At 37.1% G+C, this 144,179-nt stretch overlaps 1 protein-coding gene across 1 annotated transcript; it reads left to right on the top strand.

Moving 5' to 3' along the window:
• Nucleotides 1-48,418: 48,418 nt before the first annotated feature.
• LOC149533761 (proteasome subunit alpha type-7) lies at nucleotides 48,419-129,056 on the top strand. The gene is made up of 3 exons (XM_089803504.1): nucleotides 48,419-48,719; nucleotides 89,903-90,317; nucleotides 128,565-129,056. The coding sequence occupies exons 1-3, from the start codon at nucleotides 48,547-48,549 to the stop codon at nucleotides 128,727-128,729; spliced, it is 753 nt and encodes a 250-aa protein (XP_089659630.1). The 5' UTR covers nucleotides 48,419-48,546; the 3' UTR covers nucleotides 128,730-129,056.
• The last annotated feature ends 15,123 nt before the right edge of the window (nucleotides 129,057-144,179 follow it).

Genomic DNA, 144,179 nt, shown 5'->3' with positions numbered 1-144,179 from the left:
AATGTCTGTGTGTGTGAAAGAGAGTAGGGGATGGGAGAGAGTGTGTGTGAGAGAGAGTAGGTGGTGGGAGAGGGAGTGAGAGAGGGAGAGAGGGGGGATGGGAGTGTAAGAGAGAGAGTAGGGGATGAGAGAGAGAATAGGGGTGTCAAAGAGAGTACAAGATGGGAGAGAGAGAGTGAGAGTAGGGGATGAGAGAGAGTGTGAGAGTGAGAGAGAGAGAGAGTAGGGGGTGGTAGAGAGAGTACGGGATGGGAGAGGAGATAGAGAGGGGGGATGGGAGTGTGTGTGTGTGTGTGTATGTGAAAGAGAAAGAGTAGGGGATGGGAGAGGGGGGGAAGAGAGAGTAGCCTAAGAGAGAGAGAGAGAGTACGGGATGAGAGAGAGAGAGATTAGGCGGTGGGAGAGGGAGTGAGAGAGGGAAAGAGAGGGGGATAGGAATGTGTGTAAGAGAAAGAGTAGGGAATGGGAGAGAGTGTGAGAGTGTGAGAGAGAGTAGGGGGTGGTAGAGAGAGAGTGAGAGTGAGAGAGAGAGAGAGAGTAGGTGATGGGAGAGGGAGTGGGAGAGGGAGAGTGAGTGAGAGAGAGAGTAGAGGATGGGAGAGGAGAGGAGAGAGAGAAAGAGAAGGAGGATGGGTGTGTGTGTGTGAAAGAGAGAGTAGGGGATGGGAGAAGGGGGAGAGAGAAAGTAGGGGATGAGAGAGAGAGAGAGAGAGTAGGTGGTGGGAGAGGGAGTGGGAGAGGGAGAGAGAGGGAGGGATGGGAGTGTATGTAAGAGAGAGAGTAGAGGAGGGGAGAGAGAGTGAGTGTGAGAGAGTAGGGGTGGGAGAGAGAGAGAGAGAGAGTGGGGGATGGGAGAGAGAGAGTGAGAGTAGGGGATGGGAGAGAGAGAGTAGAGAGGGAGAGAGTGAGAGAGAGAGAGAGAGAGAGAGAGAGAGAGATAGTAGGCAGTGGGAGAGGGAGTGGGAGACGGAGAGAGAGGGGAATGGGAGTGTGTGTGAGAGATCTAGAGATTAGGGGATGGGAGAGGCAAGAGAGAGAGTATAGCCTAAGAGAGAGAGAGTAGGGGATGGGAGAGAGAGAGTAGGCAGTGGGGGAGAGAGAGAGAGAGAGAGGGGATGGGAATGTGTGTAAGAGAGAGTGTAAGGGATAGGAGAGAGAATGTGAGTGTGAGAGAAAGTAGGGGGTGGCAGAAAGAGAGTACAGGATGGGAGAGAGAGTGAGAGTAGGGGATGGGAGAGAGTGTGAGAGAGAGTAGGGGATGGGAGAGAGAGTGAGAGTAGGGGATGGGGGGAGAGAGAGAGTAGAGAGGGAGAGAGAGAGTGTGTGAGTGAAAGAGAGATGGTATGTAGTGGGAGAGAGAGGGGGATGGAAGTGTATGTAAGAGATCTAGAGAGTAGGAGATGGTAGAGGAGAGAGAGGGGGGATGGGAGTGTGTGTGTGTGTTTGAAAGAGAGAGAGTAGGGGATGGGAGAGGGGAGAGAGAGTAGCCTGAGAGAGAGAGAGAGTAGTGGATGGGGGAGAGAGAGAGTGTGTGAGAGAGAGAGAGTAGGTGGTGGGAGAGGGAGTGGGAGAGGGAGAGAGGGGGGATGAGAGTGTGTGTGAGAGATCTAGAGAGTAGGCGATGAGAGAGGGGGGAGAGAGAGAGAGAGAGAGAGAGAGAGAGAGAGAGAGAGAGAGAGAGAGAGAGAGTAGCCCAAGAGAGAGTAGGGGATGGGATAGAGAGAGTAGGCAGCGGGAGAGGGAGAGAGAGGGGGGATGGGAATGTGTATCAGAGAGAGAGTAGGGGATAGGAGAGAGTGTGAGAGTGTGAGAGTGTGAGAGAGAGAGTAGGGGGTGGCAGAGAGAGAGTACAGGATGGGAAAGAGAGTGAGAGTAGGGGATGGGAGAGAGTGTGAGAGAGAGTAGGGGATGGGAGAGAGAGAGAGAGAGTGAGAGCAAGGGATGGGAGAGAGAGAGTGAAAGAGAGACAATAGGTGGTGGGAGAGAGAGAGGGGGGATGGAAGTGTGTGAGAGAGATCTAGAGAGTAGGGGATGGGAGAGGAGAGAGAGAGGGGGGATAGGAGAGTGTGTGTGTGTGTGTGAAAGAGAGAGAGTAGGGGATGGGAGAGGGGAGAGAGAGTAGCCCGAGAGAGAGTAGTAGATGGGGGAGAGAGAGTGTGAGAGAGAGAGTAGGTGGTGGGAGAGGGAGTGGGAGATGGAGAGAGAGAGAAGGGTATGGGAGTGTGTGTAAGAGAGAATATAGGGGATGGGAGAGAGTGTGAGAGTGAGAGAGAGAGAGAGAGTAGGGGGTGGCAGAGAGAGAGAATGGGATGGGAGAGAGAGTGAGAGTAGGGGATGGGAGAGAGAGAGTAGGTGGTGGAAGAGGGAGAGTGAGAGAGAGGAGAATGAGAGTGTGTGAGTGAGAGAGAGAGAGTAGGGGATGGGAGAGAGAGTAGGAGAGGGAGAGCGAGAGAGAGAGTAGGGGATGGGAGAGGAGAGAGAGTGAGAGGGAGAGTAGGGGATAGGAGAGAGAGAGTGAGAGAGAGTAGGTGGTGGGAGAGGGAGTAGGAGAGCGAGAGCGAGAGAGAGAGTAGGGGATGGGAGAGGAGAGAGAGTGAGAGAGAGTAGGGGATGGGAGAGGAGAGAGAGAGAATGAGAGAGAGTAGGGGATGAGAGAGGAGAGAGAGTAGGGATGGGAGAGGAGAGAGAGTAGGGAATGGGAGAGGGGAGAGAGAGTAGGGGATGGGAGAGGAGAGAGGGTCAGAGAGAGTAAGGGATGGGAGAAAGAGTAGGCGATGGGAGATGGAGAGGGAGAGAGAGTAGGGGATGGGAAAGGAGAGAGAGTAGGGGATGGGAGAGGGGAGAGAGAGAGTAGGGGATGGGAGAGAGAGAGAGAGAGAGAGAGAGTAGGTGGTGGGAGAGGGAGAGAGAGGGGGATGGGAGTGAGAGAGAGAGAGAGAGAGAGAGAGAGAGAGAGAGAGAGAGAGAGAGAGAGAGAGAGAGAGAGAGAGTAGGGGATGGGAGCGGAGAGAGGGTGAGAGAGAGTAAGGGATGGGAGAGAGAGTAGGCAGTGAGAGATGGAGTAGGAGAGGGAAAGCAAGAGAGAGAGAGAGTAGAGGATGGGAGAGGAGAGAAAGTGAGAGAGTAGGCGATGGGAGAGGAGAGAGAGTAGGGGATGGGGGATGGTGGGATAGGGAGAGATTATTTTTCGCATAGTGCATACGCACTATATGAAAAAATCAAAAAAAATCATAAAGCAAGTTTGGGTCCCTGTTGATCCATATTCTGCTTTTTGTTTGTTGTATATTCTATTGTTCCAATAGAAAACATGAGTTTCAATCTGTTGGAAGTTAGCAAACACTATTTGAAGGCCTTTTGAACATTCTTCCATTCTATTTGAAGCTAGCAAACACCAAATTCAATCATTGGATACGTTATTTGAAGGCTTTTTTAATATTCTTTCTATAGAAAAGGTTAGTGCAGTCCTTTTTAAATATTCTTTGTTGTTATATAGAGACAAATTTGATTATAATTTGACATGTTTTTTAATATATAGTGAATTCATTGAAATTTGTATGTTTGAATGAATTGTTATTTGGACATGGTTAGAAATTTGGCAAGTTGTTTAATAAATATTGTGTATTCATTGAAATAATTGTAATTTTTATATGTATTTGAATGATTTATAATTTATAAATTGTAAGTAATTCAAATGTTTGAATAATTTGACATGTAGAAATCATCATCATGCCAAGGAAGAAACCAAAAATTCAAACCACTGAAGAGAGGGGGAGAGATTTGGCAATTAAAAGAGATAAAATGAAACTATTACGTGAATAAAGAAAATTGCAAAGCAATAATGAAGAATTGACTTTCGAAGAGGAACAAGAACCACCGATACAAAGAAACAAAGAGGAAAAATTGGAAAGACAAAGAGAACGAATGAGACTGTTATGCTCAAGAAGACAATTGAATTGTGAAGCTACACCATCTTCCAATGTTGGAATCATATCATTCTCTCATGTTAAAGAGATGCTAATTTATAGATCTAACGATGTACACACTCTATCACATCATGTTGAAGGAACAACATCAACATATCAAGTAGGTGATATTCCATCTTTTGCATCTTATTGCCAAGGCAAATCATTTTTCGGTTCAAGGTACACAAAACACTCAACCTTATGTTGATGTTCAAAATGTTGAGGGAATGGAAGAGATTATAACACCTTCTACAATTCATTTTAGAAGACCAAAATATTTGATTGATATTGATACTAACATTTTGAAATCAATGCCTAATAAGATTAGCAATCGTACTTATCAAAAAAAAGTTAATCATATGTGGAGATTATTCTTTGAAGAATTAAATATTATAGATCAATGCCAATTTTTTGTTGAAATGATGAGGAATTTGAAATTCAAGCCTATCATGAAGATCCTTGGCTAAGAACGATGGGTGATTCAAATGAAAAAAGCATTGTAGAGAATTTAATGAGTGCTTATGACAAAGTGGACTCTAAATCATGCACCAAAGATAGTAATGTCACAAGACAAGTACTTACATTGACAATAGTAAGTACCCAAATGGAGAAAGCTTGACTCATGAAAAAGACAAGCAAAACATTGAAAATTGGTAGAGGTATTCTAAAGAGAGCCATGCTAAGGCATAAGAGATTGGAAGATCCAACAAAAAATGAGTCATGGACATTTAGTGGTAGATTACTGCGAAAGGATAAAGAAATTAGTGAAGCTTTGAAATCATTGATCAAATATTTTTGGAAAAATAACACACGTGTTTTCCCTAATCAAAGATATGTTGTAAGAAGGAGGATTTTGTAGCCAAAATCATGACCCACATGCGAAACATGTTTTGGACTCAACTCAAACACAATTTTTTGCAAAATTTATTGGTATGTATCCTCAAATTCGAATAAGTCAAAGTTTTTTGAGATGGGTAAACCTTTTTATGTGAAGATAAATCACACATGCACAACTTGTTGTTGTAGGATACATATTGAATTTTCTAACCATTTTGATGTTTTTAGGCATGTGTGTGTGTGTGTGTGTGTGTGTGTGTGTGTGTGTGTGTGTGTGTGTGTGTGTGTGTGTGTGTGTGTGTGTGTGTTTGCATTATAAGTTTGTTTTGTAGGATTCTGACATGAATGAGCCACCAAGATCTTCAAGGGAATTCATATCCAACATTTTATGTGAAATAGGGCATGACCAATAATTTTACAAGACATCATGCTTGGATGGTACATACTTATTTTGTGGTTCTTTGCAACTTTTATCAACTTGTGAACATATAGATAGTACACATGCAATTGGAAATGAAATAGTAGATAATAGAAAATATAAGACAATGATATATGCTCTAAAAGATGAGAAACAGAGTAAAAGATGTGATTTAGTCATTGAAAATATTCCATTGTATGAGTTCATGAAGATTTTTCATGAAAAGATTATTTACAAGTATGCAAGGCATACACATAGAGCTCGATGGTTGGATTTGCAATTCAAGTTGTGCAAGGATACGTTTCCACTAGATACCATTGTTTCGATGGTAGACTTCATAGAGAACTACATACTACAACCACAAAATGAGGTGCAAGCAAAGTATTATACTTCTCAACAGGTTTCCATATTTGTTCACATAACATTCATGCATTCACCTACAAGTATAGAGAATGACAGGAATATTTTGAGGGAGTACCATTTTTACATCAACGATGATCAATCACATTCTATGGATTTTGTACATGGTTGTTTTCAACTATTTTATGGAGATTTGGCTAATAGGGGAATACCATATTGTCAGCACATTATTTGGTCAAACAATTGCGCATCTCAATTCAAGAATGCATAGATGTTCTATTGGTTGAGCAGGATGCACAGGTTGTGTAGAATTCAATATATGTGGAATTTCACAGAGGCTGGTCATGGAAAGGGAGAGCATGATGGTGAAGGCGCATGCATCAAAAGAGCCTTATCTCGTGAAGAACTAAAGTACAAAGATGGAGCAATATTGACAAATGCAAAATCCATCTTCTAGTGTGTAATGCTACAATGGTTCTAGGTAAGAAAGGTGAGTCTACGGTTCATAGATTTTTTTGGTTGATAGATAATACTAACATTGCACCATATGAGGATTGTTGCACACTAACAGGATCAAGTGAGTTGCACTCTTTTAGAAGCTCTGATGTAGGTTCATGGAGTATCCACACACGAAAAATGGAATGCTATTGTCCATCATGTGTAGAGGAAAATTGGGATGATTGTGAGTCGACTGAATGGGTGGACAAATGGGATATACAAGTTTTGGATCCAATTGACACCTATCGTCCCCCACAAGCATTGGAAATGGTAGAGATAGATTCATCTATTGACTTTGACTGCTTGTCTGATCTAGTGCAACCTAGTAATATATATATTTATATATCTTTGTAATTTCAATATGTAACTTTATAACTTTTACCTAAGTATTTTCTGAATTAATGACCGCATTTTGTACATTTATCACTGCAAACCATGTTTTTGTTGTTATTACACCTGAAGACAATAAAGAAGGGATAGATTATTATTTGTACCATTGTGTCCAAGCCAAACAAAAATTAGATCACTCGGTTACAGATGGTGAAGGTTTAGAGTACCATATTGGTGCGGTGGTTGTAACCGGAACATGGCTTAGATGATATTCTATGAAGAACCCTAACTTGTGGTTATTCGAGGATTGGCAAATAGAGAGGAAGATTCTTCATTATTTGAACCTTTTTGTCATATAAAATGTCCACTTGATAAAATATGGTGGAAAACCACATAATAAGACTCTTTGGAAAGTTCACGAGTCAGACCATGAGGCAGTACTTGAGACATTAAAATGTAGAGCAGATCCAGTTGGTTCATTAGATTGAATAGGGAGAGAGGGAGAGAGAGAAAGAGTGGTGCAGGGTCACCTTGAATCATTGATGCAAGTGGCAGGGTACTGACAATGAAGGTTGGGAGAGTGCAACCCACAAGGATACCTAAACATAGTTTGAAAGCCCAAACAAGGCCTAAAACCCCACACTTGCACCATGACAACAATAAAGGCTTAACATATGAAACCTACTCCAAACATGGAACCATGAACATAGACTTAAGGAATGTTGTTTTTACATCACCAGGGGCATGTGGACTGAATTTGAAGGCCTCAAATTGAGAAAAAGTCATAGTTCCTTCATTAACCTCTTGGATTCCTAGTAGCCCAAGAAGCAAGGTTATGGCTTGCAACTTAGTAAATGTTGCAAGGAAGAAAAAAATAACCACCAAGACACCTCCTACTCCTGATATACTGTCAGATTCCAAAGTGCTAACATTGCATACACAAAAATGTTGCATTAACCCACAAGGACAACAATTAAGGCTAAAGGGTTGATTAGGTCACTATTGCAAAGGAAGTACTATTTAGACATGTGTTAGAACCACCAAACCAATTGGACATGTTGAGGAATGTTCTGAATAGCCTAAATCCGAAGTTTGAGGCTTTGGAAATGAGTTTTAAGGTCTCAAGTGTTGACTGTAGCAAAACAGTGAGTAGGTGCATATATGCTACATGCACCTAAGGCATCATCGTTCTCCCTTGTACCTACATTTCTGCAACTAAAATGACATAAATCTTAAAGAGAATTAAGAATACAAGGACTCCACCAAAGGCCATAAAATTCCTATGGTGGAATCTCAAGTTATAAAGTGATTTCCACCAAAACCCTTGAAACCCTTAAATTTCAGGTTATCAGCACTAAAATAGGAATAACTTGAGTTCTATAGCATTTCAAGACCTCAAACTAGTTGCATTAGAAAGGTAACTCAAGTATGCATCCAACTATACCAAGCTTTGACACCTATTCATCTGTACAGGTCCGTAACATGTAGAAAAATAGCCTAGAATGCAGCAAAATAGGTTATATTTTATTGATTTCAAAGCAAAATCTTACATTATACCTTGCACCTACCTGAAAGGGCCATATTAAGGTCCTCTCCAACTAATCCAACCAAATTTGAAAGGTTGTGACTATTGGAGGAATGATTACAAATAATTTTGCTTAGTTATGCAAAAAGTTGCAAAGTTGCATAGCAACTTTTGCAACTTTTATGTCATTTTTGCATTTTTGTGCGTAAAAGGCATTTTAACTATGTAAATGAGTCCTAATTGACTCAATACAACTATTAGACCCTAAATGACAAACATATGCATTCAAAATACAAAAATTGTGCCCTTGTGACCTCATTGAGCAACGAGCTTATAAAACACCCAATATTGCTAATGGACCATAGAAAAGGGTTAATGGCAAATCTAGGAGTCTAAAAGCATGACCTTATTGAAAACATGGAAAGAAAACTAGAAAAAGATCATAAATGACCCAAACAACTTGATTATGTGATTTCATAAGAGGGGTGTTCCTGCACCAATCATAGGGCCCCTCACCTTTTCATTTTTGTTGTGTTATGCTCCAAGTGAGCCTTGTAAGTAGAATAAGCAACATTGGACCTGGGTGTGGTAGTTAGGGTATTGGATGCCATTTAATGTCCTTAGAAGAGTCACTAGTTTGGCCTAAAAACCAAGGCATGCATTGCCATAGGGAAATGAGTAAACTAAGGGATGATTCATTAGCTTAGGAAAGGGTCCTTAGCATGGAATTGCTAATGGATAGCCTAAAAAACAAGTTAGAAGTGTTAAGACTTGAGCAAGCAAGAAAAATCCAAAAGTTGCTATATTGCAATTTTGCAATTTTTGCAAATTGTTGAGTTTGCAAGAAATTATGGATTTTCCTTTTAAAACTTGAAGGAGGCCAATGCAAACCATAAAGATGAAGGGGAAAGACCTAGGAGGAGATATAAAGACTTTCCAAACCCTAAAATGAGAGAAGTTAATATCATTGTGTACGGTCAACATGCATTTTAAGGTGTTTATGAATTTTTGAGTTTTATGGCATTTTTGCCATTATTTTTGTAGACTATACTAGTTTCCATGGTAGATTGGGTTGTTTAGAACAATTTTGTTTTAGGAGGTTTGGTCTAAGATCTAAGGTGTGTTTGTGTTCCATTCCATGGTCATTGTTCTTTTTTCATTCATGTTTGGGGGTATATTCCTAGTGCAGAGAGCACGAAGGCACTTGGTTTATATTTTGGTTTTCATGTTTTTTTTTACCTACTTAGGCTAGAATAAACAACCCTTGGATGAGAATTCCATGGTTATCAAAGAAAGACACCATTTTGTATGCTTAGGCACTTTATGCAATTTATAAGCAAAAGTTGCCCATTAGGCAAATTCAAGATTTTTTATGTTTTTGGTCAAGAAATCCTAGGATTAGTTTTTTTTAGTTGGTTTTAGGTATTTTGGAACCTTTTCCAAATCCTAGAAGTGGAATCAAGTGAAAAATGTAGAAATTGCACTTTTTTTGCAAGGTTGCATTGTTGAAAGTTGTAAAAGTTGCTCAATTTTGCAACTTAGTGGGAAAAGAGTTATAACTTTTAAAATATTGGTTGTAACCATTAAAATATACATAGGAGATATATATACCTCATTTGTGAGGTCTGGAGGGCATTAATGTATAGACTGGGAGAAGTTGCAAAGAAAGAAATTTAGTTTTGGAGTCATTTTTACTGTTGTTTTCATGTTGCATGAAATTTATGGACTTTTAGACGAGATGTGATGGAATTTTGAGATAGAGCTTTGAATCATATTTCTTTTGCTTCTAGTCTCATTGTTCTACGTGTTTTCTAAATCAAGTTATTGCATTTTTAGTGAAACTAGGTTTTTAGGACAACATTTTGGTGCACACAACAAAAATGGGCCTCTAACTACAATTTCCTTGGTTGAAATTTCACGGTCACTTGGGAAATGGTAGTTAGTAGGGTCCTTTTTAAGATTCTAGGGTTTCAAGACTGGAGGATGTGTGTTGTGATTTTTCCAATCAAACCCTAGGTCAAGTACCATGAAGGATTTGACCTCTTATAGCATGTTGATTTGTGAATGGCAGGAGTTTGGGAATTGGTGATGGGCTGAGCATTTAGAAATAATTTATTTTAGTGTTGGCAAATGGTGCAATTGGTAGGGTACTAACAAGGTAGGTTGGGAGAGTACAACCCACAAGAACACCTTAACAAGGTTTAAAAGCCCAAACAAGGCTCAAGACCCTACACTTGCACCTTAATCACTAGAATGACTTAATACATGAAACCTACACCAGACATGGAATCATGAAACCAGACACCAAGGATATTGTTCTTACATCATCATGGGTATACTGATTGGATTTGGAGACCCCAAAACAAAGAGAAGGCATAGTTCTTTCATTAACCCCTAGGATTCATAGTAGCCCAATAAATGAGGTTTTGGTCTGCTACTTGTATATTTTCAATGGAAGCAAGATGTTAAAAAACAAGGTCAGTTACTATTTATGATGTATTATCAGATCTCAAAGTGTAGGGATCCTAAAATCAAGAAGACTGTCATAACTCGTGGGATAGCAACTAGACAAAAAGGGCTAGTTAGGCCACATTTACAAAGGAGGTATGACTTAGACACATGCCAAAAACATGAGACTAATTAGGTCAGTTGAGGAATGTCCCAAATATGTTATTTGCCAAGTTATAGATCAAAGCATGAAGTTTTGGGGTCTTAAAATGCTGATACAATAGTAATGTGTTTTGATGCATACAATGTATATGCATCTAGGGTATCATGTTTCTCCTTCATCCCTTCATATAAAAACCTAAAACAAAAAGAATCTTAAAGTGCATTAGAAGTAAAAGGATTCCACCAAAGGCCATAATTTTCCTATGGTGGAATTTGGAGTTATAACCCAATTTTCTTCAAAACCCTATAAACCCTCAAAATTTGGGTTGTTTGCACAAAAATAGGAATACCTTGAGTTTTACAAAGTATCAAAGCCTCAAGCTAGTTGCATTAGAAATATGATTCAAGCATCTATCCAACCATACTAGGCACAGATCCCTAAGCATTTGTACACATCTGTACCATCCAAAGAACTCATTGAAAATGCAAAAAATAGGTTTATTTTTATTGATTTTAATGCCAAAACATTACATTGTACCTTCCACCTACTTGAAAGGGCTATATGAAGGTGGTGTAGGGCACCAAGGCAAATAGTTTTAATAGGTCCTTAGGATAGTCAATCCACTAAGGTTTTTGTAACAAAACCAATTGTAAGGTCAATTGGATCCTTGGTGTTATTATAAACTAGGATACCACATTGAACCAAAGGTCACATTATGGAAATTGAGTTGTTTTGTGTGAAATAGGGAGTTTGGAAGTCCTTGGATGGCTTTAGGTGTTATTAGGATCATTAGGCAAGAATTTAGGTGTCTAGGAGGTCACTAGCACAAAAATGTCAATGTTGTCATGCAAAAATGCAAAGTTGATGACAACATTCTATGCAAATAAATCAAAAAGTGGTTGAACATTGGCCTAACCATTTGAATGATGGTTATGACCATTGGAGGCAAGAAATATGTGTTATAAAAGGATGTTCATGAAGCAAACATCATAGTGATACGGACTGGTGAAGATTTATATTAATAAAACTCTAATTTTCTGCCATTTTCTCTGTCTTCCTCAGTTGTACGGATTGGGAAAGGTGATCAATTGGCATGGTTAGATAACCTAATGAAATAGGTTTCATTTTCTTTTGGTTTGAAGGTTTAATCTTGTCGTTTGCTCAAGTCATTGCATTTTTTGTACAAGTTTCTTGTTTGGGCCTAAATTCAAGGGTTTTGGAAAACATGTGCCTTTAACTTGCAATCCCATAGTTGGAATTTGATGCCACTTAGGGGGAATGCAAGTTAGGGAAGTGTACTTTGATATGGCAGAGTTTTAGACCTAGAGGAGTTGGGTTGCTATTTTTACTAGCAAGCCCTAGGCTGAACATCTCCATGTGTTCAGCTTGGAAGTAAAGAAGAAGTGGCATTCAGACTTCCAAATTGATTGTTTGAATCCAAGTGAAAGGTGAATGGAGTTTTAGGGAGGAGAGGAAGAGGTCCATGGGGTTGAGTTGATTCTATGAACCCATTTTCAAGCACGTGCTTTGGAAACCCAGCCTAATTAGGTCTATTAGGTCTGCAGACCAAAGTGGAGTTTGGACATGCTGGAATAGATTCAACCCTTGATCCTTTGGAGTCTTCAAGAACTAGGTAAAGGGTATTTGAAAAGGTAGTAAGTTGGCCTTATCCTTTGGAAAGTTTGGAAGTTTTCCAAGGAAAACTAAAATTTGACCTACTAGGATTTCTAGGCCTGATTTTGGGAAATTGACCCCTTGGGGGTGTTAGGACCCTAAAAGTGCATGAATCCTAGTGGTATAAGCCTAGTGATGCTGATCCTAGCCTAAGTTTGAAGTTTTGAAACCTGGTTGCATATTTTGCCTTATTTGGCCTAGTTGAGGGCTAAGGTCCCTAAAGCCTAGATTGGATCCAAGTTTGCCAAGAGCCCTAGAAAGGGGGAAAGACCTTAGGAAAGTGGAGTCCACCTGGAGAGAGAAATGTCAGCATTTGGCAAAGGTTGGTAAACCAAATTGGCATCTTGCTGTGGGTTGGGTGCTATTAGACACCTAGGAGGTAATTGGTAGAAGAAGGTTGTGATTTCTACATCAAAAGGTCTTCCCCAACTGATCCAACCAAATTTGAAAGGTTGTGACCATTGGGGGAACGGTTACAAACAATTTTGCTTAGTTCATTGAGTTCATTTCCACGACCTCATTTCCTATTGGTTGCTTTGTAAACCAGTCATCTACTTGACTGGGGCATGTTTGGGAACTGACAATCTCCATTTAAACTAAAGTCTCCAATTAAAGGTGGCAATGAGCTTTTTGTTGTCCTGTTAAGATCATTAATATATTTCAATGAGAACTTTGAGGGATCATGCCCAGCTTGAGTATCTTGGCTTCCCAAGTCCTGTAAATGCAAGGCCATTAATGAATAGGAATTTCTAATTGAAATATCTGTGGTGCTAGAATGAAGTGTGTGACTAGATTCTTTGCCTACTAATGAGCCACTTTGAGGCTTCACTTCACATTGCTCTGTGGACAATTCTATAGCACTTATTACTTCTCTATCTAAATTTTTTGTGTTTGTGTACATGTGCACTCTTTCCCAATAGTTGTAGGCTTTTTCTCTTCATCCTAAGTAATTGGCATACCCTGGATGGCACTAAGATAACCATTTTCTTCTAAAATGTCCTTTTCTCTCTAATTAATCTCTCTATTAAGCAGGTTTTCTATATCTTCCTTTGTATATTTAATAGATGTAGTTGGTATCCAATTGCTTATTCACTGTCTTTCAATATTCATGAGAAACTAAGGTTTTTTTTTACCTAATAGGTCCTAGGAATCTTAACTAGGGTCCTAGAATAGTCCTAGATGGACCCATTTGACCTAAATATGTAAAGAATAAAAATTGCTCAAAAGTTGCAATGTTGCTCAAAAAATTGCTCAAGCAACTTTTGCAATTTTTGCAATTTTTGCAAAAAAGTTGTAAATGGAAGTTTGGGAAGTTGTAACTATCCATGCTTGGGTATATGAGCATGGGAAACATTTTTTCAAAGGTTAGAAGGTTTCTAGTCAGATTTGTATTTTTAAGCAACTTTTACAACTTTTGCAATTTTGCACAAAAAGTGCAACTAATGCAAAGTTCAGTAAATTTCACTTCTTGGACTTGGAAAAGGTTTCAAACTATTAAAAAACAACTAAAAATACCTAATCCTAGGCTATCTTGACCAAAAACTCAAAAAGACCCAATTTGGCCTAATTAGCAAATTTTGCTCATATCTTGCACAAATTGGCCTAGGCATACATATCTTGCTCATATCTCCCTCATCATTAGTTATGGGATCGAATTATCTATTATGTTAGCTTCGGGTGGCTAGGTAAACCCTAGCCCTAAGCTCATCCCATCCCATTGAGCACTCAAACATTCTTAGGCATGCTGAACCGAAACGTCCCTAAGAATCACTACATACCATAAGGCAACGATCTTTGATGGGGCATATCTCAGAGCTTGTGCGAGGTATGGATACAATTCTAGGTGCTATAGGACTATGTTGCAAAGACCTATAATAACCTCTCACTTTTTAGAGATCATACTCCACTTTGATTTTGTGATGCCATCTTGGGTGATGCTAAAACTCGTAGTGTTGGCCAGTACAAAGTTGTCAATTGCCAAATATCCCTCATCATTTGTCGTGGAATCAAACTATCTATTCTATTAGCTCTAGGTGGCTGAGTAAACCTTAGCCCCAAGCTCATCCTATCCCGTTGAGCACTCTAACATTCTCGAGCATGAAAAACTAAAATGTTCCTAAGAGTCACTAAATGCCATAGGGCAGCAATCTTTGACAGGGCATATCTCAGTGTGCATGCAAGGTATGGATGTGATTCTAGGTGTTATAAGACCATGTTGTGAAGACCTACAATAACCTCTCTCTCTTTTTGGAGATCTTACTCCATTTTGATTTTGCGTCACCATCTCGGGTGATGTGGAAATTTGTAGTGTTGGCTAGTACAAAGTTGCCAACTACCAAATCTCCCTCACGGTTCATCGTGGGATCGAACTATCTATTCTGTTAACTCCAAGTGGCTATATAAACCCTAGCCCCAAGCTCGTCCTATCCTGTTGAGCGCTTGAACGTTCTCGAGCATGTTGAACCAAAATGTCCCTAAGAGTCATTAAATGCCATAGGGCAATGATCTTTGACAGGGTATATCTTGGAGCTCATGTGAGGTATGGATGCAATTCTAGGTGCTATAGGACTGTGTTGCAGATGTAGACACCTAAAAATCCTTTAGAAAATAAAGTATTTTTATTTTCTGAAAAAGTTCCTGATGACATCATCATTTATTAATTTATTTATTTATTTATTTATTTATTAATTTTTATGCCATTAAATCCCTTTATCTTAATTAAAAATATTTAATTAAGGAATCCCTCCCAAAAATGTTTAAATCTTATTTAAACATTATTTCCTTATTTATTAATTATTTGATTAATAAATTGACCAAAAATTCCAAAATAAATAATTTAATTTTTTTTTGCCCAAAACTTGGTCAATTTCCTTAAGACTACTAACCTCTTCCAAAATCTTCTAATCCTTCTTTAATTTCGATTAAAGGCTAATCCCATCATTTCCTACCCCTAATCCCAACTCAAAATATTTAATTAAGATTAAATATTAATCCTCATGTTTATTAAAAATATTTTAATAAATATCTCCTCAACCCAAACCCTTGAAATAAATAAAACTTTATTTATTTCCTAAAAACTTTATTTATCCTCATCCTAGGAAGTTCTAGACTCTTCTAGAAAGTCTTCATCCTCATCCAAAGCCTGGACTCTTCTAGAAGATGTCAATCCTTATCTTTGACCCTAATCCTTATCCCCCCCTAACCTTGTCACATTCCCTAAACATGGGTTAAGACTTGCTAACCCAAGCCAAAGCCAACAAATATCTCCTCCTTCACCCACCCTCATTAAATGTCATCCACTTGCCCATCTCTAACAAGCCTAATCTAATCTTAACCCAAGCCTAATCCAAGCCTTAATCATTTGCACATTCCTAAGTCAAGCTTAAGACTTTCTTAATCCAACCCAAGTCAAAATATCTCAACTCTCTCACAAATATCCCAACCATAAAACTTTAAGAAGCCCACAAAGCCATAAATGACTCTCACAAGCCATTATGAGGGTCTTTATGAGCTTTGAGCCTCCTTTGTTGACCCCTCAACCCCTTCTGCTCTAACCAATGACCTTGTGACATGTGTCACTCTTTGATTGGCTATAAGGAAGCACAATCCATATGCTCTCCTCTCATTTAATCTAAACCTTCCATAAACTTTCTCCCATCCTTGCATCCTAGACCTTGATCCCTCAAGCCCTTTGCCTATTTAAGGAATCCTCTCCCAAGCCATTTTAACACAATCACCCATAGTAACAAAGTAATACCATTTTGATCATGAAGTAAAGCCATAATGCCATTTTTGAGAAGCTATTTTACATCAAATCCATTCACCCAAGCCAAAATCCATCAAAAACACCATTGAAGCCTTTGGAAAATCAAGCATACATCCTATCTAATTAGACAAAGCTACTCAACAATAGAGCTTCTCATTGAGATAGCCCATTAATGGCTCATATTCTCAATTGAGAGCTCATCTTAGTCTATCTTGAAGTTACGTTTATTTAGTTTTGTGAATACTTTTGATTTGATATTTAGTGTTCTTTGCATTACTAATCCTCGTAAACATTCTGGCACGCCTGGTGGGACCTCGCATGGGTCATCTTCATTAGCTTTTTTAGTCAAGTTTTGTATGTCATTTGCTAATTTTGGCTAATTTTGCTTATTTTTGTGATTGGTAGGATTGTGTAAATTGGTTTTGTAGGTCCACATGAGCATGAAGAAGACAAAGGAACTCATAGTCTATCTCATAGTGTTTGCAGATTTTTCAAGCTTATAGGTGGACGGAGCACTTGGAATTCTTCTTCCTCTTCTTGTCTATATTCTTCTTCTATTCCATCTACTTCTTCTTCTTCTTCTTGAGGGATCTTGGCCTTTTTTTTTAAGGAAGCAAAATCATACACATTTTTTTTTAAGTGCTTAAAATGAACCCCCAAATCATACTTAAATCCATTAAAAACTAAAAATTTGCAAATATATATATATATATAACGAGTGAAACTAAACCGATCCAATCATTTGCATCCTTGCAACATCAAGGTTTTAGATGCATTCATGCAAAGTTAGGAACACTTCATTTTTGAAAATTTAAAAAGAACTTCAAGTTTCCATTTCAAAAGGTTCAAAATCAATACTAAGTGCATACTAAAATATAAATCAAACCCAAAGCATCAATCAAGGATAAAATGAACCTCATTTGCAAATATTTTAAAGTTCTTTTTAAAATCTTATGAAAACTAAGAGTCCTAAATGGTTGCCAAAATTGTCCTAAAAGCTTTGTTATTTGTTCCAAACAAATGTCTTGTTGCAAAATCTGGAATGTTTCCTAGGTTTTTCATGCATCAAAATAATCTAAGAATATCATTTTTTTAGGCTTAAAACATGCAAACTAAAAAAAACATAATCTTAAATGAAAACCAAAGTCCAAAGATTCATTTTCACTTTTGAGTCCAAAATAATCTTGAATGATCTAAGGTTAAAACAAAGCACTTCAAAGTTCTTAAAACAACACGCAAAATCTCAATCTTGAATGCTTAAAGAAAAAAACTCGAATATTTAATCACTTGTCTTTGAATACATGTTGCTAAAATCACTCTTGAGTGCCATGGATTAAAATCAAGTTTTTTTTTTTTTTTTTTTAATGAATGCATGATTAAAACAACAAATCCAATCTTGAATGCCATAGATCAAATAATCATCTTTTGGGGCATAAAAAGAATCCACATTTTAGAAACTTTCTAAGTTATAAAAACAAATAAAGACACTTTGAGTGAATTTGTTGTTGGACTCACCCTCTTTAATCACCCATCATTCTAACCATTGGTTGCAATATCAACGCCATATATGGGGATGGGTCTACCTAAGAAGGTGTTAAGTGCTCCACAAAAATCAAATTCCACTCACTTGAGTTTTAATTGATTTTTCTAAGATAGAAAATTTCTTGAATGCACATTAGTGTCGCTAACACTTCATTTGGGCATAAAAATTGAACAAATCTTGACGTGGAGGGCCTTCGGGCGCGCGCTTGAAATCAAGCTTTACACACATCTTTGTTTTGGTCTTAAAATGAACAAACACCAACTCTTGAATGCCTTAAAGGAAATTAATCGATACTTGATGTGGAGGGCCTTTAGGCGTGCGAGTTTACTTTCTTGTTGACCCTATCTCTCCTTTGTGTATTCATTCTTCGATCACTTCTCTTTTGTTGGCGCATTTCAAATTGGAATTGAACCTTTGCATCTTAATCACGTGTGTTTTCAAAAAGTCTAGATCAGAAAACTTAAGTATCAGTTGGAAAAGAACTCTGTCTTTTAGCCCAAGATCATCCAAGTCTTCTCTCCCCTTGTCATCTTTTGAGGCCATCTTGGGTGCATAAGATTAGGATCCAAAATCTTGTTTAAGTTTTAGGAGGCCTGCTTGGTGATTTCATTACCCCTTGGGATGACCTCAACTCCAGCGTTCCGGTGGAGTATAAAGATCGAGAGGTGAATCCAAAGACACCTCTCTTGGGATCAAAATTATGTCACTCAGGCTAAGCCTCAAGGAACTTTATACCCTTGAGAAGTGAAAAAAGAGAAGTGGGTTATTGCTCCTCTTGGCTGTGTGACATCTTTTTGGTTTCATCTACGAATTTGGGCCTCACGTACCTTGCGTATATCAAGGACTCCCTAGCTAAACCAAATTTCATCCTTGTAGAAAGCTTCCTAGGATGTTGTTGTGTTTGACGTGCTTGCTTCAAACTTTTTTCTACTTGTTTGTTCATAGCTTTTGAATAAATATTTGCCAACTTTGGTCAAAATCCCAGAAAAGCAGAAATCTCCCAACTCAAGGCATACTTAGCATAGTTATTGCCTCATCAGAAAATCATCCAAGCTCCTCCGCCGCAACCGAATCTATCTAGTTCTTTGCTTTAGAACAATCTCAAATCCAAAGTCCATCAAAATCATCCCCCTAGCCAGTTTGCAACCCAATCCAAAATCACCCAAGCCTTTAAGGAATTGTTGTTACTCTGCCAGAGTTTGCTATCCAATCAATCTATCCAAATCCCTCAATCTCCCCAAAGTTATCCCTTTGACAGAGCTTTGTTTACAGTAATCTCGCCTTGTCACTTGTCATCCCTCATCACCTTAAGCTAAAGGTTGGGATCCACAAGTGGTCAATCTCGTGTCATGCCCATAGGATCATTTGTCTATCCTCAAGTTGACACCAAAAGCCACCAATCCTGCACATAGGAAAGCAAAACTCTCACTTTTTGACAGCATACCCTTGAAGTCTTCCATCCACAGAAAAGCCAAAAATCTCCAGCCAATCCTCCTTAGGTATGTCATGCAGCTTTGACTCTCCCTAGGAAATCTTTCATCAACCAATCCAAAATCTACGCTTAATCAAAATCCAACCATGAGCTTTCATGTTCATCCATATGCAAGATCCCATCCCCATCCAACTCATCATCAAAACATGAAATCTCAACCCTGTCATGATGATTTTGGTCGCATTGTCCTTTCTCCCGCTACATCCTATTCCAATGATGATGAAAATCTTGTTGACTATGACGAATATCTTGAGAGCCTTAGATGCCTTCTGCCTACCATCCCCCAAAATCCAAGCATTTCTCCAAACTATCTAGAGTCATGCCATCTCATATCCTAGCTTCTCCTCCATCACCCAATCAACCAAGCTTCCAATCTTCCACCCCCCATTACACCAGCTATTCCTGTCAATCCACCACCTCCGCCTCTGACACACGAGTCTCCTAGGAATCTCCTAGAGGAAATACAAGAAAAGTCGCCTCCAACAGTCGATAACCCATGTCATCTAATCCAACCATGTGAATTAGTCAGTGATGAAGCTTCCCCATCTATAATATCACCTCCATCTCCCATAGCTATCATCCCCATACCATCCATCAAATTGCTTAAAATCCTTCCACTTCCCGCAAGCATCAAAATCCCACCACTTGTCAAATCCCTCCAAATCCTATCCACATCACCTCCAAGCATTTCCCAAATCTCTCGTAATGAACCTTATGCATCCATCTTCTACTCACCCATCTCCACTACCGAATCTCACATCTATCCATCCGCTGCCTTTGAAGAATCCATCCCTTCACCTCCTATCGCACCATCCACTCCAATCCAATCCTATCAAGATCCTACCCAAAAGCATGTTGACATCCCCCAAAGCATAAATGAAGATATCATCGTACCAGGTCTTCCATCCATAGTGCAGTCACCATCCCCTCCATCTCCAAAACCTCAAGCCATACCTCCTCTACTGCAGGATATATTTTCATCCCATCAGCTAAATCAAGATCCTATCCTACCATCTCCTCTGTTCCATGCTTCCATCTTACCACCTATCCAAGCTATTCCACCATCTATAATCTACCCTATTGGTTCACTTACATTCATCCATGGTGGCCCCCTCTCAGCAGAAGAATTAAGAACAATATCTCCCCATTGTAGTACATCTAATAAAGCACTTCTACCATTTTTTACAAGCAAAAAGTTTCCTCAGCTCATTCAAATGTTCAATCAATGGCATTATCAAGGTCAAGGTTTAGGACCACAAGAGCAAGGAATCATAAAGCCTATTATTGCACAAAAGAATCTAGGATTTCATGGTCTTGGATATGTATCCAAAGGCTCACCATCTAAAAGTGTTGGTACACGCCATCCCCAAACCAAGCCTATCTCTAGGCCCACCATGCCAGTCTCCCATCACTCCTTCAAGAAATCTTATGTCATCCCACCTCCACCATCTTTGCAACCCAAAACAACCTACCATATCCCCCCTTCATCCGCTAAATCCATTTTGGGTCCCCATGTCCCAAAATCTACCATCCTCCATCCTCCTATCAGCCATCATAAAAATCCTATTCCCTCCATTCCTACGCAAGATCAACAAAGGCACATATAAGGGCACATCATCCATCATCATTCCCCTACACGCTCTTCCACATCCTCTCCATCTCACAAAGCTTCTCCTAACCATCTTCCCAAAGCTTACCACAGCAATGTGAATGCCAACTTCAAAATGCATAAAGCTAAAAATCCACATCCTAGGCAATCATATGTCTATTCTAAAAGACATACTCCAAAAAGGCAAAATCCAATCAAAGAATGCAAAACAATGCAAAAGCCTATGAAAAGAAAATCCAAAACCATGTGGATCCCAAAGAAAAAAGTTGAAACCCAATACATAATGGCATCCACCATTGCTAATCCCCCATCTAGTGACTCGTGTCCCCCATCTCCTAACTCCATCTTGGGTGCCTATATCCCCAAGCATGCTTCCACAAATCCTCCATCAAGCTCGCATCTACCATCTATCCCCCATATGCTCTTTTGACACCTGTCCCAACATGTGCCAATGTTGATCCTGTAAGCATCCCCATCTCATGCTCCTTTCCAGCATTTTCATCCCTCCATCTCCTACTATCAATCCCATCTAATCCAATCTATTGCATAAATCACACATCCGGTGTACCAACAGCTAGCAATAAAATTGAACATTCCAATAGCTAGTGAAAAATCTCAAAAAAGCCAAAAATAGCTGAAGAAAGCCAAAATCATTCCAGCTAAGTCCAAAGTCAAAAAGTCAAAAAAATAAAGAAAAATAAAGCATCTGCTAGTGAAAACTTGGCAATTCAAGCGCCTTGGACAAGTACCATGATGAAAAGTTGGCAAACAAGCGTCATGCGTAATCCAGCCATCCCCAGCTTAGCCTATCATCCTCATGCTTTTGGTCACATCTTGCCATCCGGCTCCATCTTCCAATTTATCCACCTATCTTTCATCCTCTAGCTTTTATCTATCACTATCCACTTATCTTCTGCAACCTCACCCCATCATCCCAGCTATCATCCATCTCCCTAGCGCCTTCAGCTTTTCCATCCTAGCTTCAATCCTATCACATCCATCGTAAGACCTCCTTCCACATGTCATCTTATGACTGGGGGCATTGTATTCCTTGGAGATCTTGTCTTGTCCATCCTCCCTTGTCATTGGTATCTCGCTCTAGGCTATCCTCATGCAAATCCAATTTCATCCTCTCATTAGCCATTCACTCTAGCGCCATCTATCAACTCAGCTACCACCAACCTTAGCATTGTCCCCATCCTTGGTCACACATCTATCATCATCATTGGATGCATCCTGCCAAATCCATATCTTTCACTATCACCTCATCCTTAGCTTCTGCATCTTGCACCAACTTGAGCCATCCCGCTGTCTTATCATCTAGAGCTCCTGTACAGCTTGTAAATAATCTTGTATCCAACGCTTGTATCATACCTTGTATCATAGCTTGTATATCCAATCTTGTCCAAAACAACCTTGTACATTTGTAACATATCTTGGTCTGTCAGCTTGTACATCCTCTTTAGCTTAGTACCATTGTATCTATCTAGCTTTCGTGTCAGTTCATCCTTGATCAACATCTTGCACACATCACACAAATCTTGGTTAGCTATTCCAATGCATCCTTTAGCTAGATCTCCTGTCATCAAAGTGTTATCCTTCTCAGTTCAGCTTGTCAAGTGCATCGCTCATCCAAATCCACCAGCTTAGGTGCTCTCCGATAGATCCTTGCAGGATATAGCTTTCCTTATGTCTGATCTTGGTCCATTAGTACCTAGTCCTACCCATCTCATTGGCAAACAATTCTCTTTTGGATTTTTGCTTTCTTTTGATTTGGAATATTCACTTTTGGGTCTTGAAGTATCTTTTCCAAGCAATCTTTTTGTTCCCTCCTCAAGGTTGCCATGATCTTCCATATCATGGTATGTTGTGAATGGGGCACTCTAAGCGTATGGTTTTGATCAAGTCATTCGTTTGTTTCTTTTTTGCTTGTGGGTTACCCAGTGTCGATTCCACGCTGTTTCCTCCGAGTTTCATATGTGATGCTAGGGAAATCCTTGTGTGTTTGTTTCGAGTCAGTCCGTTAGTCCTCTGGATAGTTGGTGACAAGGCCTTGATGTTCTTGGTAACCTTGACAATTAACCAATAGTCCTATAGCAAATCTAGAGCTCAACTACATGGTGATACTTCTCTTTGAAGTATCTCCCTGCTCAAAAAGCTTCAATGGATTCCCTTCATCTCCATTATCCCCCATCCATATCCAGCATCTATCTCTCCTACCCTAGCTTATGCATTAGTATCTCTTTGAATCAATCTTCACTTTTAGCTTTAGGGATCCACAATCCTAGTCTTAGGGATCCACCAATCCAATCAATCCACCAAGCCTCATCTTTCGAGATCCATAATCCTAGTCCTAGGGATCTCTGACACCCATCTTCCATCAATCTAATCCTTTGAAATCCTGTTGCCTCAGCTTTATCTAATCCCCTCATCCCTTCTCTTATCCTGGATTCCTTTTTATAGTGCTCTGCTCCTTCATCCTCCACCTTCCCTAAAGTCTTAAGCTTGCTTTACTCTTGTGCCTCTGATTCTCCCTTTCTCATTCTCCCGTAGTGAGAGTTTGAGCTAATTCAACCCCTTCTCTTTGCCAATCTGAGTCTCCTTGCTCATCCCGGATTCTTGTATTTTTCAAGAAACCGTCGAGCCTCGTTTTCTCTCCCCATCGCCTTCTTGAGGGGGCATCATGCAGTCCATTCTCTCTCTTCTACTTGAGACTAGGGCAATTGTGTTGCTCTATAAAGTCATCTCCATGTCGTTTATATCTGAACTTCTTTGAAATAGTGTTGTTTCAACACTATGTCAAAGAGGGGCAAAATGTATACACCTAAAAATCCTTTAGAAAATAAAGTATTTTTATTTTCTAAAAAGTCCCTGATGACATCATCATTAATTAATTAATTAATTATTTAATTAATTTATTTATTTTTATGCCATTAAATCCTTTTATCTTAATTAAAAATATTTAATTAAGGAATCCCTCCTAAAAAAAATTTAAATCTTATTTAAACATTATTTTCTTATTTATTAATTATTTAATTAATAAATTGACCAAAAATCTCAAAATAAATAAATAATTAATTTTTTGCCCAAAACTTGGTCAATTTCTTTAAGACTACTAACCTCTTCCAAAATCTTCTAATCCTTCTTTAATTTCAATTAAAGGCTAATCCCATCATTTCCTACCCCTAATCCCAACTCAAAATATTTAATTAAGATTAAATATTAATCCTCATGTTTATTAAAAATATTTTAATAAATATCTCCTCAACCCAAACCCTTGAAATAAATAAAACTTTATTTATTTCCTAAAAACCTTATTTATCCTCATCCTAGGAAGTTCTAGACTCTTCTAGAAAGTCTTCATCCTCATCCAAAGCCTAGACTCTTCTAGAAGATGTCAATCCTTATCTTTGACCCTAATCCTTATCCCCCCCCCCAACCTTGTCACATTCCCTAAACATGGGTTAAGACTTGCTAACCCAAGCCAAAGCCAACAAATATCTCCTCCTTCACCCAACCTGATTAAATGCCATCCACTTGCCCATCTCTAACAAGCCTAATCTAATCTTAACCCAAGCCTAATCCAAGCCTTAATCATTTGCACATTCCTAAGTCAAGCTTAAGACTTTCTTAATCCAACCCAAGTCAAAATATCTCAACTCTCTCACAAATATCCCAACCATAAAACTTTATGAAGCCCACAAAGCCATAAATGACTCTTACAAGCCATTATGAGGGTCTTTATGAGCTTTGAGCCTCTTTTGTTGACCCCTCAACCGCTCTTGCTCTAACCAATGACCCTGTGACATGTGTCACTCCCTGATTCGCTGTAAGGAAGCACAATCCATATGCTCTCCTCTCATTCAATCTAAAATTTCCATAAACTTTCTCCCATCCTTACATCCTAGCCCTTGATCCCTCAAGCCCTTTGCCTATTTAAGGAATCCTCTCCCAAGCCATTTTAACACAATCACCCATAGTAATAAAGTAATGCCATTTTAATCATAAAGTAAAGCCATAATGCCATTTTTGAGAAGCCATTTTACATCAAATCCATTCACCCAAGCCAAAATCCATCAAGAACACCATTGAAGCCTTTGGAGAATCAAACATACATCCTATCTAATTAGACAAAGCTACTCAACAAGAGAACTTCTCATTGAGAGAGCCCATTAATGGCTCATATTCTCAATTGAGAGCTCATCTTAGTCTATCTTGAAGTTAAGTTTATTTAGTTTTGTGAATACTTTTGATTTGATATTTAGTGTTCTTTGCATTACTAATCCTCATAAACAGCAGAGACCTACAATAACCTCTCTCACTTTTTGGAGATCTTACTCTGTTTTGATTTTATGATGCCATCTCAAGTGATGTTGAAAATCGTAGTGTTGGCCAGTACAAAGTTGCCAATTGCCAAATCTCCCTCATTGTTTGTCAGGGGATCAAATTGTCTATTCTTTTAGCTCTGAGTGGCCGGGTAAACCCTAGCTCCAAGCTCATCCCATCTTGTTGAGCGCTCAAACATTCTTGGGCACACCAAATCGAAACGTCCCTAAGAGTCACTAAATGCCATAGGGCAATGATCTTTGATGGGGCATATCTTGGAGCTCGTGCGAGATATTGATGCAATTTTAGGTGCTATAAGACCGTGTTGCAGAGACCTATAATAACCTCTCTCACTCTTTGGAGATCTTACTCCATTTTGATTTTGTGATGCCATCTCGAGTGACGCTGAAACTTGTAGTGTTGGCCAATACAAACTTGCCAACTGCCAAATCTCTCTTACCTTTCATTGTGGGATCGAACTGTCTATTCTGTTAGCTCCAGGTACGGGGATGGGGGTACTTGGGGTAGTTATGGTATGAGTATGGGTACGGGTACAACTATTTTTTATAATAGGGGACGGGGGTACTTGGGTATGTGTCATGCCCACAATTCAACAAGGCAAATACACCATTAATTTTTTTTTTGAAATGTTAATCTTATAATTTAGTTGAATGACTTGATGTTATATTTGAATGGGATTAAACTCAAATCAGGTTGTGATTATTCTTGAATGGTACACTATTATAACTGAATGTGTATAAGCTGCATTCTAAGGTTACAGGTTCAGTCAAGGATTCGAACATTGCTGACTATTTTGAATTTTTGATTAGATAAGAAATACCTAATCTATACTTTAACTTGGAGATGTTAAAGTTAGCTGATGGGACAAAGATTGCGCTGTTCAAAAATTGGATTCAAGTTTTCAGTAGTAGATTGTCAGGCTGACTATCCATGTTTGTAATACTAAGTTAAGATGATATTTGGTTGTAAATCCTTCACTTCCTATACTCTAATTTAAGACACTCCTTAATGCATGTAAAATTCAATTTTTGTACTAATGTAGTTGGAAAGATCCTAGGGCTTATGAATATGGAAATTTTTAATACATATCATAAATGTTTTGGATAGAAGTTACCTTATCACGTACATGCCCTTCCATATATATATATATATATATATATATATATATAATACATACCTATTTAGATATTTCAATTTATTTATTTGGTTATGACTTAAGTTAAATATTCATTTATTCCTTTTCAATTTGCTAAATATAACCACCCCATATCTATCCAATACAACCCCATTGACCTAGATTTGCTTGATAGTTTCCCATAACACCTTAAATCTTCCCAACCAATTTCACTAATTCTTTTTATTTTTATAATGATTTTTCTCTAAATATCCTAACAATAATAATAAAAAATACATAACAAATTTCACCATTCATTAAATTCAACTTTAGTAATTCCTACATTCACTAACTAACTACCCCTATGTTCCTTTTATTAATTTGACCATTTCATAACATAAAATGACAAATACAAAAAAATAAAAATAAAATAAAATCAGTTACTTAATTGTCTTCTATCCCCTTTAACCCTAACCAAGTATTCCATATCACTAATTCTTTTTTTTCCCATTAACTAGACCTGTACATATTTTTCCATAATGCAACCACCCTTTCTTTTTATATATATATATATATATATATATATATATATATATATATATATATATATATATATATATATATATATATACAACCCCCTTTTTCCATTTTCCTAAGTCTGCCCACTTCCACCCCAATCAAGTGGGATGTTAGATGTCCCATCCTCAAGGACGCCTAGGGATCCACCAAAGGCAAGTGGACGTGGGTTGTTCCTTATATGCAAATGTATGTAAACTTTTTTTTCAAAAAAATTCTTGAGACATTCCCAAGTCTCCCCGCTACTTCCTAGGCGTGGGTGGTTGCAAAGTTTTAAGGCTTCCACTTTTACATCTCCCCAAAATTAGGCGCCTAGGGAGAAGGTCAAGTCCATGTCAAATCAAGGCATGTTTTATTATCATTTTCAAACATTCAAGTCAACCCTTATTTACTTGGCCGCCTAGAGGCATCCCATCATCATTTACCTATTTAAATTTTTTTTGCTTGGGGTTGCTTTTTGGATAGAATGAAATGTGGTACGCTTAGGTAAGAGGAAATGGGCTAGGTCATAAAATATATTTCCTTATTTATTATGTTAGGTCAGTTTAGGATTATAAAACATTTTCTTTCTTTTCTTGCTTTTTTAATGTATATATCTTTTAGTATAGGGTCCTATCATAAGTCAAAGATTTCATCACTCAAGTCTGACATTATTAATGGGGGAGATTTTGGAAATGATTGATTTCTAACTCATCAATTTTCAAGATATTATTATAATATTCAAGGTCTATTATTTTATTGTCCTGTATTAAGTGAGACTTTTTTTGGTTTGCTCATACATTTTCCAGAAACTAAATATTCACCTATAGGCACTTTGTTTATCTTTTGTGTAGCTTATTGCCTTAATTTCTTTACAATTTCCTCTATGGTAACTCATAAATTGAACTAACTTAATTTGAACTTTGTATTATGAATTTCAAGCTCATTCCATATAGTGAAATCTACGATTGAAATATAACAAATGCCTTAATACCATCAAATTAAACTGCAAGATACTTTTCATGAGACATAATACAATATTTTATTTGTAACTTCATGAAATTCTATTATTCCAATTTTATTGTGAAGTACTCATCATGTCTACGAATTCATTATCATTTAACAACAAATTCTACAATTGATATGATTTGAGATTAAACACAAATGCATCTAGATTTTACATATGAGACTTGACGAAATAAGAATAACAAAACGATAATCTCCTATTCACCCTTCTAATGTCTACCATGACACTTAATTCTTTTCTTCAACACATTCATATCCAAGAAAATGAAACTACAATTACAATTCAACTAAATTTTCCTCAAAGTTCTTTCATTCCTGCCATACTACATTCTTTTCATACATGAACATGGGGTGGTGAAGACATATATTTAAAAACATACACAATAGAAATATATTTTCTCACTACATAGATGATTCACAATCTCCCTATTGACAAATGGAATAGAACAAGACAACATTCTCCCAACACAATATAATCACATAACAGGTTGGATTTGCCCTCCATTTTGATACAAAAATAATAGTTGAAACGTCACTTTACTGATTTTATATGATATTTCAAGCCTCTAATCAGATCTTTAAGATCAAACAACCAATATTTCAAAAATCTACCAATTTCTCAATAAACCCCAAATCGGGTATGTCGAAAATAGTGCCAAAAATTTCACAGCTTCACATATTATTAATAAATCTGAAAGTGGACATTTTTAAAGAAATTTCAGTAGCATAACAGCCTACAAAATGACATTTTCAAATCTATATAACATTTATACAACAGCTCCCAAATGGAGGACAAAAACAATGCTCATCGAGCTCTCGAAAACAACACAAAATAGTCGAAAACACCACAAAAGCACTGATAATCTATCACAGAAGTATAATCACGACTAAATACATATATTCAGTTCTATTTTAATATCTAAAAGTCTAAAATACAACAGCAACCCAAACTGATATGAAATACTCAACTGGAAACACCAAACTCTTACAAAAAACACACCCGAAAATCCACAAATCTGCACTGTTCAGCACAAAGGAAAACTCTACATGAGCATGCACATGGAATGGCTTAAAAATCCCATCCTTAGCCTTCTTGAAAACCTACAAACTCCCATTCTTGGGTCTCCTTCTCCATAGGTTTGGCAGCCTCTGAAGAACAACAAAGCAATGCGCAAAAATCAAGTTCTAAAATGAGCCCAAAATACCTCCAAACTCCTTAAAAGAGGGCATAACCCTAACTCACGTCCAAGAGGGGTTAATAAAACATATTTTAATAATAATTTTCATTTATTAGCCCATTAGCTTCCAAATATTATCCCCTTTTTCCGAAACTTCACCTTTTTGGGCCTGCCTGCCTTAGAAAAGATTATTATTTTTAATTATTTGAAAAGGGGACATGACAAGTCCTCCCCTTCCAAATATTGCTTGTCCTCAAGCAATGGCTGAACAATAAACCAATCAATCCACCTGGATCCCAAATGTAGTCATGAACTATACTGTTGTCAATTAACACAAACTCCTGCAATATCCTCTGCAATATAACCAAGAGGAATCCATAATCAAACTGACAATTATTGCTCAACCAAACTCCAAAGTCACAACTTCCACATTCAAAAACCCACGAGACACAAACTCTTAGAACATCAAAACCCAAGTAAAGTGGACAAATCAAACTACCAACACAGTAAATACCATCAACGCATTCCACTGGCCTATACGGAATGTACAATCCAACTCTGCAACAATGGTGAATGCTCCCGAATGAAACTGTACCAAGTATGGAGAATCCACACACTATACAACTCCTATAGTCAACACAACTCTATAGATCACCGACCACTATCTCATAACCATAACTCCCATGCACCCTTGATGGTGAAAAGCCATCACAAGATAAACAACAAGAATTGGAACCCAAACCAAATTTGCCTGCCATCAACTCCTCAACACAAGGATCAAATGCTAATTGATGCACATACCTTGCAATATAATGTTGATAAAAAAAAGCAACCTCAGTCAACAACTCACCATGAACAAGTGATACAACCCACTGTGACTGATCACCAGCTAAGTCAAGAGATGTCATAGCCAAAGGAGTAGAATCAATAACAACACCCGCTGAAGCATCACTCTGAAACTCCTGCTCTAAGTCATGTATTATCAAGCTATCAACTACAAAACCTATCGCCATGTCGTGTCCATCACAACTCTCATCCCAAGGCATTAAACTATCCCATAACTAATGATAAGCACTAGGAACCAAAGTACATCTTTGTATCATCATCTCATCAACATGGTCATCAAAGGTAAATTGATGAGCATACCTCACAATGTAATGCTGATAGAATGCGCCAATCTCAGTCAGTGGCTCAAACTGCAATCCAGATGTAACTAACTGCGATTGATCACTAACCAAGTTGGAACTGACTACTACCTCTAAAGACATCGCCAAGGGAGTAGTATTACTAGCAGGAACCATGCCAACTATCGGCTCACCAACATCACACATGGTCTTTGATACAACATCTCTAGTCTTCATGCCATTAGTGCTAGAGGTCACCACCATGTCAGGCATACCACAACAATCTGCTATAGCACCCAACTTAACTGAACTTGACTCTAGTGGGGATGAACCTGATATGCCAATGTTAGTATCAAGGATGGATGCATCCCCATCTCCACTATCTTTGACAATCTCGACCATGGAAATCCTCGGATCATCAGACACCACAGCTTGTGACTGTACAAAATCTAGTAAAGACTGTAGTTGCTCTAACTCCATGGTCACCTTAGCCAAATGAAACTGTGACTCCTTGAAAGCCAACTGTGTACTCTCAAGAATCTCAGAAGTCACCTCAAGCTGCTCAGTAAGCTCACTCACCTCATCTTCCTTGGCCAACAATGCATCATATGCTGTACTGCCCCACTCCATAAGATAATCTCTGTCGGCTACCAACTGCATATAATCCTGTCTCAAAATCTGGATAGCCTCCCATAAAGAGTGGAACTTTTTCAAGGAAAGACAACTGCCTCCCTGCTCATCACTAGTAGGAAAACCCCATCCATAAACTGCTAACAATTGACGAGCAGCATTGAAATGTTGGCAAGCAATAGCAATGTCTCGCTCACTAACTCTCAACTGATTAGACACATGATGGCACTGTCTTGACTGTCTCCTACAAACCTCCTCTGATGCACTGTCTAAAGGAGTATCCTCAAAGTTACTAGTCTCTAGATTATTACCATCCATATCCTGTGAATCAACTCTAAAGCTCATATCAACAAACGAAGTATCAAAAACTGTAGCACTACTGTCCAACTCCTTTGTACCCAAGGAAACTAAGTCTTCAAAATTTTCCATTGCATCCTCTTGGATTTCATCAATGCCAATATGATCCTGGGACTCATCTGTACACACTGCCAAATATGAAAGATCATCAACACATTCTAGCAAGTATGGTCGACTGGATATATGAACAAAGCCCAACACCGGTGTATAAAAACTAATATCAACATCGGACAAGCTACTAGCACAAGAAAAGACAACATCGTGCAATCTGCTAATCAAATCCATAATAGCACCCAAACAAACACTGCTACCAAAAAGTGTTAGAGATCTCCAGTCAACTGAATCCCAAATGCCAATATAACAATCTTGAGTCCATATCTATAAACTAGAATCAGCTAGTAATTCAAGCAAAATCCTCACTTGAGTAATATGACCAATACCAACTAACTCCACATACCTGTCATGATGAGATAATGAAGTCACAATACTGTCTTTGTTCACTTTCAGCTGGCTGGACAAATTGTGTGAAGTACTACCAGCCTCAACCTCATGTGACGAAGCATCTAACTATGCCTAGTACTCTTTCTCAGCAAAGTCATGAATGCTCAATGTCTGCTCATCTCTACCAGGTATCTCACCATCATGCACAACAACATCCTCATAATCATCATCTGAACCCACTACGCTGTAGTCACTACCTGTTGTAACTATACCATCCTGAATACCTATGATATCACCCTTTAACGACCTGTATACAATTGTCTTAATTTGAGTATCAAGTTGATCATTAGTATCAATCTGCGTAATATCCTTTCTAACTAACTCCTGTGGTGGAGTAGAAATTGAGACCTCTACTTGGCTATAAGCTAGTTTCTCAAACTCCTCATGCAAGTTCTTGGTAATTGTGTCATCTGCCCTGTGAGAAAATCTGCCAAATAGAAATCCAGTCAACTTATCCACCTTATTTGGGTCGAACAACATGTCATTCATTATACGGTGGTGCTTAACCAATTGTTCAGACATGTCATGGCTTATTTTCCTAAGTTTATCTCAAATGTCTAAATAACCATCCTTTCTATTGTTCTGACTCTGGATATCAATTGTCCAAGATCGTGTCCTCTGAGACTCTGTACTATACCTGTCCATTTTGGATAAAGTAGAGTGTAACCCCAATAGGTTATAACTTTTTCAAACACTAAGAACTAACATGCAATTGATTAGAAGTAGCATGCAACCATAGATTTTGACATGCAGTTGATTAGAAGCAACATGCAACCACCAAATTCACTAAGAACTAACATGCAAATGATTAGAAGTAGCATGCAACCATAGATTTTGACATGCAGCTGATTAGAAGCAACATGCAACCACCAAATTCACCAAGAACTAACATGCCAATGATTAGAAGTAGCATGCAACCATAAATTTTGACATGCAAGATTTGGGTAGTTGTCAAAACTGACATGCAAACTTCTACAAACCCTCAGGCTGGCAAGGTCATAGCTCTGATACCACTGAAATGTCTCTTTACTAATTTTATATGATATTTCAAGCCTCTAATCAGATCTTTAAGATCAAACAACCAATATTTCAAAGATCCACCAATTTCTCAATAAACCCCAAATCGGGTATATCGGAAATAGTGCCAAAAACTTCACAGCTTCACATATTATTAATAAATTTGAAAGTGAACATTTTTAAAGAAATTTCAGCAGAATAACAGCCTACAAAATGAAATTTTCATATCTGTATAACATTTATACAACAGCTCCCAAATGGAGGACAAAAATAATGCTCATCGAGCTCCCAAAAACAACACAAAATAGTCGAAAACACCACAAAAGCACTGATAATCTATCACAGAAGTATAATCACGAACAAATACATATATTCAACTCTATTTTAACATCTAAAAGTCTAAAATACAATAGCAACCCAAACTGATATGAAATACTCAACTGGAAACACCAAACTCTTACAAAAAACACACCCGAAAACCCACAAATCTGCATTGTTCAGCACAAAGGCAAACTCTACATGAGCATGCACATGGAATGGCTTCAAAATCCTATCCTTAGCCTTCCTAGAAACCTACAAACTCTCGTTCTTGGGTCTCCTTCTCCACAGGTTTGGCAACCTCTGAAGAACAACAAAGCAATGCGCAAAAATCAAGTTCTAGAATGAGCCCAAAATGCCTCCAAACTCCTTAAAAGAGGGCATAACCCTAACTCACGTCCAAGAGGGGTTAATAAAATATATTTTAATAATAATTTTCATTTATTAGTCCATTAGCTTCCAAATATTATCCCCTTTTTCTGAAACTTCATCTTTTTGGGACTGCCTGCCTTAGAAAAGATTATTATTTTTAATTATTTGAAAAGGGGACATGACAATAGTGCCCTCTTCTCCTATGAAAATGGGAAAAATTACATGAGCTTCAAGGTTCCAAGATCATCAAGTAAAAAATTCCAAAAGAGAGACAAAAAAAAAAGGGGAACCATGGAGGCTCACCTCCCAACCTAGGCCTCAAGGAGGCCACCCACCAAGCTTGGGGAAATAAGGCACAATCGGTTGCACACTACACATTCACATAACATGTATGATTACAACAATATAACAAAACACTACACAATACATTACAAGACAACCCAACCCAAGGCTTGCACAAAGATTCAACAATTGAATCAAGTTATAGGGTGAAGGTGGGCTCTCTCCATGAGGAGGATTTTCAAACTATGATTCACAAATATGCACATATTCTCATTATCAACATGCCCTTTCAAGGCTTACAATGACTTCCCTCTTTACACACCTCCTTGTACCTCCCAAAATGAAAGTAAACAAGAATTCCATAATTCCATTGAACACATAAAATCATCTCCACACATGGGAGAGTTCCTCAACTACATGAGTGAGCCCAACTAACCCCTTCACCCCAACATCTCTTCCCTCCCAAGGGTGAGTGATGCTTCACACCCATTACACATACACACAACATGAAAAAAAACAAGATTTAAGGAAGAAATCACATAAAACTTCTCACATGCAACACTCAAACAAAAAGATCTTTTTTCACAAACCACATCTATAATACACCAAATTTACTATGGAATGAAGAATACCATATCAACTCTACATGCAAATGATGAACACCAACCTCAATCCAAGCAATGGCAAATGAAAGGTTGTAGTAGAGCTCCTTATCCCATTCATCCAAACTCTAGTTGTCTCTAAAGATAGAGAGTGGCCAAGTGAGTTTCTAATTTGGCCATGCCTCTATATATCACTCTCATTTTCGGATTAACATGGGTAGGATTTATTTTCATCACAAATTCACCTTAGAGCTATTTTATGGCCCTCACAATGCTAGGTAAGTCCAAATTTCAAATTTTCTATGGTGGTAACCTTGTTCTCTTTACTAATCAAAGGCAATAAGTCAAATTTCTCAATTAAGATATTTAACTCGGATAAGGTGGCCACATGATCTATCATCAAAGAACATGTAATTTTCACATAACGAGTACAAGTGTCAAGTGACACACATAAGATTCACTATATATTACACATGACACGTTCAGAATCTACACATGAAATACATACTATGCACATACATCTCACGTTACAAAACAAACACATCACAATGAGGTTTACGAATCTTATAAAGATTAACCTTGGCAGTATCATTTTAACATGTGGTTGTACCTTGTTTCTCCATTATGTTTCCATGTTTCCTTTCCTGCACACTAAACTCAAGCATTAGTAGTCCAATGAAAAGCCATATATATATATATATATATATATATATATATATATATATATATATATATATATATATATATATCACATATGAAAATAAAGATACATGATAATTTCATTACCCTACAATTAGCATATAACGCATTTCATAATTAACTCCCTATTTCTATCATTTACATATAACATTTAATCATTAGCCTTCAAAAATTGTACATTACTAACTTCCTTAACAAGATCACATTAAGAATTAGAATCACATTAAAACCCATTTCTAACATAATAATGAAGTACTGAATAAATATCTATTAATTCATTGACTATGCCAATTACATCCTAATACATATCATAATGGAAAATCACAAGGTAAATATTATCGGTTAAGTAGAAAAATTTATTGTCCATCAAGTATCAAAATATATGTCGAGATATCTAGTCCTAAGTAACAAAATGGAAATATAATATCTATGTTATGATGGGTCGGAGTGAGGCCTCATAGTATGTCAAAATTTATTTTTAATTATACTTTTATATTTGTAGAAAACTTGAATTTATGAGTCATGACAATGATTTTTCAAATCAAGAACAATGATAAAGTTTGCAAATGTAATGTATTGTTTTCAATTTTAGATTTGTTATATGTCTGTAATGATAATTTATGATAAATGTTTAAATGCATAACATAGAAGGTAGACTTTAAACATGAACAAGAAGATCATAAATCATATGACAATGACATATTGCAAATGATAAATTTTTGGCTTTAACAGTGATAAAGTTTATTGTTGATCAATATTGTATCAAAGTTTCAAACTGATTAGGTATTGAATTAAGCTTGATAAACAAATAACACAGAAGGAAAACTTTAAACATGAACAAGATCATAAATCATATGGCGATGACATATTGGAAATGATAAACTTATGCTTGAACAGTGATAAAGTTTATTTTTAATCAATATTCTATCAAAGTTTTGAAATAATTAGGTATTGAATTAAGCTTGATAAACATGAGCTAATACACAAAAAAAAAACCAAAAAAAAAAAAAATAATAAATCTCAATCAAGGTCGTTGGCTATGATGCTCTCCATTGAGTACCCAATACTTGGGATATGTGTACCTGGTACGAGTACCAAGGGTATGGGTACAAGTACCCATGCAACCTTGATAATATATTATGATAACCAATAATGTCATACATGAATGAACATATAATATACTATGATAACCACTAATGTCATACATGAACGCACATATAATATATTATGATAACCTATAATGTCATACATGAATGAACATATAATATATTATGATAACCAACAATGTCATACATGAACAAGCATATAATATAAAATGATAACCAATAATGTCATACATGAAAAAACATATCATATATTAACCAATAATTTCATAAGTCTAATAATGTCATGCATCAAATATATGTCATACATCAAATATAAAATGTCATATATACATCAAATGTATATCAAATATGTCCACTAACATAAAATCCAACATATATGTCCACTGATACCTATACATGTGTGTCTATCAACTATATTTTCTCCTTCCCACGAGAGGAAGGGAACAAATCCCTAGAGGTCTCTGGTCATCGTGTGGAGGGAGATGACGGGGTCTTCCTTACATGTTCGCTCGTCCTCTTGTTTAGGCTCTTTTCTAACTCGAGCTAATACAAAAAAAGTAGATATGAATCAATAATTATTATACATTGAAATCAAATATATGTACACAAAAAATTAATTATTTTCTTACCGCCATCAAGTAGTCACTTTGTACATCCACCTCAAAGGCTCACGAATGATCGGGTGTAACAAGGCCCTACAACAATTCAATCAATATAATAAATTATAAATAATATTAGAAATTTTTATACTGACTATTATAAACAACTAAAACCAAGAAAATTCTTTCATATCTTAGTCAATGGCTTAGTCAATGGCTCTGAACTAGCCATCGTTGCAGCAACTCCACAATCAATGCACTGTCGAAGATGAGGAGGAGTCTCAGATGTCAAGAGCTGCATGTCATACAATACAAGTTACATGTAACATGAAACATGAAATAAATATAATCAAATGAATTAAATTAACATGAAACAAGTGTACCTCTACGAAGCTCGTATCACACTTAGGCTTGGAGTCCCTAGTGAATGTTGATGGTCTAGTAGAGAACTAGTGCACATGCATAATTTTTTTTTGTCAATCCTTCATATGATTACTTAATAAATATATGTATTAATTTAAATGATTAAATTGATACATACCTCTGGACTCGTCGACGAGACGAAAAATGGGGCTGGGGGATCTCTACTAGGGCCGCCAACACTCTAGCCCTAACTTTTGAACAATGTCAATACATGCTAATTAATTAGTCATTCACTATACATACGAAATGTGATCAAATTAGTTTATTATAATTGTAATTTACTTGTGTGTCAATGCCAAATGTCTCATTCAAGAACTGATTAGTGACTAGCCCATCATTCATACTATCTCTAGCATGACTACCAAATGTGCACAAGGATCCACATGATATGCACATGTTATCGCAACGCACAAAAGGCTCCTCTTCAACTAATGGACTCGTACAATAAATGAGGGTCTGCATTAAAGCATTAATAGTCCCTAGAGTGTTGGCCTCTACATGTTCCTTCACAACTGAAGGAATAATCACATGCTCACCCTGTGGCTTGACAATAGGTACCCTAACTGCAATAGGGTCACGACGTACCCCTGACCTCTCAAATGATGACCCCCCACCTCTACCCTGAGATTCTAATATATCAAAATAATTGAGGATCTCCCCAAGGACAATTCACAATACAATTTCTTTTAGAAATACATTGGAAACTTGTGATTATTGCAAGAAGAGGCATCAAAGACCATCCACCATCTATCTCAAAAATTATTTCTAATACCATCATGTATGCACCAATGGATAGGGAACCTGTTAGTTGTCTCTCTAACAATATTTTATTCACCAAGCTTTTTAAATAATGCACAAATGCTACCTTTTGCTATTTTTTTTCTTTTCACATCTTGATATGATAATTTGTTTGCAATATATCTTCTTTGTTCATCCCTCTTAACATGCCAAATATCCAACTAACCACTAATAGAAGCTACATGGGTCATAATGGACTCGAGGGAGGATACTAATTGTGCTCTCATTGGATTGGTTTGTCCACAAGCTTTCAACCAATGAGTGCTTCTAATTCACTTTTCCCTCTTTCTATTTCATTTATTATGTTGTTTTGTGTGCTAGGAGGAGGTCTTCCAATCGGTGCAGGTTGTGGAATTTCTTGCTCTTCTTGTGGAGGGTTTTGATTCTCATCTTATGGAGGGTTTTCATTCGAATTTTGTGGAGGGTTTTGGTTTTGATCTTGTTGGGGATTTCATAGTTCATTATCCACATTTTCTAATAAGAAACCAATTGCAATCTAAATAAATAAACAAATTTAAAGCAAAATTGAAAAAAAACCTACAAAAAAATGTAAAAACATATAAAACAATGCAAAAACAAGAGTAGAAAACATACGACGTGATCTTGATCTTGAACTTCGGCGACGAGGAGGCATTTTGAGGAGGCGGGTGGCGAAAGTCTTCAATTCCTTCAACTCGCATACGTGTTGTGAGGAGGAAATCTTGCAAAATGAAATGGTTTGCAACCCATTTATAATTTTTTTACTTTTTTAAAGCACGTACGTGCTATAGCGCACATGCGCTTTAAAAAACTAAAAAAAAGGGGTGTCATGTTTTTGGCACCACAACTTGGTGCACACACCTTGATGAGCAAAAAGAGAGATTGTTATAATCAAAATTGAATCAATTACAAAGAGAGATCGTCCTTATAAAGGAGATCAATACCCTAACAAGTAACTAACCTAGGTTGCATGATAATAATTAATAAAATAATTGATTATTATATGCCCAAAGTTTAGCTTAAGTAAACTAAAGATAATAAGTGACTTGATAATTAAATCAATATGATTTAATTAATAAGATAAAACTTTATTACTCTAACATGGTGATTACCACAAAGTAGTGCATGTTATGTCTCAAATTTGCACCTCTGAATGAATATTATTACAACATGATAGGTTACTGTTTAAGAGTATTCAACCAAGAGTTTGCTTAATAGTGGAAAGTCATTTCATGTTAGCTCAAAGTTCAAAATTGATTCCTCTCCTTTCTATGAAACATTTATATGAAATTGTTTATGTACCAAGTTGTGTGTCTTTGATTAGTATTATTATTAGAGATTGTTTTGTGTTCATTTCCCTTGAATATCATCGTCATTTTGGTGTATGACCTAATAGCTTAAATTAATTAGTTTATATTTGTAAAGTTTTCCCTTCCAATTTCTCTCTTCCATTTTCCCTCGAGTGTTGGGTAGATTGAGTGTATTAGGTGATTATTCAATACGAATCGACCTAGAATTTGGAGGTTTCAATCCAATTTTAATATGTCTCACATTGAAGTAATCTCATGTTATGCCAAGATTGTTGGTATCTCTAACCATTGTTGTATATTAGTGTCAATCACTTAGTCATTTACAAGGCAGAGTCAAACAGTTATCATTGTGATCGAGCTACTCTATCTAGGTTAGTCATTTACAAGGCAGAGTCAGACAATTATCATTGTGACCGAGCTACTCTATATAGGTCAAGTCATGTACATAAGTAAGTATGTATCTAACTTTATAGGAGCCAAGTAATTTTTTGGGTCACAAAGTATTTTTTATATGAGCTGAGTTCATCAACGACTGAGGAAGTCATCAACAATCAAGCAAGTTTTTGAGAATACAAATGCTGAGTTACTTAGTATGTATTGAGCATAATGAAGGCCAAGCAACAACAATGTCGAGCATCAGGAAATAGTAAAGGTCGAGTTACATAAAGTTTACATGAAAGTTAGGAATGGAACAAAGTTTTAGGCAAAATGATTATCAAGCCAACTTGGAAGGGATATTTGATTTTTGAAGAGGTTGTTACGAAATATTTACATATTGTGGATCACAAATCCTTGTGTGTTCAACAATCAAGATGAAGAGGCAAAATATGAAATCATCTAGAAAATTCTTTACGATAATCTTTAAATAGCGATGATCTTAACCTAGATCATACCTAATACTAGGAGAGAAGGAGATGAAAAGAGTTTATGTACAAACATGTAGCTATTGACAGAAAATGAATGAGATCATATTAGAAGTCATTGAAGGGTTTTGTTTTCATCTAACAAACTAAGTGACCTAGTCATTATAGTGAAATGAAAGGGAAAGACAAGCATATCATATCAGAGGAGAGGATCGGTTAGCAAGGGGGAGATTTGAAATCAACTTATAGAGCAAACTAAGAGATAAGTACTGAATCAATTTTAACAGACTTGAATTAGGGTAAATCTCTTAACATATTGGTCTTAACAGATCTTTGTAAATCTCCTAACAAAGTCTTTACTTTGTTGTAATTGTTAAATCCTCTAAGAAGGTGAGACCTAGCAGTCTCTTAAGCTTTTAAGAAGGCAGAACCCTCACAAGGTAGATCATATTTTATGATCAAACATTGTAACCTTAACTGGTTAACTTTATTATGTAGTAGTGAAGATTTGTGGGTGTCATCCCCATCCCAATTGTACCTTCACCTTGGAGGGTTTATGGGAAATACATATCGTGTTATGCGTTTTACTTTAATGCACATGATTGATGAAACTTATATGTTACAACAGATTTACATTACTAGTTTTACATGCACAAGTTATTGATAGATGTGGATGAATATATGAAAAGTGAAAAGTGTTTTAGATTTTGATTCACCCCCCTCTCAGTATCTAGTTTATACTGTTTATTCCTCCATCAATCAATGATTTCTAAACTTATATAGTTTAGTCTAGGGTGCAAATTTTGGGTGCATAAAAGTTATATAAATAAACCTTCATATTTGTCGACTCGTGAAGTTAATTATATATATATATATGTGAATGAAATTGTAGTGATTTAGTCTTAAAAAACTCCTTTTATTTATGCATTTGTGAATTCATCTATTTATTTTTTTGCTATGTAAGATGATCAGATCACAAGGGAGACCTCCTCCCCATTCAACACATTAAACTAGAATCTACAACCACATAAGCCACTTAATCAACTCAAGGCAACATAGGAGCCATGCAAATGTTGCTTTCAGGATTAAAACATGGATCTCTAATGTAAAAACCTTACGGCTTTTCTATTTGAGCATGATCCCATTAAAATGGATTTGTGAAATTGGTTTTCATGATGTGGGAATGAAAGAATAATTAAGCAATTATACAACCCAAATCACTATTTTTCGGTAGTTTTATGGATTAATGGTGCAAATCAAATATCCAAAGAATAATACACGGATGGAGACTACAGGTTAGTCAATAGTAACAATTGTTTTACAAGTTTGAAGATTGTATAGTTGACACATCTCTTATATGTTCTCATTTCAATGGTATAAACATGCAACACAATGCATATGTAATCCTAAGGAAGTGTGAGAAAGAAAAACTCCATATCACATCAAACAATTTTTCTAAAAATCTATTTGATTCTCTTCATTATATAATGTATAGAGATATTTTTTAACAAATTGAATCAATTTGTGATATTGTTATCAGGATTCAATTGTGTAGTTTTTTAGTCAAACTCATTGACCCACGTTTCATGAGCTGTGGTTTACACAAATCCATCTCTCATGACAATGAATAGAACACTTAGCACTCATTGGATCATGTTCTATTCATTGTCACGAGAGATGGGTTTGTGTAAACCATTGCTCATGAAATGTGGGTCAATGAATTTGACCCAAAAACTACACCGTTGAGATAAAAATTGGATTGTCTTTTATTCATTGACATTAGAGACAAGTTTGTGTAAACCACTACTCATGAAATGCGAGACAATGAGTTTGACTAAAAAACTACATAGTTGAATATGATAACAATATCACAATTTGACTTCTTGTGGAAAATATCTCCTACTTATCAAAATAAATGAAATAAATTTTCACATATTTTATAATAATATGATAATCTTATAAAACTTTCTATCTCTCAGAATGCATAACTCTCCACCATTGAAATATTCCTCTTGTAATTTATAGAATCTCTTTTCAAAGTTATAGATATTTCCATTAAACCTTTTAATTTACCACTTCAGGTGTAGTTGTTATAGGTGATTTATTAGTTCCTACCTTTGGCAGGAAACTAATGGAATCACGAGGTTCCATATTAGTTACATAATCCAAAAATTTCAACATATACTAATGTTTGCAAAAGCTATATTAATTTGCATTTTTTTTGGAATTGAAAAATACAATTTAAAAAAAATTGTATTGGCTCATGATGAAAAAAGCAGTGAAAAAAATCAATTTTCTTCAACAAAAATACAAATATTTTTTCTAACACCTCTATTAATGAATACATTAATTGCAACTTTATCTTTTCCACATGTGTGACAAGTGGATAAACTTTTTAAAAAAAATCATTTTTCTAACACCTCTATTAATGAATGCATTAATTGCAACCTTATCTTTTCCACATTTGTGACAAGTGGATAAACTTAAAAAAAAAACAATTATTTTTATCTTCCACCTCACAAATATTTCTAATCAATATTAATTATTCCTAGTTCAAATATAGACTTCAATGTTTTATATTTCTTATTTTAAATATATTTATTACTAGTTTTACATTGATGTTTATTTTTGTAATTTGTACATGTTATTCAAATATAAATATTTTAATCAAATATAGAGTTAAATATATTTCTTATTTTAAACACATTTATTATCTTCTACTATTTAACAATTTTGTTCAATTTTTTTTATACCATTAATACTATCCCTCAAATTTGCTACATATCTTAGTACTTTGATTTAAGTAATCAACAATTTTTTAATTTTTTTTTAAATGTTTCAACTTATAATTGAATTGGTAGAAATAAGTAGTTCATTCATATGATATAATTTTTATTGTTGTTTATATACTTCTTAAAATAATAAAATTATTAAAAATTTTCAAATTCTTTTCAACTCTTTTTATTATTCAACCTTTACTTGTCCTTATAATAACATATCATTATCTTTTTAACTCTCTCTTCGTATAACATTATATCTCATGATCTATAGGCATCATTGATATCAACACTAGCTTATATATACAGAAAAATGTTATGAACATTTTCATTTTAAAAGACACTTCAACATTTTTCATTAGATTCTTTTGTAAAATTAATCAAAATTTATGCTATAATAATTAGAAACAAGATATGATATGATATGATATGATAAATTTTAATGACGTCCACGAGACTAAAGTAGTCTATGGGACCCATGCAATCGCCCTCCCGAGTCAGGAGCCAAACTAGTCAGTTGCAAAGTTTTGGTTAACTTGTCTCTTCTTCTCTGAATTTTGATAATCAACTCCGCTATTCTCTTCACTTGATCTTCCTCAAATAAATAGTTGAAGTCCTTGTTCTGCAGAATTTTTGTATAATCAGATCTGATGTCGTTGTAAGCCAAGCATTCCATGACAAAGTGTTGCTCTGTCTCCACTGTTCCCATATTGCAAAATAAACATGTTCTGTCTGCCCACTCTTCCTTTGGAACTTGCCATCTACCAGTTTCACATCGCAGCTGATGTGAACTAGTTCTAATTTGTGCCATCAACATTTTTGCTTTCCAGTTAATAGGTGCCCTTATATAGGCCTTTTCATCATGACTAGAAGTGGGATTAAATTCTTTAATGTAATAAGATTTTTTCCTCCCTATGTGTCTTGTCCACAGAATATTGCGAAATTTTTCATTGACAAACTTTTTTATTTCTTTAATGTTATCCGGGCAAGCTTGGATGTTGATATCCCATTTTTGCATCCATTTGTCATTTTGTTTCATCCATGTGCTTTTCCGCCTCTTAAGTTTTTCCTCTATTACCAACTTGGGCCAACGATGTGTTTCTAGACCTTGAGTTTTCTTTAAATAGCTTAGCATTCGGGTCAATGCGACGGATTCTAATGGGAAGGAACCCACCTCCGCCAAAAGGATTTCATACGGAACTGTGGTCTTGACTTTAAGATTGCATGTGATAAAGTGTTTTTGAATTCTTTCTACTTGCCGCCATTTCTGTTTGGACATACTACCGCCCCACACTTCACATCCGTATAGAATAACCGGAGTGACCAGCAAACCAAACAGAGTTTTCATGGTCGTCCAATCCCATAATTCTGCATTCCTGCACTTGTTTTGTAAAGAGTATAACGCCTTCCAGCCCCCTTGGATTCTTTTCGATCTACAAGTATCCCAGTTGAGTTTGTTATGAAAATCGATGCCCAAGTATTTGTACTCTTCCACAATCTCAAGGGGGCTATTTTCAAACAGAAACTTGTCTTGTATGCCAATATTCTTTTTTAGTGAGAAGATCATAATTTTGGTTTTGCTAGTGTTAACTTGCATTCCTACATCATGGCAAAAAAATTCAAGTGCTTTCAAGTGCTCTTTCAAACCTTTAGCTGTTCTAGCAAGAATAATGAGATCATCTGCATATAAGAGCAATCTTATCACGAAGTGGGCCAGCTGCACCCCCTCACCATTGGTCTTGTTTATCCACTCTTCTAACTTGTCAATATAAAGCCCAAATAGTGTGGGAGAAAGCGGACACCCTTGCTTAACCCCGATGTTGCTATCAAAATCTTCTGATAACCCTTTTGTCGTTCTGATTTTAGCTTTGACCTGCTCATATAATCTGTAAACCGCTGACGTAAGTTCTTTAGGGACATCCAACTCTACCATTCTATCCCATAGTTTATTACGTGGCACTGTGTCGAAAGCTTTTTTAAAGTCCACGAAACAACAAAAAGCCTCGTTCCCCGGAGTGTCCCAAACTTTCTCTATCAAATGCCTGAGAGTGATGCCGTGATCTATAGTAGAGTGTTTTGGTCTAAAGCCTGCTTGCCCTTTTGCACGTTTGCCTTCTGTTTCAGCCCAGTTGCTGATTTTTTGTTCTACCAAACTACCAAATAACTTGCCAAATAGTGGATTGATCATGATGGTTCGGTAATTAGAAGGATTGTTTATATCTCCACTTTTGTGGAGTGGGATCACCACACTTGTAGTCCATTTTACAGGGAAACCCTCTCTATTGACACTGTTGAAAATCTTAGTGATTTGTGGTGTGAGGATTTCAGCACCCCATTTTAAGTATTCCGCTTGTAGCCCATCTATATCTTGCGCTTTACCAACAGCTAACCTTTTTATGCCTTGAATAATATCATTTTCACTGAATAACTCCCCCGTAGTCTCTGTTTCCATGATACTGTGTTCTCTTAGATCACATTCGTAGAGAGTCTTGGCATATTCTAGCCATTTGGTTCCTGTTATGTTATTCACTATCTGAGTTTTTCTCTGCTGAAGCTCTTTCCAAAATTTTCTGGGGTTGTTTTTACCAAGATTAATCAACTCTATTCTTCTCTTGTTCACATACTCTTCTTTCTTCTTTTTAATCAGTTGATTATACTCTTTTCTACTTTCTTTGTTCATGTTCTTTTTCCAATTCCTTTTTGCCATTTTGCACTCCTCATCAAACCAAGGATTGGCCGGAAAAGTGTTCTTGGCTTCTTTTGTGGCCCTAGATCTTTTACACTCCTCCAATGCTTTAATGATAGTAAGAACAAGATTATCCTTGTCCATGAAATGTTGTTTTTCAGACTCTAGATGGTTTCCCGGAACCCTAGACAGCCGCAAAAGAGAGTCTTGAAAAGTATCATGGTTTTCTTGTGTCATTAAAACTTTGCCAGTCGGAATCATCTTCCTCTTCTGTAAAAGTTTTGGGACAATATGTTGATCTTTGAAGTGAGTAGTCACCCTTATCCAGATGGGGTTATGATCAGATTTTAACTCCATGGGGCAATCTTCTATGTCAAAGTTAATTATCTTTGCGACATAGTCTTGCGAGCATATAACATAATCAACAACACTTTGTCCATTGTGTCTTTTGCATGTGATGCCTCCTGATTTAGGCCACTTTTCCATACCATTGCATATAACCATGTTGTATAGGCAGCATAATCCTAGTAATTCAGCACCAAAGTGATTAATCTTTCCCATGCTATCCTGTGAAGATCTTTCCCATTTTTGTGTCCCTTCTTCTTCGAGCCAAACTGGATCTCTGCTTTCATTGTAACTCTCCTTAAGATTGAGAGTTTGGTTGTTTGCTGTTCTAGCATTGAAATCCCCTATTAACATTATTTCCCCTAAAGAGCTAAAGGCTGTTATGTCTTTTTTTAGCGCAACAAACGGATCTTCTCGATCCAACCTATGTTTTTTATATATTTTTGAGCCTTTTGGAGCGAAGTAACATATAGCCACCCTTGTAGAAATCTGATTCTCTGTTATTTTTATCCAAATATACTGCTTGTTTACATCTTCTTTCTCTAAGTTTACAAATCTGCTCCAAGTTTCTTTTATTAGAACGGTGATGCCTACATGCCCCTTACCATTATCTATCTTTTCATTCCATAGTGATACTTTCTTATATCCTTCAAAATCTGGAACTCTACATCCATCATGCTCATGAGTCTCGGTAAGCATAATGATGTCATTATCTTTAGCTATCGGCCCTAACCCAGGTCCTCTTCTCCAAGGATAACCTCTACAATTCCAGCTAACTATAGTTAAATGTTCCTGGGTGGGCCCGAGTTCCTATTTATTGCATGTGATTTTGTCGCTGATTTGGGCTTTGCCATCTTGTAACCACGCCCACTTGCCTTTTCCTCTTGCTGTTTTCACTTTTTCCCATTCCTTCCTCCTTTCTTCTTGCTGAGTTACGGTGAGATCATCATCAAGATATATGCGTGTGCCTCTAAGAAACTTCCTCTTGCTGAAAATGTTATTTTTATCTCCTATATTCTTCATTGTCACTCTAACATGTCTATCTTTGCCTCCTCTAATCCATTTTCCGATTTTTTGAGATTGTATGGTTGTTCCATGCCAATCTAATTGGTCTTTAAAGAAGTCTTTAACTAAATCCGTTGTTTTCTCTTATTCTCCATAGTCTCGTAGCCCTTTGACAACGATATTTGTTGCTTTCTCATTTCTTTCTTTTTCCTCTCTAATCTGTCTCCGAACTTGTTTTTCTATGTTGTCAATAGGAGTGTTTGCTGGCCCCTTTACTATGTTGGCCCATGATCTAACTTCTTCAATCTGTTCTCTAAGTTGATTCTCTTTTATTTCCATATTGGCCATGGCATCTTGTATATTTTTCATTTGCGAGTTTTTGTCTGCTTCTGTAGCCTCTCCTTCTCCCATAGTACTTGCTGCTGTCCTCTTTTCCCCTACTTCTTTCTTCAACAATATTAATTCATACTCTCCTTTTTCCATATTAAATTGCAATTTTTGAATTTGTTCTCTAAGTGACTTGACCTCCGCTGTCAGCTTCCAGTTATCTTCAGTAACTCTTTTCATTGTGATACTTTCTATTTGGTTCCTCTCCTCAAGTGCCCACACCCTTTCCTTCATAGCTACTAAATCATTCACAAAAATGTCTGGATACCACGTCATAGGTGTCCTTGTGGGGCTGTAATTATTCGGTAGCCCATCCTCCACCATGTCTATCACCTGAGAATTATCTGGCTTCCCTTTACCGTTAATATCTCTGATATTATCAAACTGCTCAATTGTTTTAGAGATTTCAGTCAGCCTCAGACTTTGTTCTCCCTCCCTTGTGCTGTCTGGGGTTTGTGGAATCGGTTTCGGAAGTAAAGTTGCTAACTTCCCTCTTTTTGCATTTTAAAACTTTCGTATCTTTCTCCGCCTAATTATTCTTTTATATTGTTTGGCATTCACATAGATGTAGTTGCCTCCTGTGAGTGGTCCGCTGGTTTGTGATAAGCTCAAAGTGTTTGTGGGCAAATTACCATTTGTCCCTCCAAGATTGAATGAACTCGTGTGTCCGGCTGAGGGTTCTGGAATAATGAGGAAGCTCCCTTGATTCCACTTGATGATGCTGCTGTGCCTTAAACTATCTCCATATGTCAGGACCAAGCCACTATTGCCAGAGATGTCGTGTTTCGTAGCTTCTTTCAAACTAGTTTGCTGTTCTGCTGTTACGGGTGCCCTGACTATCTGATTCTCTGCCACCCTGTTACTATCAGATCCTGTGTTATGTAAGGTGGACCCATCTAGTTCTGACTGTTCCTCTCTTATCATAGGTTGATCAGTCAATGATACTTTTACAAGTATCCTATCTGCAGATGTATTTGTGATTTCCCCGTTTGTTCCGTCCATGAGGACCATATCATTCCCACCGATGCCTTGTTTATATGTTTTTAATATTGTTTTACTGTTGTAAACTTACCAATGCCAGGAGAAGAAACAAAGGGAGCCTGAACAGGTGTAAAGTCATATGCAATATAAAAGGAAAAAGCGTACCTGGGATCTGCCTGTCCGCCTATTGGAGGCACATAGAGATCATTACAAAAGCTACTTCAGTGAAACATAAAAACATAAACGGAGAAACTTTGGCGCATGCCTTGTTTATAAATTGTAGGTTGCAATTTGGAAACCACGGTCGCTATTATAACTTTTAACCTCTATTTTTTAAGTTATTCCACAGAATACCTACGTTGAAAAGGAAAAACAGCTTAAAAAGGGTTTTCAACATGGTTGCTTGTTCTCCACTCTACATCACTTCATAGTTCTAAAGACCTTGCTTTTTGCTTCTGAAAAATTTGCTTTTTGCTGCGGAATAGGGTTGGCGTGCAGATCATATTGAGAGTTTGTGCATTGATTTCGTAGATCCGAAGAATGGCAAGATACGACAGGGCAATCACAGTATTTTCACCCGACGGCCATTTGTTTCAGGTGGAATACGCGCTGGAGGCCGTCCGCAAGGGTAATGCGTGTGTCGGGGTTCGCGGGACTGACAATATTGTTCTTTGTGTTGAGAGAAAATCTACCGCCAAGCTTGAAGATTCTAGGTTAGTTGTTATACTTTAAAGTTTTAGATTTTATTCGGGGCAACTTTCTTGCAAGTTATGACAAAAATGATTCAATATAACTGCCTTATGCAAAAATGTTGTGACGGTTATTCCTTCAGTATATGCCTTGTAGCTACCAAGATGGTCCGTAGCAAATAAGTGAGAAATCAAATGATATGTCGATGTACGCTATATTTAAAATTTATGTTCTTCGGTTATGATCTCTTAGGAATTCTGATTATATCTTCAAATTCATTGATGTCATGAAACGCCGTCTTTTGAATTTGTCGATTATTTTTTACAGCGAAACATTGTTAATTCGTTTGCACGACAATCGAATTTAACTCTGCCACATAAGGGTGTCACGTTGGTCGAGACTATTAGGGATTTGCACCAGGCCTGGTTTGCAAGGGTATCCTCTACCAAATAAAGTGGATGCAGCATTTTGCCTAATTTTAAATCTTTATCACACAACGGACAAGGTTTTTTTTTTTCACAGCCCAAATTAATAAGCCTAGAATGTTTCTACAAATAACTATAATTTTCAACTCCGAAGAGGGGTCTGGCAGACAGACCCAAATTTTTTGTGATCGACATGATGTGGGGCTTCCACATTTTCAAGGAAATTAAGTAAACAAGCCATTTGACGAGCTATATGGATTGCATTCAAGATTTTATGGTTGGAAAAATGATCAGCTATTAAAAGTGTCAAATAATTGTTTCTTGTTTTGCCCCATAGAATCTCTTTCAACTAGATGTGACTATGTGGATGGTGGGTAGAAACCTTATAGTTGTTTCAGTCTTAGCTGCCTGTAATATTACATATTCATTTTCACTCAGAATTATTTTGGGGAGCTATAAACTTTTGCCCCATAGAATCTCTTTCAACTAGATGTGAATATGTGGATGGTGGGTAGAAACCTTATAGTTGTTTCAGTCTTAGCTGCCTGAAATATTATATATTCATTTTCACTCAGAATTATTTTTGGGAGCTATAAAATGGTCCTAGTGTTTGAGTCATGTCAATTAATGAATTTGAATTTGGAGTGCCCTAAATTTTCGTGACATTATGGAGACACATGACACATGCTTACTACAGTAGTTGGAGACTAGATACCAAAGAGTGCGATGATATTATCTTCACCTCTTTTAAAAGGACTTCTATTGGCATGTATTTTTGGGAAATAGTTGTCCTGGTGTTTTCAGGGCAAATACATTTTCATGAAGATGATATATTAATCATATTTTTGAGAATCTATTTAACAAGGTTCTCCATAAATATCGATTCCTAATTCATAGTCAGCAGAGGATCTCTATGATCTTAGTTCTTGTTGATTTTCCGTATCCACTAGAACAATATCATTTCCTTAAGTTATTGGGCTTAACTACCAGAATTACAGCTCCAATGACTGAAGCCATAGATCCTGATGTGCTTATATAGAGAAATACAAAATTTAAATGTTTAGCAACAATATTTTGGTTTAAATGTTTACCAGAAATTTGCCATTTAGCTTAAGATCTATGTCAGTTTAAATTGAGCTCTTGTTTTCTGAGAGTAGCATGTTCATGTTCTCATGTTATGTGGTGTATTTATGTTTCATTTACTCCCAAGCCCATATAGAAATGTCAACTAATTTTTATAAATATCTGTTTATACCTAGAAATTTCCCATGTTTCTGAAAAAATGATTCTGTTGTAGGTTATTCTATCTGAAACCAGAGAGTGCGATGATATTATCTTCACCTCTTTTAAAAAGACTTCTATTGGCACTTTTTTTGGGAAATAGTTATCCTGGTGTTTTCAGGGCAAATACATTTTCATGAAGATGATATATTAATCATATTTTAAGCATGGTATTGCCTGTTGGAATTCAGAATGAGGCTTCGACATGGGTAGGAGGATAAAAATTCTAAGCATCAATTCCACATATTCTTTATTATACTGAATATTTTATTATGAAGTAATCGATAAATAGTTGCATATTATTAACAGAGATCGAAAGGTCAATATATACAAAAGAATAAAACAATGTTTCTTTAGGAAATGGTTGTAAAGAATAGAAACATTCTATTCTAACAGAGAAAGCTAGAAAAGCAAAAGCTAACTTAAAGCTAATTAGATATTTACAATAGATTACCATTCATTAATAATAGACGATTATCTATTATCGTAATACCCTCCCTTAATGGTTAATCTATCTAGAACACCAAGCTGTCCTCTGAATTTGACAAACTTATCAAGACCAAGAGGCTTGGTGAGAATGTCTATAGTCTGATTTGTGGTAGGAACATATTGCAAATCTATAGTCCTATCTTCAACCAACTGTCATATGTAATGACAGTGAACATCCACATGCTTGGTTCGTTCATTGAAGACTGAATTTCGTGCTAACTTGATAACGCCCTCGTTATCAACAAATAGAGTAGTTGGTCTTGCTAGTGACATTGCATATCCCCAAGCATCTGACGAAGCCAAACAACTTCACATCTGGTATTAACAGTGCCTTTGTATTCGGCCTTTTTAGAGGAGAGAGAAAGTACCTGTTGCTTCTTATTGGTCCATGTGACTGCATCGGATCCCAAACTAAACACATGTCTAGAAATTGACTTTTTATCATCAACAGAGCCTGCCCAATTTGAATTTGTGAACCCATTGAGTTTGGGATTAGAACTTCGAGAGTATAGAAGTCCATAATCTGAAGTGCCCTTCACAGAACAAAGCACACACTTTGCCGCCATCCAATGATCAGCCTTGGGAGCTGTCATAAAGTGTGAAATATAGCTAACTACGAAGTTGATATCAGGCCTAGTAGCAGAGAGGTAGATGAGGTTGCCTACTAGTTGCCTATATGTAGTATCATCAATGGAAGGAGAATCGGACTTTGCTGATAACTCACACAAAATTTGAGACTTTTCTGCATAGGTGTAGATTCAGTCTTGCAATCTTGCACACAGAATTTGTCTAATAGGGCCCTGACACATATGGACTGAGAGATGAATATATCGGAAGACTGTTGCCAAACTTCAACACCTAGGCAATAATGCATGAGCCCAAGGTCAGTCATATCAAAAGACTGGCATAAATTCTGTTTGATTCCCTGAATCAAAGATGCCGAATTGCCAGTGATGATCAAATCATCCACATAAATAACCAGAAGGATGATCTCACTATCAGTAGTCTTGATGTACATATTTGAGTCTGAAGAACTTCTCTTGAAGCCTTGATCACTGAGTTACTTATCAATTTTTATGTACCATGCCCAAGGGGCCTGCTTCAAGCCATAGAGAGCTTTTACCAATCTGAGAACTTGATTGTCTTTACTAGCAACCTTGAAACTAGAAGGTTGTGTAATGTAGACCTCTTCATGGAGATCACCATTCAGGAAAGCACTGTTGACGTTCATCTGATGGACCTTCTAGCCAAACTGTGCTGCCATACTAGGACTAATCTGATGGTACTCATCTTTGTAGTAGGAGCAAAGGTCTCCTCATAATCAATGCCCTGACGCTAAGAAAAGCCCTTCGCCACTAAACGAGCTTTGTACTTATCCAAAGTACCATCCGATTTGTATTTGATTTTGTAAACCCATTTGCAGCCAATGGATATTTTCCTGGGTGGAAGATCAGAAAGGACCCAGGTGTTGTTTTTAAGTAGGCTTTGGTGTTCAAATGTCATGCCTTGTTACCACTCTGGAATTCCTTTAGCCTTGGAATATGTTTGAGGTTCAAACACACTGTGAATGTTGGCCATTAGAGCAAGATTAACACTCTATAGTTTTGTTCTTTGGCCGAGTAGTTCTCCCATCAATGAGCTCATCATCATGAAGATCAGTAAGTGCCTTAGCTCACCAGTTAGGCCGAATAGGAGAATGACCAACAGTAGTATTAGGAGATGCGTGATGATCAAGTTCATGAGAAGAATCTGGGTCAAACTCAAGTGAAGCATCTACAAAGTGAGGTGATCTTGCAAGAGAAGCCGAAGGTGTCTGTACAAGGATCATTGGTATAATTGGAGCTATAGGAGCTATTGAAGCCCTCTAATCAGGTGGACCTAATGGAAGCCGAACTCCCAAATCATGAGCCTTCATAGGCTGGTTTGTTGGATCAGGAACAGGAGAAACAGGCACGAATGGTCACTGCTCATCAAAGACTACATCACGATTGTAGATAAGACAAGATGTCTCAACATTGATCAGGTGGTAGGCTTTGTGAAGACTACTGTATCCAGCAAGCATGAGTTTTTGACTCTTGGCATCCAATTTTGTGCGTGATGTATCAAGGATCCAAACAAAAACAAGGGAGCCAAAAACCTTTAGGTGATTGATTCTGGGCTTGTGACTTGACCAGGCCTCCTCCAGAGTTTTATCTTTGACTGCCACTGTAGGTGACTGGTTCAGCAGATAAACTGCAGTGTTAACTGCTTCTGCCCAAAACTTTTTCGGAACATGTCTGTGTTCGAGCATGGATCAAGCCATCTTGGTGATTGTTCTGTACCGACGTTCAAGTACACTATTCTGTTGTGGTGTGTGGGGTGTTGTTAACTGGTGTTTGATGCCATGTGTATCCAAGAAGCTAGAGAAAACATTAGAACAAATTCCCCCCCACCCCCCCCAATTATCTGATCTTAGATATATAATAGATTTCCTAGACTCTTTTTCAACTAAAGGTAACTTTTGAAATACAAGAAATGCATCTGTTTTCTTTTAAAGGAAATACATCCACATTTTTTTACTGAAATGATCAACAAACAACAAAAAATACATGGACCCAAGAACAGAAGGAGTGGCCATAGGGCCGCAGATATCGACATGAACAAGCTGAAGTACTTGAGAAGCTCGCCATGAATCGCCACTGGTGAAAGGTGTGCGATGTTGCTTCCCAGCTTGACATGCATCACAAACTCCAAGCTGTTGAGTCTGAATCTCTAGCAATCCAAGAACAAGCTCATCTTGAGCAAGCTGTGAGAGATAATGCACATTTAAGTGCCCATATCGCTGATGCCAAAGTGTGTTGACAAAAGATCGCCAAGTAGTAATAGCTAAGTCTTGAGAATCATTAGAATCAGTAAGTCTGAAAAGACCATGATCCTCAAGACTCACTGCAACAGTAGACTGAGTTGCCCAATTAGTAATGGTGCACTGATGTGAACTGAAGGTGACATCCAAGTATGGAGAATGTCGCAACAATTGACTGACTGAGAATAGATTTAGTTTCATCCTTGGAATGTAGTACACATCGAGGAATATGAGGCTCCTCTTAGCAGACTGAATCTGAATGTTGCCTTTGCTGACAACTGTGTATTCTTCTCCGCCACCAAAAACAAGAGTTTGAATAAGGGTGGTAGTTAGTAAACCAATCTTTGCGGTGAGGGAAATGATGAGAGGCACCTGAATCAATGTACTAGGTAGACAACTTCACATGATCTGTAGGTCTTTTAGCCATGAAGGCGTAAAAGGCAGACTCCGGCTGCTCTGCACTGTTCGCTTTGGGTTGCAAACATGATTGCTTAGATTGTGTAGCTAAGTGTTTTTGACATTCAACCTTCATGTGTCCAAACTTGTGGCAGTAGTTGCATTGAATGTTCTTCTTTAGGGAACCATCTGATGGTGGAGCATAAGACTTTTGTTGAGATGGCTGTTGAAACTTGCCTTTATCCTTCTAAAAGGATTTCGTAGAAAAGGCTTGCTCTGTGGAGGTGGAGGTGGAGCTGCTATTGAACAATTGTTTCCACCGATCTTGCTGAAGCAACAGTGTGCAGAGATCACTGAACTTCAAATCAACACGAGAAGATGTGATGTTGAGAGTCTCGATAAAATGCTCATAGGACTTTGGTAAACTTCGAAGAATGATAACTACAATATCCTCTTCCTCCATCTTGCGACTGATAGCAAGTAATTGATCATGGATTTCCTTAATCTGATTCAGGTGTGCCTGGAGCGAGGTGCGCTCATCCATGACAATAGAAAACAAAGTGATTATCAGAAAGAAAACTTTGCTTTTGTTAGAAGTCTCGTGAAGACCTTTGAGATGTGTCTAGATCTCGACAGCTGTATTGTCGGATGGAGTCTGAGAAAGTTGATCATGAGCCACGAATAATTTGAGAAGCATCACTACCTCTCGATTATTCAAATCCCATGTATCCTGATCAGGACTAGAAGTAGTCAGATGCTTCGTAACACGTAGTACAAGCTGATTGGTGTTTTGATGTTCAAAAATGGCAATGATCTGCTGCTTCCAACTGCCATAACTTCAACTGTTGAATTTGGAGTTGTGCACGAGCAGAATGTTTGTTAGAGATGCCATGGCATTTTTTTAATGGAAAATTGAAAATCTGTGAAGGCACGTTCTTCGAGGCAAAAAAAGAAGGCCCAAAAAAAATTAGAGTGGCCCAGAATAGAGCACAAAAAATTAGAAGGAATATATTGTCGATTTCTGGATCCGCTGGCTCAAAAATCGAGGCACCCAAAGAAATTCGACAACCAGTTGAGCTTTTGAAAAACCCACCAAGAATCTGTAAAAAATTTGGATCTAGTACGAAAAATTAAGGTTTCGAGCAAAACCCTAGCCGGCTGCGAAAAACCTCCAAATAATGGCAGTTTTGAGCAAAAAAGTTACTGAAATTGGGCTAAAAAAAGGTAGTTTGAACAGACGACCAATGCTGGAAGGAAGTCATAATAGTATGGAGGAGGAAGGATGCTGATAAACTCATAAACTCGACGCCCAAAGGCCATGCAAAAACGAGCAGTTATCAGGCACAAATTTTTCCAGTTTTGGGTATGAAAAACTAGCAGTTATCAGGCGCTCAAAATGACTGAAAAACACTAGAAATATCATGAGCTCCGTAAGGTTTTTAGATGCGATATTAGGTCGTGATTTGCAAATGACCAAAGGAAATCGCGATTTGCTGCAAAAAATATCTAGTTGCGATTTGTAGATTCAAGTTGCAGAAAAAAAGACCTCTAGATCTGCAATTTTTTAGATTCTCAAACCTTAGCCAAGAAAGATTACAGGAGTTTCTCAAAAATCTGGAAACCCTATAATGCAATCAAAAATAATTTTGAAAATTGAGAGCAGATAATTTCAAGAGAAATTATGAAATTTTTGAAAAAATTGAAGCATTGGCTCTAATGCCATGTTACAAAGTACTTGGTAAATACTTGCATGTTATTAATAGAGACCGTAAGGTCAATATATACAAAAGAATAAAATGATGTTTCCTTAGGAAACAATCGTAAAGAATATAAACATTCTATTCTAACAGAGAAAACTAAAAAGTGAAAGCTAACTAGGTATTTACAATAGATTACCATTATCTAATAATAAATGATTATCTATTATCGTAATATACTTCAAGTGTTTTTTATGGAATTTTTATAGTGAGGTTCAAAATATATATAGCAAAGAAATGTTATTTACACGAGTCTTCCATAATTGGGTAAAAAATGGCATAAAAGTTTTATCTCATTTAAATGCATAGTGATTTATGTTAATCATTGAGAAGCAAGGAACATTATAGGAATTAAGTAAATTGCCATTTCCAAGTGCAATACCAAAACTAGTTGCGAATTTTAGGGTAAATCAAGTCAAGTCTCAGTAGGGGGGACATTACACCTATCCAAACAGATCAGACTTGTGAAGAGTCTATATTTTTAGAAATAACACTTTCAGAAAAGATAAAAACACAAATGCATGCATTGAGTGCTGAACTTGATAGTATTACACTAATAGATAAGCTTCTATAATTAGTTAATGGTTATCTGTTTGTAATCTATTGTTAATATTAGAATGTTTCTAATATTTAGTTAGTTGTAGTTAGTTGTTAGCTTTCTTTTAGCTAGAATATAATATTTCTATTCTTAACGATCGTTTCCTAAGGAGACATTGCTTTATTCTTTTGTATATATAGACCTTTCAGTCTTTGTTAATAACAAGCAAGTGTTTTACCAATTACTTCGTAATATGGTATCAGAGCCACTTCTTTAAATTTTCTAAAAAATAATAAGTTCTTTTTTGAAATTATTAGACCTAATTTTTGAAACTATTTTGTTTGAGAATATTGACGACCAATATTCACATTTTTTTTTGGCCATTTTTGAAAAACGTGACTTTTTTTTGTTGTGTAACACTAGCGTTGTGGTGCGGGGGGACATCGGGATGAGTTTCAGGTGCAGGAAGAAAAAGGGCCTCAATTTGGGGACAGCGAGGGGAGGGGGGGTGAGGTTGCATATTAGACATATATGATTGAAAATGTTAATTATGAAATGATTCTTAAATATAACATACCAAATATAGTTCAATATAGAATATTGAATTGCGATTCACGAACCATAAGTTCGAACTTGAAACTTGAAACTTCATAATCATTACCAATGACCATTGAACTTAGTAAAATTATAAATACTAAAACTTTTAAACATAATAATGATAATGATAAATGAAAAATATAAAGCATACGGTGTACCATGTAAATCAACCATTGACTATCAAATTGTCAAATGACAAAGATGAAGGTTTGAAAATTCATTGTTCAAATATGAATTAAAAAAGTTCCCATGCATAAAAAACAACAAAAACAAAAGCAAAAAACTTTTATTCTTTTACCCTTCATGCAACATGTTGGGGGCACCCCTCGCACACTTGGGCGCACCCTCGCACCTTGAACGCATCCGTGTCCCTGTGTCCCACTTGGGTGCTTAGACCGTTGTGGCCGCGGTGCGGTAGTGTTTAGGCCGTGGTGGGGGTACTCAGGGGCGTGAAGTACTCGCACTAGGGATGTTTTTGACTTGGGTGCGCGCATCCGGGTTACACTGGTTTTTTGGGCATTTTCATTCGATTTTTCTACATGTCTAAGGTTTGGGAGCGACGCGACGCCAAGGGTTTCTTACAACCCTTAGTAATAGATTCGCGCCCAGAAATTGTTTTTTTTGCTGTAGATTCGACATTGATTTCAAGTTTTTTTCAGCCTAGGATTTTTCTGTTCGAAACCCTCATTTTTGGGCTCAAAATTATTTTTCTAATTTAACATTCTTGGTGGGTTTTTCGAGAGCTCAATTGGGTTGTCATTCGATTTTTTTGGGTGCCTTGATTTTTGTGCCTTAATTTTCAAGCTAGCAAATTTTGAAATCAACAACATTCTTTCTGGGTTTTTCAAGCTCTCTTCTATGTCACCTTTCAAATTTTTTGGTTCTCCATTTTTTCCTTGAAGAACGTGCCTTTGCAAATTTTCACACTTTTTCATTGAGAAATGTGCTATGTTACATTGACTAATATTCTGCTTGAGAGCAATTCCAAATTCAATAGTTGGAATTATGGCACTTGGAAGCAATGGATGATAACAATTTTTGAATATCGAAATTTTGATTAGATTGTTCTGGGTGTTACACAACGTCAGACTGCCACTGGTGCTGATTAGAATACATGGGATTTGAATAATTGGGAGGTGGTGATGCTTCTCAAATTATCTGTAGCTGATGATCAACTCTCTCAGATTCCATTTGGCAAGATAGCTGTCGAGATATGGGCACATCTCAAAAATTTTCATGAGACTTCTGACAAAAGCAGAGGATTCTTCTTGGAGAACACTCTGTTTTCTATTATCATGGATAAGTGAGCATCACTTCGGGTTCTCTTGAATAAGATTCAGGAAATCCATGATTAGTTGCTTGCCATTGGGTTGCAAAAAGGAGGAAGAGGACATTGTTGTTATCACTCTCCGGAGTTTGCTGAAGTCCTACAAGCATTTTATCGAGATTCTCAACATCACGTCTTCTGGTGTTGATCTGAAGTTCATGGATCTTTGCACACTTCTGCTTCAACAAGATCGATGGAAACAACAGTTCGGTAGTAGTTCGAGCTCTACCTCCATAGAGCAAGCCTTTGCTGCTAAATCTTTTCAGAAGGATAAAGACAAGTCTCAGTAGTCTTGAAGTCCTTTGCTCTAGCTTTAGAAGGCTCCCGAAAGAACATTCAATGCAACTATCGTCACAAGTTTGGTCACATGAAGGTTGAATGCAACTACTTCATAATAGATAGTTCCCCAAAACCGAAATGGCATAGACCTCTTCATCACATTATACATTTTCAAGCTAGATATTTGTTTTGATATTGAATCATTTACCTTGTCCAAAGAATTTAAGAAGAGCCATAATCTTGTAGAAAGGTTTATGCTATGTCTAGCTATATTTAAGATAGTTTCCATCTTTCCAATATTTCCTAACCATTCTCAAAACTTTTTCCAGAAGTTTTTGGCTATAGAACCCACCTTTCTTGAAGGATATAGGTGGTCCCAAAAACCATAGTTCCCTAAGCTTTACAACACTATTTTCAATAGTTTACAGAAGTTTTTGATATTTTCAGTGTAACGCGGGGACTTGCACACCATCCCCAAGACGTCCACGCATTGGTTTCTTGAGTACCCAAGTACCCCCACCTCTGCCATTCCACAAACATGCCATCGCTAGAATGGGTACTTGAATTTCTATTTGAATTTGGATTTTTTAATGTTACTATTGGGTATGCAATATGTTACTATGTTGAATGTTCAATGATTCTAGTTCTTGTTGTAATTTTGCTATATTCGAGAATTTTAATTTGGTATGTTTTACTGAAACATCATTTCATAACTAGCATTTCAAGTTCTATATATATACTATACAATGCTCGTACCTCTCTCGTTCACCACTTACTGTCGTCCCCTAGCCGTCTCCCTGTCTTCTCGAAAATGAGGCCCATTTTTCCCTGTACCGGAAACTCATCCCGACGTCCCCCCATCCTGATGTACTCCAGTATTGGGGTTACACTGGATGTTTTTCATACCATTTCTTGCAAACCCACAATAAATCTTATCCCAATGTTTTTACTATTTCTTGCCTGAATTTTCCTTGATAAGTGCTTCCGTTTCTGTGTTCTGTAATACTGTTAGTTTTTAGGATTGCTGCAAGTTTAACTGCACTGCTAGTTGTGCTGGTATGTGTTTCCCAAATGACAATGATCTCTTATTTATGTTGAGAATAAGCCATGAAAAGACATCTCCCTTTGTGGGATATGTCTATTCGTTAATTAGATAATTAATATAATAACAAATATAATCATAGTTATATATATTATATTATTTTCTCTCATATAACAATAACTTATATATTTCATATATGATGAACACACACACACACACATATAAATTATATCCCATATATAATTATATCTAGGTTTATCCAGTTGAAGCTACCAAACATCAACACTCCCTCTTAGCTAGGGAGGATAAACACAAGACATATATTGCACCATTGGTAATATTAGGAATGACAAATTTTAAGGATATCTTTGATCAAAAGAAATCCACCATTTTGATATCACATTTGATATCATGAGTATTGGCCTCCAGAATATTAACATATAATATTCATCCAATACTCTGAGTAATGGTCTACAAAATATCTGTAATGTCCCCTTTCTAGCATTCATAGCATGATGTTGTCGTTAGCCTATTTCCCCACAGTCCCGTAGGCTAACTAGGACATTAAAGGGGCTTAGAGGCCATTTGGCCTAGACAGTTTCAGTTGCAGGTCTTTCTGAAGGGTTCTGAGGCAACTTTGGGCATACTTACTATTTATAGTAAGTCATCTTGGACATGGCCGGACATTCAGTCACAGTGGTATGTCGATGGTATTTGTTTAAAATCGACAGGAAAACTTATTTATCATTGATAAGATTTGTTATGCATTGATAAAGCCATTTTATAAAGTTAAATTTAAATATTTAACTTTATTAATGCATAGACTATAGTTTGTGGGAAATATTTAAATTAAAAGAGTTCCCTTTATTTTTATAACACATTGGAGACATAAGGTACATAAAGGGAGTTATGTTTTATCCCACATTGAGAAAACGAAGGATTGAGCTCTTGTGAGAACACTATAAAAGAAATGGAAGAGCTTTTTTTTTGTATGCTTGGATGAAGATTAATGTTATGTTGTTGGATATCTGATTATCGGGCTTGGAGGACGGAATCCCTCTTTGCTAGCATTCTCTTTGCTGTTGGAAGACACATTCAGGAGGATCAAGGGTGTTTTCACTTCAGGAAATACACTGGGTTTCATTTGGGGCGTTCGCATAAAGAAATTTACAAGGGTTTGAGGTGCAGATCTGAAGATAGTTATTGCTATAGTGCTGCATGAACAGTATTTTGCTACAGTTGGCATGAATAGTATTTTGCTACAGTACGGCGTGAACAGTGTTGGTATCAAGTTTACTTGTTTTTCCGGCTGATTAGAAGTTTGGAAGGCTGTTGACTACATCTTCAAAATACTACGGCAACTAATTCTAGGTTTCTTCTGTCAAATTTTGATACTTTGCATAATAATTGTTGAATACAAGTCTGAATAGTTGTTGCAGCCTTTAAGGCAGCTGTAAGTGCACATCTACATTTAAAAATCACCCTTTATCAGCAGATTGAAAGAGTTTCCAGATTTTTCATATACTGTTGAATGTGTGCCAAGTGTTTGTGAAAATGTTATGATGTGTATTATGCATTTTAATGTCACTTCATAGTTGTTCGTAATCTACTCATTGGAAAGCAATTTATTGAGGAAATCAGCTTATGAGTTTGCATACAAAGTGTTTGACAATATTCCTTAAGTTAAATTTCTACAAGTCAAAGTTCAAATCAGGGGAGGATATTACAGTGGTATCAGAGCTATAAGTCTTGCCATCCTGTGGAGGTCTCATAGGAAATTTGGAACTGGCGGATAGAGGGGAAAGTGTTTGATGAAATGTCAAAACACTAAAATCAGAGCATTTATGTTTGAGCATGCGACAGGGGCCTTACAATTTCCGCAATACCAGAGCAAGACAAAGTAGGAGTTCAGACCTGCAAAACAAACAGTCTAGTTCATCCGTACAGGGGGATATAGAATCCAGTCATACAGACACAGCGGAGGTATTCTTTGATCAAAACAGCAATATGGGTGACCGAGATGACAGGAATACAAGATTAGGTGGAGGCGGAAATGCCGATCCAGAGCCTGGAGAGGAAAGATTCTTACAGTTATTAGAGACCTTGGTACAGGGTCAGCGAGTAGCAGAACAAAGGGCACAGGAACAGAATCGGAGATTGGATCTTATGATGCAGATGATGGCTCGTCAAATGGGATTGAATGCTAACATGGGTGGAGGAAATAATCAGAATGGTAACAATCAGAATGGAAATGATCAGGATGGGACACATAATGGAGATGAACAAGTTGCAAACAATTTCGGCCATGCACCCCAGCGAGCTAGGACAGTGAGTTCAAGGCCCATGATTCCTACATTTCCTCCTAGAGCTCCAGAGTAGCTCGTACCAGAGCCCCAGATTACTGATATACAGGACCAGTTGAGGAGAGATTGGGAAGCCGGAGGGCCAGATTTTACTGCTGCAATTACCTTTAGGGAGTATATGGATGTGCGGATGAAACATATGCCACGTGGACATGACAGGAACCAGAGCTATGAGCTACAGAAGAAAGTAGGGAGACTTGAGTTACCATATTATGATGGCTCAGGAAAGCCTACAGCAAGAGCTTGGGTTCAAAAGCTTGACACATACTTTCAATTGATCCCTATGCCCGAGGAAGAAGCTATTAAGTACGCAGCAATTCATCTGGATGGGTTAGCACACGAGTGGTGGCATCATGGTATGGTCACTATGGGACATGCACACATTACCTCATATGTGGAGTTTACAGAGAGGCTGATTGAACGTTTTGATAGGAAGGATCTAGAACTCCATTTCAAGGAGTTAGCTCAGCTTAAACAGTGGGGATCATTGGAAACATACATTTCAGAGTTTCAGAAACTTGCAGTGTTAGTAACAGATGTATTTGAACGGAGGATACTAGTTCTATTTATGGATGGGTTAGCTGATCCGTTGACAGGGTGGATTAAAGCTCTCAACCCTCCCACTTTGCAGGAAGCCATTAAGAAAGCTCGTGACATGGATTCCTCTTCATCTTCAAAAAATAAATTCCAGGCAAAGAGTTTCCCTTCAAGGAAAGATAAGGATAGGAAACCTTTTCATAAAGAGGTTCAGCCAGCTAAGGAGGAAAGTAAGAGGTTGGACAATGAGACACTTAATGATCTCAGGAAGAAGAAGCTTTGTTTTCATTGCAGGGAGCCTTGGGATTTGTCACATAAGTGTCCATTGAAAGCAAAAGCTAAGCAGATGGAGTACTTTTCAGCCGAAGAGTCAGTAGATGGAGATTTAGAGCAGTCATCCGAATCAGATGGAGATGATGATAGTTCTTCACAGGAGGAAGCACGCGGTGATAGCACGATAGCTCAGTTGTCAAGTATACAGGAGGCCGTCACTTTCAGAGTTAGGGGAACCTTGGATGGACAGAGAGTTGTGGCACTCATTGATACAGGGGCGACACATAACTTCATTGATGAGAAGTTTGTGACACGCAGAGGGCTACATACAGAGGAGCATAGGGGATTTAAGGTGATGGTTGCCGATGGCTTCAAAATTGAATGTACCAAGAAAATCTCCAACTTGCAGCTTCCTTTGGGAGATTATGACATGACAGGGGATTTCTTTGTGGTCAACATTGGTGATCAGGATATGGTGCTTGGGATGAACTAGATGAAGTCTCTGGTAGAGTTTACATTTAACCTTGAGAAAATGGAAATGAGGTTTGAGGCAAATGGTAAGAAGATAGTGCTCAGAGGTTTGTCAGATGGGAGACTTCGAGTGGTGTCACTCAAGCGGATGCAGAGTTTCTTTAGACATGATCAGGTGCAGTGGGCAGCAGAGTTTAGAGTAATGCCTGAGATGACAGAGCAGCATAAACAAGAGTATCCACCTGATGTACAAAAAATAATAACCAAACATACGAAGGTGTTTGGTGAGATACCTCCAGGGAGACCCCCGGATAGGGGAATCGAGCATGTTATTGAATTAGAGGAAGGGGCTAAGCCAGTTATCATCACACCTTATCGCCATCCGAAGAGATGTAAGGATGAAATAGAAAAAGCAATTAAGGAGTTGATTGACATGGGGCACATACGGCCAAGCAAAAGTCCTTTCACTTATTCAGTAGTATTGGTGAAGAAGAAGGATGGTACAATGAGGATGTGCATTGATTATAGGGAGCTAAACAAGAAGACAATCAAGAACCGATACCCTATCCCGCGCATCGATGAGCTTATTGATGAATTGCATGGTGCATGCTACTTCTCCAAGATTGATTTGAGATCCGACTACCATCAGATACAGGTTAGAGAGGTGGATGTGGAGAAGACAGCTTTTAGATGCCACTATGGACATTTTGAGTTCTTAGTCATGCCCTTTGGGTTGACAAATGCCCCTGCCACTTTCCAGTCCTGTATGAATAGAGTGTTCAGAGATCAGTTGAGGAAGTTTGTGTTGATATTTTTTGATGATATACTGATATACAACCGTACTTGGGAGGAACATTTGAAGCATATTTATACAGTGCTCAGTATTCTAGAGAGGGAGTCATTATATGCCAAGATGAGTAAATGTGAGTTAGGGATGACAGAGTTGCTCTATCTAGGGCATATTATTAGTGCAGGAAGTGTTCGGGTTGACTCAGACAAGATCAGGGCCATTCTGGATTGGCCACCACCGAGGAACACTTCACAACTCAAGGGATTTCTCGGGCTTTGTGGGTTCTACCGCAGATTTGTGAAGGGATTTTCACAGATAGCAGCACCACTTACAGATTTGACACGGAAAGATAGTTTCAAGTGGTCAGAGAGGGCTCAGGATTGTTTTGACAGGTTTAAGGAGCTGATGAGTACATGTCCTGTTTTAGCCATTCCAGATTTCACCAGGCCCTTTGAGCTGCAGTGTGATGCCTCGGGAGAGGGCATAGGAGCTGTTCTCATGCAAGACAAACATCCCATCGCATATGAGAGTAGAAAATTACGAGGTGTGGAGAGAACCTACAACATCTACGACAAAGAGATGCTAGCAATCATGCACGCGCTAGCTAAGTTCAGGCAGTACTTAGTGGGAAGCCGGTTCACAGTAAAAACAGATCATAATAGCTTGAAACATTTCCTTGGACAGAAGGACCTTAATGACAGGCAACAGAAATGGGTGAGTAAATTACAGGCCTATGATTTCGACATAGCCTATGTCAAAGGGAAGAAAAATATTGTTGCAGATGCTTTATCTAGGTGCTCTCATTTGCTTGCTGTTGGGATAGTCATGGATGATTGGAGAGAGATGATCTTGGCAGAATATGCTAAGGATAGTTGGGCATCTAGCATTATTGAGGGAGCTATTCAAGATAGTCGATACACTGTCGTAAATGATCTGATCATCTACAAGGAAAGGATTTATTTAGTACCCGGGTCTGCTATGAAGCAGAAGATTTTGAGGGCATTTCATGATTCACCAATGGCAGGACATCCCGGATTCTTTAAGACATATCGGCAAGTGAGAGAGCGCTTCACTTGGAAAGGACTCAAATCAGAGGTGCTTCAGTTTGTGAGGGAATGCCCTGTGTGTCAGCAGAACAAACAAGAACATTCTTTTCCGGGTGGTTTACTACAACCCCTACCCATACCAGAGAAGAAGTGGGATAGCATTTCCATGGATTTTATCACAGGCCTCCCCAAGGCACAGGGTCGGGATTGTATCTTTGTTGTGGTAGACAGATTGACGAAATTTGCACATTTCTTTGCAATTTCGTCTACATATTCAGCAGCACAAACAACAGAACTATTTTTTCGAGAGGTATTCAGACTACATGGGATACCACGGAGTATAGTCAGTGACAGAGACAGCAGATTTATGAGCCACTTTTGGCAGGAGTTGTTCAGGTTATGTGGAACAGAGCTCACTCCGAGTTCCAGCTACCACCCCCAAACTGATGGGCAGACAGAGATAGTGAACAAATGGGTTGAGGGGTACCTTCGAAACTACATTGCAGGAGAGCAGAAGGCTTGGGTGAAGTGGCTACATCTAGGGGAGTACTGCTATAATACCTCTTTCCATATGTCTATTCAAATGTCCCCTCTTATGGCATTGTACGGGTATGATGCTCCTAATTTTTTGGATTTGTTATTTGGGGACAGCAGGGTGCCTAAGGCCAAGGATACTTTGCAGGAGTGTCAGGACATTATGCGATCCTTGAAGGAAAATTTGCAAAAAGCACAAAATCAGTAGAAGCAATATGCTGATCAGCACAGGGTTGAGAGGTTTTTTGAGGTGGGGGATATGGTGTACCTCATGTTACAGCCGTATAGACAATCCTCTCTCAAGAAGATTGGAGCAGAGAAATTGAAACCACGCTACTATGGACCGTTCAAAGTAATCAGGAGAGTGGGCGAAGTAGCTTATGAGTTGGAGTTGCCTGCAGACAGTAAAGTGCATAATGTGTTCCATGTGTCACGCCTTAAGAAGGCATTGGGTCACAATGTGGTGCCTTCAGTAGTATTGCCACCTCTTGATGATGAGGGAAAGCGTATCTTGGTTCCCGAGGCCATACTTGACTCCAGGGAGAGGGTGCTTCGCAGGAGGACTATCAGGGAGTATCTAGTGAAGTGGAGGAACCTACCTGTCGAGGATGCTACTTGGGAAAATGAGCAGATATTGCAGCATCCAGAGCTGAAATTGCTTGAGGACAAGCAATTTTGGGAAGGGCGGACTGTAATGTCCCCTTTCTAGCATTCATAGCATGATGTTGTCGTTAGCCTATTTCCCCACAGTCCCGTAGGCTAACTAGGACATTAAAGGGGCTTAGAGGCCATTTGGCCTATACAGTTTCAGTTGCAGGTCTTTCTGAGGGGTTCTGAGGCAACTTTGGGCATACTTACTATTTATAGTAAGTCATCTTGGACATGGCCGGACATTTAGTCACAGTGGTATGTCGATGGTATTTGTTTAAAATCGACAGGAAAACTTATTTATCATTGATAAGATTTGTTATGCATTGATAAAGCCATTTTATAAAGTTAAATTTAAATATTTAACTTTATTAATGCATAGACTATAGTTTGTGGAAAATATTTAAATTAAAAGAGTTCCCTTTATTTTTATAACACATTGGAGACATAAGGCACATAAAGGGAGTTATGTTTTATCCCACATTGAGAAAACGAAGGATTGAGCTCTTGTGAGAACACTATAAAAGAAATGGAAGAGCTTTTTTTTTGTATACTTGAATGAAGATTAATGTTATGTTGCTGGATATCTGATTATCGGGCTTGGAGGACGGAATCCCTCTTTGCTAGCATTCTCTTCGCTGTTGGAAGACACAGTCAAGAGGATCAAGGGTGTTTTCACTTCAGGAAACACACTGGGTTTCATTTGGGGCGTTCGCATAAAGAAATTTACAAGGGTTTGAGGTGCAGATCTGAAGTTAGTTATTGCTATAGTGCCGCATGAACAGTATTTTGCTACAGTCGGCATGAACAGTATTTTGCTACAGTACGGCGTGAACAGTGTTGGTATCAAGTTTACTTGTTTTTTCGGCTGATTAGAAGTTTGGAAGGCTGCCGACTACATCTGCAAAATACTACGGCAACTAATTCCAGGTTTCTTCTGTCAAATTTTGATACTTTGCATAATAATTGTTGAATACAAGTCTGAATAGTTGTTGCAGCCTTTAAGGCAGCTGTAAGTGCACATCTACATTTAAAAATCACCCTTTATCAGCAGATTGAAAGAGTTTCCAGATTTTTCATATACTGTTGAATGTGTGCCAAGTGTTTGTGAAAATGTTATGATGTGTATTATGCATTTTAATGTCACTTCATAGTTGTTCGTAAATCTACTCATTGGAAAGCAATTTATTGAGGAAATCAGCTTATGAGTTTGCATACAAAGTGTTTGACAATATTCCTTAAGTTAAATTTCTACAAGTCAAAGTTCAAATCAGGGGAGGATATTACAATATCAACACATGATATTCACCATTTTGAAATCACATGAGTATTTACCTCCATAATATCAACATATGATATTCACCAAATACTCTGAGTAATGGCCTGTAGAATATATATGATATTCACCATTTACTCAATAATGTTTGATATCACATATGATATCAACATATCAACATATCAACATTTTGAAATCACATGAGTATTTGCCTCCAAAATATCAACATATGATATCACCAAATACTCTTTGAGTAATGGCCTACAAAATGTATGGATACGAGATATTCACCAAGTACTTTGTATAATGGCCTTCAGAACATCAATTTGCATAACATTCACCATGTACTCAAAATGTTTAAAGGTATGTGCACACGCATTCTCATAATGCATACCATATAAACATCCACCATGCAAATAATAATCTATCATGATCTGCAGAGACATCGTAAGATATCCATCATAATAGAAAATTAAGTTATTGTGAGACCATCACCTTTCAATAGCTTCTGCAAACAAGTGACAGTCATTTGGAAGTCGTCACTTCCTTATGATGTACATAGGGGATAGGCCCATTAAGGTCAAACAGTCACACACTAGGACATTTGAACTCCCTCTGAAAATCAATCATCTGAGCTCATCAACCAAAGTTGTCTCTGATGAAGTGTCATATTCCCTTTGAATCTGATATGGTCAAGATCTTCAAGGATCAATTGAAAGTTATCCTCGATCCGTTCCTTCAAATGAATGTGTCAGACTCCCTTTGAACACCAGTGTTTTGAACTACTCTACTTTTTAGAAGTGTTAGACTCCCCTTGAGTCTTATATCAATTTTCCCTTTTTTTGCAATGACATTCTCAAAGGAAAAAAGTCAAGGCAAATAGCTCTTATAGTACACAGACATACAGGGACTACAATGGATAGATAAATGTAATACTCAAGGAAAATACTTATGTACACATCAACATCCTTGATTGTCCTCATCATCACCGATGTGTTCATTTTATGACTATCTAAATCACTAATGCCTTTGTTATAAGTATACAATTTTCCTCCTTGTATTACGATACTATTTTTGTCAAGCGCTCATGGACATCCCTTCCAGATGTAAGAAGCCAAATGCACCACAAAGAGGTATGCCAACCTTGTCTCTACCTCCACAAAACAAAAACGTGTTATTGCACATGCACTAACTATTGCATGCATCCGAGCACACAACCTATGTCCTTCTTGCTCAAGCCTCATTGATATGGCTTCGTAATGTGTCCAATGCCCATGCATGAGATAATGCTCGTTTATCATCATTTCTACTAACAGTTACAATGCATCTTTGGGTAACGTATAAGTCGGCAGTAGAATGTCCAGTAGGACCAATACTGCCTTGAGTCACAACCATGGTTCCAACTGTAGTTGCTAAATATGTAGCCCTTAGAGATGGAGGCTCTCCTTCTGGATGGTTCCTTTTTTTTTCATTTCCTAGAAAGCAACTTATAATCAACACTGCACACCATCTAGACATCAAATTGTATGATGCCAATCCACCAATACATCAACTCCCGCTTGTTTCAATTGACCATATATAAGAAGCCACTTTATTCGCAGTATCATTTGCTTCATTCGTTATTCGTGTCTCTACTTTAGTCTCCAACTCCTTTTCTTCTTCACCATGACAGTATTCAGATTTGCATAGAAAATGACCCACCTATGCGAGCTTGATGTTGCTTAGATGCACATCGATTCTGGAAGTAGGAATACCACGTCACTCTTAATCTCTATGCTTCCAAGGTTCCACTAGCAAATGAGACATAACTGGTAGTGATCATTGTCTTCTTCCTCAACAATGACTCCTCATTGAGACCTTGGTTCCTCACAAATCGAAGAAAACATTATTTGCAGAATAGGCTTGCGCACAAAAATATTTCTTTCCTTGAGTATAGTCTTATTAATACTCAGCCTTTGTGTGTTGTTAAAACTATAACTATGATCATCATACTGGTCTGACTGTGCAGATTGCATAGACTTCATCTTTCATGTAATACCGTTTGAAGGCTTATTAACACATTGCACCTTGTCTAGGCATGATCGACGATTTACTGTGATGAGTATATGTTAGCATTAATGTTAACTCAATTTAGTTATGTTTGTTTGTTAAACTATATCTCCTTCTAGGCATTGATTATGAGAGAGCATTGTGGGCCGACCTAGATAGGGTCATGTCCCTTTAAGGGGCATGCCCTTTGGTTATGGTATATGAGTAAGCTGTGGTTGTAGTTAAAGAGCACACAATAAAATATCAAGTCTGCTCCTTTAAGCAACTCTGCCACAAATCGAATACTTGCTGAGACAAATATATTTCAGAATAACAATTAATATTGACATCTCATTTCAAGGTCAGATAGAAGGAAGATCAGAACAACAACCATACAGAAAGGTATTATCTTAGATCTGATTACTTTAGAATTTGCAGAAACTTTACATGGTATTAGATCTTTGGTAGTTGAACCTAGGCTTTGCAAATTAAACAATCAAACTTATATATCTAGCGTCATTCTCCTATCTTCAATGACATACACAATCAGACCTGAGGACAGGTTTGATGGGAAAGAAAACTTCGATGCTTGGAAGTTCAGAATCATGACGATTCTTGAAGAAAATGATGTAAAGCAGTTTGTTGATTCAACATCCAAACAACCTGCTGTTGAACTTAATAAAACTATCTGGAGTAAAGGAAACAGGAAAGCCATACTGATCATATTAGATGGAGTGAAAAATGAAATAGTGCCCATGCTAATGAAATATCAAACAACATTTGATATGATGAAAGCATTATTAAATGCATATGAGGCTAATAATGCAACTAGAGTCCTTGCACTAAAAAGGCAACTAAATCATATACAAATATAGAAAGGAGAATCAATGAATTCTTACTTCCTAAGGGTTGCCAGTCTAAGAGATGAACTTGCAAGTATAGGAACCATAATTAATGACACAGAACTAACATTGATGGCTATAGATGTATTACCAAATTCATGGGAAACTTTTGCACAAGGAATAAGTGCTAGATACAATTTTCCTGATTTCAATAGACTCAAGGGAGATTGTCTTCAAGAAGAATCCAGAAAAGTTAAGAAATGGGGAAAGTTGAAAACTGAGGACGAAGAACTTCATGTTCTCAACACAAATTCCTATAAAGGTAAGAAAAAGCATTTCAAGAAGAAGAAGGGTAATCAAAGGAATACAAACCTAAGAAGATCTATCCAAAGTGAAATGTTTCGAATGCAAAAAATTTGGACACTACAGATCGAATTGCCTTGAGAATTCTAAACAACAAGTAAACTGTACAAACATTACTAAAGAAGATAACTATGATCTTGAGAATTGTGTATTGTATTCGGCACTATCAAATGAAGTATCAAGCAAGGCATGGGTGATTGATAGCGGATCATCCTGACATATTACATGATACAAAGAAGCACTAGACTCTATATTTGAAGAAGTTGATGGCGAAGTTACCATCAGTGATAATTCCACCCATTCAGTTAAAGGAATTGGGAATTGCTCCTTGAAACTAAAGTCGGGTAGTTCTCTACATCTCAAAGGAGTACTCTATGTACTAAGAATAAAAATAAATCTAATCTTGGTTACAACACTTGGAGATGATGGACATACTGTTGCATTCATGGACGGTAAAGTAATGAGTTGGGCTAAGAACTCTTCATTTAAGAAAGCAAAATTTATTGGTCAAAGAAAGGGGTACTTGTATGAATTAAATTCAGAACCTAATCGACCCATTCAAACCTTAATTCATGAAGCTACTGATATAAACGAAATATGACACAGAAGGTTAGGACATCTAAATTTCAAAACCTTATCAACTATGGAGAAGATGTTTACTGGTTTACCTAAATTAAATAAAGATCATTCAAGCATATGCAAAGGATGCGCTCTAGGTAAGAACACCAAAAGTCCATTTCATGATAGCACGAGAAAAACTAACAATGTTTTGGAATTAATTCATTCAGATTTATGTGGACCTTTGTCTGTTCTTTTTCTTGGAGGATTTTGGTACTATATACTTTTTATAGATGACTTCTCTAGAAAAACTTGGATTTACTTCATAAAATGTAAAGAATCAGAAGAAATCCTTAAGAGATTTAAAGAATTTAAAACCCTAACTGAAAACTTATCAGGACATAAAACTAAAACTCTTAGGACTGATAATGGAGGGGAATATACCTTAGATTTGTTTAAAGAGTTTTGTAAAGAAACACGAATTAAGAGGGAGTATATTGTACCTTATAACCCACAACAAAACGGGGTAGCAAAAAGAAAAAATAGGACAATTATAGAAGCTGCAAGAGCTATGGTATTTGTTCAAAATCTAGAATATTATCTTTGGGCAGAACCCTCTTGTATTGCTGTCTATATTCAAAACATAAGTCCTCACTCCTACCTTAGAGATAAAACTCATGAAGAAGTCTTTACTAAGGTCAAACCTAATATAAGTCATCTTAGGATTTTTGGTTGTCTAATATATATACATGTTCCAAAAGAAAAGAGAACTAAGTAGAACCCTCCGGGAGTAAAGGTATTTTTGTTGGGTATAGTGAAATATCTAAAGCATATAGGATTTTCATACCTGGTCAACAAAATATTGAACTTAGTAGGGAAGTAATATTTGAAGAAGATTTAGCATTCAAAAGAGCTCTAAGTTCTGAAGAACCCTCTCTCCCTACTATTTGAAGAAGATTTAGCATTCAAAAGAGCTCTAAGTTCTGAAGAACCCTCTCCCTTAGTTCTGAAGAAAATACTGAATCTGAGTCTCAGAGGGAGAACATTGAAGAATACCAATCCATTATGAAGAATGATGTTTGGGAAATTCTTCCAAGACCTGCAGGAAAATTTGTTGTTTCTTCCAAGTGGATATTTAAAATCAGGCATGTTGCTGATGGTAGCATTGAAAAATATAAAGCCAGATTTGTGGCCAGGGGATTCTCTCAGAAAGAAGGGATTGATTATGAAGAAACCTTTGCTCCTGTTGCCAGATACACCTCCATAAGAGCAATCCTAGCTATTGCAGCATCAAAGGGATGGAAAGTACATCAGATGGATGTGAAAACAACATTTCTGAATGGAAAGATTATAGAAGAGGTATATTTAGAGCAACCTGAAGGATTTGAAACTCATAAACCTAAAATTTTTCTTTGTAGGCTCAAGAAAGCTCTCTATGGGCTTAAACAGGCTCCAAGGGCATGGTATGAAAGAATTGATAAATATCTCATCGGCTTATGATTCTCCAAGAATGAAGCTAATCCAAATCTATATTATAAAAGGGATAAAGATGATATGTTACTAATAACAGGTGATGATCATCTCATAGATTGATGCAAGAAAGATCTAATCAGAGAATTTGAGATGAAAGATTTAGGACTCCTTCATTACTTCCTCGGACTAGAAGTATGGCAGAATTCTGACAGGATCATACCCAATCAAAGAAAGTATACATTAGACATCTTGAAGAGATTTGGAATGTGGAATTGCAGACCTATGTCTTCTCCCATGGAGACTAACTTACACAAACTTAAGGAAGCAACAACAGAATCACCTTCCATAGATTCTACTCTTTATAGACAGATGATTGGGTCCCTTATGTACTTAGTAAATACAAGACTTGATATTTGCTATGCTATTAATGCATTAAGTCAGTTTATGTGCAAGCCAAAGGAGATTCACCTAGTTGCAGTCAAACACATCATGAGATACTTACAAGGCACTCTTTACCTTGGGCTCAAGTATGAGAAAGTTGAATTAGACTTACGTGGATGCATAGACTCAGATTGGGCTAGAAGTGTTACAGACAAGAAAAACACTTAGGATGCTGTTTCAGTTTAGTGTCACCAATGATATCATGGATATGCAGAAAGTAGTCTTCAATAGCATAAAGTACCACAGTAGCCGAATACATTGCAGCAATGATGGCCTCTCAGGAAGCAATCTGGCTTAGAAAGTCACTTGTGGGATTATTTGGTCAAGGTATGAATCCTACGATTATTCATTGTGATGATTAGAGTTCAATCAAGCTTTCTGTGAATCCAGTTTTCCATGATAGATCCAAACATATCGAAATTCCTTACCATTATGTAAGAGATATGGTAGACAGGAATACTGTAAAATTAGAATACATTTGCATTGCAGATCAGACAACAGATATTCTTACCAAACCTCTCTCTCTCGAGATCACTTCAGGAAAAGACTTCGTATGGTTGAATTGTAATTCATCTGTATTCTTTAAATTATTAATAAAATAATTTTATTGTCTGGCTATTGACTGTTATGGGCTCCACCATTTGTATTCATTATTTTAGAGGTGACAATCTCTGAGATAATGAACGATTGTATGAAAGACATTATGAGAGACGACGATCTCTTAGAGAATGTGCTAAATAGTAGAGATCTATTGCCAGATCTAGATGAGTTCAAGATCACATTGTGATGTAAACATTGTTATGCTTGTGAGTCACAATTTAGATAAAGGAAGAATTTTATTATTTTCCGGAGTTTATCTTATGTTTTGGTAGATCTTAACTTAGGATCATGTTGTGATATAGGAATGCCAGTACCTATGAGTCACAACTTGGATAAATGAAGAATTTAATTATTCTTCGGATGTTATCCTGTATATTGTATTTATTGCAATATTGTTATCACTAGTATCAATGATATGTCATATCACAGATATAGTAATATGACATAGTATCATGTTTTCAATGATACCACATGCTAAGAAGATTCAGATAGACATAGAGTGTCATTCTATACTTATTCATCATAATTGATGATACTAGATATGTTATCTCTTAGTATGATTATCAAGTTAAGAGGGAGTGTTAAAACTATAACTACAATTGTCATATTGGTCGGACTGTGCATATCGCATAGACTTCATCTTTCATGTAATACCGTCGGAAGGCTTATTAACACATTGCACCTTGTCTAGGCATGATCGGCGATTTATTGTGATGAGTATATGTTAGCATTAACCTTAACTAAATTTAGTTATGTTTGAGAGAGCATTGTGGTCCGACCTAGATAGGGTCATGTCCCTTTAAGGGGCATACCCTTTGGTTATGGTATATGAGTAAGGTGTGGTTGTAGTTAAATGGCACATAATAGAATATCAAGTTTGCTCCTTTAAGCAACTCTGCCACAAATCGAATACTTGCTGAGACAAATATATTTCAGAATAACAATTAATATTGACATCTCATTTCAAGGTCAGATAGAAGGAAGATCAGAACAGCAACCATACAGAAAGGTATTATAACAGATCTGATTACTTAGAATTTGCAGAAACATTACATGTGTCACTGCTTATAAATGACAAGAACTGATATTGATACATTCACGACAATATAGGTAATATGCATCAAACCTTTGAATAATTCGCTGCCAGGCTGAATCAGGACCCACCAAATAAAATACTTATATATAATATATTTACAATTTATCAGACTTTGCTGAGGTTATTTATTTTACGTTAATTCTTTGTTCATTCTGCAGTCTAACTTGAGTAATATTTAATTTTGTTAGACTCCAGTCTTATATATTAATTCTGAACTATAGTTATTAATCCTCAAATCTAAACTTTGGTGGTAGAAATAATGTCCACCATGTCCACAAAGCAAAACATTTTTAGAGTGAAACGACAACTCAGAACCTTCAAGAACCTTAAACTTTTATGACAGTGAAATGAGCTGGTCACAAGAATTCTCACACCAATATTAATATAACTGATGGTGCTAGAGAAATAGGTGCAGAACGTTAATATTCACCATCCGTTTATGATTTTATTTCAATTGCTGAACATTATTGAAGTCTTCTAAGAATTTTTCTCCCATAGAGAGATGAAGGAAGCCAAATGATATTCACGACAATGTTATGCACATGCACTAACTATTGCATGCATCCGAGCACACAGCCTATCTCCTTCTTGCTCAAGCCTCATTGATATGGCTCCGTAATGTGTCCAATGCCCATGCATGAGATAATGCTTGTTTATCATCATTTCTACTAACAGTTACAATGCATCTTTGGGCAATGTATAAGCTGGCTGTAGAATGTCCAGTCGGACCAATACTGCCTTGAATAACAACCATGGTTCCAACTGCAGTTGCTAAATATGGAGCCCTTAGAGATGGAGCCTCTCCTTCTGGATGGTTCCTTTTTTTCATTTCCTAGTAAGCAACTCATAATCAACACTGCCCACCATCTAGACATCAAATTATAGGATGCCAATCCACCAAGACATCAACTCCCGCTTGTTTCAACTGACCATATATAACAAGCCACTTCATTCACAGTATCATTTGCTTCATTCGTTATTTGTGTCCCTACTTTAGACTCCAACTCCTTTTCTTCTTCACCATGACAGTATTCAGATTTGCATAGAAAATGGCCCACCTATGCGGGCTTGCTGTTGCTTAGATGCACATCGATTCTGGAAGTAGGAATACAATGTCACTCTCAATCTCCATGCTTCCAAGGTTCCACTAGCAAATGAGACATAACTGGTAGCGATCACTGTCTTCTTCCTCAACAAGGACTTCTCACTGAGACCCTGGTCCCTTCACTGAGACCCTGGTCCCTCGCAAATCGAAGAAAACATTATTTGCAGAATAGGCTTGTGCACAAAAACATTTCTTCCGCCGAGTATAGTCTTATTAATACTCAGCCTCTGTGTGTCACTGCCTATAAATGAGAAGAACTGATATTGATACATTCACGACAATATAGGTAATATGCATCAAACCTTTGAATAATTCGCTGCCAGGCTGAAGCAGGACCCACCAAATAAAATTCTTATATATAATATATTTACAATAAATCAGACTTTGCTGAGGTTATTTATCTTACATTACAATTCCTTGTTCATTCCGCAGTCTAACTTGAGTAATATTTAATTTTGTTATACTCCATTTTCATAAATTAATTCCCAACTATAGTTATTAATCATCAATCTAAACTTTGGTGGTAGAAATAATGTCCACCGTGTCCACAAAGCAAAACATTTTTAGAGTGAAACGACAACTCAGAACCTTCAAGAACCTGAGACTTTTATGACAGTGAAATGAACCGGTCACAAGAATTCTCACACCAATATTAATATAACTGATGGTGCTAAGGAAATAGGTGCAGATCATTAATATTCACTCTCTGTTTATGATTTTATTTCAATTGCTAAACATTATTGAAGTCTTCTAAGAATTTATCTCCCATAGAGAGACGAAGGAAGCCGAATGATATTCGCAACAATGAAAATATTTTCAATAAGTATCTGCACATTTGCACCGTTTATCAAACTAAATAATTTTTGTGCACAATAAATCTCTCTGCAACAAGCTAGCAGGCAACACCTCCTCTGATACTATGTTAGTTTTCTGGATCGCTGCAAGTGTATTGGCACTGCCTGTTGTGTTGGTATGTGTTTTCCAAATGACAGCTATCTCTTATCTATATTGAGAATAAGCCAAGAAGAGACATGTCTATTCATTTTAGATAATTAATATAATAACAAATTTAATCATTGTTATATATATGTATATATTATGTTATTATATTAATTTCTCTCATATGACAGTAACTGATATCTCCTATATGATGAACACACATATATATAAATTATATCTCATATATAATAATATATAGGTTTATCGACTGAAGCTACCAAACATCAATAGATACTGATAACCAATTCCCTATAACTGATATGATAGTATTTTAAACAAGGATGCACAGAGAAGGGGGAACATGGGTACTATGGTGATGGGTATGGATATGGCTATGACTATTTTTCAAAATAGGAGATGGGGGTACTTGGGCACGCCAATTATTTTAATTATAATTTAATATTTTATAGAAATTCTGAAAGTATAATGAGTCATGACATTGAGTTTTCAAAACAAGAACAGTGATAACGTATGCAGATGTAATGCATTGTTTTCAATTTCAGATGTGCAATATGTTTGTAATAATAAATATGCTCAATATTTTGATGCAAGCAGGCGAACTTTAAACATAAACAAGAAGATCACAAATCATATAACAATGACATATGCAAATGATGAACTTCTGACTTGAACAGTGATAGATTTCCTTTTAATCAGTATGGTTAACTATTGTGGTATCAAAGTTTCAAAATGCAAACTGATTACATATTGAATTAAGCTTGATAAACAGCAAGTTGATATGGAAACAAAAAAATTGAAACAAAAACCATAAATCTTAATCTATCATCTAGTTTTCTACGCCTTGATCATCCATATGAAGGTCCTCAGCTATGATGCTCTCCAAATAGTCATTGCTCTCAAACTCAGGTTCCTTGGTAGAATAACAGTGTGTAAGCCAGCAACACGATCTACTTCAACCTCTTCATACAGAAGGGCAGCAACTTCTCCATCAGGTGGTATTTGATCCCATTTTGATGAAGGACCCTCATTGTATCCAGGATCTACATGAGAGAGAAAAGTGAGCTATGAATTTACACCAGGTCCTCTGCTCTCCATGACTATAACCAGTTCCTCTTTAGTGAATGTATGAACCTGTAAGTATTCCAGTTTCTCTTACAAGATGAAGAACTTGCTACCTGTGAGAGCAATCTTATTGCAAATGATTGCAATTTAGAGGTTTTACCTCTATGGTTCTGCCACAGTACCAACACTCTATAGGGTCTTTCTTTACTAAGAAAGAACAAGAACCTTTGAAGAAAAAGGGAAAGGTGATCATCACCAAGCCATCAAAGTCATCCACTATAGTCTTCACAAGGAGGTAATAAAAGAAAGGAGGTGACATTGTATTTAGTAGACCTCCACCCACCTTCCAGGATAGGCATATCATATAAAGTTTACACCGAACCAAAATCACTGCGCCCACATGAAAACTTAGTCCATTGGTTCCTTAGAATTGAAGCATCCTCACCTCAGCCATAAATGTTTTTTATTGCAACCTAAAACTCTTTCATTACCTCTCTATCCTGATCTGGAGCCCTCGTCGCTGTCTATCATATATTATATCGTTTAGTATCAAGAGCATATGCAATTCTGTGAAGAGGCGTGTTAAGCTTATTACATCTTTCATGTAATTTCTCCTATATCAAAGGATATAGAGAAGGGTAATTTGCATTAGATATTGTCTTGACTTTTTCACACATGGAATCTATTGCTCATAGACTTCTTCCAAACATGCCTCATTTGAATCTGCAAATCTGATCAGCTCACATAAAAGTCCACAGCAAACCTGATGTAGATTGTCTCCGAGCTGCCCATGCATCACTAAGAACTGTGGAACACAAAGCTCCATCTACTCACAAAGGCGGTCAGGAATAATGAAGTAACAAGCGAAGCATGTATTAGTAGGTTTGAGTAGTTCCTCTTTGGCAAATTTACGATAAATGGCTTGTGTCTGGTGATGGCTCATATGAAAATTTGTATTTTCCTCTCTCTCTACGAGATTTGTAATCTATTGGAACTTGCCAATGTCTTTTGAGTGCATTATTCAGCAAATGCACATAATATGGTGTCCAAAATATATGCTGGTATCTTTTTTGCATTAACATGCCTGCTGCTTTACAAAGAAGGGCAGCATCATTAACAAATTGAACCACATGTGTAGCCCTCACCTCAATGCCCCCACATAGTTGGGTGTGTAGAAATTCTGCATTCTTCTCTTGCCTTGAACAGTCTATTGCCTTCCAAAAATAAGGACCTTTGCTGCATGTCACCATGATATTAAGAAGTGGATGTTTTCTAGCATCTGTCCACCCTCCCATCACAATACTACAACCCTCTATAGCCTGTACTCTTTCCATTGGTTCAATTTGGTCATCTAATTAATTTTTTTCTTTATAAATTAGAGTAGTGCATAGCTTTTCAAAGCTAGGTGGTTTGTACCTTGTTGGTGCATTATTGATAGCACAAACCATCTCAATGTGGAAAGGTGAGCGTGCAACATCAAATGCTATTCCATTTGCATAAAAGAGTTTTGCGATTGCCGCATTAACTGCATCTTGACCTTGCACATCAAACAATCTTTCAATGGAGTTTGAGTTGCCAATTTGTGGTCTGTTGTGAGCATATTTTGCTTTTATATCTATAGATGAGACATCCACCTCTAAATCTATATTGTGACTCTAAATTAGCCCCATTATTGAAGTATGAGAGCTCCAATTAGAAACTTTGCCCTCATTCCTTTTTTGATCCCTCACAACATCACTACATTCCTTCTCATTTTACAAGGCTCAACACCTACCTCACTTTGGTGAGGGAAATGAGCCTTCACCCTCATGTGAGAACCTTTCCATGTCAATGGACAAAACATACATTTGACCTCGGCTGTTTTGCTTGAACCCTTCAGCTCTTGATAAACATACATTTACACATGGTCACCGGTAGACTGTCTCCGCCCTCCCAAAGACGCATGTCCGAGACCTTGTGCATACCCTGAGATCTCAAATTTGGGTAGGGACTTCATGTGAAAGCCTCCCAATGTCTCCAAGTTTCCTTTCATGAATTTTCACGTGTCCCAGACATCTCCAGAGGAACAAACATATTAAAAAGTAATAAAAACAGAACAATTTTTATTTTTATTTGTTTGCAGTATGGGTTTTGAACTATTTAACTCTATATGACACGATACTATTCAGTGTATTACTATTAGTATTAGTGATTTGAATTTCGGATTTGATTTTTTGATTCAATAGTTCTAAAGTTCATACTTAAAGCTTTCTATTGTTCTTGTATTCAAAGCTCTATGTTATGATATTTCTTGGAAATTAATAAATTATATTAAAAAAATCGGTCTCCAAGAACCCCCATCTCCTATTTTTGAAAAATAATTGTATCAGTATTGGCACTAGTCTTCAAGACCTCGAAGTCTCCCGTCTCCAAGTGACCACTGAGACTGAGTTTTATAGTGGACATGACCCTTGCTTTCCTCCGTCCGACATTCTAGAGGGAAAAATACAAAATTTTAGCTTTAAATTGCATAATTAATTGATTGTTTTCAAACTCAAGATGGAGCATATTTTACTTTTTATTCTTAATGATGTAAAAAATAAAAATAGGCTTTGCCTATAGCCTATAGCTTTTATGTATCTTGTACCATTGAGATACCAGAGAATATGAGCATACTCAGAAAATTTTAAGGAATAAATCAAATATTATTATCTCATTGTTGTGAAAATCGTGGGCAAGAACGTTTTTACAGAGAAAGCACACACATGGCATAGAAAACATAGAAAGCAAAACTTATGCCGACATATACACAAAAAATCAGAACTCACAGGCATACACGTGACATAACACAGAAAGTACAACTATGGATGGAAGACCTACCTTTCTTCGATTGCAAGCATGACCCGTAAATACTTTTGTAGCCTCCTTTTTGTCACATTTTGTAAATCACTTTTACATCCTCTTTTCGTGGTGTTATGCATTTTTGGTCAATGCTATAGGGTAATTTGGTTGCTTTTACCAACATGACGGAATACGGTGATGTGGCATATTCCTTGGTTTGAGTTTTTTTATTGACTTCGAGAGAAGTGGGTTTCCTGCATACCCCAGCAAGCACTCGGTATAGGAGTCGTGAAGCAGCACTTGGGTCGTACTTGAGGGGTCCGGGTATGCACACTTGTGCAACTATGAAATATGCATTTACATGAAACTATCCATTCAAACCACAATAATTAGAGGATATAGATAAGTCCCTTGGCCCTATGTGCTACTCTATCTGCTTGTTATTGATGCATTTCTGCTGTTTGCTTGATGCTATTGCTGAGTTTCTATTTCTTCTGCTGCTGATGACTGTGTCAATGCTGGGTGGTTCCTTTTATTACAAGGTAATTGGTAAATGCTTATTAATAACAGAGACCGAAAGGTCAATTTATACAAAAGGAAGAGACGATGTTTCCTTAGGAAACGATCGTAAAGAATAGAAGCATTCTATTCCAGAGAAAGCAAAAAATGAAAGCAAACTAAAGCTAAAGATATTTACAAGATAACCATTAACTAATAATAGACGTCTTATCTATTATTGTAATACCCTCCCTTAATGGTTAATCTATCTAACACACCAAGCTGTCCTTTGAATTTGACAAACTTATCAGGACCAAGAGGCTTGGTGAGAATGTCTGCAGTCTGATCTGAGGTAGGAACATACTGCAGATCTATAGTCCCGTCTTCAACCAGCTGTCGTATGTAATGACAATGAACATCCACATGCTTGGTTCGTTCATGGAAGACTGGATTCCGTGCTAACTTGATAACGCCTTCGTTATCAACAAACAGAGTAGTTGGTCCTGCTGGTGACATCTGCATATCCCCAAGCATCCGACGAAGCCAGACAGCTTCACATCCTGCCTTAACAGTCCCTCTATATTCAGCCTCTGTAGAAGAGAGAGAAACTGCCTGCTGCTTCTTGCTGGTCCATGTGACTGCATCGGATCCCAAACTGAACACATATCCAGATGTTGACTTTTTATCATCAACAGAGCCTGCCCAATCTGAATCTGTGAACCCACTGAGTTTAGGATTAGAACTCCGAGAATACAGAAGTCCATAATCAGAAGTGCCCTTCACATAACGAAGCACATGCTTTGCTGCCATCCAATGATCAGCCTTAGGAGCTGTCATAAAGCGTGAAATATAGCTGACTGCGAAGCTGATATCAGGCCTAGTAGCAGATAGGTAGATGAGGCTGCCTACTAGTTGCCTATACGTAGTATCATCAACGGAAGGAGAATCAGACTTGGCTGATAACTTGAGACCTTTCTCCATAGGTGTAGATGCAGGTTTGCAATCCTGCATTCGAAATTTGTTTAACAAGGCTCTGACATATTTGGACTGAGAGATGAATATACCAGAAGACTGTTGCCAAACTTCAACACCTAAGCAATAATGCATGAGCCCAAGGTCAGTCATATCAAAAGACTGGCATAAGTGTTGTTTGATTCCCTGAATCAAAGATGCCGAACTGCCAGTGATGATCAGATCATCCGCATAGATAACCAGAAGGATGATGTCACTGTCAGTAGTCTTGATGTACAGATTTGAGTCTGAAGAACTCCTGTTGAAGCCTTGATCACTGAGGTACGTATCAATCTTGATGTACCATGCCCGAGGGGCTGCTTCAAACCATAGAGAGCTTTTACCAATCTGAGAACCTGATGGTCTTTACCAGCAACCTTGAAACCAGGAGGCTGCGTCATGTAGACCTCTTCATGGAGATCACCATTCAGGAAAGCACTCTTTACGTCCATCTGATGGACCTTCCAGCCAAACTGTGCTGCCATAGCTAGGACTAATCTGATGGTGCTCATCTTTGCAGTAGGAGCAAAGGTCTCCTCATAATCAATGCCCTGACGCTGAGAAAAGCCCTTTGCCACTAAACGAGCTTTGTACTTATCCAAAGTACCATCTGATTTGTATTTGATTTTGTAGACCCATTTGCAGCTAATGGGTTTCTTCCCTGGGGGAAGATCAGAAAGGACCCAAGGGTTGTTCTTCAGCAGGTTCTGGTGTTCAGATTGCATGGCCTGTTCCCACTCTGGAATTCCTTTAGCCTCGGAATATGTTTGAGGTTCAAACACACTGTGAATGTTGGCCATAAGAGCAAAGTTAACAGAATCTATAATTTTGCTCTTTTTTCGAGTAGTTCTCCCATCAATGAGCTCATCATCATGAAGATCAGCAAGTGTCTTAGCCCACCACTTAGGCCGAAGAGGAGAATGACCAACAGTAGTACTAGGAGATGCTTGATCAGCAGGATCCTGATCAGAAGAATTTGGATCAAACTCAGGTGAAGCATCTTCAAAACGAGGTGATCATGCAGGAGAAGCCGGAGGTGGCTGTACAAGTATCACTGGCAGGACTGGAGCTGTAGGAGCTACTGGAGCCCTCCCATCAGGTGGACCTAATGGAAGCCGAACTCCCAAATCATGAACCTGCATAGGCTGGTCTGCTGGATCAGGAACAAGAGAAACAGGCATGAATGGTCCTCGCTGCTCATCAAAGACTACATCGCGGCTGTATATGAGACGAGATGTCTCAACATCAATAAGGCGGTAGGCTTTGTGAAGACTGCTATATCCAGCAAGCATCAGTTTCTGACTCTTGGCATCCAACTTGGTGCGTGAAGCATTAGGGATCCAAACAAAAGCAAGAGAGCCAAAAACCTTCAGGTGACTGATTCTGGGCTTGCGACCTGACCAGGCCTCTTCCGGAGTTTTACCTTTGACCGCCATTGTGGGTGACCGGTTCAACAGATAAACTGCAGTGTTAACTGCTTCTGCCCAAAAACGCTTCGGAACATGTCTGTGTTCGAGCATGGAATGAGCCATCTCGGTGATTGTCCTGTTTCGATGTTCAACTACACTGTTCTGTTGTGGCGTGTGGGGTGTGGTGAACTGGCGTTGGATGCCATGTGTATCCAAGAAGCTGGAGAAAACATTAGAACAAAATTCCCCCCCATTGTCTGATCTAAGAGTAATAATAGATTTCCCAGACTCTTTTTCAACTAAGGGTTTAAACTTCTGAAATACAATAAATGCATCAGATTTCTTTTTAAGGAAATACACCCACATTTTTCTACTGAAATCATCTACAAACAACAGAAAATACTTGTACCCAAGAACAGAAGGAGTGGCCATAGGGCCGCAAATATCAGCATGAACAAGCTGAAGTACTTGAGAAGCTCGCCAAGAATCGCCACTGGGGAAAGGTGTGCGATGTTGCTTCCCAGCCTGACATGCGTCACAAACTCCAAGGTGTTGGGTTTGAATCTCTGGCAAACCAAGAACAAGCTCATCCCGAGCAAGTTGTGAGAGATAATGCACATTTAAGTGCCCATATCGCTGATGCCAAAGTGAGCTGATGGAAGATCGCCGAGCAGCCATAGCTAAGTCCTGAGAATCACCAGAATCAGTAAGTCTGAAAAGACCATGATCCTCAAGACCAACTGCAATAGTAGACTTAGTCGCCCGATCAGTGATGGTGCACTGATGTGAACTGAAGGTGACTGCCAAGTGTGGAGAATGTCGCAGCAACTGACTGACCGAGAGTAGATTTAGTTCCATCCCTGGAACGTAGTACACATCAAGGAATATGAGTTTCCTCCCAACAGACTGAATTTGAATGTTGCCTTTACCAACAACCGTGTACTCTTCTCCACCACCAAAGATAACAGAATCTGAATAAGGCTGGTAGTCAGTAAACCAGTCTCTGCGGTGAGTGAAATGTCGAGAGGCACCTGAATCAATGTACCAGGCAGATGACTGTACATGATCTGCAGGTCTTTTAGCCATGAAGGCATAAAAGGCAGATTCCACCTGCTCAGTGTGCTCTGCATTGTTCGCTTTGGGTTGCGAACCTGATTGCTTAGACTGGGCAGCTAAGTGTTTCCGACATGCAACCTTCATGTGACCATACTTGTGGCAATAGTTGCATTGAATGTTCTTCTTTTTGGTACCATCGGACGCTGGAGCAGAAGACTTCTGCTGAGATGGTTGCTGAAACTTGCCCTTATCCTTCTGAAAGGATTTCGCAGCAAAGGCTTGCTCAGTGGAGGTGGAACTGGAGCTGCTACCGAACTGTTGTTTCCACCGATCTTGCTGAAGTAGCAGGGTGCAGAGATCAGTGAACTTTAGATCAACACCAGTAGATGTGATGTTGAGAGTCTCGATAAAATGCTCATAGGAATTTGGTAAACTCGGAAGAGTGATTACCACAATATCCTCTTCCTCCATCTTGCGACCGATGGCAAGTAACTGATCACGGATTTCCTGAATCCGATTCAGGTGTGCCTGGAGCGAGGTGCGCTCATCCATGACAATAGAAAATAGAGTGTTTTTCAGAAAGAAGGCTTTGCTCTTGTCGGAAGTCTCATGAAGACCTTTTAGATGTGTCCAGATTTCGGCCGCTGTCTTGCCGGATGGAATCTGAGAAAGCTGGTCATCAGCTACGGAGAGTTTGAGAAGCATTACTGCCTCTCGATTGTTCAGATCCCATGTATCTTGATCAGGACCCGGAGAAGTCGGACGCTGCTTAACACCCAGAACAAGTTGATCGGTGTTTCGATATTCGAAGATTGCGATGATGCGCTGCTTCCAGGTTCCATAATTGCGACCATTGAATTTGGAATTATGCTCGAGCAGAATATTTGTCAGAGATGCCATGGCACGTTTTTCAATGAAAAATTGTGAAAATCTGTGAAGGCACGTTCTTCGAGGCAAAAATACGGAAGACCCAGAAAAATCAGAGAATGACCCAAAAGAGAGCTCGAAAAACCTAGAAGGAATCTGCTGTCGTTTTTTGAATCCGCTGGTTCGAAAATCGAGGCACAAAAATCGAGGCACCTAGAAAAAACGGACGACAACCCAGTTGAGTTCTCGAAAAACCCACTAAGAATCTGCAAACAAAAAAATTTTTCGACCCCAAAAATTAGGGTTTCGAAAATAAACGGCCCTAGCTGAAAAAAGCTTGAAAAAACTTCAGATTTCTTGATGAAAAATGGTCGAATCTGCTTCCCAGAGCACGATGACAGACTGAGACGGCTAAGAGCATGAAGATTTGATACAGAAACATGCAGATTATCACCCCAAAAACGCGAGTCTTCAAAAAATGGCCACGATTTCCACGCGATTTGCAGACCCGTAATTCGGGAATTTCTCCAAGCAGAATATAAATTTTTCTGAAAAAATTTAAGTATTTAGCTCTGATACCATATTACAAGGTAATTGGTAAATACTTGCTTATTAATAACAGAGACCGAAAGGTCAATTTATACAAAAGGAAGAGACGATGTTTCCTTAGGAAACGATCGTAAATAATAGAAACATTCTATTCCAGAGAAAGCAAAAAACGAAAGCAAACTAAAGCTAAAGATATTTACAAGATAACCATTAACTAATAATAGACGTCTTATCTATTATTGTAATACCTTTTATATTTCTCCATCATGGTTAGGAGGATTAGGATCTTCCTCAAGGTTGTGACCGCAGGAATGAGAAGTGTCGCTCAGTTGTTAACTGTATGCCCTTCCATGATTAAATCACTCCTCTATTTAATTATTGTTTATTCATAACCTAATCCTTTATTTTTTTATAGAGGAGATCATCACCATCAAGGCAAGAGGATCTATCTCCTTAAGCAAATACTGCTTAACATATAGTGTCTTATTATATCTGGCCAACAGTCGCCCTGATGTATTGAAGATGGGAAATTGTAGCATCAGATTCGGCAAAATTGTTAGTATAGGAATATGAAAAAGCTTTAGTCACGAAAAGCATAAAAATCATATTCAAACAATCCCTAATCATTCAATGGCAGATTTAAATAAAATTTGCATAAAAATAACGTGAAAATGTAAAATTCAAATCATGCAAACTCAATACCTCTCCATTGTTCTTGTTTCTCCTCTAATTTCAATGTCTCTTCTTATGACAAGTGCACTGATGTATTTGGAAAGCAAATATAAACAACATAATAGCATAAGGTTACTTGAACTGTGGCTAGTCCATAAAAGGAAGAAGAAAGAGAAATCTCCTTCAAAAACTGAATGGACACAATAAAGAAATAAACAGACAAGAGGGAAAAGAAGAGCCAATGGTATATCGTAAAGCCAGATAAATAAAATCAATTCATCAGTTTCCCCCCTTCAAAAACCCAAAAGACATTTAAATATTATTATATTTAAATGTAAGATAAATTGAGACAAACAAAAGCCATTTGAAATATAGAAATATTTAAATGTAAAATTTATTTATGTCTAATGGGACATTGGGACACAGGGAGATCAATTAACTGATTAATTCCCTAGGAACCTACATTATCCAAATTTTAATTAAGCATGGGCCAAAATGACAAATGTGACAGATGATCAAAGATCAGCAAAAAGGATAATAAATAAAATAAAATAATTGAAAATAATTCAAAATGACTTAAAATGATTCCAAACTGGCGCAAGGCATGAAATGGGACTAAAAAGGGGAACCAGGGGTGCTTTTATTTTTAGGTCTACACTAGCAAGTTTTACAATTTAATGAAATTGTGAAGTTGTGTGTAAGGCAATTTCATGTTATGAGTTTTCTGTTCATCCGATGTCATATTGGGAACATGACACAAATGTTATTGATTGACTGATAATTCAAATTATATGAATGGTTGATTGACTTAATGATTTCTTTTGACTGTATGATTTGATGTGTTGGTGGTTGATGATTAAGAGATCGTTGATGAGTGATGATGTGATGAGTGCTGAGTTGATATGTTGGCGAGTTGAATGAATGCTGATTTGATAGAGTGGTTTGTTGATTGGTTGTTTGCTTAATTTTTGGGTTGATGATTGCCTTTGTGAATTTATTGGTGAAAGGTTCACCGCCTTTCTTAAGGCTTGAGTCACTGACCTTTGAGAGTAACAAATTCGCCCAAATTGATCTCTCCTAGATGTCTTCTTAAAACGAACCCTTCTCTTTATATCTTGTGATGTGAGGGAGAGTCACACCGATTCATCATCTTTTCTGCTTTCCAATGGTTACAATCTTTCACAACTAACATCGTTTGTGAGAGTTGGAACCCATCATCATTTCTATACTTTGTGAGAGTCGTAACCTTTTAATAATTAAAACCTTTTGAAAGAGTCAAACCCACTATCATTTCTTGCCGCTGAAAGAACCACTTCCTTATTTCTCCACTTCTGTTTCATTAATCCTACTTTAATTCCTATTCTCCCCTCTTTCTTCCTTCATATTTCATATCCCTATCAAATAAGCTCTCCTCCCTTGTACATCTTATGGGAAGGAGTCACAACTCTTCATTGCATATATCTTGACTTTCATTATTTATCTTTTTATCTATTTATTTTTAAATCTTGAGTTTATTGTTGTTATTCATTACTAGATCCTATTTCAAAAAGGGGACATTACATTTTTCCTGAAATATGGTGTGATTTTTACAACACAAGCATTTTGCTTTTTCATTAAATATGAGTTTCAACTCTCTATGAAAACAGATCGCAAGTTTTGCATTTGACCTATGCAAGTCTAAAGAATAACCTAATTGATTTTCAGCACTGAATAAAAGGAGGTTACCATTATTTCCTCCTGCATTTAGCTGCAATTTTCTTCACAAAAATTCCTTAGATTAGAGGTCACAACATTCTCCTGCATTAAGCGGCAATTTTCTTCGTGAGAATTCCTTTAGATTTCCTTCTTTCTTCTTGTGGTTTTGAAACCCCATGCATTGATACCATAAGGAAAATTTCTCAGACCCCGGTGTAACTTCCTAATGTTGGAAGACTGAATTAATTACACAATAATTGGAAAACATCAAATGCAGTAGTATACTCAGATAATTACGCTTTCCAATTAGTCTTTCATTCCTTTGAGAAACTTACAAGACAATCTCCACAACCAATACAGTTCACAGATGCATGGAAATATCATTTATGAACACACATTTCACACACAACTGTGACAGGAGTAAAAAATAGCCTTCCTTGGGACTTTCATACTACAAATGGCACTAAATCCTTTTTGGCAGTGCCTTGTAAAAGAGATGTGGAGGATCCTGTATGTTTGACTGCCAGTTTTGGAAATGACACAAGCTTTCCAGAAGCTTTGGATCTCACAGTCTATAAAAAAGCTTTCTGGTCTACTAGAAATGTTTTAACAGGGCTAAGTTGTAAACCATTGGTGTTGTGCATGCCAGTCATATTTGAGATAACCTTTTAAAAGTAAAGTTGGGGCTTCTTGCATGTTTGAGATTCTTTAACATCTCAATTCATGATTGAGACTTTGGATATTTTGTATGCAGTTTGTCTCTCAACTAATCATTGGTACTTGGTTTAGCTTTATTATTATACCTTTTTGCTTCCCGCAGTGTATTACATTTCTAACTCCATGATCACCAGTTTCTTGGCATGTAACATCTTTCTTTTGGCATATTGAAATCCCTACGTCCATTTTGGTTTGCCATTTACCTTTTGAATATTATTTCTCCTGGATTTGAATTCTTTGCTAATCTGAGCTGTAGTGATAATATTTGAATATTCATTTTTTACTTCTTTTGCTTGGTATTTTGGCACTTAAGGTTTTCTCATTATCACTTATTTTGAAAATAGATTAGTTGAACATTACACCCACAGTGATATGGTATCTTTGTTCTGTCTTGGTAGTTGATTAGTGCTATGGAGTTTATAATTGATTTTTTTAGTTGTTGGCTTAAATTTCATGTATTTTGTTGTGATCAGAACAGTAAGGAAAATTGTAAATCTGGATAACCACATTGCATTGGCTTGCGCGGGACTTAAAGCAGATGCTCGTGTTTTGATTAACAAAGCTCGAATTGAGTGTCAGAGTCATAGATTGACAGTTGAGGATCCTGTAACTGTGGAGTATATCACTCGTTATATTGCAGGTCTCCAACAGAAGTACACACAGAGTGGTGGAGTGAGGCCCTTTGGTTTGTCGACACTTATTATAGGCTTTGATCCACATACAAATTCCCCTTCTCTTTACCAAACAGATCCATCTGGCACATTTTCTGCATGGAAGGCAAATGCAACAGGAAGGAATTCAAATTCTATCAGAGACTTCTTAGAAAAGAATTACAAGGAGTGTTCAGGGAATGAAACTTTAAAGCTTGCAGCCAAAGCCTTGCTTGAAGTAAGTCCAATTTGTATTGGTTATTTATATTCTGAAACTCCATTGAAGTTGAAAGTTATTCTGATGTTCTTGTGCTTTTCCTAGGTAATTCTATTAGATCGGTTGTTTGCTTCAAGTTTTTTCTACCAAGTTATGTTAATTTTATGTTAGTAGAAAGTGAAATTCAGACTGCTGTTATGATTTTTGGTATGATGGGGTCTTTGAATTGTGTATTTGGATATCACCTTGTCATGAACCTACCAGGCACTCATGGTAAGTATACAAAATTGACATTTTTTAGTTTATAAACTTGCTAATCTCCACCTTTGGTGTTTGGTGACCCTTTTGTCTTTATGGTGCTCCTCTGCAACAGTTTTATGTGGGAATATGTTGTTATCCCCTCTCTGAAACAATAAAACCCAATCAAATTCAAGCAAGACTCTTTCCAAGACAAGATTTTTTTAAATCATATGGAACCTTACTCATTTGATTTGGTTTGTCTGGTGTACCATAGAGGCAGATATGTTTAAAATATCATGATATATCCTTTTTCGGCAAGATTTCTATCATTTTCTTGAAAATATTGGAGCTTCCTTCAAAATATTGTTGACTGTTTTTTTTTTAATGATAATAATAAGCTGGTTATTGGGGGTCCAGGAAGCACTAAATTTGAGATTAAATTAAATTACACAGAGCAAGCCACATGCATAAGAGGGCCACACAATGGTAAGAGAAAGTAGGCAAAACCACTAGATATATTCAACCAGATGAAACAAATGCATACCGTAAGAGACTAAATGAAAGGATCATTAATTAGGTAGATGAGCCTTAATATCATCTTGAATCATTTTCTACAAAGGCTGTGGATAAGAGACCTGCAAATAGCTTTGTACGATCCGCTTCTGATCTGAAGACCAACTCCCCAGTTAGCTGCCCAATCAGCAACTTTATTACTCTCTACCAATGTGTGAGAAATAAATCTCAGAGAAAGCATTGGCAAGGTGCCTAATCTCATCGATGGTGAAATCCAGTTTTAACTATGGGAGGAACCTCCATTTAGAATATAAATGTTCAATTTTGAATCACCTTCCACCCAAAGTCTGTTCCAGTGGTTTGTGTTTCACAGCAGTCGTGAGGCCAGACCAGAGAGCATGAACTTCAGTCACATTATTAGAGGCAACAGCAAGATTCTGTGAAAACCAGCTAAGCGGCTGCTCCTGATCATTCCTGAAAATGTTACCGCCACTGGGACATGCTGGGTTCACTTTTACAGACCCATCAAAGTTAAGTTTCAACTAGAGTTTCACAACTCAAGACTCGACATGGCCAACTCGATTCATGGCTCGGTTATGGCTTTACAAAGACTTGGCAAAATGAAAAAAAACCTTGAAATTTAGAGATTTTTAATTTTTTAACAATTTAAAACCAAGGTTATCAGGAGACAGGGGTACTTGGAGAATGGTACATCAAATTTTCAAAAAAAGGAGACGGATACTTGGAGACTTCAAGTTTTTTATAATAATTTAAATTTGATAATTTCTAGAAATAACATGACATAGAACTTTGAAAGAAAGAACAGCACATAAGTTTAAATACAAAAATGTCAAATGACATTGTGTCAGAGTTCAAAACTCACACAACATATTTCAATGTTTCATATTAGATTGTCATTTCATATTAAAATCCAAAAATATCGATAGTTCAAAGGAAAATGTTGATATGCAAGCAAAAAAACAAAAATTAGAAATCTATCATATATGTTGTGTTTGAATTTTTTCAACCTGGAAGACATTGATTTTTCAATGGGAGACTGCAGGAGACATCATTTCCCGAACCTTAAGCACCCACAAAGCCTTCAGATTAGTTTCCAAGATGGTAGATGAGTACCAATACCTGAGATGTGTCCCAGGGATCTGGAGACGGGTCCCCCAGTAATGCTGTTTAAAACTTGTTTTGTGCACCCATTATTGAATAAATCTTAAAGACACTATAACATCATCAAATAGAAGCTAATTTTTGATTACATACATAAACATACATACATCACATAAGTACAAACTACAAACATAAATCTTAGTTAAAAGGAAATAGAAAATGTAGCTATATAGAATTATAAATATCGTCAAATGTATGTAAAAGCCATGATATCAAATCTTCCCAAATATGTGTGTGAACAAAAACATGTCTATTGCTCAGGCTCTAGCTCAGCCTAGTCTGTTTGCCTCCTACAAAGTTGTCTAAGATAGGTCCTGGATGATTGAGTAGCCATAGTTTCCGCCTGTGAGGTGCCACAATGATCAGTATTAGTTGTGCCCGATCTTGCTCTATCCTCCTCTCCTTCCATAGCCACAACCTCAACCTCTCTGTCTACATGGTCAACACACTCATGGTCCTCAGTGAAGATAATCATGGTTTTCAGTGAGACAAGATTGGTAGACTCAGTCAGCCACTCATACTCCTGCTCTCAATGCAAACCTGTGACCTCCCCAGTGTGATTTGTGGACTCCTTGATGCTTTTCTTACCTGCTGGTTGCAGCCCAACCATTTTTCTCCTTTCACATTCCACTCCTTGTTGTGCACCTTGACCAGTTCAACCAAAGAAGCCTGTACGATGCAACATATTCTGTTTGCAGACCTCCTCTTGTCTTGAAAAATTCTCTGATCTCTGTCTACCCAAATCTGCCACACAAGGATAGCAGGGGCAGTGCGGCATGCCAGATTAAGCTGAGACTAGGGTTGCAAATTTTGAACTTCCATCCATCAATGAGGCAGAGAATATTGTGGGCTAGAGGCCAACCGAATCCCCACTTCTGAAAGAGCCATTCCAGAGAGCACCGTAAAACTCAGTGTATGAACAAAGGATTATTGTCCTCTCTACTGCTGTTATAAAGCACACATTTGGAAGGCCCCTTCTGACCTATAAGCTGCAGCCTATTGCAAGTAGGAGCATGTAGCTCTGGGATGCCCACAGAAAGATATTAGCTTTGGGGATACCATCATTGTTCCATATCAGATTGGACGCTTGATCCTGCCTCTTAAGCTCGCCTTGAATCAAAGAAAGATAGGCAGAATTGACCAAAACAAAATCAGTGGTGCTGCCCTTCCAAATCCTTTTATGATTGGAGTTAGAGATGGGCCACCCCTCAATCTTGGATTGAACCTCCTTGCAAACTTATGCTAAATCACGGCCCCTCTTCTCTAGGGGGACCCACTTCCGATCACCAATTATGTAATCCTTTGGTAAGAGTACCAATATGCGGCTCTAAAAGATTAAGAAGAGGGCGGTAACTTAAATTGTTATAGAAGGCAGTCTTTTCAGCCCAACTAGCTTTCCAAAATCTTATCTTGTCACCCCTACCAATCTTCCAAGAAGTATGTGGCCTGAGGGAGTAGTTGCATATCCTAGGGAAATTCAAGCATCTCAATCCATGAGGAAGGAAACATGAAGAGTCAAAAGTACTCAGGGTTTCCTGTCGTATATTTAGCCTGCAAAACTCTTCTCAAATTTTTTCACTCTCAACGTAAATCCTCCAAGCAAGCTTGGTGCCAAGAAACACATTCATTTGGTTTAAATTTTTAATTTCTAAACCACCAAAGACTTTAGAGGAGCTGATATCTTTCACTTCACCAAATTGTTTTTGGAGGAGAAATCTATGCATATCCAAAGAAACATATTTCGAGTAGCTTCAAGAATATTGGCCACATCATTGGCAATTTGGAAAATTGACATCACATAGAGAGGGACCAAAGTGAGGGAAGAATTGATCAAGGTAATACTGCCAGCCAAAGATAACTGTCAACCTTTCCAGGAGACCAGCTTGTCTCGGACTCTGGCCACAACTTTCCCCCACTGGAGAGCTGAATTCCTTTTAGCAACCTAAGAGATCCCAAGTTAAGAGAGAGGAAGGCGATCTTCATCAAAGCCAAGGATACGCTGGACTCCAAAGTCTCAGCACATAATTTTTTTAGAATGTCTTGGACTTTTTGTCCAGTAACCTCTTCATACGAATCTAAAATCTAATCGATGCCCCTGGCTTCCCGAGTAGTAAATTCTCTGAACAGCAAGGTGTTGTCGACAAATTGGATATGGGAGACGTTAGGGATACCATTCGAAACTTGAAGACCTTTGATAGAACTATTGCACACTCCATTTCTGAGGGTTCTGCCCAAAACCTTAGCAACAATCAGAAAGAGAAGGAGGGAGAGAGGGTCCCTTTGCTAGAGACCCCTACTAGCATTGGAAAATTCAGGAGGAGTACCCTTAATGAGGATAGAATAGGAAGTAGTAGAATATAGCTGAATATCCAGCTGCTACAATTCTCGCCAAATCCAAAATTCTTCATCACTTTGATGAGGAATTTCGCTGAAATCCTGTCATAGGCTTTATTCATGTCGAGTTTTCGAATCATTCCTGCCTTGTTCTTAATATTGATCAAATATATGAGTTCATTAGCCAAGATAATACCATCATGAATTTGTCTACCTTTGAGAAAACAGCTTTGTTCCTCACAAATAAAGCCTTCAATACGCCTCTTGTGCCTGGAAGACATGGCTTTGGATATTAATCTTATTAATCCTATTTCTTAAAGCGATAGGTCCCATCTCTTTAAAATACTTGGGGGCATTGTTTTTAGGAATCAGAGCTAGGTTTGTAGAGTCCAAATTCTTAAAGATAGTTCTTTTCGTTCTCTACTTCTCAGCAGCAGCCCACATATTATCACCAACAATGTCCCAAAACTTTTGATGGAAGCCTATCTGAAAGCCATCAAGCCCAGGGACCTTGTCAGCTCACAAAGAGAAGGTAGCAGATCGAATTTCTTCCTTGGAGAAAGCAGTCATCAACATCTCATTTTCTGTGTTGTTAATAAGGTTGGGAATAAGGTTGAGCAGATCTTCTCAAGCCTGTGCAATCAGTGCATGAAAATCACTAAGCAGGTTGGTGAAGGAATTGACCCCTTCCTTTTTGATGACCTCAATATCTTCCACCAGAGAGCCATTTGGTAAGGTTATTTTGACAATCTTCTTGTGCTGCCATCTCATCTTAGTTTAGAGGTGAAGACATTTAGTAGTTTGTCTCCCTCTTTTTGCCATTTATAGAGAATTTTGCTTCCTGAAAATCTCTTCCATCCTTAGGATTCTATTATGCTCCTCGAGAAGGCTCTTCTCCGTGTTCTTCCATTCTTAAGTGAATCCCCCACGGGTAATTTCAGACTCAATCATTCTTAGCTTGTCTTCCACTTATAAATTTTAATTATTTTTCAAAGAGGCTTTCCATCACTTGTTTATTCCAGGCACGTGCCATCTTCTTGACATAAGCCTAATTTTTTGTAGATGATAAAATGTTGGCTGCCTTTAACTTCCATTCCCCACCAGCGTTCCTGCACCTCTCTAAAATTATCATGTTCATACCAAAAAGCCTACATGCTGAATGGAATCTCTCTAGGCGTATAAGTCAGAGTGATGCTTAAGGAGATAGGTTAATGTTCGAGCCTCCCAGTCTGAGTAACCTCAGAATAAAAGGAGACCTGACCCAGTCGAGTTGACAAGAAATATATCCAATCTACATTTAATATTTTCATTCCCAACCTGTCTGTTACTTCAAGTGAACCATCCAGATTTAGGGAGACCATATTCAGTAGGCTATCAATGCCAAATTATGTTTCTTGCAAACATACTGTATCAGAAAATTCAGTCTCAATAAACCACTTCACCAGGCAGCAATTTCTCCTGGTCATTGAGGCCTTTGATATTTCAACTTGCAACCTTCATAACTCCTTATTGGCCAGGAAGTTCTTGCCTCTATTCTTCATAAACTTCGTCAGGGAATCCTGAGTACCTTTAGCAACTTTCTCTAAAGCTTTCTGTTTTGCCTTATTCACCTCTGATTTTCTTCCTTTGCCATTATTATATCCAGTATGCATGGTCAAAACCTTCTACTAGTTCTCATGCCACTTCTGGTCATAATCTTCCACGAGATTTCCTTGTGCTCGTTGGCCTCCAGCCCCACCCAATTGCTGTCGCTCCCCTCTATGGGATGATTGGTTGCTTTCACTACTGCATTGTCCTCCTTTAATGTGGATATCTGCTCAAGAGGAGCCCTGTTCTCTAATCCTGCTTCAGCCTTAGGAACTTCCACCACATGGGGGATGATTTCCATGCAATTGTTCTTCGGTACTGGAACTTGCTCTCCACCATCTGAATCTTTCCTTGCCTTGACACCTTCAGACCTTGATTCTATTGTCTGATATACCTTGTCAAAACTGACTGATATGTTGAGGAAGAGGCGAGGCAGCATCTGCCCTCTCCTGAACTGGGACTGTGCCACTACTATCTGTATATTAGATCTTGTTGTCTGCTGGCTGCACTTGCTCACGACACCGTTTGGTGTAATGCTCTAATTTTCTACATTTAAAGCATCTTAATGGCAGATTTTCATATTCCAGCTCCTGTGTCCAGACCCCCAAAGTGGAGAAAAGTTTAATCGAATGCTGGATAGATTTGGTCAGATCAATCTTAGCATACAGACGAGCATAGGGCATATCCCTGTCCCAGTAAAGGGCAAGAGGGAGAAATTAAATTTGCCAATTGTTTTTAATTAGTTCCAAAATGACGGGCAATATATACATTCTGATTCAGAGAGGAACCGTCCCAATTTTTCCTCTATATTAGTTAACCCTAAGTTACTGATTCAGATGTGTATTCTGAAGCGGAAGTGGATGTGAGATGCAGGGTTTTTTTTGGATACGAATGCATTTGGAAACGTCTATATATATAATATTAATATATATGCAAGGAATCATATATTATATTAATATATGATAAGATTTATATATTAATATATATTATATATATATAAATAATATAAATATATTATATATATAATATCAAGATATATACATATATATTATATATATAATATTAACTACATTTGATCTGGATAAAAAGGAAATATTTTAGTATCTATTGTTTCTGGAGGAATATTGGTTCAGGGAGCAGATATTTGATCGGCAAATATTTTACTGGGCATAATAATTTTGTGAGGAACCTTATTCCAGTTATTATTGGACCGCGCTTTTGCGAATTCTTATCTGCCTTGGTGTAAGTGTGGTTTGCGGAGAAAAAGTGGAGGATTAATATTTATCGTCCACGTAAGCAAAGATTTGGAGGAATTGTCTTTATGGGCCCAAAGTTTGGCATTTAAAAGAATAGATAAATTTTGTTGCGACTTTACACAACGCAGATGTCAGTATGGAACTCTCAAGCTATAGGAGACATTGGTAATGTTATATTTAGTCTCCTTAATTTAATTCAGTGTTCCCATCGGTAGACTCATCTTGGAGAAGCTTTACCAAACTTTCATCTTCTTGTAAACGGAGTTTCTGCGCAGAGGAATTGCTGTGAGAAACAATTGTGGAACTAAATTACCCATCTGCAAAAGGGCTGCAATCCAAATTGGGAGCCCCACATCCGGTCCCTGTAAGTGGCATCCGGATGGCACCCATCCGCCTCCAGCCATCTGCACGCACCCGCTTCCAGCTGCAGTGTTTTCAGGTAAGTATTGGTATCTTAAGTTAAATCCTGGTTTCCACCTCTTTAGAAACAAACCTGTGGTGCTCATAAACCACAACCTTGCCTGCAAGAATCCTTTTGCAATTGGTTTCTCTGTCAAAAATTATTTGGAAAATCCCTAATGTGAGGAAGCTCACCTCTGATTTGAGCCCGTATCAGTTCTGACTAATCGATTGCTTAATTGTTTCCACAGTCGGCCAAATGCCTATAGATTTTGCTATAAGCACCTGCTTTAACATTCTGTCGATTTTGACCCTCAACATTGCATCTGGCACATTCAGCACTGGGACCTCTTCCATCACCTCAGTATTGACATTCCCGTAGCCATCCTCATCTTCTGCCTTAAAATGGTTTTCCTGTGCAATTTTGTCCTTATTAAAGAGTTTTATAAATACTATTCTCTGACTGAAATTTTAACCAATGTAATTATTGGCAATGTTATGACATTAGATTCCCACAGTCCATGTGGTGATTGAGCTTCTGGATTCGACTGTGTATCTTAACAGTATGATTTGAAATGTCGATGGAGGAAAGATAGCACAGTCAATTGAGAAGCTTAAATCATGTCATTTGCAATATGTGACTGGTAATATCACAGTCAAATAGTTTTTAAGAGAAGCATCAGACCTGCAAATTTTTTGTCATAACTTTTTTATAAAGTGGCTATACACCTTGAATGTTGTAAGTAGTTGGGAAGATTTCCGGCCTCCCTTGTTGAATAGCTGTTTGTTCTGTTGCCAAGAGACAATGATAATTATTGCTGTTGTAATTTTAAAAATAAATGTGGCTATCTACAGCTGTGAAGAGACCTGTTATTATTGGGTCTGAAAATCTTGTGAATAGGGAACATTATTGTTATTATGATTTGTGAATATGATTGTTACCTTTGATAACAGGAAACACTGGTCTCAGTCATTAATGTTTGTGAGCAGTCATCGCTAGACAAAACTGTCAAATAGTTATGCTATCTTTTGACTTGTCATTGTCGTTGCATCACTATTGTTAGTGCCACTGTTGACCTACTTGTATTTCCACTTATCAATGTATGCCATTATTTCATTTGTAAATTGTTGTATGGTTGAGATAATTTACTAATTTGTAATGCCTCCTTTATTAAATAAAATAAATAAAATAAATGATAAAATTTGTATGTGGGGTCCCAATCAATTTATGTATATATCGGACCCAATCTTCTGTTTTTGCTGTAGGCTTGTGTTGTCGTGCACCTCAGGGGTTTTCCTGCAAAGGTGTATTTATGACCGACAAGCAGGATTTATTTCACATGTGACATGAATTATTTTAATGTAATGTGAATTCAAATTGGGGTTTTTCTCTGTTCGCCATTTCATAAGTGAAAGATTTTCCCTATTTGGCTAATTGTAGTTTTGGTGCGATTCACCCCTCACCCTATTCAGCTTGTTTTTTGCTTTGAATTTGGCAAAGTTGAAGCGCCATCATTGTATGAATTTGAAGATTATCAATCTTAATCCAATTTCCTATTGCATGTGCACATTCTTGTGTTTCATCATCGTTGTATTTTCACATATAATCTTTGAATTATGGACCACAAGGCTTGCACCGTACAACATTGATCTATCTGAACGACAAAGAACATCAATGTTGTTGCACAATCCATTTATGAAGGGAAATTTGGAATCACCATGCACAAGCTGCAAGAAGAATTCCCCTATCGGTTAGGAAACCCATACGCTAGATACAATAGATCGTGTGGGCTACCCTTTTTGCATTATTTTGTACGGCCGTACAATTTGGTAAGTGCAAAGAGGAGCATAACCCTGTAAGCACAATACATCATCACCCTTCTGCATAACAAAGACCATTGTATAGACACACTTGGCAGGGCTAAGACATTTCATTGGCATTGCACGATAGACTTTAGCCCCATTGTGGACAATAGAGGGCATCGTAAGGACTATTGGGGTTTGATCGGGTCTGTGGGTAGATCGAATCAACACTTGCAGACTATTTGGTCTATACAATATTGCTGCGAACAATTACTTGGAGGTATAAGACAGTTTCTCCCACAGGACATCATGGGTCATTATAGTGGTATAAGAGCTGGTGTGATCTTGCCATCCTGTTGAGTAACTTTGGATGTAGACAAGATCCCAATCAGTAGTTAGGATGGGTGAATCAAGCACCAAGATGATGACACTTCTATAGAAGCTAACATGAGGACAACAACAACTAAGTGAAACTTTTGTGAATGAACAACTTGGTGAGACCTTGACGGAGGGACAACAACAAATTGGCAAAACCCTTTGACTTTTGGCAGAAGGAAGAACAAATGGAGGGCACTATGGGCATGGTAATAATTATGTCAATGAGAAACTCCACGCACAACACTCCCACATGTGACCAACAATGTTGACATTTCCTTAGACATGAACAACGTGGAGAGGAAGAGCCTACATTCTTGGAAATGCAAGATCAGTTCAAGCAAGACTTGTTTGATGCTGGGTTTTGAGCAAAACTACGCTTAAAGGATCATGTGGATTTGTGGATGAGATATTCTAGGAGGCATGGCCATTTCAATGACGACATCAAACAAAAGATTGCCAAGATAAATTTATCATTCTTTAATGTGTTTGGGTATATATCAACATGAGCATGGGTAAGGAAGGCTGATACCTACTTCCAACTCATTCCAATTTGCAAAGAAGAGGCAATCAAACTCACAACACTAAACATGGAAGGGATGGCTCACGACTAGTGGCACCATGGGATGATCTCCCTTGATCATGATTGAGTAACTTCATATGACGACTTCACGAAGAGACTTATAGACTGTTTTGAATGGAAGGATCTAGAGCTCAATTTCTAGGAGTTGACACAATGAAAACAGACTAGATTGGTGGACAACTACATCACAAAATTTTATAGATTGTCAATTTAGTTGCAAACATTTCAGAGAGGAGACTTGTGTTGTTTATGGATAGAGTAATTGAACCCTTGAAAGGTTGGACAAGGGTTTTAACCTCAACACATTCACAAAGACAATCAAGAAGTCATGTGTCATGACAACATCCTTTTCTTCTTCTAAGAGTTATTTGCACTGGAAGCCACCCTTGCTTTGAAGGAAAAGGATCACAAACCTTAGCCAAAGAAGCCATCTTTGGATGCGACCACCAAAGAGGAGCTCAAGAGGACAACACTTTGTTTTAATCATAAGGAGCTATAGGAACCAGTGCACTGATGTTTGGGCAAAGGAAAAATCCATTACATTGAGGTGATGTTAGATGGTTAGGAAGATCTTTGGGGAACATGAAATTGATGGGGAAGATCAACGAGCTTCCAAGGAGGTCAATATAAACTGCATAGAGAGGATTGATATGTTGGTACCTCGTGAATGTGCTAGTGTTGCACTGGCCGCTACTCTAAGGCGCACAATATTTCGGTTATAGGGTACTCTCAAGGGACAATAGGTCATGGTCATGCTTGTCAATGGGGTCACACTCAACTTCATCAACTTGATTCATGTGAATTGAAGAGGTTTTCCCATGGAGCCTCTCTAAGGGTTCAAGGTCAAGGTGGCAGGAGGAAACCTCTTATCATGTACCCATTTTGTCCAACAACTAAACATTGCCATAGGAAACCACACAGTAACAAATGATGTCTTTGTGGTAGATCTGGATGACATGAAAGTATTGGGCATACAATGGATGGAGACTCTTGATAAATACACTTAGAGCTTCAAGTAGGTGGACTTCTCCTTCGAGGTGGATGGAAAAAAGCTAGTCTTGATGGAAATGATGAATGACAACTCAAAGGAAATCACAACATGACAGATGGAAGTGATCTTCACACATGTTGTGTGGGTGGCACACTACTTGATAACCATAGAGCTTATACAAGAGTAGAAGACTTAGTACTAGGACGATGAGCTTCAAATGATGTTGAACAAACATAGTGTGGTCTTCTCCAACATCCCACCAGGCATACCTTTGCATCGTGGCTTTGGGTACATTATAGAGTCAGAGGAAGGAGCCAAGCTTGTCATCACCACACCCTACCACCATCATATGAAGTTCAAGGATGAGATAGAGAAAACAATCTAAGAGATCCTCGACAAGGGATGGATTAGGCCTAGTTCTAGCCCCTTTGCGTTGACCGTAGTACTGTAAAGAAAAAAGACCATTCCCTTCGGATATGTTTGAACTATTGTGCGTTGAACCAAAAGACCATAAAAATAGGTACTCTATCCCTAGGATTGATAAGTTATTGGATGAATTACATGGGGCAATCTATTTTTCCAAAATAGACTTCCAATTCAATACTATCAACCATACGAGGGAACAAGAAATAGAGAAAACCTTTTGTTGCTACTATGGGCACTATGACTTTTTGGTCATGCCGTTGGGTTTGATCAATGCTTAGGCCACCTTTCATATGTGAATGAATGACATTTTCAGCAAGCAGTTGCGCAAGTTCCTATTGGTGTTCTTTAATGAAATACTCATCTTCAGAAAGATGTGGGAGGAACATTTTAGGCATTTAGATAAGGTTCTGAGAGTCATGGAGTCACAATTGTTATTTGCTAGAAGGTCCAAATATGAGTTTGAAATGATAGAGATATTGTATCTGGGAGACATCATTAGCGTTCGAGGGGTTTAGGTACAATAGGAGAAAATTCAAGCCATCTTGGATTGGCCGCCTTCCAAGAATCTCTCAAATCTATGTGGATTCTTTGGATTGTGTAGTTATTAAAGAAGGTTTATGAAGGGATTCTCATAGTTTAGTGCATCCCTTACTCAGTTGACAAAGAAAGGATCTTTTCATTGGAATGAGTGGGGCGCAACACACCTTCAACAAGCTAAAGGAAGCTATGAGTTCTCATATTGTTCTGGCACTACCCAACTTCACTCAATCCTTTACCCTAGAATGCAACACATCGAGAGAAGGCATTGGGGCGGTTTTGATGCAGGACCGTCAGCCCACTGAATTTGAGAGTTAGAAGCTCTTAGGAGCACAATTCTCAGGAGCACAACAATTGTACTCTTACGACAAAGAGATGCTCGCCATCATGCACACATTGACGAAGTTTCAATAATACCTTGACAGAGCCAAGTTTGTGGTGTGGACAGATCACAACAGCCCAAGCTATTTCTTGGGGCAGAGGGATTTGAACAAATGACAACAGAAGTGGAAGAGCAAAATTTAGGCATTTGAATTTGATATTTGAGTTGTGAAGGGTAAAAGTAATGTGGTGGTCGATGTACTATTAAGAAGACCTGCCATATGTTCCTTGTCTCAAATTCTAGCAGATTGGAAGGCACACTTGCTTTGGTCGAATACACAAGAACCCTTTCACATGCCAGCTGATGGATGGCAAAGTGCAGGACGACATTTACAAAGCATTCGTCGACATCATTTACTACAAGGGCACAATTTATTTGGTATCCAAGTCCAAGATGAATGAGAAATTTCCTTCATTACTGCCACTGTTGCTGTGCATCATGTTTTTTGAGTAAAAGAATGCAAGTATATATATAGTTTGAATTTCATGCGTATCTTTGTTATTGCTCCACTCCTCTTTATTGCTTATTGCTTAGTAATGTTGCACCTTGCTCTTTATAATGTTTTTTCTTCCCAACTTTGCTTCAACATTTGTTTCAAGTAGAAGAGGTAGCTCTGTTTATTCAGGGCTGAATATGGTGTGGGCACCTGCAACTCGAAGACAATAAAATCTTTTTTTACTAAAACCCGGACTTCGAAGAAAAAACCAGGCCTTTTACTGTAGGCCCAGCTGTTCATTCTGATATGGAGCTTCCATTTTTGATTTGTTTCTGGACTGTATTCTTAGAAAAATGTCAGACATGGGATGGCTGTGGCAATGTTTCTGAGATGTCCTTGCATATTTGGTATGGCAACACATCCAAAAGGGCATGTGACATTTCCTAAAGGAGCATGGTTTTTATTTTTATCTATTGTGCCGCATTATTTTTCCTTGGACCTGTAACACTAGTAAATTAGTCTAGCCATTTTTTGTTTCTTTCTAAGGGTTACATTATTTTCAACTTCTTCCTCTTTGAATTCTTTATGGACTGAAGTTTGCAGAGGCTCTCACCAAGAATTGAATTAGAAGTGATATCCCTACTTAGAAAAACCATATATCTGCTTCTTAATCTTTTCTCTATAATAGTTATTTTCCCCTAATTTGAAACTCTGGTTTTTTCATAATGTTATGATATTCATTGGTTTTACCCCAATTCCTAGAGGTCTTGAATTTTGTGGTCTCGTGTATATGCACTGCATACACTAGTCAAGGGCTTAAAAAACGAGTTCCTTCCAGAACGCTCCTACTCAGTCTTTTTGCACTGACTTGTTCTGAGTTTTAATTCCACAGCATGGTCTGGTGCATATGTGTGCCCTTTATATTACACATGGAACTGAAAATAAAAGAAAGCAATGCATAAATAATTGGGTTGAAAATCAATATTTCCATTCACAGTCATTATCAGAGTTGTGGTTGTAAATGACACAATCTGGGATAGAGGGTGGCCTCATACGTGGTATTTTGTTGCAAGAATAGCCCAACAAACATAGATAGTGATTAAAGAGATTGATAGATGAACAGTCAGCTATTTGAATCAATGTATATCTAGAACAATGAACAGTCTATGTTAGAGCCAGTGATTTAATATACTATAATAGGGAATGTCTTGCATGAAGCAAATATCAGTGACTATGTTTCAGATAGCAGCAATCCTGATGGTCAAAATCTTTGATGGCCTACGTAGAACATAATGCCGAGTAAAATGATTCAGCTTGAAGCAATAAAAGAAAAATATAAATCAGACTCAATGATAAAGAATACAGGTATCAAATGGATTGCAGCGATAATAATTTTGAAGATTTTAGCAACAACCAAATGCCACTGATGGAGCCCAGATTTCAGAGCCTCCATTTGGTCACCTTTTGTACCCATTATAAGCAAGAGGGAGTGTTAATACATGGACGATGACAACAATTACCATCTGTACTTATTCACTGTTGGAGTATGCTTTTTCACTTGTGAAGGAATCATCAAAATTGCCAGCTTATTGGGGTATGGGAGAAGAGAAGCTTAAGTCCTGAGGGAGCTTTGAGCTTCAATAACTGATCACAAGTGGATAATTATTCTTTCAGAACAATCCTCACTGCATCAGTGGTGCTACAGAATTCCTCATATAATATAACAACAATGAACAATATTTTAACAAATTCCTATGTAATTGATTGGATGAAAAATAAAGTTATATACTAAAGAAGCTATGCAAATAGGCAGCCTGGAGTAGTTTCGGCTGTTCAGAACAAAGGTATATACACTATATATAACTGGAAAGGCCACGTATGAAAAGAAAAATAAGAATGGAGAGATTGTGTTCGATCATCATGTCCAATGAACAGCAACAAACATTATATGTAAGTCAAAATAAGCATATAGAAGACAAAAGGAAGACTAACGATGTATTTGGAAAAGGCATTTAAAAGAAACTATTGTGACTTGCAGTGACGGATGTAATCGAAGACAAACTTCTCCAAAGAAAGATCAAACGATACCACTAGATGAGACGCCAATCAAAATCAATATATCCATATCTGTGAATCCACGAGAACAAAATATCTTCAGCAGCGGATTCTGAGAACTGCATGTACCGTCAGAAGTTACTTTAGAGCCATATTGTGTTGCCGCCAATGTCTGGTATAAGAAATAAACGTCAGAAAAAGACGTGTGATTCATGGAAATCAATGAATGTTGAAAACCTGAGGACGACTGTGTTACATGTTGAAGTAAAGGGGTTTCGCGGTGGCCTTCTCACATAAAATTGAAATATTTCCCAGATCATTATATGGTGTTTCCCCTGAAGATATATATAAACAATGCCATCAAATGAAGGATAATGTATTTACAAAGAGTTACCACAAGGAATAATGGTCCGATGATGTTGGAATTTAAGTAAAGTTGTTTATGAGTTTTATTAGAGAATAGGGTCATGAACTCACAGATAATAGGGTAGAGGGCAATTTAGGAACAACAAACCTGTTAAAATCTTGGATTCGAGGTTCGTAATCATCAAGACGGGTTTTTTCCTGTTCTATTAATTTTCTATAAAGGACATAAAGTTCATGAAAATTTTTCGAAATCCCTCATATCTTGCTCAGATTGTTCTTTTTCAAAGAAATATTCATCAAGATGAATATTTGATTTATCGCTCTTATGTTTTTTATCCTTAGTATGTTCCTTATTAGAAGAAGGCAGATCCTCTTCTAAAATATTTAATCATAGGCTAATAATCCTAATTTGTTAAGGTGGAGAGACACACTCGTTGAAAACAAAAAGTCATATCCTTTCAAGTTATAAGATACAAAAGGATATCCAAATTTAAAAACAATTCAATATTCCAAAAACATTCACATCCGGACATCCATATTCTCTTAGGAGAAAAGTATTTTTATGTTTTATTATTGTATGGAGGAATAAGGGGCTTATTATGATTTTGCAATATAAATTCTACTATTTTATTTTTACAATAAAATAAAGTGTTCTTTGTTTATTATTAAAGGTGTGGAGATTTAAATTGTAGGCCAATCATCCTTTGTAATTATTTTTTGGAATTCTGAATACAATTTGAATATTTGATAAGTGGACATGGTCATTTAGCATTTTAAATTTGATCATCACAGATATTGTGAAATATTAAATCATTTCCGTATCTGTGTCTAGTTTGTCTCCCAAAAGAGTTAAAATTCAATCTGGACTAATTTAAGATTGTGTAATAATTGATCTGTCGCATCTTGATTATTTAATTGTTGGCAGTAAAGTGTGTAAAGCATTATGAAGTTGTACGTGAAAATTCACTAAAGTTGTCTCTATTGCCCGAATGAGTAGAGGCACTGGTCTTTTTATTATTGAAGTTAGAAAATTTATAAACTTCCTTCCTACAAGCATCAAATTAATTATTATTCAATTTAATAAAACATTCAATCATTATCGAGTATTTAGTTTCATTTTGATTGAGTTCGAGGACCTTGCCAACCAGAGAACTCCAAGTTTAAATTCGCTTTAGAAAAGCTCTGAACCAAGTAATCAGGTTCGAGGAGAAGGTCTACCCGCCTAGGTGTAGCAGAGCCTGAAGTGCAGGGGAATCGAGAAGTATTCTCGTTCGTTGGCCAGAACTGATTGAGAAGTCCTATCAGAGAAGTGGTAGGCTCTTGGATTTCCAATCTGCGGTTTTGGGAACCAACAGGTACACCGAATTAAAATAAGGAGACTAAATATAACATTACCAATGTGTCCTATAGCTTGAGAGTTCCATATTGACATCTGCGTTATGTAAAGTCGAAACAAGATTTATCTATTCTTTTTAAATGCCAAACTATGGTACTGCACAGACAATTCCTCCAAATATTTACTTATGTGGATGATAAATATTAGTCCTTCACTTTTTCTTCGCACACCACACCTACACCAAGGCTGATAAGAATTTGCAGAAGTGCAGTCCGACAACAACCGAGATAAGGTTCCTCCCAAAATTATTATGCCCAATATAATATATACCGATCAAATATTTGCTCCTTGAACCAATATTGCTCCACGAACAATAGATACTAAAATATATCCTTTTTCATCCACAGATATATATATATATATATATATATATATATATACACACACACACACACGTACGTTTCCAAATGCATCCGTATCCAAAAAAAATTAAAAATCCCGCATCTCACATTTGCTTCCGGCATTTGTATCTGCATCTGAATCGGTAACTTAGGCCATTACCATTATGGCATAAAAGACATTCAGTAATAGTTACGCCCCAAGATCAATAAAATGATATTATATGAAGCCCTTGAACACATCAAAATATACAACTCATTTGGGATACAAACATAGTATAAAAGAAACTTATCATCTATCACACAAAGTATACTGAATCATTATCACCAGAGCTGGAAATAGAGAGAGTGGGAGGTGGTGATTGAAACAGTAGGGTGGTGTGCCCTTCATCCCTTGTCCTAATTAGAGACAGGTAAAACATGCAAAGAGGGTCCACTTTCGACCATTCCCATGGGTTAAGTGCTCCATTTAGCTTCATCTTTAAGCTGCTGAATGATTTCAACCTATTCTCCTCGGAGTTTCCAGGATGGGGACAAGGACATGTTTTTGGTACGGGTATTAGTTCGAAGCCAAAATGTAGGGGACGACGATTAAAAACATAGGGGTTTTTTATATACAAAGACAACTCAAATATGCATAACATAACATTGATGAACCATTCATCATAAACATTTAAAAAGTAAGAAGCTCAATACATTGATACAATTGCAATACATGTGTAATGTAAGTATAACAAATTGAAATTAACAAAATAAAAATATTAAGTACTCTCATAAATCATAATTCATTGCAGTATATATGGTGTAAATGTAGCAAAAATGCCCAAAGGCTCCAAGTATCATGCATGACATAAATCATAAATAGTAGTAATAACTAATAGGATGTCTCATGAAATCAAAATCCGTAAGGGTCCGTTTAGTTCCTGGAAGATGACAGGAATTGGCTTTTCCAAAATTCGGATTTGAAATTTTTGGCGTTTGTTTCAAAATTAGCAAAATGGAATTAGCATACTGAACTTCCAATTTTGCCTCAAAACTAGGCTTTCCAACTTCCTACTAGCAAGTAGGAATTGAAAATCAAAACTTGGTTATGTTTTTTAAGGAGTGTAAAAATAAAAGATTGGACTACTTTTTGAAATTTGACTTCAACTCCAAGCTTACGCATAAAAATGTGTCTTCACACGCATCTTTCGAGTGAAACAAATGGTTCAAGTAAAATCTCAAAAATTTGAATGAAGATTTGCAAAACCTTGATTTGGCTAAACCAAGGTTTGTAGAAATCCCATTTTTTAAATTCCACGAACCAAGCAGACCCCAACAGGTTTGTAAATGTCAAATAGTAAATGCCATTTCCAAATTTATGGCAGCCTGCAGGCTAGCCTCTACGAATCTAAATCTATGTCTAAATCTAAATCAGCATCATCATCCTTTGAGTCAGTGGTAGCTATAGGTAGAGGGTCCTCATCCAATGAAACCCCACCCAATCCTGGAGGTGTGTCGTCCTCCTCAATCTGCATAGCATCCTCAACATTAACATCCCAACGTAGTGTTGGAGTCTGACGATATTGAGGAGAGTCTGTCGGTCACATAGGAGCAAGACACTCTGTACAACCACTAACTTCTCTAATCATTTAGAGGAAAGGCTGTTCCTCTTTACTGATTGGATGAAGCTATATGTGGACCAATTCCTCTTAGCAGCAAAGGAACTTGTAACCTGTGAAAGAAGACGAATGGAAAAAACTCTCAGCTCAGGTGCTTCTCTACCATGCCACGTCCACCATCCAATAGGGTCCCTTTGAGCTAATGTAGCTTTATCTATCTTGGCCTCGGGCTTACCAAATGTTGGACCACGAAGATTGGCGAAGTCAAGCCACTGCTCTTGAAGAATACTAGCATCAGTGTCATTAAACATTTTCGTAAGGGCCTTGAAGAAGCCCTCCTTCACCTATGTTGAACAAATGAAAAACATATTACATTAGTAAAATTACTAAATGTCAACTAGTGCAATTACAAATTTAAATTTAAATTGAAAACTAAAACCAAATACTTGAAATTTTAGAATAGAGACTCACCTCCTTATCCCTAGATGGAAGTACTCTCCTGGGCCCTTGGTTCATACCATTTAGGATTGACTGCATACGCTTCCATATGAACTGGAGTTTTCATTATGTTCCACCTTCTCATCACAATTGGCTTAAGTTGCTCCTCTTAAAACACCAAATTGGGGTCCTTGGCATGATTAAAATGCCTGATCTGCCCAAGCATGCTATGAAATGTGTTGAGGTTTTCGGATCTGCTGCAAATGTAATGGCATATTCTATTGAGGTATATACTTTCCAAATGCATCAATCTCCTCTTATATGTATTGTAAATGACACATGGAGAGACATGTCTCCTCATGAGACATGTCTATCCATTAAAATAATAAATATATATAATATCTCATACATTAAATATATATATTAATATACATATACATATAAATATATCATACTTATATATGTATATTTATCCTAGTCTCATAGGTTTAGCCGACTGAAGCTACCAAACATTAACACTCCCTCTTAGCTAGGGAGGATAAACATATGATGATATATTAACTCAATGTAATATATGAATAATTTTGATAAGAAGATATTAAACATTTTTATATCTCATATGCCATCATAAGTATTGGCCTCAAAATATCAATGATATTCACCAAATACTTTGAGTAATGGTCTTCAGATTATCAACACTTGAAACTCACCATGTACTCAATAAGGTAATGGTCTCCAGAATATCAACATATGATATTCACTATTTTGATATCACATTTGAGTATTGGTCTCCAGAATAACAATATATGGTATTCACCAAATACTCTTTGAGTAATGGTCTCCGGAATGAGATGCAAGATATTCACCAAGTACTATGAGTAATGGCCTCCAAAATATCAAGTCGTATGATATTCACCATGTACTCTATGTAATGGCCTCTAGAACATCAAATTCACATAACATTCACCATATACTCAAAATTGTTTATAAGGTATGTACACACGCATTCTCATAATGCTTACCATATAAACATCTACAATGAAAAAGTATAATCTATTATGATCTACATGGACATCGTAAGATATCCATCATAATAGAAAAATTAAGTTATTGTAAGATCGTCACCTTTCAATAACTTTTACAAATACAAGTGATAATCGTTTGGAAGTCGTCACTTCCTCATGATGTACACAGGAGGTAGGCCCATTAAAATCACATATTCACGAGGTATACTCATGAATCACAGTCCTCTTGACTACTACAATTTAGTTACTCCCTCTGAATCAATATGATTGAGATCACCAAAGGTTGACTGAATTCTATCACCTATCTTCTCCCTCTCTTCCAAGGTTTCTGAAATATCAACCTCCCTCCGAGTCTCAGTCTCCATCATTTCCTGCAATAACATTCTCGAAGAAAAAGATCAAGGCACATAGCTCTTATAAAAATAAGAGAGAAACTACAATAATAAATAGTTTGCATTGCGATATAAGATCATCCCAATGTAATATAGATAAAGATCTAATTTGATACAAATTATTGTAAGATCATCACCTTACAATAATTTCTGCAAATATAAATTGAACATATTCCATCTTCTATATGTACTTTTATCTATATTTTCAACATATTATTATTATCAACTCAATAGAAATTATAATACCAACTATAGTTTACTACCAACTATAATTTTATTTAACTATAATGATATATCCCCTCATTACATGAATTTATTTATAATCTTATCCCAATGCTATTTATATCCCATAACATTAGAATTAATAAGACAATGCCATTAATTTCAAATAAGTATAACCTAATATACTTTTATACCTTTTCAATGTGATGATTGACGTCACCATACATAATGGAGAGTTCAGGTGTAAAGGAGTATGTACCATCGAATAAATTTACCTTGCCCGATTATGTGAGTCCACCAAGTCATTTCGTCTTGACCATCGCCTTCTCAAATGCACGAAACCCTTGCATGGTTCAGTGTCTTTTCTCTGTCTTCGTTTGAGGGCATCATTGTATAACGTGCAAGTGATACATCTATTCAGTGCTTTACATGTGGGTCACGAGGTTTCTAATGCTGTAGATATTGGAAAATCTACACAATCGATCTCCTATATATTGTCGGGTGCCCATCTCCTTAATACCCTTATTTAGAACTAAGATCATACTCCAAACAGGCGAGAGAACCAGAAGGCGTGAGAAAATTGGTTTAGTCACATCTTTCTTTACTTGTTGTACTCCATTACTCGTGGTTGCTTCAATAAAGAATTTATGTGTTATTTCTCATGACGACATCGAAGACATGAAAGGCTCTGGTTGTAGGACAACATTTTCAAACCTTTCATCGTGCCAACAGAAAACGTTGATTTGATGCACTGCTCTCTTAGAGTGCTCGTGCTTGGGGACATAACACATAAATTTAAACAACTTAGGTATTTTGAAGTTGGACTAATTCCGTGCATTCCCTTACATCCCGTAGTCATCCAAGGATTTAGGTCATTTGTTTGCAGCTTTTCTCATAACGAAAATGGTTTGCAAATGACAAAGACAAGTAATCTATCGATCTCAAAAATTGTTCAGATTATGTATAGTCCATTTATTAACCATTACTATATCATTTTGACATTGATAATGGTCTATTGTTGTGCAGATGTCCTCAATTCTTCATGTAATTTGTAGACTCTTCCTGCCTCCTGTGCCCTTAGCAATCCCCTCTACATTTGTAGAACATTAAATTAAATTGCAATTTGTGACCACGCCTATAATCTCCATTAATTCCATTATATATTTGCACCCTCTTAAGCAATATGTTTTCCAATATCGTATTCCATACACAGAAGCAGATAATATAAAGGGTGCTACCTTGCATGTTATAATCTCTGTAATTTTTGTGGAGTTTAGAAATCATTTAATACTTCATAGAAATCAACATTCTTCAGTTTTCTTAATTCGGAAAAGATCCGTCCTGCTCTGATACCATGTTGAGGTTTTCGGATCTGCTGCAAATGTAATGGCATTGCCTATTGAGGTATATACTTTCCAAATGCATCAATCTCCTCTTATATGTATTGTAAATGACACATGGAGAGACATGTCTCCTCATGAGACATGTCTATCCATTAAAATAATAAATATATATAATATCTCATACATTAAATATATATATAAATATACATATACATATAAATATATCACAGTTATATATGTATATTTATACTAGTCTCATAGGTTTAGCTGACTGAAGCTACCAAACATTAACAAAATGTCTCATAGATCTCTCCAAGGCTATAGGAGAGTCAATATCAACATATCTAATGACTGCTACAATAGGCTGAATGAAGGAGCAAACGTAATTGAAAATGCATTCAGTTAGTGATTAGTAAATTACATGTTAGAAACATCATAAATAATAAAATAAAGCAAATGCTAAAAATCAAAAATGATTTTAATTTTTATCAAATCAGCCGATAACAATTATTAATATTAATTTATCTAAACTTCTTACCTCATTGTGGTCCACCAATTTTCATCTAATATTTTTTGTTTCACACTTCTCCCATTAGGGGTGCTTGATTCATGCTTGAAGAATTTTTATTAGCTTAAGTTGCTCCTCATAAAACACCAAATTGGGGTCCTTGGCATGATTAAAATGCCTGATCTGCCCAAGCATGCTATCAAATGTCTCAGAAATCTCTCCAAGGCTAGGAGAGTCAGTATCAACATATCTAATGACTGCTACAATAGGCTTAATGAAGGAGCACATGTAATTGAAAATGCATTCAGTTAGTGATTAGTAAATTACATGTTAGAAACATCATAAATAATCAAATAAAGCAAATGCTAAAAATCAGAAATGATTCTAATTTTTATCAAATCAGCCAATAACAATTATTAATATTAATTTATCTAAACTTCTTACCTCATTGTGGTACACCAATTTTCATCTAATATTTTTTGTTTCACACTTCTCCCATTAGGGGTGCTTGATTCATGCTTGAAGAATTTTTATTAGTCTTCACAGGCTTGAGGGAATTTTTCTTTGAAAATGTTCTAAATAATGCAAGAGATGTGTGATGATTGCAAATAAACATTTGCGCATCTCTAGCCTCACATACCAAAACCTTAATCCAATCAATTTTATCAATGTTCTAAGTGTTATTCAATGCATGTACACAACATGGGGTCCAAAAAATGTCTATTGGTACTCTCCACCATCAAACCAGCTGACTTACACACCTGAGCTGAATCAGTGACTACTTGCACAACATTTTGAGGTCCAACCTCTTCTATAGCATCCTTTAAAATCTGAAATTGAAGGATACATCCTTCTTTTTCCCTGAACAATCAATAATTCTAAGAAAATAAGAGCCTGTTGTGCTAGTGACAATAATATTGATGAATGGCCAATGTTTGATATCGGTCCACCCATCCATGATGATAGAGCATCCATCAATTATCCATGTATAGATATCTTTGCTCCTTTGTTTATAAAATGAGGAACGTGTAACATAGTATGGTATGCCATGAGCAACAAGGAACCTATGAATAGATTCTTCAGCCTTCTCTTTTGGAGCCACATTAAACAAATCAACAACATGAGTCTCTCTTTTACTCTTCTTTCCCTTTCCTCTGCTGGTTGGGTTTGTGCCTATAGGGGTTGTGCTACTCATAGACATAGTGGCTTCCACATTCTCTCTTGGACTCCCCATTTTCAGCCCCTCCCCCTCCATGTGCAATCTAGTGGCCTCATTTTTTCCCTCTTGTGTGATGAATTTACATCCTTTCACCTCTTGTCCACCTATCCATAAAAGTTGGCAATATACTCTAGTGTAGCTCCCTAAATAACGTTTGTGACATATATTGCACTCCCATTCCCTGTTTCCCCCTTAATTTTTCTTCTTATCCTTGTCCACTTTTGTGGCTAATTGTAGGAGAGGTTTCTTTTTGTCAAATGGGTCTTTGGCATATTTTTTGAGAGTGTGGGAAGGGCACTCAAATGGATTTGGATTTGAGGTTGCTGCTGATGCATGATCACCCACATTAATTGAAGCCTCTATGGCTGCCCTAGACCTTTTAGTTTTTCTTTATGATCTATGAGTTTCTTCCATAACTTCTAGGCTATAGCTAGCACTAGTTCTGTCATAGTCTCTCTCACTACTGCTGCTCAGATCTTGCAATGTGGTGTAGTGCTGCAAGTCATTACAAAATAAAAAGATATTTCAATGTTTCCTTCAAAATGCCCTCTTTTTGAGATGAGAAAATTGGAAAATGACAACAAATAGCTACATAGTTTGAAACAAGCAAAAGGAAAATGAAATACATACCTGCAATGAAGAAGGAATGAATGCAAAATATCCATTTGCAACTTCAAAATACAATATTAGCTCATGATTATTACTGCTCTATGCTTTCCTCCTTTTAGCAAATTTGTCAAAACTACAAATGAGAAGAATAAGTTGAAATGTTAGTGTTTTGAAGGTCACAATAGGGTTCCACATATTTTAGAAACCTCTAGAAACAATGTGGGACACGTAGCCAAAGAGAAAAAATAAATGCTTTTTGGCATTTTACTGCCGTCCCATCCCTGCTGGGAAATCGGGGACGACATTCCGTCTCGGAAACGTGCGAGTGATGATGTACCTGAGACAATGATTTGTTTTGCCGTTTCCAGTCAAGCGTAAAACATCGTTTCAGGGATTGTTTTCGACGAAGCCAAATTGGAAACAACATTGGGGATGGGAAAAATCCATCTCCATGTCCTCGAGATGGGATTGTGGTGAAAAACGCTAGGGACACGTCCCTCTAGAGCACTATTTTCAGCCCATAGGCCAATTCTTTCTTTTCCAGTTCCATTTTTCCTTCTCTTAGGAGCTTTAGAAACGTGTTCTCTTGCAGCTTGAATATTGCAGTAACTTGCATTGCAATGTATGAATATATGAGTCTCCTTAGAGACCCAGTAAGATACCTTGCCTTTCCTTTGAAAACATCGTTATCCTAAGCTTCAAGATGCACCAAAGCAAAGGAGTAGAAAAATAGACCAAAAGGCATTGCAATACTTGTTGCCGCTAGAGATTTTAACAGAAATCAGATGCTCAATTCGACAGCTAACATTAAGGAACGGACCAAAAGAGCTCCATATTTCCTTGGCAAAGATACAGTCAAAGCTAAGTTATCGGTTCGAGTTCGATTGCAAGTTCAAAGGTCGAAAACTAGTTCCCAAGTTCATCATAATTTTGGAAAGGGGATTGGGTTCGTTTGGGTTCTTTAGTACAAAGACATGTAAAAATTACATATTTATACATATTTATGAAGTATGAGATAAAATTAGAATGTAGCATAGTAGAATAAACATGTTTAAACAAGAAAAACAAGAGAAACACCATGAACTAGTAATCATAGTGATCATACCATGTATAAAAAATTTAAAAAAAAGATTAAAAAAAAAAAAAAAAAAAAAAAAAAAATATATATATATATATATATATATATATATATATATGAAGCACGAGTTAAAATTAGAATGTAGCATAGTAGCATAAACATGTTTAAACAAAAAAAACACCATAAACTTGTAATCGTCGTGATCATACCATCATATAGTTCAAGTAACAAGTTCAACATCACTGATCCAAAATACTAAAAATAAATCATAGCATTAAGTTCAAGTATCATTGTTTCACGTTCATTGTTCAACTAATGGAATAAAAATCTATTGATATTCTAAGTTCTTCAATCTTCAATCTTCTTCTTCATATTCATATTCATCTTCTTCATCTTCTTTTTTGACGGCATTAGTTAACTCAGCAATAGAGCTAAGGCCAAAGGGATCAACAACAACAACAATGGTATTGGCAACAAATTCTTCAAAATCATCTAGTGTAAGCCGAGTAGTGGAAGCATCCAAGTTTGTAACCTCTGCACCTACATCCTACTTCTTTGTCCCCCTTCTCTATATTCTTTAGTCTTGTGCAAAAGAAGGCACAAGTTGTAATGCAAAAATACTAGGTTCTTTGTTTTTTTTGATTGTAACCTATTGTGCTTCTCCAAGTGGATGAAAGAATAGGTGCTCCAACTTCTTTTTGATGTAGAAGAACTAGCAACCTTTTAAAACAACACACGATAATTAAATCTTATAAAAAATTTAAAATTACTTTCTAGTCATGATTCTTTTGAAGATGAAGTGAGCTAATTTTTTAAAAATAAAACTCACTTGTGATATAACTTTGATTGCAGGGGGCTGCAATGTTTGGAATCTTCAGTTATGGAGGTACCACCATCTAGGAGCATCCTTCTTGAACCGATGATGAAGAGCATTGTTACTTAGACCTCTAGCATTTAACAAACTCTATGAGCTCATCTGTGATTACATCTCTCATATCATCATCAAGAAAGAGTCTTCTAAATGCTCTCAAACACTTCTATATCTCTATAGGGTGCCAATCTTCTTGGTAGATCACAATATTGAGAGCTATAGTATTTAGGTGTCAAGACATAGGAAAGCAGATGTAGTGGAGTGGTCATTTTGTTCCATCTTTCAACAATAATTGCATGCAATTGTTTTTGGAAGGTCTCTTGCGAGTCTTGCTCATTGTCATTTATAATATGCTTGATCTTCTCAAGCATTGAGTCTATGCCATCATAGATCTCTCCAAGGCAAGGCCTATCCACGTCAGTGTACCTAAGCATGCTCATAATGGGCTCGATGAACTTAAGGAGATATTCCACACGTTTCCACCATGCGTCATCCAATACCTTTTGCTTTATTTTGTTTGCCCTATGAGTGTGTTCCTTTGCTTCCATACACCCCAATTGTGGCTGATTACTATACCTTGCAGTGTCTCTTTCACTTGTACAAGTCATCTCAAGCCAATTATATTTGATGCAAAACGGGTCTCAAGAACTTGCAATATAAATTAGAGCAAAAAAAATACTGTTAGATACATATTTTAGAAAAGCATATACATTGCACAAGAAACATATGAAAGATCAAAATTGTCAAATATTAAAAATTAAATTACTAACTAGAATTCAAGTTAATTTTCCTTCAGTAGCTCCAATTTTGAGTAGTTTTGTATAGGGACTAAGTCATGTGATGGTTGTGACGAACCTTTGGATGTCCTCAGCATCTTCATACACTATTTTGATCCACTCAATTTGGTTTCCAATCTTTTTTAGCATAAGAATAAATGAATGGACCACACAAGGTGTCCAAAGATATGCTGATATCACTCTTCAACCAACAAACCAGCAACTCTACAATTCTTTGCATTCTCCATTATGACTTGGACAACATTTCTGGCACCCACTTGTTCAATGGTCTCAATTAGGATATTAGCAATAAATAACCCATCTTTTATTTGCCCCTCACAATCCATTGCTTTTAGAAGCATTGAACCTTTAGGAAACATTGCAAGGACATTAGATCAAGGGAAGTTCTTGAAAGCCTTCCACCCATGTGAAACAATTGTCGCCCCTATCTCAACCCATGAGTCCTTTATGGGCTTCAATTGATCTTCAATGAGTTGAACCTCTTGATCCAACAAGGTGGTGTGTACTTTCTCAAATTTGGGGCCACAATACTCTCTTGGAGCTTCATTGGTAGCCTCAACATGTCCATCCAAAATGGAGAGCAAGCATCATTATAGGACAACCCATTTGCATACATGCATCTTCCCACCTTAATGTTAGTGATATCCTGACTCTTCTTTTGAAAAGTAGTTTCTAGTGGTCCCTTTCCTTTGTGTGTAAGGGGTACAGTTTTAGCTTCAGTGTTTGTTGCGATACAAAAAAGGGGGGGTGTCATTCCCTTTGCTCTTCACTTATTTTTATCGCTATTGAATTTGGTTACCCTATGCCCTTCTCTCTCTTCTATTGCCTCGTGCTCTTCAATATATTTTAACATGGTTGCATTTGGCATAGGGGCACCTTTTTTGCCAGGGCATTTCTTGACTCATCTTCCAGTGTATCTAGACAAATGATCTACCACAAGATAATAAGAACTATTTCTTTCTAACCACAACTTTGACATCGCCATCAGACTGTCACCACCTTCTGGGAGGGCTTTTATAATATTTACATACTGCCAAAGAGGAGAGTCAGAGTGGGGTTCTATTCTTTGTTGGGTATTCCCCACTAATGAAGAGATAGATGCCATTGCGGTTCCTTTTCCAATGACAAGAAATTTTATGCATGTTCATTTTATAATTATTAAGCAAGAAAATGAAAAATTCTGAAAAAAAGGAAAGATCTTATGAAGAATGAAAAAGAAAAGGAAAAATTAAAAAACTAGATTAAAACAAAAGCAAATGGAACAAAAACTTACCTTTTCTAGCCACTGTAAGCTTGCAAATGTACAGAATTGAGGCACAAACACTTGAAGAACACCCACAAATCGATCTTCAAACTCCTTGTACAACCAAACTCTTGCTCAACCACCTATGTGCTCTTGCTTGAGGCAAAATGACGATGAGAGGCACCAAAAGCATTTAATAACGACGTTTTAGGGTTGTGGATGCCAAAAACTTATTAAATTTTGCACAAAAACTATTATTTGTCATTTGTAGGGCCCAATAATCACATGGTTCAAACTTGGTCCGCCTCGGTTCGTACTGGGTTCCACCATGTTTGAACCAGTAGAAAAAAAAAAAAAAACCCTTGCTTGAATAACCCAACGAATTGGCCCCTAACCATAGACCAGTTCTAATCTGGGCTGGTTCGGGGGGTCAAGGGGAGAATCATTGTAACTTAAACTTCCTCATACTCATTGGAGGACATATACTATTCTGAATGATGCTTGATGCTATCTTAAACTTCGTAGAAGTTGCTGCTCTGTTGATAATTATTCCTCCCTACTCAAATGGCCTGACTCCTCCCCCTTGCACCTTGTTAAATCCATGTATGTGTACACTTTACTCACCCATAGCCTAGGTATTTTGGATCACTTGAACAATGGATGGAATTTGAACTTTGACCAGGAAACTTAAACACCTGCGTCACCTTTGATAATGCCAAATTGAACCAAAACATTCTTGCTTCTTATGATGTCTCTTTGTACACAAGTTGCCTTTCAAGAAATTAGGAGGGGAGCCTAACATTTGCTCTATTTGTAGATGTTGAGAATTTGTCGTTGATGTCTTCTTTGACTTTAGTTACCAGGGTTCGCCCCTAGACCCCTCAAACTAGTCCAAGTTCGAATTGGACCGTGGTTTGGGGCCGGTTCGCTAGGTGGTCTGGGCTCGGTTCGTCTTTTTTTGTTGCTTCAAACTTCGTGGAACCTAATTCGAATGCGTGTAGACCACGACAGAAACAGGTGGACCAAGTTCAAACCATGTGATTGTTGGGCCGGTTGATGACAAATAAATTTTTTTGTGCAAAATTTAATAAGTTTTTGGCATCCACAAGCCTAAAAGGTTCTTATGAAATGCTTTTGGTGGCCTGTCATTGTCATTTTTTGTTTTCAAATAGGTTATTTTGTCTTAAGCAAGAACACGTAATTGGTTGAGCAAGAGTTTGGTTGTGCAAGAAATTCAAAGATTGATTTGTGGGTGTTCTTCAAGTGTTAGTGCCTCATTCCTACACATTTGCAAGTTTACAATGGTTGGAAAAGGCAAGTTCTTGTTCCATTTACTTCTGTTTTTGTTCTACTTTTTTGATTTTTCCATTTCTCTTTCATTCTTTGTAAGATCTTTCCTTTTTGTTTTCAGAATTTTTTCATTTCTTGCATAGAAATTATAAAATGATTATATATAAAATTTCTTGTCATAGGAAAAGGAACTGCAATCGCATCTACCTCTTCATTAGTGGGGAATACCCAACAAGGAATATAACCCCACTTTGACTCTCCTCTATGGAAGTATGTAGATATTGTAAAACCTCTCCCAGGAGGTGGTACATTCTGATGGTGATGTCGGGATTATGATGTAAAAAGAAACAGTTCTTATTATCGTGTGGTAGGTCATTTGTTTGGATACATTGGAAGAGGAGTGAAGAAATGCCTTGGTAGAAAAGGTGCCCCTATACCAAATACAACCACGTTAAAATATATTGAAGAGCATGGGGCAATAGAAGAGTGAGAAGGGCGTAGGGCAACTGAACTTAGTAGCAATAAAAACAAGAAAAGAGCAAAGGGAATGGAAACCAACCCCCCACCCAAGTTCTTATGGTACAAGACCAGCCCTTTTTCAGTACCGTAGTAGACATTGAGATTGGAACTGTACCCCTTACACACAAAAGAAAGGGACCACTAGAAACAAAAATTGCTAATATTAAGGTGGGAAGATGCCTGTATGCAAATGGGCTGTCCATCCTTTAATGATGTTTGCTCTCCATTTTGGAAGAACATGTTGAGGCTGCTAGTGAAGCTCCAAGAGGGTATTGTGGGCCCAGGTTTGAGAAAGTACACACCACCTTTTTGGATTAGGAGGTCCAACTCATTGAAGATGAATCGAAGCCCATAAAAGGACTCATGGGTTGAGACATGGGTGACAATTATTTCAAATGGGTGGAAGGATTCCAATAACCGTCCCTTGATCTATGACCTTGCGGTGTCCTCTAAAGGGTCAATGTTTATGAAAGCTGTGGATTGTGCGGGGCTAGTAAAAGATGGACCATTTATTGCTAACATCCTAATTAAGGCCATTAAACAAGTGGGTGCTAGAAACGTTGTCCTAGTCATAATGGACAATGCAAAGAATTGTAGAGCTGCTGGTTTGTTGGTTGATGAGTGATATCAACATATCTTTTGGACACCTTGTGAGGTCTATTCACTCAATCTTATGATACAAAAGATTGGGAACCAAATTGAGTGGATCAAATTAGTGTATGAAGAGGATGAAGACATCCAAATGTTTGTCACAAACCATCACATGACTCAATCCCTTTTGAGAACCTACTCAAAATTGGAGCTATTGAAGGTAAATGAACTTGAACTCACACTAGTAATTTAATTTTTATATGTTGCTTGTGCAATGTATATGCTTTTCTAAAATATGTATTTAATAGTTTTTCTTTTGCTCTAATTTATGTCACAGATTGTCGAGACCCATGTTGCATCAAATATAATCGTCTTGAGACGACTTGTGCAAGTGAAAGAGGCATTGCAAGGTATGGTAATAAGCCACAATTGGGGTGTATGGAAGCAAAGGAACACTGATAAGGCAAACAAAATAAAGAAAAGGGTATTGGATGACTCATCGTGGGAACGTGTGGATTATCAACTAACGTTCACCGAGCCCATTATGAGCATTCTTAGGTACATTGACGTGGATAGGCCTTGCCTTGTAGAGATCTATGATGGCATAGACTCAATGCTTGAGAAGATCAAGCAAATTATAAATGACAAGAAGCAAGATCTGCAAGAGACCTTCAAACAATTTCAAGCAATTATTGTTGAAAGATGGAACAAAATGACCACTCCACTACATCTGCTTGCCTATGCCTTGACACCCAAATACTATAGCTCTCAATATTGTGATCTACTAGGAAGGTTGCCACCCTATAGAGATATAAAAGTGTCTAGCGGGTACCAGGCAACATTTAGAAGACAATTTCCGGGTGATGATATGAGAGATGTAATCATGGATGAGGTCATAGAGTTTGTGAATGGTAGAGGTCTAAGTAATGATGCTCTTTGTCATTGGTTTAGGAAGGATGCTCATAGTTAGTGGTACCTCAATAGCCAAAGATTCCAAACATTGCAAACATTGCAGCCCCTTGCAATCATAGTCATATCACAAGTAGGTTTTATTTAAATCTTTTTAGCTTACTTTATCTTCAAAAGAATCATTACTAGAATGTAATTTTAATTTTTTTATAAGATTGAATCATTTCTTTTTTAATTGTTTACTGTGTGTTGTCTTCATAGGTTGCTATTTCTTTCGCATCAGAAAGAAGTTGGAGCACCTATTCTTTCATCCACTTGGTGAAGTGCAGTAGGTTGCAATTAAAAAAACAAAGAACCTAGTGTTTTTGCATTACAATTTGTGCCTTCTTTTGCACAACAGTAAAGAATATAGAGAAGGGGGACAAAGAAGTCGGATGTACGTGCAAAGGTTACGGACTTGGATGCTTCCATTGCGCAACTTACACTAGATGATTTTGAAGAACTTGATGCCAATACCATTGTTGCTGCTGCTGATCCCATTGGCCTTAGCTCTATTGTTGAGTCAACTAATGCCCCTGGAGAAGGAGATGAAGATTGAAGAACTTAGGATACTGATAAATTTTTATTTCATTAGTTGAACAAGGAACACGAAACAATGATACATGAGCTTGATGGTATAATTTATTTTGATGAACTTGTTACTTGAACTATATGTTGGTATTATCACTATGATTACAAATTTATGGTGTTTTTGTTGTTTAAATGTGTTTATGCTGCTATGCTACTTTCTAATATTAACTAATGCTTCACACACACACACACACATATTCTAATATTAACTATTGCTTCACACACACACACACGCACACACAGACACAGACACAGACACATAGAGACACACACACACACACACACACACACAGACACACAAACACACACATAGACACAGACACACACAGAGACACAGACACACACACACATAGAGACACACACACACACACACACATAGAGACACACATAGACACACACACATAGAGACACACATAGACACACACACACACACACAAAGAGACACACACACATAGAGACACACATAGACACACACACAGACACACACACACAAAGAGACACACACACAATTTTTACATGTTTTTGTACTAACTAACATAAACCCTTTTACAGAATTTTGACGAACGTGGGAACCGGTCCTCAAAATTTGAACTTGGAACCGAACTCGAACCGGTAACTTAGCTTTAGATCAAACAATATAGTATTGTCATCTGCAAATCAAACGTTGAAGAGTTCTTCAATACTAGGTGTAAGGGCACCATATACTGTAGGGGAGAGGTCTCATCGCTTAATAGGTAATGAGGCGAGTCAGCAGCAATGACATACAGTGCTGGACTAATGGGCAACCTTGCTTAATGGACCTGGAGATTTCAAACTGTTCAGGATGATATCCATTAATTTCAACAGCTGCCATAGCATCATGAAGGAGAGTGATGACCATATGACATAAATTTGAGGGAACTCCTTAGGCCTTAAGTATCATGGCTATGATCTTCCACTCCATCCTATCATAGGCCTTCTCATAATCAATAAATAACATGCCAATTTGCTGACCAGAGGTTTTGGCCCAATCCATAGCCTCCCAGCATGTGATCAGATTAATAATCTTTGGGAGGATATTTTAAATTTTGATTGCCAAAATCTTGGCCAATATCTTAGAGGAGACTTTTAGCAATGTGATAGGTCTCCATTTTTTATTAAGGACCTATCCCCATCCTTGGGGATAAGTTTGATAAGGCCTGCATTAATTTCAGACCCCCGCGAGCCATTCTCAAATGGCTCTTGATAATCCTGAGCTAGCTCCTTCCCAATGCAAGATATGTTTTCTTTGTAGAATTTTATAGGTAGGCCATCTGGTCCAGTAGCATTGTCATTGGCGAGTCTTAAAATAGCCCGATTGATCTCTTCTATAGAAACATTGCGACTCAAAACAGCAGCATACACACTAGAGACTCTCTTGGGTATAATACCTTTCACCTTTCTGCCAGCCTCTTCCATAGATTGGTTGATATCCTCAGTAGTAAAGAGGTTTTTGTAGAATGTAGCAAAGGCTGCAAGTATTTCATCCCCAGACTTACAATCAATTCTGTCACTGGACTCCTTGCCCTTAAGGATCTTAAAGAAAAAGTTAGATTGTATATCGTCAAGATTGAAATAGTTGATTCTACCTTTAATTCTGCCCCCTGGATTTTCTTGGTCTGCAACCTCTTGAGAGCATTTTTGTACTGGGATAAAACCTCCACAGCCTGTAGGTTAGAAGGGTTCCTCTGTAAGTTAAGCTCTGCCTCTTGCAGATCACTAAACAGTTTGATTCCTCTGTACTAGAATCCTTAGCAAGTTTGTTTGCTACAGTTTGGAACATCAACTTTCAAGACTTGACATTCTGATTCCACCCGGTGATTGAATTGTTCTGCTTGACAACATCCTTATTGTACTAATTGATGATATTAACAATTGCACAGACATCCTCATCATGAAGGAGGGAGGTATTGAGAGAGAAGGCATCTTTTGGGCCAGAGTCTAAATTTGGCTTGCCATGAGAGAAGATGTTGGGAATGATGGGGTGGTGATCAGAGAGGGAGTAAGGGATAACCTTTACACAACCACCATCACCCTCATCCACACAACTGAAAACATCCTTATTCATATGAAATCTATGAAGTCTGCAACAGATCCTCTTTCCTCCATTTTGGAGATTGGACCAAGTATACCATATTCCACCAAAGCTGTCCTTACAACCAGCCAAGGTCCAAAATGTTTGAGTTTGTTGACCGTCCTGTTCCAAAAGAACTGATCATTCCCTTTCCAATCAAATCTGCAACCCTCAGCCTCGTCTTGAGCCCTCTCAATCATGTTAAAATCACGAGCCAAGACCCACAGAATATCCTTAAGATCACAAAACCAATTCCGAAGCCTAATCCTGTCATTGTGGTCATTGATAGCATAAACTAAACATACACCAAACTCAAAACCTTTGTAAATAAAGATAACCTACAGAGCTCTGTTGCAAGGAGATGTGCACCAAAGGTCAATGAGAACAAAAATACCCCCTTTACCTCTCTGATGCAGAGTAGAGAATGAAATCGCATCTTTCCAGATGCATTTGAGAGAGATATCTACCGTGAAGCCTATTGCCTTGGCTTCTTGCAAAAATTAAAATATCATTATCTTTGACCATTCTTAGGAATCTCTTGACTACATAATTTCTATTGGGTGATTCTAATTCCCTAACATTCGAAGAGGCACATTTCATGTTCATCATATCAGGATTCAACATTCTATGTCCATGAGGGTTTGAAAACTCTTGAATGGGGATTTTAGATGGTTTGGAGTTACAACTCGTGAGAGGGGGGTCTGCTTCTTTTCCTCCTAGGAGCATACTCTCATTATCCATGTATTCAACAACAACTTTAGGTGGTCTCCCAACCCTCCCGGTCTTGACCTTCTTTTCTGCATTAAAAACAAAGGCCTCTTCTAAAGCCTTCTAACTAACTCCAGTAGCCACATCTGTACTCTCAAAGCCTCATATTCTGACACGACTCCAAATGCTGCTCCATCATTTTCCTTCCCACACCTAGGAAGGTTGATGGGCTAGTGCCTAAAAACACTTTGCTGGCTTTGTAATGCCACCTATTGGGGGGAGGAGGCAGGGGTGGAGGTGCAGGAATGACCACCACAGAGAGGCCAACATTAATAGGTTCCTGTAACATCTGTTGGACTAACTGCAAATGTTCCCCTTCGGGATTCGTGACATGGCTTAACCATCTCCTATGTTCTATAAGTCTAGTGGTTGTATCGGGCATTGACAGGTCGATCTTTTGGTGCAACGGCAACTCTAGCTTGTAACAAGTGGTGTCAGAGCTTGGTCACAAGTTCGAATCTCCTTGGGTAATGCTGAGGGGGGGATTGTTGGACTAACCGCAAACGTTCCCCTTCGGGATTTGTGACATGGCTTAACCGCCTCCCGTGTTCTATAAGTCTAGTGGTTGTATCGGGCATTGATAGGTCGATCTTTTGGTGTAATGACAACTCTAGCTTGTAACAACATCAACATCAGGCTCTATAACATCAACATTAGGCTCAACCTTCTCCCCATCAGAGGGCTCGACAGAGGCAGAAACAACCTTGCCAGGATCCTTCTGCACAACCTCAAAAGGAGTAGGGGGAGGGGTGAGGGACACAGGATTAGTGTTTCTGGGAGCAAGGAGAGCAACATAATTAGTTTTGCTAGTAAGTGCTGGGTTCTGTTTAATGATATCCGCTCTAGTTTTAATTCTTTCCAGGGCAAGTTGTGAAGCATTCTGAGTTCTTGGTTTGCATTTGAGGTTGGTCACCTCTAGACTGAAGTCTAGATTCTATGGATCATGGAGTGGGATCTGAAACATTGATGCTAAAATAAGTTACACAATCGAATCCAGAAATAAAATTATACATTACAAATGAATTGTGAAAATCTGATAATGTTAAATGTAGTCAAGCTTTTTGAGTTCAGAATCACCAGGTGTTGGTGGGGGTGGGGGGGCGGGGTGGGTTGTGTTGTCAACAAATTTCTTTTTTAACAAATCTAACAAAGTCCTGGATCTTTTCTGCCTTCTCCAACAGAAGGGGTGGAAGACGAGGAATTTTGGGGGGGGGGGGGGGGAGTGGGAAGGGATTGTATAGGAGGGGCAGCAGTTTTACTGGCCTCAATTGGTTTTGTAGGGGGATTCTTCACCTTTTGCAGGGTAGGAATTCTTTTTGCTGAGAAGAGGATAATCTTTCCTCTTATGACCATCCTTTCTACACAAATAGCATGTGTCGTGACCGCCTAGGAAGGTTAAGGGGCAACATACCAGTGAGTCATCCAGGTCGAACCAAATCAATTCAGTGTTTTCCAGATCAGGGTTAATGGGAACAAGGTTTCTAGCATCATAGATAGGGATAAGCGTGTTGGACATGTCTACAGAAAACACGAGCAATGGGTTTTAGAGCTTGAGGAAGGAGACTCAAAAAATGGTGGAAAATTTCCCACGGTGACCAATCTAGGGCTTGATAAGGCTAATACTTCATCATGTGCTGCCTTCAGCGAGCAGGGGATAGCATGAAAATGACTGACTCCAACACTCCAAAATCATGTGTCAACAACAAACAGAGAAGCTGAAAATCAAGGTAACAACAAACAGAGCGGTTTGCAAGGGCATTTTGCATGAGTTTACAAAATCCTAGAAGGGTACTCCGTTTATGTGGTTATCTGTCTTCACACATCCACTCCCAAACACAATGAACTATCCGAGTCCAAAACTCATTTTTCCCTTCATTACTGCCACTGTTTTTGTCCATCATGTTTTTTGAATAAAAGAATGCATATTTCCCTACTTAAGAAAAGCCATATATCTGCTTCTTAATTTTTTCTCTATAATAGTTATTTTTCCCCTAATCTGAAACTCTGGTTATTTCATAATGTTGTGATATTCAGTGGTTGTACCCCATTTCCCAGAGCTCTTGAATTTTGTGGTCTGGTGTATGTGCATGGCATACACTACTCAAGGGCTTTATAAATAAGTTCCTTCCAAAATGCTACTGCTTAGACTTCTTGCGTGGACTTATTCTGAGTTTTAATTCCACAGCATGGTCTGGTGCATATGTGTGTTGTTCATATTACTTTGATATGTGATATAAAGATTCATTGAAGGTATGAGTTTTCTGTTTTGCTATGTACATTGCCTTACATTAGGTTGTTTGCAATGCAATAGAATACGTAGCCAATGTTTTCTTTATTTGTCTTCTTGATCTGGCTACTGATATTCTCAATATTTTAAAAGCATATGCTAACAAAACTCTTTATGGATAGCTTTTCTGTGTCATTTTTATGGAGACCTTTGCAATGTTAGTACTAACAATGCTACTCAGCTTTTCAAGTCCTAATAAGTTTTCTACCCATGTTTGTGATTCTTTGAAAACACGTGGTTCCTACTTTGTACTGCACTGTTATTTCCATATGCCATGTCTGTGTTTTTGACAACTGAATTCTGTTCAATGCTTAAGTATGTACTGACAAATCTTGTAGGGAGCTCTTTTCTAGGTCACTTTTATGCAGATTCTTAAATATGCAGATATTATCCATCATGCTAAGCTTTGAAGTCTTAATAAGTTTTCTACTCGTGTTCTAGAATCTTTGGTTTCTATTTTGCACTACACTGTTATTTACATATACCGAGTCTATTTTATTGAAATCTGCTCTGGGTTCCAATTTATTATGAAGAGAAAAAATACCCTCCTTCGAAAGCATGTTGTTTTGCAGGAATCAAATGCTGCATTCTAATTCCTCTATTCACAATTTTGATGTTTATGTGTGCTTTTCTACAGGTGGTGGAGAGTAAAGGAAACAACATAGAGATTGCTGTGATGACACAGGACAAGGGGTTGCGACAACTTGAGGAATCAGAAGTTGAGGCAATTGTAGCAGAAGTTGAAGCGGAGAAAGCAGCAGCTGAAGCTGCAAAAAAATCCCACGCTCCTAGAGAGTCATAGATCCGAAGTTATGAACTTGGATTGATGGATATATCATAAAGTCTAGATGCTGATAATCTTATATTATTGAATCTTTTACCATTTTGTAATTGTTTTCTTCATGGATTTTGCTTTTATGATTCAGGCATTATATCTTTCTTTGTTCTTCAGAGCAGCCTGACGTGCCATTCTCTTAGATTTCCACTTGAGCTACTTAACTTCTACTTGAAAAGCTTTATCGTGTTCTATTTGTTTGAATCACGTGAATTGCATGACAGAACATATGATTAGCAATATACTATGAATTTCACTGCTATAACTTTTTATGAGAAGATATTAGACTTTAAATCTGTGTTGTATTGTGGGATGCCATTGGCATTAAATATTTGTTGACAGTGAAGTGAATGAATTTTGTCATGCATTAGGAAAACATGGCCTGTTCTCCCAGCCTCGTTAAAACATTTGCTGTCAACGAATTTCACTTCATAAAGAAATTCACGCCATTTGTAGGTTATGTCAGAGAGAATAACATTGTCAGTGACATTCATTCAAGCATGCTTATTGATGAAAATAATTACATAAACAGCACAGAATTTGTTGTGGTGCTGCTTTAATTATTCCAGTGGTAACTTCCCTTTGTGTTGTGTTCCAAGTTTTGAGGATGCATGTAAATTTCACACGTCTAGCAGATGCATGTCTAGGATCTTTATCAGATTCCTAGTCAGTCAGTATAATATAGAAATGTGAAGTCAAGCTGGTTCCCATGTTGCAGTTCCCTCCTTAAATTGCGTTATTGCCGTGTGGACATGTATGTATTTAGCAGCTTTAGCTTGGCAATTCTTTTTCCAGGTTCAGTCTTTCGCATATTTGGAACACGCATTGCTGCACTATACTGCCGTGGATTCCAATGCTTAATGCGGCTTCCTTTTGTGTGCAAATATGTCATCAAGAGCATCCACTGTGGTCTAATGATGCAATCCTTACTCTCAATTTGGTATTAGGATTATGGAAAATAAGTGTGATCAAAGGGTGATATCAAAAGGAGGATACCTCTTAATATATTTTCCTTTTAGAGTAAACCAACCTTCGTCAATCTTAGCAGCCTTAACTTGCCAATCTAGCGAAGAGGACCTCTCAAAAGAGAGACCAACACTAAGTGAAGAGCCAGTAGTGCTAGCACAATGTAGATAAACAATTGTTCCAACATGACAAACAAGGCCAGTATCAGACACATCCCTAGCAGAATGAACAAACATGTAGACACGTCCCTAGCAGAAGGAACAAATATGTATACAACACTAGCAGCAGAAGCAACAAACATGTAGACACGTCCCTAGCAGAAGGAACAAACATGTATACAACACTAGCAAAAGCACTGACGGACAAATCCAACAAAAGTAGCAGGGATAGATCCAACACGAGGAGTGGGGATAGATCCAATAGGAGAATAAATTTGTTCTATAGTTAAAATGGTGTCTTTTTATTTGTAAAAAATATTATATTATAAAAATACAAAAGAAAAAGGAAAAATATAGAGAAAAAGATTAGTAATATCAAATTTGAAAAAAAAAGATCATTTTTAAATTTTCACTATATAATTGTTTATTTTTTAATGTAAATAATTTTTTTTAATGTGAACAATTATTGAAGGAAAGGATTTAGTGATCTTTGATGTACACCTTTGGGAAAAATATGAGTCGAGTTCAACCACGGTTGGCAAAAACCCTTATTTTCATAGTTATTTTTTTCTTCAATGATATGGTGGGCTTTGCATTGGGATATGCACTTTCTATTAATTTGTATTCTTGTAGATTGTTAAGACTAAAAGACAAGTAATTAATAATTGTTTGGAGGAGTTTTAGTTTGTTTAACAATAGTAATTAGTCAATGGAGTAGGCTTAAGGTTGTGGGCTTGGAGCTCAAATATGAGGGCCTACTTCTTAAGATGCATTGGTTTCGTGGGTGAGTGGTGTATCTCCAGGCGGTAGCACCTTCATGCCTTTTCTATTTGTCTTTGCATCACCTGCCCACCATTTCTATGGTAGCTATCCTAGATTTCTTGAATCCATCTATGGTGGATTAGAAGACCACACCTACACCTTGTATGTACAAGCTCAAGCAGTGTCTAGTCCTAGAGTTCAGACACTACAAGTATGCACTTGTGGACCCTCTTTCCATTTAGTACTAGCAGGGGAACAAGATTTGGATTCTCTTGAGCTTGTCTCCTCCCTTTTAGTAGAAGCCAACAAAGAGACTTCTTCATCAATCATTGAAAATAATTCTCATGCAAGTATTGATTTTTGTATTTTTGACTCCCTAAATGATATTCTTGCATTGTCAATGAGCTTCACATGATCTTGCTCACTTGTCACACCTAAACTCCTAGATGAGGATTTGTCAAGTGTCGTGTCTCTAGACTTGGTTACTAGTGAGGCACTTGGGACCTCCTTAATATTCATTCCATTATGGTGTTGATGTACCTCCCTATATCATCAAAATTGGGAAGATGAGGAATTGTTAATGGGCAATGTGTGAGGGTAAGAAATGCTCTTACACTGTATATTGGCACGTCTTCATACATGCTCCATAGTATGTGTGTGTTTTATTGTAGTACCCTCTCAGAGGACCCTTCTACTCTATTGGTACTAAAAAATGGGAGGTTTAATGTTGTAAACCTTCTTCTATATGTTGTATTCTTCTTTTATATAGTGTATCTTCAAATTTTGAATATGGGGACTATGCAAAGTGTTAGGGTCATTTAGGCACCCCTTCATATTGACCCAAAAACTTTCTTTTTATTTTCATGTGTCTTTCTTTAGATCCATTTTCAATCGTGGTGATGATATATCTCCTAAGAGTGATGATTGCTCATGCTTCTGGGTTTTGATTCCAATCCTATCATATTTTCCCATTTCTTTGTGCAAGATGTTGTGGAAACATGTATTGCCCATTAAAAAGAGGCATTCTATGACAACATCTCATTTATTTCCATGCCACATTATCCCTCTTCCTTCCTTGGGATGATCTATGATCTCCTCAGAGCCACATATCCCATCCCAAGAGGGAGTTGAGTTATATGGATATCTTTGTAACTGATTATTATTCCTTGATGACACTTCTATACCATAGGATTTTCTTTTAAAATTTCAAAATTTGTTTTCAACTTGCCTTAGTGGAGGCCAATCCACCATCTTTTCTTAGTGGGGGCCAAACCACCAATCTATATCTTAGTTCTTTCCCTATCATACACCTTTCTAGCTTAATGCCATGCATATGAGCAATGATCTCAAGTAGCCCTATCTTGCATTCTCTAGACATGTTGACACACCATCAATGTTCCCTATAAAATGACTATCTAGCATTCACTATGCATGTTGGAGCATTATCAAAATTGCCCTATCATATAAATTCGCGCATAACAACTTGGCAATCATATCAACATACCTATCAATGATCTCTATCAAAAGTGTCTTTATCATGTAGTATACCCAAGTATGTTAGATCCATCTAGTTGTTACACTAGGAATTCCTAGTTGGGGAAAACTTCATGCGAATGAATTGCTACAGGTAAGTCAGGTAGGATTTCCTTACTTTAGTTTGACTCTCCTCCCATGGATGAAATATTTACTAAGGGAAAAATGTAATTGTGTACATTTACACCCCCTATTTTCACACTTTGCATCCCCTTGGCCTAAGAAGCAATTCTTTAACTTTGATTTACCTATGTCACTATGACAAGTCATAATTAGCCAAAATTCCACATAGGTATCTTGTGGCAGCCTAAAACACACATGCACTTTAGAGACATTCATGCGATGCACTCACATCTACAAATCTATAGACATATCCAAAGTCATTTGAGCATTACGAACTTGCTACCCTTTAGTTGTAGCGCTAAGAAACAATGACCTCCTATGTGGACTCCTTCCAAGTTGTTCAAAAATCCCTCTTGACACTCATTTTGGTCTCTCTTGATCACTTTTTGCTCTCTCTCTCTCTCTCTCTCTCTCTCATTGAATTTTTTTTGAGCCTTATACATAACTACATATCAACATTTTTGCTTCCACATTATCCACTTTCATTGCAAGTCTTCCATTATCAAGCTCTCTAAGGTCTCAAACTCGATTTCATAATGCATGCTTGAGTTCCCCACTCACATTTGGGGAGTTATCTTCATACTCTTGTTGTATCTTCAAGAACATTGTTGGGTTTATCATCTCTATTTGACATTTTTTTACTACTTTGAACCTGGTAATCTATCACTAGTTATCATATCATTCTAAAGGCTTTCAATGGAGGTGGAAACACCAAAGTGAGACTTTGACCTAGGAAAACATCTTTATGAATACAACTAGTTTCTTCTCCTCATATGTGTAGGTTCATATATCCTAGAGGATTGTTAGATCATGTTATTAATCATTGTAATAGGTAGTCTCCTCTCTTTTCATGTAAGCTTATTTGACTATGAAATAAATATCTTAAACCTTCTATTTCATTGTTTCTATTAGACGTATTAGTTTTATCCTTTTTGTTTACGCTCTTCTATTCACATTTTATCTTTACACTATTCTTTTAGTCCTTAGTTTCACACTTTCTTTTATTATTTTGTTGTCCTTTTTTTGTCCATATGAGACCCCAACATTTTGTACTAGTGTTGTATAGTCATTTTGTAGTCCTTTGGGCTACATGATTATCAAAGGTAGTAAGCTCGTCGACCTTAGGGTTTTACTATCTCGAGTAGTACTTTAAGTCCCCATAATCAGAACACATTAATCTCATCATTTGGTCATTTGATTGACACTCAATTGGTTAATCAACACTTAGATGCATAAATATCTCATTTAGCACATCTACTGAAACCTCTCATATCAAACCAAGTGATTAAATATATCTTGGGTCTGATCTACTTGGCACTCCTAGCTAGCTTAGTGAGATGATTTGAAGGGAATCGTGTATCCATTGAGGTCTTACTTGACTTTTAAGGTTGGTGCATTAGCTTCTTCCCCACATGCACCTAACTCTTTATTTCTATGACACATAGTAAGTCTACCTTAATATGTTAGTTAATACATGCTTTCTTTCTCTTTCATAGTTATTTTTTAAAATCTATAGGTGTTCCCACTTTAATTATTTAATTAAAACATTATCATTTGTGCAAATAAGACCTATTACCATGTGTGATGTATTTCAAATGTCTCCCTTTTTACATCCCAATTTAGAACACATTTCTACAACCCTAATGGTTATATCTCCTAATTTTTCCTCAATGAGGGTGACCTAGGCATAGTGGGTCATACATTTTTTGAACCTATCATTGAAAGTTGCACTAATCATGTTAAGTTGGGCCCAAATTTAATTTGGAATTCTTTATTGGGATTCTAGATTCAAAGTTGGCCTACTTTGACTCTTGAGCCCCAAAATTTCTTGGAGAGGTATATATACAAATCTACCTTCCCCAGTTTAGGATCCATATTAAAAAGTCAAATTCATACATTATATGTGCAAGGCGAGCCACACTATCAATTTTCAAGCATCCATTGAGAAATTAATTCAAGTATCAAACATGGAAGATATGGAGCAAAGTCTACTCGCATGTGTGAAGACATCCATATTCTTCTTATCTTAGATCCAAGGTGAACACTACATCAAGAAAAAAATTCAAGCATCTTCATGAGTCATTCAACATTTGTGAATGCTCAATATTTATCAAATCTTTTCCACTAATACCATGTTATTTTTTTCTCTATGAAATTCTATTTTAATTTTAAAGTTAATTCCTTAGAAGAGGTTTGACTAAGGGAAATCTGTTTCTTCCAACAATTTTCTTTTTGAGTGAGAATGATAGGTAGAAAAGACCTGAATTTAGGTTCTAAAAGGTCTAACTGTTTGATCCATATCATAGGTCATGGCATCCTTTGCATTAGAAAAGGGAAACTTTCAACTTAAGGGGGCAACTTGAGTCAACCTTGTATATCTAGGTCACCCTTGTCAAACATATTTGGCTACAATTTCTATGACAAATTATTATAACAATATTCTTCTCATACCTAGTGCTAGAATTTATGTATCAATTTATTTATTGTCTTTGTACATAAATTTATCCTTGCATCTTATTTGTTCCCTCTTGTCATTCTAAATTACATCAATTAATCCTCCTCATTAGTGGAAGACAAATGAAAGACTCTTTCAACACTTGAATTCGTCTTTATCTTATTGGGTACTTTTCTACTTCCAATCTAACAAATGAAAGATGAAATTTGTGACGCGATGCTTCCTACCTTGTTTGATCATCCTAGTGAAAACTCATCCCATGTTCGTCTCATCTATTTTTCCACGTTATAGGAAGAAGACCCTAGACTTGACCCTTTGCTGTCCTTTTTCTCACCCTTGCTTACAAGAGAAAGGTTTTTTGTTGTCTTCAATATTCTTCTTTTGAGTTTTTCAATGAACACTTTCTCAAACCTCTTCTTGGATGAAATAATATTAAAGATTCACCCAATTAAATTGGTGAACTCAACTAACAATGCACTTGAAAAACACTTCTTAGTGCTTAAAAAGACTATTTAAAGTTATATAATTAACTTCATCTTCAATAATTATCTCACTAATAATAAACAATTCATCATTGACCTGAGCCAACCTCAACAAATATGATGTCATGCTCCTAGTCTTCAACATTTCGGTCTTGTGTAATATTTCTTTACGCGTCACTTTACAACTTCAATACTTTCTTAAATATAGTTCTATGAGTTTATCCTAGATCTTCTAAGTAGTTTCTTCCCCCAACAAATAGGGAATCATGTGACATATTGCTCAATCAAGGAAAATAACTGGTGCCTTAGCCTCCTGTACGTTACATACTTTATATGCATATATAGGAATGGGGGCATTCATTAGTAGATCATTTCTATACTATTATAGGCTTAAAAGATGTTCTCCTTGAGAATCAATATAATTTGAACCTTATGTTGAAGAAGATTGTTGAAGTATAGAAATGAGGAAGATTGATGAAACCTATCATGGAACAATCATTATTTTGTCACTAATGTCAAACCTGCTACTTGTTGGTGAGACAATTGCTAATCTGGTCTGAATGGATGAGAACAAGAGTACCTAGAGAAAGGTTGAGTTATATGGTGTATAAAAGGAGCACTAAGACCAAGTAAGATTTTGATGCTATAGTGTATTGTTTATCTTCTTAAGGCTATAATGAAAGGATACTTGAGAAAAAGCTAGAAGAAGACTAAGCAAAGAAATGTGCCTGCCAAGTCTGACTGAACAAATAGTGGAAGTCAAGCAAGTTAGTGCAAGCCAAGCATAAAGTAAGTTGAAGCCGAGCGGAGTAAGTTCAGTATGTGCTGAGCAAAGAGAAATCTAGTAGGTGTCGAGCACCAATAAAGACTTAGTGTATGGCGAGAAACCTAGTGTTGACCAAGCATCAGAAGACAATGATTTCCAAACAAACATGTTATTATTGAGTGCTAGTAAAATGAGTTTGATCTAAGATTTGATGAATCTGAGTTGACAAAGTTAGTTTCTTGAATTGTGTGAAGCATGTGGAAGATAAGTATGATGACTTGGTGGTACAAAATTCAAGATAAACCATTTTGAGATGAATTTGAAGAGGATTGTAAGAGAAGTTTCTAGAGGGAACAAAATATAAAAGAGTGTAGATTTGATGAATCTTATCTAACCCTAAAATGGATGATTGTGGTTAATAGACAAAAGATATAAATTCTCTATATAAAGAGATAGAAGGTCAGAAGCAAAGTTTCACAGTGCGAACTAGAGAGAGACAAGGAGTCTTCAGGTATTGCTTCATTTGGTGGCCAAGGTATGAATCCGCATTTGAAATACAAAGCAAGAAGGCTTAAGGAGGCTTAGGCTTGAAGGGTGAACAAGCTGCAGAGACGCAATAGATAGAATGGCAAGCAGTATGGAGGACTGAATAAGTGATATGTAATCTGCAAGTGAGTAATTTTGTTATCATATCAAGTCCCACTATTACTTTTTAACAACTATATCAGTCTAGATAAATCCTTTGGATTAAGGTTGACCTAACAGTTATGAGTAAATCCTTTAACATGGTCACTTTCTAATGGAATTTTCTAAAGTCCTCTAACAAGGCTCACTCCTAACAGGCTGATTGAAATCTGTTAGAGACAAAGGTTAATTGAAGCTCATTAATAAAATTACCTTTTCTCCCTTGAGATTTTGCTTTATGCAGTTTCACATTTCACATTTATTAATTATTTATTAATTATTAAATGGCTTTTACCTTTTAGGTTACCCTTTGTACCTTTTAGGTTACCCTTTTTGGGTTTCGATCTCCCTGTAAGGATAGATTGTTTGTAAGCATCTTACATCTTTTCTTTATCTGAGAATACAATTTGCATGTTTTTAAAGCAAACCCTTGCATCCTTTTATCTTTTTCTTCTTTGTGGCAGGTTTTCTACATACATGTATTCAAGGGCTTTGTGGATTTGATTTGCGTATTTGCTCAAATCCTTCAAAATCCTTTAATCAAGGCCACATTTAATAGTGTGCATTTTAACTTTGAATAGGGTTGGCTCCTCATAGAGCTCACTTCAAAAGAGTGAAAATTGGTAGCATGTTACTAGTGGTTTTTCCCAAATTGGGTTTCCATGTAAAATCCTTGTGTCAATTTGTGTAAATGATTTTGTGGTATTCATGTTTTTCATGTTTAGGTTTCTACAAAGTTCATTTGACCTAGGCTAGTAATATGCTATGCTTTGAGATATTGGATGACCAATGCATGCACAAGTATTTGTTAAGTACTGAAAAGCTTTATCTGTACATTTGGACCTTGGATATTTGAGTCACCCCCCTCTCAATTATTCTAAAGCATTCCAACAATTGGTATTGGAGCATTTGGTGCTTGTGAAGGTATTTTTTTTGAAGGTACTTGAAGCTAAAGATCAAGATGTATAGAAAGGAGGTGCCCAAGTTAAACAAGGAAAACTTTTCTAAATGACAAAGTTTAATGAAGTTGCATCTAGGAGGACTTGGAGATTATGCACAAGCAACCATCACCACTGAATATGTTGCAGTAACTGGAGTCCCAACTACTGAACAACTCAAACATAAGAAATAACACAATCAAGCAATGCTGGAGATTGCATTTTCCCTAAGCTATTTAGATCTAGAGTTTGAAGACATTAAAACATGAACCACTTTTGAAGGAATGTGGGATGCCTTACAAAAGATTTATGGAGGAGACAAGAATGTGCTGAGAGACAAAGCATAAAGTCTAAGAGGAAAATTTGATGAAATGAGAATGCAAGAAGGCAAGACTATAGTCTAGTATTGTGCAAGAATCAAAGATATTGTAAATGCAATCAGAGGAGCAAATGGAATTATTGAAGATAAGACTGTGATAAAAAAAGTGTTGAGAACCTTGCTGCGTATCTATGCTATTAGAGTCTTTGCTATACAAGAACTAAAGTGTACTCTTGGTAGTGATCTAACCCTTGAAGGACTTGGTTGGTAGACTCATTGCTTTTTAACTTTTAAATTTTGATAGTTTCATATATGAGAATATTGATTCTGCTTTCAAAGCTAAGTTGACACTGAAAGAACCTAAAGGAAAGAAAAAGATCAAGCATGTTGCTAGTGATAGTGACACAAATGATGAAGATCTAGAAGAACTAGAAGCACTGTTGGCCAGGAGATTTCACAGAGGCAAAGGAAAATACAAAGGTAAGTTACCCATCATATGTTTTAACTATAATAAAGTTGGTCATATTACAACAACATATATTGAGAAGAACAACAACATAAATGAAGACAAATCCAGAGGTAGAAAAGATGAGAGTAACAAAGGCTATCAAGACAAGGGAAATAAAGGTTATTAAATTGCTAAAGAAGAATCTAATGATGAATAAGATGGTCATGATGAAGAAGTTGTGTATGTTGCTGTGAAAGATGAATCAGATGAAGATGCAGAAACTAGATTAGTATCTTATGTAACCAAAGGTGAAAGATGGATCATTGATAGTGAATGTTCTCATCACATGATTGGTGACAAAAGTAAGTCCATTATTCTTAAGCATTACAATGGAAATAGTGTTAGATTTGGTAATGATGCACCCTGTCTAGTGAAAGGTAAAGGATCAATAAGATTGACAAACAAAATCATGTGTGACAATGCTTACTATGTGGAAGGACTTAACTATAAAATGTTGAGTTTGTCACAACTGAATAGTTTAGGATACAAGGTTGAATTTGAACACAAGAAAGCCAAGATCTATAATGTTGATGGAGAACTCATTGATAGTGGAGATCAAACAAGAGGTAATCTATTTTATTTTTACATGAATGAAGCTACTTGTCTTGTTGTACAACTTAATGATGTGTGGCTATGGCACAAAAGATTATGTCATGTAAATTTTCACAACTTGGTTAGTATTAGTAAGATCAAAAGAGTTAGAGGTTCGCCAAAATTGATGTGATTTGCAAACAATGCCAGTTAGGCAAGCTGAAAAAGTCTTGTCTTAAGAGTAAGACTCATACTTCAAAAGAAATTTTGGAATTAGTTCATACTGATCCATGTGGACCGATTGATGTGCAAAGGTACAAAGGTGAAAAGTATTTTATTCTGTTTGTTGATGATTACTCAAGAATGATGATAATTATGTTTTTAAGAGAAAAATATGATGCTTTTCAAATGTTTAAGTGGTATTTGACTAAAGTTGAAAAGGAAACTGGTAAAAGCTTGAAATGTATGAGATCTGACATAGGTGGGAGTTTCCATCAAATGAATTCAATAACTTCTACAATGATATAGAAATCAAAAGACAAACTTCTGCACCTAGGACCCCTCCACAAAATGGGACAGTTGAAAGGAGGAACATATATGTGATGGATTGTGCCATAAAATTGATGATGAAGAAGAATGTTTTTTTAAATATTGGAGAGAAGCTGTCAGTACAATTGTCTATGCCTTGAGATGAGTATAAGTCAAGAAAAGTACACATTTCACACCTTATGAATTATGGTATGGATAGTCACCAAATGTCAAATACTTTAAGGTATTTGGAAGCAAGTGTTACATTCTTAAGGACAATCGAAATAGTAAACTTGATGCAAAAAGTGAAGAAGGTATATTCCTAAGTTATTCCACAAGAATTAAAACTTATAAGTGTTTGAATACTAACACTAACAAAGTTGTGAAAAGTGCAAATGTAAAATTTGATGAATATATAGAAATACATGAAGATGAACAAAAGAAGAAACCTAAGAATTACAAAACTTTTATGTACTACTATGAAGGCATGTCTGCTAATGCTGATGATACTGTAGCTGCTAATCAACAAGAATCAGTGACTGTCGAGTCACATACAATAGATGCTGAGTTGCATTCAGGAGCCAAGTTACAATTAGAAGTGGAGGTACATTTTGATGCCGAGATTAGTTTACAAGAGTGGAATGCCGAGCTACCTAACAAAGTACATAGTGAACCTAAGATTGAACTTCATTAATGACCTATTGTTGAAAGAATAACATAGCCAAGATTATCAAATTATGCTAGAAGACATTACCTTGCTGAACAAATCATTGGAGAAAAGGAGGCTAGACCAATGACAAGGAATAGATTAAGGAATGAGATATGTTTGCCAAGCATACATGAACCTAAATCCGTAAAGGATGCATTAGAGAATGAAGATTGGAGTCAAGCCATGAAAGAAGAAAATGATCAGATTGAGAAGAACAAAACATGGACACTAGTACCCAAACCCGAGGACAAGAATGTTATTGGAACCAAGTGGGTGTATAGAAACAAATTGGATAAGAATGGTGATGTAACAAGGAATAAGGAAATGTTAGTCTACAAAGGTTATGTAGAAGAAGAGGGAATTGACTATGGAGAGGCATTTGCCCTAGTTGCAAGATTGAAAGGAGTAAGAATTCTACTTGCTTATTCTTCCTATAAAGGATTCAAAGTTTATCAAATGGATGTTAAGTCAACATTTATGAATGGTACATTGGAAGATGAGGTTTATATCGAAAAACCTAAAGGGTTTTTTGATCCAAACAATAAGAACATGGTGTGTAAATTGCACAAAGTTTTATATGGTTTAAAGCAAGCTCCCAGAGCATGGTATGAAAGACTGCTCAACTATCTTGTGAAGATTGGTTTTGAGAAAACTGATGACAACAACAATATGTACTCGAAGACAAAAGGAGGTAAAGGAATTTTACTAGCTGAAATATTTGTTGATGATATCATATTTGGAGGACAAAATGCATTGTGTAAGACATTTGCAACCGAAATGATGAAAGAATTTGAGATGTCAATGTTTGGAGAAATAAAGTTCTTTGTTGGATTACAAGTTTATCAAATGAAATATGGTATTTATATTACTCAGTTCAAGTATGTAAAGGAAATCTTGAAAACTTTTGGTATGGAAGATTCAAGATTAGTTAGTACTCTTATGGTGACATGACATAAACTATCCAAAACTAATGATTCTGTTGAAGTAAATCAAACATTGTGTAAGACATTTGCAACTGAAATAATGAAAGAATTTGAGATGTCAATATTTGGAGAAATAAAGTTCTTTGTTGGATCACAAGTTTATCAAATGAAATAATGTATTTACATTACTCAGTCCAAGTATGTAAAGGAAATCTTGAAAACTTTTGGTATGGAAGATTCAAGACCAGTTAGTACTCCTATGGTGACATGACATAAACTATCCAAAACTAATGATTCTACTAAAGTAAATCAAACATTGTGCAAGTCTATGATTGGCAAATTGCAATATGTAGTTCATAACAGAGTTGACATTGCACTAGCTGTTGGGATTGTTGCAAGATTTTCTTTAAATCCTAAGGAGAATCACTTAATGGCTATTAAAAGGATTATGAGATGCTTGAAAGGTACATAAGACTATGGTTTATACTACAAGAGAAATGAAAAGTTTGAATTGAGAGCCTATATAGATGCTGATTGGGCTGGAAACATTGATGACAAAAAAAGTACAAGTAGAGGAGAATTTTTCATAAGAAAAAGATTGGTTACCTAGACCAACAAGAAACAAAATTGTATTTCACAATCTACTGCTGAAGCTAAATATGTGGCTGCTATAGTGAATTGCACAAATGTGGTATGGATCAAATAGTTACTCAAAGGAATGAATGAAGAAATTACTCAACCTATGGTGATTTGTTGTGACAATACAAGTGCTATAAACATATCTAAGAACTCTGTGATGCATACAAAGACAAAGCACATTGCAATCAAGTATCATTACTTGAGAGAGTTGGTTCAAGACAAAGAAGTGAGATTGGAATATGTGAACTCAAAGGAGCATATAGCTATTACATTTACAAAGGCTTTACCTAAGGATTCAATGAATATCTTAGAGGTAAACTAGGGGTAATACCCCTATCCAAAGATACTTAAGAAGCAAGAGTAGTGCCCTGCATCAACTGAGTTGAATTGAATATCTTACAACTTGATGCAATTGATCTTACTTTAGGAACCACCTAAAGTAAGGAAGGAACTGAAACGAAAGATTTATAGTCACATGTAAGATGATAGAGGGAGTACCTGAATTGTTAACATCTACATGAGAAGATGACAAGTTTTTGACATTGTTGTCAAAGAGGGAGAATATATAGAGAGTTGTACCAGAAGAAGACATTGAGGAAGAATATACAAAGAATTAGTACCAGATAAGATAAAGATAAAAAAGAGGAAGAGTTACATTGAATATTTGAAGAAGAAGAGAGATTGTAGCCTATACAAAAGAAGGACATATAATGATAGAGGGAGAGATTTTAATACAAGGTATTAAGTTTCTTTTTGGTATTGTTGTTGGTATTGGTTTTCCATTAATTCCAAAGAGGGAGATTGTTGAAGTGTAGAAATGAGGAAAATTGATGAAACCTATCATTGAATAATAATTATTTTGTCATTGATGTCAAACTTGCTACTTGTTGGTGAGACAATTGCTAATTTGGTCTGAATACTATCATTTAATTGATTGATGAAGAGGATTCAAAAAAAAGGATAACAAGAGTACTTAGAGAAGGGTTGAGTCATATGCTGTATAAAAGGAGCACTAGGACCAAGTAAAATTTTGATCATATAGTATATATTTAATCTACTTAGGGCTATAATGAAATGATACTTGAGAAAAGACTAGAAGAAGACTAAGAAAAGAAATGTGTTTGCCAAGCTTGACTGAGCAAATAGTGGAAGCTGAACAAATCAGTGCAAGCCGACCATAAAGTTAATTGAAGCCAAGAAAAGTAAGTTCAGAATGTGCCGAACAAAGAGAAATCTAGTAGGTGCCGAGTGAAGAATGTTTAGTGTGTGTTGAGAACTAGTAAATATGTATGCAGGGCAACCTAGTGTTGTTCGAGCATCAAAAGACAATGATTTTTGAGAAAACAACATGTTATCGTTGAGTACTATTAAAATGAGTTTGATCAAAGATTTGATAAATTTGAGCCAACAAAATTGATTTCTTGAATTGTGTGAAGCGCATGAAAGATAAGTATGATGAGCTGGTGGCATAGAATTCAAGATAAACTATTTTGGTATGAATTTGAAGAGGATTGTAACAGAAGTTTCTAAAGGGAACAAAATAGAAAAGAGGGTAGCTTTGATGAATCTAACCTAACCCTAAAATGGATGATTGTGGTTAAGTAGAAAAAGATCTAAATTCTCTATATAAAGAGATAGAAGGCTAGAAGCAAAGTGTAATAGTGCGAACCATAGAGAGACAAAGAGTCTTGAGGCATTGCTTCATTTGGTGGCCGAAGGGATGAATCTACAGTTGGCATACTAAGCAACAATGCTTAAGGAGGTGAAGGCTTGGAGGGTGAACGAGCCATTAGAGACAAAGGAGACTGAATGTCAAGCAATATGGAGGATTGAATAAGCGATCTGTAATGTGCAAGTGATTTGTTTTGTTATTAGATCAAGTCCTCCTGTTACTTTCTAACAACTATATCAGTTTGGATAAATCCTTTTGATTAAGGTTGACCTAATAGTCATGAGTAAATCCTTTAACAAGGTGACATTCTAATGATGTTCCAAAGTCCTCTATCAAGGGTCACTCCTAATAGGGTGATTGAAATCCTTTAATCAAGGTCACATTTAACAGTGTGCATTGTAACCTTTAATAAGTTTGGCTCCTCACATAGCTCACTTCAGAAGAGTGGAAATTGTAGTATGTTATTGGTGATTTTTTCCAAATTGGGTTTCCATGTAAAATTCTTGTGTCAAATTATGTGAATGATTTTGTGGTATTTCATGTTTACATTTATGCAAAGTTTATCTGTTGTTGGACAATAATATATTATAGTTTGAGATATTGGATGACCAATGCATGCACAAGTATTTTTTAAGTACTGAAAAGTTTTATCTGTACATTTGGACCTTGGATAATTGATTCATCCCCCTCAGTTATTCTAAAGCATTCCAACACCTTCCAC

This window comes from Cupressus sempervirens, chromosome 10 (genome assembly GCF_028749045.1).
Source record: "Cupressus sempervirens isolate cs-2001-9-10 chromosome 10, ASM2874904v1, whole genome shotgun sequence".
Classification (NCBI taxonomy): Eukaryota; Viridiplantae; Streptophyta; class Pinopsida; order Cupressales; family Cupressaceae; genus Cupressus; species Cupressus sempervirens.
Note: the sequence above shows the minus strand (reverse complement) of the source record. Positions and strands in the feature narration are given on the sequence as shown.

What these genes read in the sequence shown, in the direction of transcription:
- LOC149533761 (XM_089803504.1), top strand. Translation starts at nt 48,547, where the DNA reads ATGGCAAGATACGACAGGGCAATCACAGTATTTTCACCCGACGGCCAT. An exon ending in GCCAAGCTTGAAGATTCTAG is followed by an intron (nt 48,720 to 89,902) that starts GTTAGTTGTTAT and finishes TGTTGTGATCAG; the next exon opens with AACAGTAAGGAAAATTGTAA. An exon ending in CAGCCAAAGCCTTGCTTGAA is followed by an intron (nt 90,318 to 128,564) that starts GTAAGTCCAATT and finishes GCTTTTCTACAG; the next exon opens with GTGGTGGAGAGTAAAGGAAA.